The 127,549-nt window shown below is 45.2% G+C and overlaps 3 protein-coding genes across 4 annotated transcripts; 2 read left to right on the top strand and 1 right to left on the bottom strand.

The window, feature by feature from the left end:
* Window positions 1-41,863: 41,863 nt before the first annotated feature.
* Window positions 41,864-88,077, top strand: DET1 (DET1 partner of COP1 E3 ubiquitin ligase). 2 transcript variants are annotated; one of them, XM_082837695.1, is made up of 5 exons: window positions 41,864-41,961; window positions 48,074-49,166; window positions 51,910-52,097; window positions 61,329-61,520; window positions 87,987-88,077. In XM_082837695.1, exons 2-5 carry the CDS (start codon window positions 48,084-48,086, stop codon window positions 88,051-88,053), a joined length of 1,530 nt encoding a protein of 509 aa, XP_082693821.1. In that variant the 5' UTR covers window positions 41,864-41,961; window positions 48,074-48,083; the 3' UTR covers window positions 88,054-88,077. The 2 variants fall into 2 exon arrangements, with proteins under 2 accessions (XP_082693821.1, XP_082693820.1); XM_082837694.1 differs by lacking the exon at window positions 87,987-88,077 and adding an exon at window positions 64,750-65,409.
* Window positions 88,078-93,154: 5,077 nt separating this feature from the next.
* MRPS11 (mitochondrial ribosomal protein S11) lies at window positions 93,155-103,458 on the bottom strand. The gene is made up of 6 exons (XM_082837715.1): window positions 103,268-103,458; window positions 103,007-103,135; window positions 97,849-97,947; window positions 95,618-95,747; window positions 94,301-94,366; window positions 93,155-93,543 (listed from the first exon to the last, which is right to left on the bottom strand). Exons 1-6 carry the CDS (start codon window positions 103,348-103,350, stop codon window positions 93,436-93,438), a joined length of 615 nt encoding a protein of 204 aa, XP_082693841.1. The 5' UTR covers window positions 103,351-103,458; the 3' UTR covers window positions 93,155-93,435.
* A 239-nt stretch (window positions 103,459-103,697) lies between these two features.
* On the top strand, window positions 103,698-114,202 carry MRPL46 (mitochondrial ribosomal protein L46). Its single transcript, XM_082855676.1, has 4 exons — window positions 103,698-103,946; window positions 105,269-105,458; window positions 106,218-106,391; window positions 113,857-114,202. The coding sequence occupies exons 1-4, from the start codon at window positions 103,719-103,721 to the stop codon at window positions 114,105-114,107; spliced, it is 843 nt and encodes a 280-aa protein (XP_082711802.1). The 5' UTR covers window positions 103,698-103,718; the 3' UTR covers window positions 114,108-114,202.
* Window positions 114,203-127,549: the final 13,347 nt, after the last annotated feature.

Genomic DNA, 127,549 nt, shown 5'->3' with positions numbered 1-127,549 from the left:
CAGAGTACACACCCACATTTGCGGAATAGGAATAACTCCTACCTCCTCGGGTGTCGAGGGGTTTCGGTGAAATAATATACACGATGGCCACTAAAAAAAAGATTTTTAAAAGTCAGGTTTGCTCCTTCGGCGCTACTTTTTCAGTTATCCTTTTGCAATACTTTACTCATAAGTAATAAGTTCCTACTGTGGGCTCGGCATTGGGATACACAGAATAAGAACAATCGCGGGGGACTCTAGTTGTTCATGGTTTGGCGCAGTAACAGAGGTTAACAGATAACAGTGCAACGTGAATAATAAAAAACAATAACAATGAGTTTGCATTTATTAAGTGAGCATTAACAGAGTGCCAGGCAATACACCCCTTTAATCTGACGAACCCTTTGAGATGTGTACTATTATTTCTGTTTTACGATTAAGGAAATTGACATTTCAAGAAATTAAGGGAAAACAGGGAAGGTCCAAACAAAGACCAACGCAGTCAGATTCCTTCTAGCTCCATTGTGCAAGCAGCAGTGGCATCGCAAATGTACTCAGAAGGCCAGGGGTACATGTTCCAAAAATTGGGTATTTCTGACCAGGCTACAGATTTGAGGGAAGCAGGACAAAGGAGAAGGCCACTAGAGGGATAAGGCTTTCTACTCAGATTCCTGAAGGCTTGGGGGAGCTGGAAGGAATTCAAGCCAGAGCTAGTTCACCAGCAGATTTGCGTTTGGGGAAGCTCACTCTGGCTGCAATAGGAAAGGAATGGACCAGGCCTGGAGGAAGAGACATGGGTGTTGGGGTGATTGTGGACATTCAGGTGGGATAAGATCCTGGTGGCCAGAGTGGTAGAGAGGATAAAGAGCTTGGGACAGATTCCAGAGCTCCTTCGGAGGCAACATTGAGACGACAGAGAGCAGAAGGAAAGGGGATGCAGAGTAGCTGTTTTCAGACATGGAGACTCTGTCAGAGGCAACTCTCGGGGCAAGGAGGATTTTAAGAGAGTCAGTAACCAGATCCTTAACTCCCATGGAACTACACCTGGGAATGGACCTGGAGTCTTTGGAGTCCAGCTTCCATCTCCCTTTTTATAACCAGCTGTCTCCCACTTTACAAAGGAAAGTCACACACACACATTCTAAATCTTGCTCTGTGGCATTACCCGGGGAAATAAAAGTAGTCTTGGGAAGAAGAAAAGTAATGATAGGGATTGAGTAGGATAATCAAATAGTCAGCTTAGAAACCGCATTAGGGGATTGTAGATAGGGAACTTTAGGAGGCTTTGGGAGACCACAGTAAGATTAATGATCACTCAAGAAAGCAGGTTTACTTAACCACAAAACCAAGCAGGCTTGCCTAGCCACAAAACCACGTGACAGAAGCACGAGACATGCCCCAAAACAAACAATGGTGGCATGAGACCCACATCCTGCCCAGTGAGCTCAGTATGGAAAGGTGCTCATTGTACAGAGACCTGAAATAATTTTTAAAGTCCTGGCTTGACCATGTAGGGACAAAAAACTCCTCTGCCCAACCTGGACGAGGAGTTGATGATGGAAGCATGACATCTACTCAAGAATGAAGAAGAGGTGGTTCCCTGGTGGCACAGTGGTTGGTAGTCCGCCTGCCGATGCAGGGGACACGGGATCGTGCCCTGGTCTGGGAAGATCCCACATGCCGCCACGGAGCAGCTGGGCCCGTGAGCCATGGCCGCTGAGCCTGCGTGTTCGGAGCCTGTGCTCCACAATTGGAGAGGCCACAACAGTGAGAGGCCCGCGTACCGCAAAAAAAAAAAAAAAAAAGAATGAAGAAGAAAGTGGTCTTTTCCCCCTCCCCCCGTTTCCTTTGATTATAAATGTAAGTTCCCACTAAGTTCTCAGGCATGGCACCCTCTTGCCTGTCCGCTTGTAAGCCTCACAAGCATCCCATTCTAATAAATCACTTCTTATCTATCACTTTGCCTCTCGCTGAATTCTTTCTGCGCTGAGACATAAACGACCAGGCTTTTCGGAGCTCGCCTGAAATGACACCTATCAGTTTCAATAAGACTGCTCTAAATATGGGTTATTATTGAGGACTGGGCAAGAAACCCTTTCTACAAGTCTGGTGGGTTTCTGATTCTTTGCTTTCGCTATGATCTGAGGAGGATGTAATCATGTTGCCAGCTAATGGGTCATTAAAAAAAATTTTTTTGAGGCTACATAATTAACAGAAATGAAAAGAGATGACATTGTCAGAGAAAACTCCTTCCACTTCTATCTGCTTTTTATGTGAACAATGTTTTTAATCAGTGTTTACCTCCATAAAAACAAAACAGAAGGCCCAACTTTTTCCCATTCTTGCAAAAAGTGATATTCATCCCCAGATTTATAAACTTAATGAAAAATAACTGGCTCCATCTATCTCCTAAAGAGACATGTTTCCAATGGCATTTCTAATTAAAACTCACTTTTTATGTGTAAAGATTATTGCTCATATAATGAAATGCTGTATATTTATCATTTGCTCACTTGTAATAGAAATAATAGCAACAATGTCTCAATCCAGAAGGAAAAAAAATAACACGTGGAACCTCATGGGTCACAGGACATTTTTCTAGAGTTAGCAAGTTCAAATTGATATACATAATTTTGTGACATTAAAGTATGATCAGGTTCTCCAGAAAATATTGCCAAGCATGAAAATAGATTATGTTAGGATAAATCTCCATAGTGGAAGTTGAATGGAAGTGTAAGTTGAAGAAGAAAAAAGAATGTTGCATGTAATAAAAAATAAATCCAGATTTAGGAAGGAGAGACTTTATTTGAAAGGATTGGGGGGGTGGGTGTTTGGGAGGGGATATTTATTGCAATAGAGAAAATGCTCTGCTAGTTCTCAAGGGTAGGCAAAAAGGGTTTTCCTTTATAGGGAGGAGTAAAGGGGGCTAGAAAGAACAGGATATGGAGATGGCAGTGACCAGATCCCAGATCCTATTAGGTTAGTAAATTGATATTAGATATGGAGATTGTTTTACCCTGAGGCCAGCCTATTCCCTGGAGGGGTCATTAAGGAGGGATTGTAAACTGGCTCTGGCTGAGGGTGGGCCATAGTACAGGGACCTAGGGGAAGAAAAGAAGCTTAACCAAAGTTTGGTTAATGAGCATTTTATTCCAATTGATCCATGGGTCCAGCAGTTCAGCTAATCATCAATGAGGCAAAGAATGGGAATTTGGAGTGTGCGTGCCAGGACTCGTCATAGGTAAACAATGGGGGAATCCTGGAGTCTTTTCACAGTCATATGGGGCAGGATGTTTCTTTGCAGTAACTAGTTTCTGGAACACAGAAGGATGGGAGAAATTTCTTCACCATTGCTGCTTTCCAGGAGCATAGGACTCAGATAAAATTTAACATTGATGGTAAGAGTTTTTTCATGTATTTTTAAAATGGTTAATGTTAGTATCAAATTGCTCTGATAGATATGTGTCCACTACATTCATTTACAGACACAGTTTTTAAAAAGATGTCAATATTTACGATACGTCATTTGTAACTACCACAACTTACGATAGAAAATATTATCAAGCAAAAAATTTGAAGGTCCACAAGTATACAATATGGATGGCCCAATACTGGCATCTTGACTGTGAATGGCAGTACCTCCAACCCCAACCTTTAGGGACTTCACCTTCCCGTTCCTGAAATGAAACTATCTCCTCCTTCCACAAAGACTGGGGCTCCTCTATAACAGACCCTTTTGAGTTGGGGCTTGGTGGGGGAAAGCCCATGATCCAAGCCCTGCCCCCAGGGACCCCACACTATTCCCCCCCAACCCTGTCAATCCAGAAGCACTTGAGACATCGGACTTGACCTGTGTTTTGTGCTTACAAATCATTATGCCACACTCGAAGCACCATTCTGCCTTCCTTGCATGCCTGCTTTGAGGACTATTTGGGATGCTATGGGGATTCCCATGTTGCTGGAGCAGGTGCAGACCTGAAGGCGGGTGTCGATCTGGCCATTTTTTGTAGCAGCGATTCTCTAAGTGTGGTCCTAAACCAGCAGCCTAGGCATCACTTGGAAATTTGTTGGACCCACTGACTCAGAAATTCAGGGGTGGGTGTGGCCCAGCGATCTGTGTTTTAACAAGCAGATTAGCAGCTTCCTCATGCATGCTCAAGTTTAAAATCCGATGTGTTAGAGGGTATGAAGCGGACACAACCTGGGAGCCAATGTAAATAACTTATTTTATTCAAGCACATTCCCGCTCTACTAGCACTCTTGATCCAACAGTGACTTTGAACCTACCTGGACACAGCCTGTCATCAAGACAATTACAGTATTTTATACCTTCTCCCAACTCCTGAGATTTTCCAGGATTTTTAGAACCATGTCAAGTCTCATATGACTGACTTTTTGTGGAAAACTGGCAAGATTTGATCCAGGGGAATTTTATTCTCCACCGTTAACTTTTTCCATTCTACACTACAATTTCTTCACATATAAAATTAATCTGTAATTATTGCTCAATCTTGGCTGAACATTAAAATTGCCTGCGGAGCTTTAAAAAATATTGACACTTGGGTGACACCCCAAGATTCTGATGTAACAGGTCTGCACTGTGACCTGAATACGGAGATTTTTAAAATTTACCAGGTGATTCTAGCTTGCAGCCAAGATTGAGACTGGGCGCTAAGGCGCAGCTACCTACAAGATCCATCAGAGGGCGCTGCCTCCCCGCTCATCCCTGGAAACGCGCCCGCAGATGGGGCTGCTGGCTGCATAAACCCGGGCGATGCAGTTGAGGTAAGGGGACTCCAGATGCCTGACCCTTGGATCACCAACCATTTTGTGTTCTGAGACTCCTAGAAAGTTACTTTAAGAAGTAGTAAGCTATTTTGCCGAGTGACTTAGATGTAAATCATACAACCTAAGTGTTGGTTTCTGCATTTTTAAAACGGAGAAGTGTGGGGAGGGAAGAGGAGGGGGGTGGGGGCGGGGACACTTGGTCTATAATCATTCTTTAAATATATATTGAGCCTCCTGAAGTGGACAAGATACTGATCTGGGGAGGGGAAGGATAAACGTTTAAATGGGATAAAACTTATATGCGATGTGGGAGACTAATAGAGAGATGGTGGTTCTCATTTGTTGCTACTTCAGGGAAGGGGACTTGTGGGTACCCCAGATCCTGGAAAAGAAAAACTATGAAAGAGGAGGCAAAAGAGACTACTGTTGAGTATTTACATATGCCATTATATATTATTGGCACTTCTCTTGATTAATTAACATATAACCTAGCAAGGTAGACGTGATCAATTCCATTTTACAATTAAAGAATCTGAGGCTCAGAGATGTTAAGTGACTGCCTCAATGTCACACAGCTAGTAAGTGGTGCAGCCAGGATTGGAACTGGGGTGTGTCTGACTTTGAAGCCAGGACTCCCTCCCCACCCCCCAGGGAGTACTTTGCTCCCTCTATTTTGTACCTTGCTACATATCAACAGGGGCACTCTTGTCCATCTCTCAAATCAGGAGTGCACCCCACTACCCTCTCTAGATGCTTGTTTCGCTGAGGCAGGATCTCTCTCCTTTCTGTCTCCATAGCAGCCCTGGATACTGAGGACTGCCTGGGAGAGATTTGACTCCCCTCCTCCCCTGTTCCCCACCTCTGCCCCCTTCTGCCCAATCCAGGCCCCTTTCCTCCAGTGAAGGGCAGGCACCTGCTGATACCAATTTGCAGCCTTCTCAAGTGTGAATGAGATTTCTAATAGGACTGGCTGCCCACTGGTTTCAGGCAGGATTGGAGTAAAGAGAATTTAAGAGGCAGGAAATGGAGAAGGAGAGAGCCAGTTTGGAGGAGCTGAGACACTGACAGCAGCAGCCTCTGGGTGGAAGTGAAGGACTGATTGGTTCAGAGAGGTTAAGTGTCTTGCCAAAGGTCACACAGCTGGCAAGTGGCAGAGGCAGGGTGAGCTCAACAATGGTTGCATTTTTAGGGTTCCCTAAAGGAGTACAACTCCCAACCCAATTTAAATTGGTAAGATGTGTTAGTGTTCTAAAACAAACAAACAAACACTTTCCCAGTCTTTTTTTTGCCTCCCGAGGCTGCTGACCAACACTTCCTTTCTCTGGCCCAAGGGCCCCAGGAGTGCCTCCTTCTCCAGGGTGGAGGAGGAGGGTGGGAATATACTTAGAAAGGACTGGGGAGGGCATTTGAGTTTGCTGCTTGAAAAATTTGTCCCACTGAGAGTCTCACCATTGGAACTTGGTGACCATCTGAGGCTAAGGTGTCCCCCACACGGAGGCATGGACAAAGGATGGGAAATGGTTTGTATGATCACTGCTTCTGCCATAGTGGGGGACTGGTTTCCAGGCTCAGATGTGGGACTGGGCTTTCTCACCTCAGTTTTCCCTTGGCGACACCTCTGGGCCCAGCAGCACGGAGGCAGATTCTGGGGCCAAGAAGAAGTTCTATACGCACAAGTCCACTCTCTCCTCCCTGGGGTAGGCAAGGTGAGGTCCGGGCCGGCCAGGGTCAGGCGTGTCCTCCAGGTGGCTGCCAGGGCACCAACATCGCAGGCACCCTGGTCATAAGTACATGCCGCTTTGTGCCTGCACACGCTCTGGCTCTCTCCTGCCAGAGACAACTAGACGCTTGGACCCCTGCGGGGGGATTCTCTCTCCCTGCCCTTGTCAGTGATGTGGAAGCAGCTCGCCGCTCCCGGAGGACTGTGACCCTGTCCATCCCTCCCACCCTCATGCTTCCCCGCACCCCACCACACACACACACACAGACACACACACACACTCACACACACACACACGCTGTAGTCTGTCCTTGTTTCTGGAGAGTCCGCCTGAGGTGTGCTGCCCAAGGTGGTGCTCAGGGTAGTTTCCAGAGGTGCTTTCTAGGAGACAGAGAAGGCACAGAAAGAACACACGGAGGAAGAGCCACAAAGTGCGCGGCCCGCCCCCAGCCCCAGCGCACCGCCCCCCTCCCCCCCGCTGCGGCGGCCGGCACCATGCGGCAGACTGGGACTTGTTGTTGAGCGCAGGGAGACAACAACAAAATCACTAGTCTTCCAGATGGGGCTGGCTGGTCCACGGCCGCACCCGCCGCTCCGGCCAGGCGTTCAGCCAGCCCGACACTCCCGCCGGGCTGGCTTGTGTCCCCGCCCCCACCCCCAAGGTCACCTCCTCCCACCAGCCCACCACCCCTCCCCCACCCCAGAGTTCTCCGGAGCCTCCGATGGAGATGGGGGGATGGGGGGGTGGGGAGGTGGGGAGGGGATTGTTTTATTATTTTCTTTTTCTTTGGAGTGTTTCATTTTCTCTAATGAACGTATTTCCTTTAATAATAGGGGGATCTTATTTTTAAAGGGAGACAGCGGGCAGCTCATTTCTCTACCTTTTTCTGGGAATCACAAAGCGCTGTACTATCACGGAGAAGGGAAAAGTGAAGAGCTCCAGGTCACGGTGACCCCTCTCTACCAGCCTCCCCCTTCCCATCTCCGCCCTAGTCCACGGTGAAGGCCCAGGGTGACAATCCACCCAGTGCTTACTGAACCACGGCTCCGAATGAAGCGGGGATGGGGGCTGGACCTAGCAGAATAGGCAGCAGAGGAAAAGGGACACCGGTTGTGGGCCTGCGCCCCCGCCTCCACCCAGCCAGTCCCGGCACTGGGCTCCGGGCTGAATTTCCCCAGGCCTGGGCACTGATGGAGGAGAGGCCAGGCCCCCGGTGCCGGGCCGGCCTCTAATTGTGCTGCCAGGGCATATCCGCTTCATAATTAGCAAAAGCCACAGTATCCTGGCGGCTCAGAGAGCACGGCCCTAATTGTATTTCTGCAGCAGCTGAAGGGTAATTACCCTTCCCTTTTGGTGCTGCTTTTAATTCTTTCTCTCTTTTTTTTTTTTTTGTTTGCGGTACGCGGGCCTCTCACTGTTGTGGCCTCTCACTGTTGTGGCCTCTCCCGCTGCGGAGCACAGGCCCCGGATGCGCAGGCTCAGCGGCCATGGTTCACGGGCCCCGCCGCTCCACGGCATGTGGGATCCTCCGGGACCGGGGCACGAACCCGCGTCCCCTGCATCGGCAGGCGGACTCTCAACCACTGCTCCACCAGGGAAGCCCAATTCTTTCTCTTTTTAATTACAACTCTTCCTCTGTAGCCCAGCCCGCCATCCTTGGGCTTGTTCTGTGCACCCGGAGTGGGGAAGGGCTGGCCCAGAGAAACTGAAGGTTAGAGGGGGGACATGGAGAAGACTGGCAGAACCGAGCTCGGAGGCCCAGCCCCCCAGCTCTCAGCTGGATGTAAGAGAGGGGTATCCCTCCCCAGGAGGTTAAGACCCCCCCCTCATCTCTCCACTCCCCAGTGAGGTGCTAACTCTCCAACTCCAAGCTGCAGGGAGCTGAGGACTCCCACCCCCCCAGCTAACCCATCAAGGAAGAAAGAGGGACTTGTTGCCTTTAATTTTTTGTAAAATGATAATGATAATAATAATAGGGACTTCCCTGGCGGTTCGGTGGTTAAGACTCCGCAGTTCTATTGCAGGGGGTGTGGGTTCAATCCCTGGTCAGGGAACTAAGATCCTGCACACTGCGTGGTGAAGTCAAAAAATTAAAAACAAAAAAAAAACAAAAAAAACCCCGTGTCTCTTTGGCACTGTTGAGAGAGGACTAGTTCATCATCCTTGGTGTATAGTTTCAGAGGCAAGGGCCTGAGTGCTAATATCAGAGGGCAAGCCTAACCAAGGTCCAAGGTGTTCACCGGAGGGGCTAGAGCCCTAGGTATTCCCAGGAAAAACAGGCCTTTCTCAGTGAGCTCTCAGGTAAACTTCAGGTGGTAATAGATAAGCTAATAGGTATTACAAAAAGAGTTTGGAGAGACTCCTGACAGCCTTCTGTACACTGCCATGCAGGACTGTCCAATCCAGCCCATGTGAGCAACCCTGGCCCTAGAGCCACCAAGTGGCTGTCCTGCTATCAGCTCACCATGAGAGCAGGGACTGTTTTGCTGATGATTATTTTCCAGTGCCCAGCACAGTGCCTGGCTCATAACATACAAAACTGATTGGCAAAGAGGCAAAGTTCAGAAATGAGTATAATCATGAGGTGTGAACACAATAACTCCATTTTCATTGGCTTTTCCCTTGCAGGACCAATAAAGATGGACTTGAGCCTGACAGTGGCCCCAGTTTTCTAAAATTTTTTAACTCTGGGTTCTCTCTGGGTTGGGGGAGGATGCAAGAAGTGAAAGAGGCTGCTCTAGCCTCAGAGAAATGTACCTTGAAAAATAACCTGCCCTTGAGCCCACCAACTCCCTCTCCCCACTTCTAGTTTCTTTCCTCTGAATTTAGAGCCATCCCCTTAGCAACGCTTGTTTCCATGGTTTCCTCTGTGACAAAGATCCCAAACCCCTCCTCTCTTTTTCCTTCAGACAGTAAGGGTGATAGGGATCCTCAGTGTGGCCACTTCCATGTAACCATGGAAACAATTAACGGAGCCTTCATTTATCTTTTGTGAAGACAGCTAGGGAATAGAAGCTTTTGGAAGAGATGGGTGGGGGATGGTGCAGGGCTAGAGCTGCCACTGTCATAAAAAGGAAGTTGAGGGACTTGTCCTAACAGTAGCCTGTAGGATTCAGTTCAAATATTTGCTGGGCCCCTACTTTAAGCATGACTAAGCTCCAGGGAATCAAAGGTGTACATGACATAGCCCCTAATATTGAAGGGCTTATACTCTGGTCATGGTCCCACTCAAACCCTGGCACAGATTGGGTCACTAAAGGAGATGGCTCTTGATAGCATCCTCATGGTCAAGCATCTGTCCATTCCCAGCATCCCCTCCAGCCAAAAACAAGAAAAGATCGACCAAGGGGGTCTGTACTTACGTAAAGATTTCTCAGGCTGTTGTCAGACGGTTTCTGTCTTGGAAGGGAAGGAACTTTGATGCCCCCTTCCTTTTAGAGAAGTGGAGACTAATGCCAGCATCCTTAAATAGGGCTGTTTGGTGGAGGGAGAAAGAAAAAAATAGACCTGCCCAACTCCAGTGCCATGACAGACTGGGGTAATCTCCAGTTCCAGGGATCTCCACCACCTACCTGCCACAGCCTTCCTGGGAAGTTATGTCTTCTCTTACACCTAATTAGAGGGTCATTGTCTCCATCCATCCAGCTTTTCTATTTGTCACTGAAAATGCAGGCCAGCAGGGCAGCTGTGAAGAATTAAAATAGAAAAACAAAAAATAAAACTACCAGGGACACCAAAGTTGGACAGAATGAATCCAAAAGCTGAGATATCTGTTCATCATAAGTAACAAAGCTCTTCTCTCTTCTGACTTCCCATCCTCATCCTCCCAGATTTTCACCAAATCCCTAAGGGTGGGGACCAATTCTACACTTCTAAGGGAAATCAGAAAGATCCCTGGACCACTGGTGTGCTGATACCAATAATCTGCACTGACTTGGAAAGATGATCATAATATATTTTAAAATGAAAAAAAAAGAATCATAGAATAACGTGTAATCCAGCTGTGTTCAAGTAAGCTACAAATAACTAGGTAGTGAATTCATCATTGCAAGTCAAATGCAATCTGGATTAGTCAAAGCAAATAGCAGATCCTGGGTCTCAGAACTCTGAGTTCCAACCTTTGCTACTGGATGGTACTAACACAGATTCAATCATTTTGGGTACTCTGCTCACTTAGCTAGTCAGAAAAGGATAAATGGCATCCTCTGATTGGTTAACAAGGCAATACACACCAACAAATGAAAGAATGCTTCTTCTTTTCTGGCCAATAAGATCTCAGTTCTCTTTTTGAAAGGAAAGTAAAACCTTTGTCCATAAAGAAAATGAGCAGAAAGGGAATAATAATTTTAAAAAAAGAAAAAAGAAACCACTGTTGCTATGGGACATTATTGATGTGATCAATGATAGCTGCCCCAGAGAATTCATAAAGGAAGGCACTTCTCTGGGAAGAAAAGTACAAAAAGCAGACCAGCTGTCTAGTCTGGACTAAAAAGAAGTTTCTATAGTAACATGTGAAGGAGAAGCATTTTAATGCAAATGTCCCCAAAACTATATCTAGCCAGCCCATGGAGGATAATTTTGGCCTTCAACATAGTCTGAAATTATAATGATTTTTAAAAATTTTACATTAGCAATGAGTGAAGAAAAAGTGAAAAGGAAAGATGTGTGTTTGTGATGCAGGGTAACAAAGATGAAGATATGACAGTTACTGCCTGGAATAGAGATTTCCTCCATTCCTGGATTGTCAGGTGATAGCTCAGTTTAAAACAAGGTTTTGTTGTGAAAAGACAAAGTTCGTGGCTCTTAAGAAGTGTTCTAGATGAAGTAGTGCACAGAACACAGGTTGTTCTATTAACTTAGTGATTTCCCCTTAAATCATTCTGAGAATGTTACAGCTGCCTTGGGAAAATTATGGATAAAATGATTTTCTACCCAGATACTACAAATGAATGCAGGCAGACAAGCCTGACAGGTAAAAAGTGGAATCAATGTTTGTCAATCCAGGGAAATGAAAAAGATCAGAGTATTAGAAGCTTTAAGTGCTGCATTCCCTAATTATGAAGGCAGAGCTGAAGAGGAAGAAAAGAGAATTTTGAGGAATCTGAGGCTGGTGATGCTAGTGGCTTTTTCTAAGGGAGTCCCATTTCTACCTATCTGTGCTTTCTGTGTGGTCTGCGGGAAGAGGTGAAAAGAGGTGATGATCTAGAATTCACCTCTTCCAGCATGAGAGAGGTGCTGAGGGAGGGAGGAATCACTGCCAAACCCAGGAGAAAGCCGTTCTCCCTCCAGTTCATCCATGAAGAACAAATGCGTCTTTCTCATTTAAAGGGGGAAAAGCAAAGCGTGCGGGGTCAGGGTGGGGGAAGCCCTTGCGTCTAAAGGACCACATGAAAAAAATAAAAGCCCTAATTGTAAATCCCAGAGAAAGGACAGAGTAGGATATGCTCACCTCTCTGAAAGGGACAAGGGAGAGGGTGTGAAGGACTGGGGTGGTGGAAAGGTAGCTGCTTCACCAGGCACCTTGACTTCAAAGGAAAAATTTGCCTTCCAGGATTTCCTCTTAACCCCCAGGGATTTTACGGGGGCAGTTGTTGACTCACATCCACACGGGGGAAAACAGGGGCTCCCAGCAGATATTTTTAAGAATAAAGGTGCTCACGGATAATCAACGGCCAAAGCCCCTCCACTCACTGTAACCAAGGCAACAAGAGGCTGGGGTTGGTTGCCTGGTAACCACACTCTAGTGCCGGGGTCCTGTCCCCTTCTCCTCCTCCCCCACCTCTGTTAGCCCTTTTGTGATAACGTCTTCCCCTCTGCAGCTTTTTTCCTTCCTGGCTGAACAGTCATTCAGCTCCTCATACAAAGGGCACATTGGGCGCCTTTGGCTAAAAATGCAGACCTTGATGTTCAATTAGGACAGATTTCGTCTACACCGAGCTATGGCAACCCCGAAAAAATGTGCTTTTTACCTCGACCTCAATATCTTCTCCCACCATCCCACGCTTTTCCCTTCATTCACCGGCGTTAAGGTGTATGGAAATTGTGGGGAGAGAGGCTGGGCGGGGGTCGGGGTGGGGGGAAGAGGTAGAGAGAACATGACTTGAATGTGGCGACCTTTCACAGTACACCAGTGTCTGGGGTTCCCAGTAGAACCACTTTCCCGCTTGTGCGTAACTAAGCTCACCACTTACAGGCGCGCCTCTTTTCTCTTCGGGCATCCTGCCTGCATTTAGCACCAAGTTATTCCAGCTGCTCTTAGCGGAGGGGAGATGGAATGCCCTCCTGGAATCCGATACCTAAGCTCCTGGAGAAACGGGGAACATGAGTATCCCCCCCCATCCATTTCTCGGTGAACCCTGTCTCGCCTCCTTGCCTCCTCCGAGTGGGATCTGAGAGACTGCGAGCGGCGACGAGCTAGGAAGCGGAGTAGCCCGCAGGAACCCACCCTTGGGCGCAATTCGGCGGGGCGCTGTCCAGCGTCTGGTGCTGAAGCTGGAGCTTCGGACTTGCCGTGGAGTGGCTCTGGGGACCTTGAGCAGCTCGGTTCTAACCCCGAGGCAGGGAGCTGAAGTGCAGGCGCTCCGTCCGCCGGGGTCAAAGGCGAGACTCGGACGTGTCTGCACCAGGTGCGCTTTTTCAGCGGACCCGACTCCCTCCCGGGCTCAATCCCCCGCGCCTCTCCGTTTCCCTCTCCGGGTTAGTGGGATTATTTGCCGCAATCGCAGCGGGTACGAAGAGCCCTTTGCAGTGGGATGGCTACAGTTGCCTCCCGGCAGTTCTCCCCTTTTCTCTTTCAGCACTGGGCTCTCTGGGAGTCTGCAGGCAAAGTCCCAGGACTCCCGGCGCTCAGATCTTGTGGCGGGCGGTGGCGGGCAAGGCAGGGAGGAGAGGCCTGGAACACCTCACCACGCCGCTTTTCTGCACGCAACAGGTCCGCTGCATCCGGAATCTGAAGGGCGAGCAGCGCTGGATACCAGGCGGCGGCGGTGGGCTTGGGGAGGCTGGGGCCGGAGAGCGCCCACTCCAGAGGCTGTGGTGCTGCCCATCTCCGACGGCGTGCCGGACCGAGCCAGACAAACGGCAAACCGGGTTTCGGCGCGCGCCGAGAGTGGGTCCGAGAACCAGATGTCCCCACAACTCGAGCTGGTCGAGCACCCCGTCAGGAGCGCTCGGGTGCCGGGCTTAGGAGCCGCTTCCCGCTTTCCAGGCGCCCTCACCGTCTTCCCTCCTCTTCGTGAATTTGGCGGCGGGCTCGGCACCTTTAGCAGATGCCAAGCCCGACTGCCCCCTCCTCCGGCCTTCCGAAGCAGCCCCAGACTCAGCCTCGCGAACCTCACTCAGTTTCAGTCGGCTGTTCTTCCAATCCCGAGCCCTCGACCTGGGACAGAGAATCGGACGGGGGACCCTGGTCGGGACTTTACCTGGCATGGGTCTCCACGGCCAGGGAGAAAGACCGCTGCTCTCCACTTCTTTCTGTAAGAAAGCCCCTCAGCCACCACGCCGCCGCTGGCTCGTCCCTTCTCCCCCCAAGAGCTGCAGATCAGGGGCAAGGGGGAGGGGCGGAGAGGCGGTTGGGCTTTGAGGAAGATAATTTGTGAAGCATCCCTTGAATACTTGCCTCTCTCGGGTAATCAGTGCTGTCCGGAGCAGTGGCCGCTCCGCCAGGACGAGAGGCAGGTCCAGAGTCCCGGCATAGTCCTCTTGGTGATGACACAAGTCGCTGCGGCTGCGGGGGCCGGTGGAGAACAGCTGCTTTAAAGCGAGACCAACCCACAGGTGGCCTGTCAGGGCCGCGGGCGTCCATGACGTCATCCAGAAGGCAAGCAGAGAAGGTAAGTGGAGGGGGGGGGTCACCGCACTTCACATCAAAAGTCCCCTGTGGCCATAGCAACAGCTCGTGGAGGGCGACGGGCCAGGAGTTCACCGCCTTTCCTGTCTCCTCCGGAGCAGTTGGGCTCCGGGATCCCGAGCCCCTCCGGGGTTGAATGCTGGAGTAGCGTCCCGCATAAGTGCCCAAGCCAGCTTTACCCTCATGGGACAGGCACTAGAGCTAGACCCGGGTCCACCTGTCTGTCCTGGTCCTTGTCCCACTGCCCCAGCTGAGCAGGGCAGGAGAGGGGCCCTCGAACTCCAAGGATACTCCCAAAGGGCGATCCCGCAGAAAGCTTCATTTCCACAGGGACAATTCCTATAGCCCCACTTCCCCCAAATCGCCGCGCCTTGGCAGATCAAACCCAGATCGCCTGACCACACGCAGACTAGTTCTCCCCGAATTCAAGTATGCAAACGCTCACCCTTCTCACCAACTCTTCAGGCACGCGCATCCCTGCGCGAGCGCACCCAGGCAGCGCCGACACAGAACCACCTGCCCCAATCCTCGCCTGTACACGAGGGTAAACCGAGACTCCAACTTTACCCTTTTGCTTCAGAAAACAGCCAAACCAACGGAGAAAAACCCATGGATCTAGGCTTCGTGAAATGGTGGCCGAGGGTGCCAGATGGGGCACAAAAGTGTTTACTGGGCTCTTACAGAATTTAAAATATTTGAAGTACTTGTCTTCAAGATCGAAAATGTTTGCACAGAAATCTGGGATTTCTGTGTCTCTTGAACATGGGAGCTGGCATTGTGCACGCCAAAAAGCACTGACCCCATAGGAAGGGCTGGGCTCCCGTCCAACCTAGGCCCACCTCTCATTTTTGTCAGTGTCACCAAGGCCATTTATCACCAACCTTATCTTTTTTTTTTAGTAGTAGAGAGGAAAGTGAAATATTTTTGTCCCCACCTCACCTGCTTACTTCATTACTGTCATCTGTCAGGCCCTGCACTCATGTGAGTGTTCTGCCCTCCTGTGTTTGACAGGAACTGATAATGGCTTCACTCAAGCTGAAATTTTTGCTTCACTACTGGCTGGCTGGTGCCCTGCAGGTCCAGAGATTTGACTGACACACAGACATCTGTGCTACCCACAACCAGACCACACAGAGCAGCATATTTCCTGCTAATAAGGCTGTTTTCACCCCCCTTCCATTTTCACATTTCAAAACATGCAGGTATCTGGAAACACTTTAAAAATCATGTTTTTCATTGATCACCCAGATATTTGCTCACACAGAACTTTCTTTACATTTCTAAATCTAAGGACTAAAATATCTCATTAATAAAAACACAGAAAAATAGGGAGAAGAAAAAAAATTTAATCACTCACCACCTAAACATAACAATGTTTTACATTTTCTGACTGGCAGTTTAAATGTAGCTGTAAAAAAAAAAATTCTCGTGAACACAATCAACATACAAACAAACCAGCAAAACCCACCACCATCAACAACGGAACCATATATCAATAGCTGTGCCTCAGGTATTCACACTTATACAGCCACACTTACTGGGACAGTCATTAAGTGTGCATTTTGAATATATGCAACAGTTGGGAAGGGCAATTATCTTTTCTCCCCCTTAGCAGTAGAATTCCCCCTAAGGAGAAAAAGGTTTCTATTTATATGTACTTGCTCTCCTATCCAAGTGTCTGGAAATTTTCGTTGAAAGCCAATGTAACTTTGTACTAGATCAACTCCAAATCTGGCCCAATATGGATTACTTTTAGCTTATTCAGGAAAATTAGGTAGGGGAAAAGATTCTGCATCTGTCTCTTGGTGGGAACCTGGTAGACTTCTAGGTAGTACATGGTGTCCTCCAACATCTCGTCATTTGGCCTGATTTTGCCCCTTCATCCAGCATATGTTTCTTAGAGCCATTCTCTTTGTGAATCTTAGAACTCTAGGCTGTCAATGAATTGAGAGTAATAATATTAATTCTCTATTCATGACCTTTCTAAAATGCTTGAGAGTTCACCAAGCATTTCACATGGTGTATCTCTCTTGATTCTAGAAACTGCCCGTTTTATAGATTAAGAAGCAGAAGTCAAACTGCTTAATTCACCTTGAGTTATCAGTGCTCTTTCTGCTGGAAAGACCCAATTGTCTCCCTTATGTGAATCATCAAAATTATTTATTCAGTGGTTAAGAGGATTAAACAGACAATTTACAAAAGTGGAAAAACAACGAATATACCAACATTTGGAAAAAATTTCTGCTTTATTTAATATACAAATGTAAATTTTTTTCTTTGACCCCAAATTTATTCAATTTATTTGCACCTAAAATAGTAACCTTTCAGTGTTGTGTGTGTATGTGTGCACACACACATTCTCTCAAGTGGCTAGTACACATGTGTAACTATATCCTGCTACTCCCTTCTGGCTTGCAGAGTTTCTGCTGAAAGATCAGCTGTTAACCTTATGGGGATTCCCTTGTTGTTATTTGTTGTTTTTCCCTTGCTGCTTTTAATTTTTTTTCTTTGTATTTAATTTTTGATAGTTTGATTAATATGTGTCTTGGTGTGTTTCTCCTTGTTTATCCTGTATGGGACTCTCTGTGTTTCCTGGACTTGATTGACTATTTCCTTTCCCATATTAGGGAAGTTTTCAACTATAATCTCTTCAAATATTTTCTCAGTCCCTTTCTTTTTCTCTTCGTCTTCTGGGACTCCTATAATTTGAATGTTGGTCTATTTAATGTTGTTCCAGAGGTCTCTGAGACTGTCATCAATTCTTTTCATTCTTTTTTCTTTATTCTGGTCTGCGGTAGCTATTTCCACTCTTTTATCTTCCAGGTCACTTATCTATTCTTCTGCCTCAGTTATTCTGCTATTGTTTCCTTCTAGAGAATTTTTAATTTCACTTATTGTGTTGTTCATCATTGTTTGTTTGCTCTTTAGTTCTTGTAGGTCCTTGTTAAACGTTTCTTATATTTTCTCCATTCTATTTCCAAGATTTTGGATCATCTCTACTATCATTACTCTGAATTCTTTTTCAGATAGAGTGCGTATTTCCTCTTCATTTGTTTGGTCTGGTGGGTTTTTACCTTGCTCCCTCATCTGCTGTGTGTTTCTCTGTCTTCTCATTTTTCTTAGCTTACTGTGTTTGGGGTCTCCTTTTCGCAGGCTGCAGGTTTGTAGTTCCCGTTGTTTTTGGTGTCTGCCCCCAGTGGCTAAGGTTGGTTCAATGGGTTGTGTAGGTTTCCTGGTGGAGGGGACTGGTGCCTGTGCTCTGGTGGATGAGGCTGAATCTTGTCTCTCTGCTGGGCAGGACCGCGTCCAGTGGTGTGTTTTGGGGTGTCTGTTACCTTATTATGATTTTAAGCAGCCTCTCTGCTAATGTGTGGGGTTGTGTTCCTGTCTTGCTAGTTGTTTGACATAGGGTGTCCAGCACTGGAGCTTGCTGGTCATTGAGTGGAGCTGGGTCTTAGTGTTGAGATGGAGATCTCTGGGAGAGCTTTTGCCATTTGCTATTATGTGGAGCTGTAGGGTCTCTGGTAGACCAGTGTCCTGAACTCAGCTCTCCCACCTCAGAGGCACAGGCCTGACACCCGGCCAGAGCACCAAGACCTTGTCAGCCACACAGCTGGTTAGTGGTCCTTGGGCAGCAGGGCCCTCCAGACCTGTGGAGCTAGGTTCAGGCTCCAAACACCAGTAGAGTCTCCATGGTGGAGGCCACCAATACCCCGAAAATCATTCTGAGGCTGCAGCTGCAAGCTGACAACTGACAGTCCTCATTTAGACATGCTGCCAGATCCGGGCTGGGGCTTCTAGAAATGTAAATTTTGAAAATGTGGGATACCATTTTTCACATATGATGTTAACCAAAAATTAAAATGTCTACTTCCCAATGCTGGAGAGCGTATGGTGAAATGAGCACTAATAACTTGTGAAGATTTTAAGTTGGTTAAATTCATGGGAATGTAATTTTGCAACTTGTATCAAGATCCATAAACATATTCACTCCCTTTGGGCCAGGAATTTTTCTGTGGATCTATTCTAATAAAATAATCTTAATTACAGGAAAATCTAAACGCATAAAATTGTCCATTATAGCATTACATACTTTTTTAAAAATGGAGGTGACAAGGGCTTCCCTGGTGGCACAGTGGTTGAGAGTCTGCCTGCCGAGTCAGGGGACACGGGTTCATGCCCCGGTCCAGGAAGATCCCACATACCGCGGAGCGGCTAGGCCCGTGAGCCATGGCCACTGAGCCTGCGCGTCTGGAGCCTGTGCTCCCGCAACGGGAGAGGCCACAACAGTGAGAGGCCCGCGTACTGCAAAAAAAAAAAGAAAGGAACTTCCTCAAACTGATAAAAGGTGTCTTAAAACAAAAGAAAAAAACAAAAAACCTCATAGCTAACATCACACTTAATGGTGAAAGACAGAGTTTTCCTCCTTAGATCAGGAACAAGATGAAGATGTAAGGTCTCACCACTTAGATTCTATATTGTACTGGAATTTCTATTCAGGGCTATTCAGCAAGACAAAGAAATAAAAGGATTAGAAAGGAAGAAGTAAACTTCTCTATTTGCAGATAACATGGTCTTTTATATGAAAAATTATTAAGGAATCCACAAAAATCAATTAAAACTAATAAACAAACTCAGCAAGTTTGCAGGCTAGCAATATACAAAATCAGTTCTATTTCTAGCAATGAACAATCTAAAAGTGAAATTAAGGAAACAATTCCACTTGCAATAGCATCAAAAGTAATAGAATGTGAGGAATAAATTTAATGAAAGATGTGTGAGACTTGTACCTCAAAAACTAGAAATCATTGCTGCAAGAAATTTAAACATCTAAATCAGTGGGAAAATATCCCATATTCATGTATTGGAAGACTTAATATTGTTAAAATGACAATATACATAAATTGATCTACAGATGCAACACAATCCGTATCAAAATTCCAGCTGCTCTTTTTTGTTGCTGTGTTTGCAGAAATTGACATGCTGTTCCTAAAATTCACATTGGAATTCAAGGGACCCAGAATAACCAAAACACTCTTGAAAAAGAAGAACAAAGTTGGAGGACTCACACTTCACAATTTCAAAACTTACTGCAAAACTACCCTAATTAAGACTACATGGTACTGGCATAAGGATAAACATAGATCAGTGGAATAAAGTTGAGGTCCAGAAATAAATCCATACGTCTATGGTCAATTGATTTTCAACAACAGTGCCAAGATAATTCAATGGTGAAAAGAAGAGTCTCTTTAATAAATGGTAGTGGGACAACTGGATATCTATATGCAAAAGTGTGATTTTGAACTTGTAACCTCACACAGTATACAAAAATTTACTCAAAATGGATCAAAGACGAAAAGGTAAGAGCTAAAACTACAAAACATTGGTATAAGTCTGTGAACTTAAATCCATGTGGCTTAGGCAAATGTTTCTAAAATATGACACTTAAAGCTCAAGCAACCAAAGGAAAAATAGATAAATTGAACTTAATCAAAATTAAAAATGCTTGTGTTGCAAAGGACACTACCAAGAAATGGAAAGATAACCTACAGAATGGAGGAAAATATTTGCAGATCACATATGTGATAAGGGTCTAGGATCCTTAAAGAATTTTTATAACCCAATAATAAAAACACAACTCAATTAAAAAATGGGCAGAAGATTTGAATATACAGCTCTCCAAAGAGGATATATAAATGTCCAACAAGCACACAAAAAGATATGCAACATCATTAGCCATTAGGGAAATGCAAATCAAAGCCACAATGAGATATACCCCCTAGGATGGCTATAATTTTAAAAGCGTTTGAGAACGAGAGCAGGCAAGGATGTGGAGATTTTGGAGCCCTCATACATTGTTAGTGGGAGTGTAAAATGGTGCAGCTGCTTTGGAAAACAGTTTGGCAGTTCTTCAAAATGTTAACTCGATTTACCATATGACCCAACATTTCCACGTTTAGGTACATACACAAGGTAATTGAAAACATGTTCACATAAAAACTTGTAAACAAAATGTTCATAGCAGCATTATTCATAACAGCAAAAAAGTGGAAGCAACCCAAATGTCCATCAACTGCTAAATGAATAAACAAATGTGGTCTATCCAAATAGTGGAATATTATTTGAAGTCCTGATACATGCTACAGCATGGATGGATCTGGAAAACACTATGCTAAGTGAAAGAAGCCAGATGCAAAAGGCCACATACTGTATGATTATATTAATATGAACTTATTTCCAGAGGAGGTAAGTCCATAGAGACAAAAAACAGATTAGCGGCTGCCAGGGACTAAGGGGAGTGGGAAATGTGGAGTGACTGCTAATGGTGCAGTGTTTCTTTTTGCGGTGACGAAAATATTCTGGAATTGCAAAACCTTGTGAATATGCTAAAAACTGCTGAATTGTACATCTTAAAAGGGTGAATTTTATGGTGTGTGAACTATTTCTCAATTAAAAAAAATCAATAGCATTCCTGAGCAACACCTTACTCAAAAAGGTAATTTAATAAATGAAGTTATTCAGAATAACAAGAAAAATTCTTAGGTACCTAGGAATAAATCTAATAATTATGTGTTACTTATTGAGGATATTCTAAAATTTTATTTTATTTTATTTTTTAATCATTTGGCCGTGCTGCACGGCATGTGGGATCTTAATTCCCTGACCAGGGATCAAACCCTTGCCCCCTGCAGTGGAAGCGTGGAGTCCCAACCAGTGGACCGCCAGGGAAGTCCCTATTCTAAAATTTTATTGAAAGTCATAACAGAAGACCTAAATAAATGTAGAGACATGGCATATTTGTGGATTATGACAATAACATTACAATGTTAATTTTTCTTAGTTTATAAATTTATGACAGTTCTAATAAAAAGGGGATTTTTTGTGTGAACTTAACAAACTGATCTTAAAATTTATATAAAGACAAAAAGCCAAGAATACTGAATAGAATTATGAGGATTAAGGAGGGAGACTTCCCTATGAAATATCAAAGTTTATCATAAAACTATTCCATCCAGTAATTAGTACTAGATGGAATAGCCATAGAGAAGTTAAAATATGCTGACAGACTTGACTAGAGAGCCCAGAAACAGACCCATGGATAATACAGGAAACTGTTCTATGGGTGTTTGACAATTGAAACATTTATATGAAAACATTTATAAGGAAAATAAAATTAGTTTCTAACCTCATATCATATCCAAAAATAATTTACATTTAGGATTAAAAACAAAATTGTGAAAAACTTATAGAAAAAAAAGGAAAACGTACAGGAGAATGACCTTAGAACAGTGAATGATTTCTTAAACAAGATACAAAAAGTACAAATAAAAAGATAAATTCAATAACATTAAACTTTAAAACTTCAGTGGAGGCAAATGACATAAACTAAGCTAAAATCAAGCTAGAAACTGGGAAAAGATGTTTGGAAAGCATACCATCAACAAAGAATTGATATCTAGAATCCCTGAAGAACTTGTATACATCAACTCAAAAAGATAAAAATATTGAAAATTGAGTAAAGGGTATAACCCGGCAATTAACAGAAAAGGACACTCTGATGGCCAATAAACTTAGGATAGATGCCCAAATTGACTAGTCATGAAGGCAATGAAGTTAAAACAATTATAACAATCAATCACACCCATCAATTTGGAAAATTAACCAGACTAATAATAGTCTGGTTAATAATAGTCTGGTTATAATAGTCTGTCTAAGAATTCCTATTTCTCCATATCTTCACCAACACTTTAGGACAGCAATGACTTCTAGCAAGAAAGAGAGGAAGTGCGGAAGTGGGGTGGTGATAACTGTAACTGTATCATTTTATTTCTTCTTTAAAAGGATCTGAAGGAAATACGTTAACAGCTGTTAAAACTGGGAGATAGATAACGTGGCTTTTATATTTTCTATATTTTACATATCTTTGAAATATTTAATAATTTATCTTTACAAGTAGACACAATCCTTGCACAAGGTTGTTTGATGGTAGAAATTGATATTTGACCTTGGGGAGCCCTTTAACCTCTGTGTCACAGGTTCTCTTTACTCAGATAGAACTGGTGACCTTTCTTTTTCTCTCTAATAGCATTTTAGTGAGCATCAAATACACTTACACACAAGAGAGCACTTTGAAAACTATAAATTCTGCTTAATGCTGATATTAGTGTTATAAAATGAAATGGCAAAAACATAATGAGCTAAGAACAGCTTAATCTGAGATTTACAACTAGAGCACACACTAATTTTGAATTAGGTTATAGATGAAGAGATGGTACTCAATTTCCCCTTCATGTTTCCCCAGGGTGTTCTAAGTAGTGCAGATAAAGGCGTTTTCCCCAGGGAGGGGGTGAGAAGGTCCTGGGTTTAACGTGAGCATAAATCACTCCTTTGGCAGTCTGCTGGGCCATCCATCAGGGGAGCCTGTTAGTGGAAAATGCCAGAGGCGACAACCGAAAGCAGCGTGTAGAAGTGATCAGTTAGCTCGTCTAGGAGGCAAATCATTTGAGAGAGGATACCAGTGAGTTCTTAGCATTCTTGAGATAGGAAGGTCCGCAAGACTTGCCTCTGAGCCGCTCATCTTCTCCTGCCCTTGGGAAGGACATTGATGAGTTAACTAACATGCACAGGAGATGCCAGCACTGGCTGACTGACAGCTGCTGCTGCTCACGATTATTACTAAAATGATCTCAGCCTTTCAGCTAGATGGGGAGAAATCCGTTTCCTGGGGAAATCTCAATAAAATCATTGTTTTCCTATCATCAGGTAGAAATCTTATTAAGTGCTCCAAGGACCTTGGTTTTATCGGTTTGTGTTCCATAGCCCCTGGCAGCCTTGGCTAGGATTTCATTCTAAAATAACATTTCCTCTAGGTAAAAAATGTCTTGTTACTCCAGGCTTGGTGGCTCAATGACCTTTGTGAGTTTTGACTCCAGGAGACGCAGGGGTGAACTGAAGGTTTGCAATTTATTTCAAACACACACACACACCCTCCTAGTTGGCCTACAAAAAGAAGTGAGGACTCCTTCTGTGACTATCAAGACAGGAGAGATACTGAGTTCTTCTCAGTGTGTCATATCAGGGGGTACAAGGTGGTGTTATCTTATTACTGGCGATGTTAACCTTGATCACTTCATTAAAGTGGTGTCTGCCAGGTTTCTCCACTATCAAGTTATTTTTCCCTTTGTAATTGATAAATATCTTTAGAGCTATCCTTTGAGATGATGTTAATATCTGTTTCTCCTCAAACTTTTGTCCCCTGATTTTAGCCTCTATCTTGTCTGCAACAAATATTACTGCAGGCACATTATTTCTCTCTTTTTTTAAAAAATTAATTAATTTATTTATTTTTGGCTGTGTTGGGTCTTCGTTTCTGTGTGCGGGCTTTCTCTAGTTGCGGTGAGCGGGGGGCTACTCTTCATCGCGGTGCGCGGGCCTCTCACTGTCGCGGCCTCTCTTGTTGCGGAGCACAGGCTCCAGACGTGCAGGCTCACTAGTTGTGGCTCACGGGCTTTGTTGCTCCGCGGCATGTGGGATCCTCCCAGACCAGGACTCGAACCCGCGTCCCCTGCATTGGCAGGCGGACTCTCAACCACGGCACGACCAGAGAAGCCCCACATTATTTCTTAAAACAATCTTTTAAAAATTATACTTTTAATGCATGAATATATTCAGTTTACAGAGTATAACTTTAAAAGTTCCCCTTTATCGTTGCCACTCAGTACCACTTCCAACCCAGAGGGAACGTCTGTTCAATGGTGTTTGTCCAGGCCTTTTTCTATGTATATCAAGAAAAATCTCCATCCTGTTCCTGTTCCTCAGCCATCAGATGCTCTCTGAAGGCAACAAATGTTATCAGTTCCTTGACTATCCGTCCAGGGATATTTATGTATATATGAGCACTGTTTATATCCTTCCCCCATTTTTTACCCAAATGGTAGTATACCTTCCATACAGTTCTGCACCTTAATTTATATTTTTACTTAATATACACCTCAGAGATCATTCCATCTTAGTACATAAGGTGTCTCCTCATTAGAGCTAATGGTGGCAGAGCATTTCATTGTAAGTTTTCCATTATAAGGACTATTTAATTAATTCCCTAATGATGGATGTTTAGGTAGCTTTCGATCTTTTGATCTCTCAATGACATGGCAATGCATTATATATTCATATAGGTGCAAGTATTATTTGTAAGGTAAATTTCTGGAGGTGGAAATGCTAGGTAGAGGGCATGGGCATTAATAATTTCCACAGATACTAATGATAAGTTATCTCCCTATCAAGGTGCTATCAATTTGCACTCCCGTTAGCAATATATGAGGGAGTTCCCTTTTCCACACTCTTATTAACACAGAGATCAAATGATTTGATCTTTGCCAACTTCCAGGTGAAAAATTATATAATGTGGTATTTTAAAATAAATTTTATTGACATTTAACATACATGCAGAAATGTGTACAAATCAGCTCCACCAATTTTCACAAAGTGAATTCATCTGCAAAATAGCACCCAGATCAACAAGCAGAATTTCACGAGCCCTTTCAAATCCCTGGCTCCATACCCCTCAAGATAACCACTACCCTAATCTTTAACATCTTTGATTAGTTTTACCTGTTTTTGAATTTTATATAAATGTAATTATCCAGTATGTCTTCTTCTTTAACTCAATATCTTGATGTAGTCTGATTTTGCAATTAATTTTATTGTAAGTGGAATGAAATACCACATCACGTGGTTTAAGAGTCATTTCTTTTTAAAAAAATTTTATTTATTTATTTTTGGCTGTGTTGGATCTTCATTGTTGCGCGTGGGCTTTCTCTAGTTGTGACCAGGAGGGGCTACTCTTCAATGCGGTGCACGGGCTTCTCATGGCAGTGGCTTCTCTTGTTGCAGAGCATGGGCTCTAGGTGTGTGGGCTCCAGTAGTTGTGGCACGTGAGCTCAGTAGTTGTGACGCACAGGCTTAGTGGCTCCGCAGCACATGGAATCTTCCCGGGCCAGGGCTCAAACACGTGTCCCCTGCATTAGCAGGCAGATTCTTAACCACTGTGCCACCAGGGAAGTCCCTAAGTGTCATTTCTTAAATTCCCTTTTCTGTGAACTCTTGGTACATGTCTTTTGACCATTTTTCTCTTGGGCTGTTGGTCTTCATTCTTTTTTTTTTTAAATTGAGGTATACTTGATTTATGTTAGTTTTTATTCTTAACAGTTTATAGGAGAACTTTACAAATAAGCAAACTCTTCCTTTGTCTGTGATATAGGTTGCAAATATTTTTTCCCAGTTTATCATTTGCTTTTGCCTATGGTGGCTTTTGTCACATATAATTTTTTTTTTTAATTCTACAGTGGCTGAATATATTAGTCTTTTGGGGTATCTGAAGTTTGTGTCATATTTAGAAAGACCTTTCCTATGCCAAGATTATTTTTTTAATTAACCATAGTTTTTTAGTTTTTGTTTACATTTAAATCTTCAAACCAATTGGTTGTCTTTCATTTCTAAATAAATTATAATTTGATTTCTTTTCTTAACCTAAGAATTATTTAGGAGAATATTTAAATAATTTTTCTAGGCAGATTAATATTTTGGTTATCCCTTTAGAATTCTTAATCTTGAATATTATTTCATTGTGTTCAGAGATTGTGTACTGTTTATGATTTTTGATTTTTAGAATTTGTCCAGTTTTCCTTTGTAGCCTAAGGCAGAGTCAATTTTTTGAGACTGTTCCCTATATGCTATGTATTGTGTGTCTTTTTATTGAATTTTGTGTGTACCTATGTATATACATACATGTATAATACATTTATATATGATCAAATTTAATTATGTTATCAAATCTCTTATTTTTACCCAGTATCTGATAAATACAGTCAAAATCTTCCACCATGTGGATTTATTGATTTCACTTTATTTTTCTATCCATTTTTGCTCTATGTATTTCAAAGTTGCTTGTAAGTGCATAAGGAATCATGATTTTTATTTACTTTAATTTTACACACGTTAGTACACGAATGCATCCTCGTTGTTAAAATGAAAACAATACAGAAATAGAAGTGAAAGATCACTACTCAGTGTTAACATATATTAAAGATTGGGATTGACATATATACACTAATATGTATAAAATGGATAACTAATAAGAACCTGCTATATAACGTTTTTTGTTTTTTTTTTTTGCAGTACATGGGCCTCTCACTGTTGTGGCCTCTCCCGTTGCAGAGCACAGGCTCTGGACGCACAGGCTCAGCGGCCATGGCTCACGGGCCTAGCCTCTCCGTGGCATGTGGTATCTTCCCAGACTGGGGCACGAACCCGTGTCCCCTGCATCAGCAGGCGGATTCTCAACCACTGCACCACCAGGGAAGCCCAAGAACCTGTTATATAAAAATAAAATTCAAAAAAAGAATAAAACAAACAAACAAAAACAGCAACAATGAGATGCCATTTTCCCAGTAATAGGTTGGCAAATAGATTGGCAAAACTTTTAAAGATTAGTAACGTTCTCTGATGGCAAGTGTGTGGGACACATACATAGTCTCATGTATTGCTGGTGAGAGTGTAACTAGGAGAGTCCTTAGAGCATTGCCTGGCATGTATTAAAGGTACAATGAATGTGACCTCTTATTACAAGTGAAATTACTGGGTGTGATACCACCAAGTTGCCCACCTAAAAAGCTTTAATTGCTCTACATCAAACCCACTCTGCTCAGAGTCCCCATCTGGCCTCAGTGTGAAGGAAATGCAGTCTAAGTCATTGTTTCCTCTCCCACCATCAGGGTTGTACAAAGGTTCCGGGTCATTGGAGATGCTAAGGTATTGAAGTGGCCGCTCTGCACCTCTCCAGCTCACACGGGTTTGCCTGAAGCCATGCATTGCCGGCTGCCTATGTGGTTACTTCTCATCATGAGGTGCTGAGCTACATGTGGTTTAAGGAACCCTTTGGTGAGGTTGGGAGCTCAGGTGCCTGGACTCACCTGAAATTGAAACCAAACAGGACCCTGCTGGGCCTTCCCAGGGACAGACACTACCACCCGCCCCCGCCCCTTCTGAGACTCCTCACATTATCCCTTGTTCTGTGGGTTAATATTTTACCAGAGGGGAAAGGTCTTTGCCTATCGGCTGTTTCTGCTTTCTGTCCTCTTCTGATTAAATAATTACAAGTCCTGCTCAGTTACTAGAATTGAGGAGGCAGGAAGGAAAATTAAAGTGTACACAGATAAAGTGTGATATTTCATAAATTATCCTGCCATGGTATCCTTTATTGTGATTCCATCTTAAAGACTAACACTCCTTTATTCTTTCCCAGCTCCCTTTGCATATGCACCCCCAACACACACACACACACACACACACACGCACACACACACACACACTACATATAAAAAGACAGCTGGAGCAATGGGAGCCAATGCCAGCCAGGCCTTTCTTGCACCCCTCAGTGGAGCAGAGGCTCATGTTCAATAGCTGCTAACTAGGCTCTCTGGCCCTGTCGCTCTCTCGAGTTTGTCTTTCGGTAGGAGCATCAAGGTTGCCTGGCAACCACAGCCGGTCGGCCTATCACATGGTTTCCTTAAAGAAAATGGCAAAGCACTCGTTCCTGTCATAGTCTGAGCAAGGCCTAATTAGTGTGAACCGGGAATCAATCATAGAGGAGGCTGCGGGGACGGTGCAGGATGGTAAAAAGGGTGTAAAGAGCACACAGGAGGGTCTATGATGGGTACTTGGGAGCTGGAGTGAAAATAGGCATCATTTCTTAATTTTACCCCTTACTGCCTCCATGATGGAACCTGGGCAGGGCATAGAGCAAGGGGGTTCATAGCAAGGCTCATGTCTGAGCTACTGTTGAAGGAATAGGGCATGTTTAATCTGGAGATTCCTTTTGAGAATTGGAGACATGGTTGTCTTTAAATATCTGGAATCTTAGAGTGCAAATAAGGGATTAGTCTGGTTCTAGGTGGCATGAAAGGGAAACAAATGTGGGTCCATTATGGGGGAGTGGTTTTGAAAATCACGTGGTTTGTAGAGGGAGAGGTTAGTCTTGGGGAGGCAATGACTTCCCCGCAGCATAGGCATGCTTGCTGGGGAGGGATGTGCACAGATGGACAGTAATGCCCTCGATGTGTCCATGCACATCCATGACACCTCACTTTGGAGAGGTCTGCACTCGTGAGTGGCTACAAGTAGCTCAGTGTGTGGGCATTGATTCTGTCCCACCCACCCCCTGAGTCCCAAGAATCGGACACCCTCTGGTCTCCATTGGCAAGTCCCAGGTATGCTGTTGACCTCCTTCTCATCCACCACGGGAATCCCAGCCCAAGGTCTCTTGAACCCACAGGTAGGGTTGGAGCCACAGCTGATGTGGCCAGGGCTGCTGCTGGGGACATTGAGCACAGCAGTGGGGTTTGGGTGGTCTCTCGGATGGACAGTAGAAAAGATTAACCCACTCTTGCTGGAGCAGGTGGCAGTATGAGCAGGGGATGGGTCAAGGGTTATAAGCAGGACTTCTACAGTTGGAATAGGCACCAGAAAGTCATGGAGTGAATGAGAGGAGATGGAGACAGAGAAGTTGGTGCCAACTGACATCAAAGTTCCTTTCAGGACTTCCCTGGTGGTGCAGTGGTTAAGAATCCGCCTGTCAGTGCGGGTGACATGGGTTTGAGCCCTGGTCCGGGAAGATCCCACATGCTGTGGAGCAACTAAGCCCTCGAGTCACAACTACTGAGCCCATGTGCCACAACTACCAAACCCGCGCGCCTAGAGCCCGTGCCCTGCAACAAGAGAAGCCACCGCAATGAGAAGCCCGCGCACACCAACAAGAGTAGCCCCACTCGCTGCAACTAGAGAAAGCCTGCGCACAGCAATTAAGACCCAACACAGCCAAAAAAAAAGTTCCTTTCAGATGTTGGGTGTGTCAACCTAAGAACAGGTAAACGGGAGAAGCAGGCTCCTGAGGGACCAACTGTTACACCGTGACTAGCGCTACCATTGAGCGCGCATCTACTGTGTGCCAGGTGCTTTCCATTTAATGGTCTTTGAACATCACAACAACTGATAATGCAAGCAATGTTATCCCCACTTTACAGGTGAGGAAACTGAGGCACAGAGGGGCCAAGTGACTTGTCCAGAGTGACTTACGAAACAGCGGAGTCAAGATGCAAATACGGATATGCCCCCTCCAAATTTCACCTCTTTCCACCCTGCTGCTGACCACCCTGCCCCCCACTGCCCACCCCTCACCAGCAGGCAGAGATCCAAGCACTGAGGCTCCAGTTGTGCACGCACAGCCTGGGCTCCTTGGCTGTGGGGTGGGGGTGTTAAACCTAAGAGTTTAGCATCATTCAGTTGTGCATCCCTTCTTTTTGTTTGTTTGTTTGTTTGCGGTACGCGGGCCTCTCACTGTTGTGGCCTCTCCCGTTGCGGAGCACAGGCTCCGGATGCGCAGGCTCAGCGGCCATGGCTCACGGGCCCAGCCGCTCCGCGGCATGTGGGATCTTCCCAGACTGGGGCATGAACCCGCATCCCCTGCATCGGCAGGCGGACTCTCAACCACTGCGCCACCAGGGAAGCCCCATCCCTTCTTTTTAAATAGATTTTTTTCTTTTAAAATTTTAAGCAGAGGGATAATATATAGAGAGTACATGAATAAAGGGTATTTAGGCATACAGCTGGATGACACTTTACATATGTATACATCTGTATAATCATCACCCAGACAGCATACAGAATATTTCCAGCAGCTCCAATTGTGTTTTTCTTAACACATATCAGAACTCTATTGGAACAGCTAAGTATACACATTAATGGGTCATGTGCCACTAGCTAGAGCCTAATAAGATTTGCTAACATAAGTACAGTGTTTTCTCCCCAAATGCTATGGTTTCCAGAGCCCAGGAGAGGTGGGAATGAGGCAATTGTACAGCAGATAAGATCCTGAAGCCCAGCATATGAGATGATTAATGGGCCCTGAGCTGCAGCTCCCATTTAGTCTGATATGGAGAGAAGGCAGCCTTGTTTAAATTCTCCCTTTTCCAGACGCTGTAACCATGCTGCTCTGTTATCTCAGCAAGGTCAGAATTAACCTGTGTTTAAACTACCAGGAGCCTCAGAGAGGGCACATCATTGCTAAAAAAAACCCCATCTCTTAACGAAGTTAAAGAAGTATTCCTGAAGTGTTACCTGAGAACCCAGAGTGCTGCCTTACAGCCCTCGGGGCTTTGGGGGTTTCATTCTCCCTGGCAGGTGTTTGGGACCCCTGCAGCCCACTGGCCTCGAGAAGGTGAGCAAGGACGCCCGAGTGGCCCTGTCTGGAGGATGAAAGTGCCAGATGGCGGGCCAGGTGTTCCAGCTGACTTAACAACCTTATCAGATGCTCCGAGGGGCCCAGCCCCCAGCAGACAGTAGTGTTTTGTGAAGGCGGCAGTGAAAATTGTCCCCACTCCTCCCTCGCCCTCCTCCCATCTCTTCAACCTGCCCCATTTGGTCAGAAGGCCATCCAGTGGTCCTTAGCTGCTGGCTGTCATTCTGTCCCCATCGTACCAGATCCCTGCAAAAGCTGCTGGCCAGGTCCTTAGAATGACTTTGGCTGTCTCTCAAACTCACTATTTATGGACTGGCAGGGGGATGGGCTGCAAAAATCCCTCCCTGGCTGGCTATGTGAGGAGATTCCTGTTGGAGTAGAGGTGACTGATCTTACTCTGGTCACGCTGGTAGGCTTGGGCATCACCAGATGTCATACTCTAACTGCTCTGCCCTCCTGAGCTGGGACTGGGCTTCCAGCCTTTAGTTTTGTCGATGGGTTGGAGGGGAGAAGAGAGCAACTGTGGGTGGCCTCGCCCATGGACGAGGTGACCTACTTCACATCCAACTACTGTGGTTATTGGTTACAGATTGCAAGTGTCTGTTTCCAGTTCCAAATGCACACCCCAACATCTTGGAACAGAACCCAGCTTCTTTATGAATATACCTAAAGTGGTGTCCTTTTCCTGTATTCAACCACTGGGGACCGGGGAGGCTGGATGCCCCAAGGGCCACAATCCTTCCCCTCACGTCTGCTCCCATAAAAGACAAAAGGAGCCTCCAGGCCAGAGTGGCTCCCTGCACACATGTGCTTTCCTCCTGCCTTCTCTAAATCCCGTGGTGAAGGCAGTGATGGACAGAAGGAAATAGATGCATAATGATGAGGAAAACAGGAAGAGGGATCAACAGCGGATTAAGTGACGAACAAATTTCTGAAAGGCAGAAAGTCATGGGTAATACTGAGCAAAAGTAGCTGAATATTCTCAACGCCACTGAAGACACAGTTGTCACTTCCCCAGAAAACCTCCCAAACCAGAGTCTGATAAAGACAGTGGTCTGCTGCTTGGCATCTATTCCGGGAGGAGGTGGGAGAACTTGTCTGGGGACAGACCCGTGAGGCTCCTGCTGTGTTCGATGATGCTCTGAAGCAGTGGCTCTCAAACTCCACTGTACTTTAAAATCCTCTGAAAGCTCTGAAATATCCCCATGCCCAGGCTGCACCCCGGATCAGTTAAATCAGAATACTTGGGGATGGGACCCAGGGCTCAGCATTTCTAAAGCTCCCCAGTTGTGTTCATCGGGCAGCCGTGGTTGAGGACTGCTGGTCTAGAGGACACTCTTCTTTTGGGCACTGGGGAGGGGGTGATTCAGCTTGTTCCCTGCCTGCAATCCTAAAGAGAAGCCCGCTGGTCAATAAGGGGGGCTCCCTGGATACACCCCTTGGCCTGAGCTCTCATCACCTGGAAGGATGGCCCAGCCTCTTCCATCACCTGTCCCCACCCTCCCTGTCTGTCCTCCCACAGCTCCCCGAATGATCTTCTTAAGGATCATGCTAATCCTGTCACCCCCTTGCCCTTCTCTCTGCAGACCAAGTCCAGGCAGTGGAGACCCTCCAAAGACCTCCATGCTTTTCCTTCTAACCGAATTTCCTCCCCCAGCCCTATACTCTAGTCACAGTGAGGACAGGCTCATCTTGTTCTTCTTGTTGCCTTCCCATGCCCCCCAACCTCAATGCCTAGCCAGGCACTGTACAGAAAGATGCTCATGTAAAGAGCTCATCAAGCTGAATTTAAAAAATTTTTTTTATTGAAATATAGTTGATTTACAATGTTGTGTTATTTTCAGGTGTACAGCACAGTAATTCATATGTATATATACCTTTTCAGATTCTTTTTCATTATAGGTTATTAAAAGATATTGAGTATAGTTCACTGTACTATATACAGTAGGTCCTTGTTGATTATTTTATATATAGTAATGTGTATGTTTTAATCCCAAACTCCTGATTTATCCCCTCCTCCAAGCTGAATTGAACTTAGCAGAAGGCAGTGTCTCTGGGCTGTAGAATGAAGGAAACATAATTTGTCTTCTCTGAGATGCTCTGGCCACAGATGACATTGTTCTGAGGGTAAAAGGGGGGATTATAAGCAGCTTGAAAACCCAGCATTTTTCTCAACCTACGTTTTTTTTTTTTTTTGCTGTTATTTGTGTTTTACTTTAAATACCTTAAGTATAAACATCTGTACTGATTTTGCTGATTATTAAAACAAAACATGCTCAGTATAAATCAAAAACAAAGATGTGTATAAAGTAGAAAGTGAATCTCTCCCCATTATGCCTCCCAGGAATAACCATTGTCAGCAGATAAGTGTATAAACTTGCTAACTTTTTATCATCCATGTAAACTTTTCCCCCTTTAATGGGGGAAAGCATCTATATACTGCTTTCCTCACTTAACGGCAGTCACAAGTATTCTTTCTGGCCAACACTCATCCCAGACCTTTTAATCACTGCTTAATATTCCACCGTTCTTTGTTTAACCAGCCTCCTCTTGGTACATTGTTCTCACCCTTACCTATAATGTTTTCAGTTTGTGAAAATACAGTGAAAAATGTAAATCATAAAAATAATAGAAGGTATCTCTTGCCTTGTGCTTTCCCACCTACTGTCCCCTTCTGCTGCCTTCTCCCCGACAGCCGTGCACCAGACCTAGTTAGAGATCACTTCTTTCCTAACTAAGGGACAGCGGGACTAACGACTAACTGTGTGTATCTAACTGCCTGCTGTGTGTATCCTCATGGCCTGGTGCTTCCCTAACCAGCACTTTCCACACCCCATCTTCAGTTTTACTGTGTGAGTTACTCACCCAGATCCTCAGTGGGTGAAAGGGAGGACAAGAGAGGGAAAGGGAGGGACGGGATGCCTGTTCCTCCCCCACAGATTGCTCCTTGGTTCCTCCCAGCCCCTCTGGTGGCCTGTGGTCTACAAGCTGATGGAAGGTCAGTCCTGGCTTAGCCACCCCTGTTAGCCTTCTGCCCCCAAGCAGGTCCCAGCTCACGATTCGTGGGCTCCCAGACCCCAGGCATGGGGTGGTGGCTGGGGGGAGGCTCGTGCCTTGTGGGTGGCCAGGCCACCTATGTCCTCCACCTGTCCCAGCTGCCCCCATTACAGGACAGCGCTGGTGCAGGGCCAGGAAGGACTGTTTGTTCAATCGTCACAACAGAGGGGCGATTACCAGGTGCTGGAGGGGAGGACCAGCTCTTCCACCTCTGAATCCAGTCCTGGCCCCCCTTACCTGCTAGCCGCCCTAGGTTTTCTTGAATCTCTGTGTCGCACAATTACCTCTAATTTCATTGCCTTCATGGGAAGAAGAGTGCTTTCCCCTGCAGCTAAGATTTTTTATGTTCCCTGGGCTTTGCCTCCTCGGCCGCCCAGCCTCTTTCTTTCATTTCCATCAAGTAACTTGAGCAATTGTTTTCCAGTAGCTCTGCCTGCACATCTCCACCCCCAAACTCACACCTCAGCCATCCTCCCCTGTCCTGCCCCTGAGAAGGTGGAACAGGGTGGCCCTGGGGTACCTCCAGGGCCACCCGGTTTGAGGGCTCTGCTCAGTGGTCGAAGCAGCTGCTTCCACAGGAAAGGGAAGGGGCTGATGTGTTTCCCATTTCTCCTGCCTCTCCAGAGACCTTCCTCCACCCCCCTATCTCAGGTACACCTAGAAGGAGGAGAGAACTAGACTTTAGCTTTGGCTTAACTCATTCATTCATTCACTCATTCAACAAATATTCATTAGGTCTCTAATATGTGCTAGGCGCTAGACAATCAAAAACATCTTATTGGGCTTCCCTGGTGGCGCAGTGGTTGAGAGTCCACCTGCCGATGCAGGGGACACGGGTTCGTGCCCCGGTCCGAGAAGATCCCACATGCCGTGGAGTGGTCGGGCCCGTGAGCCATGGCCGCTGAGCCTGCGCGTCCGGAGCCTGTGCTCCGCAATGGGAGAGGCCACAACAGTGAGAGGCCCGCATACCGCAAAAAAAAAAAAAGTCTTATTTAAATCAGACTTTATTCTCAGCACTGTGCCCAGGTGAGGTGTAGCCCTAGCCATGATTTTAAGACAAAGTAACCGCCTTTGGGAAGTTTCAAATCTGCTTGGCCACGGAAGCGATTGTTGATTGAATACCTAACTGGATCTAGTATTACCTGTTGGAGGTAATACTCTTACCCCGGTTTTAGAGATTAGAAAAGTGAGCCTCAGGGCCTTTAGCCCTCTCTCCTATCCCGATCCCTGCCTACCTTACCCTTTCTGCTTCAGTAACGTCCAACTGCGCTTTGGTGCCTGCAGACACGATGGTATTTTGCATCTCATACCTTTGCCCCTGTGGTCCCTACTGCCTGGAGTGCCATCCCCACCTCTCCTTCAGCATCTTCTGTAGCATCTACCCTTGGAGTCCTGGGTTAGGTGTCCATCCACCTACCCTGCACAGACCTCCAACTGAGTGCTCACTATATCATATCGAAATTAGCTGTTTGTGAGTGTCTTTCCGACTAACCTGCAGGCTTCTCTGAAGCAAGAAGCATGACTTATTCACCTTGGTCCTGCCACACCCAGAACAGCACCTGGCACAGAGCCAGTGTTCCAGAAAGATTAGCTGAACAAGAACAGATTGGTGAAGTCGCTTGTCTAAAGTCACACTGAGGGCATAGGGTAAAAATGAGATTTGAACCATGGTTGCTGCTACCATAAGGCATCTTTGTGTGAATTAGGACAAGGCTCCCTCTCTGAGCAGACTGATTGCAAAAAAGGCAAGTCCTCTGGGCGGACCAGAGAGAAAAAGACACTCCTTTCCCAGCCCCTGATGCAGCCCTGTGCCGAGGTCCCTGGGCCTGAGGGTCTCAGAGCTTGGCTGAGCCAGTAAGAACTAGATTTTAGCCCCATTCTTGCTCCCCAGGGTCCCAGTCCAGACACAGCAAGGGACAGCCTGTTTAAACCCAGATCAATCTATTCTGAAGCCCATACTTTTCTTCTCTGCCATGTGAATGAGAGAGAGAGAGAGATTGATTTTTGGTAAGAAATGGGTAAAATAGTGAAAGCTCCGAACAGCAGCTGCCATGTTCCTCTTGACCCAAATCTGGAAGTTATTCTCCCCCCCAACCCCAAACTGAGCAGAACAAAATTCATCCAGTTTCCTGAGCACTAAGTCATAAGTGCAAGAGGCAGTGGGAAGATGCCTGAGAAAGATCGAAGGCTGCAGCCTCACTAAAGATTTAAAAAAAAAAAAAAAAAAGCCCAAACCTATTCGTGGGTCAGGGAGCATTCAGCCGAGAGCACAGGGGGAAGGTACGTCTTCAAACAGTTGGTAAGAACTTGGATTTGAAATCTGAAGGCTGAGGAACTGTAAGCAGAAACTGAGCACTTCTTGCAAATATCAATAAAGGACATATGAAGAAGTGAGCCTTGTAAAGCAAGAATTGGGTGGGGTTTCTGCACCCGTAAAGTGGGGTTAATACCTAACACCTAGGGTTACCCAGGGGAGTAAATGAGATCACCTAAGGGAAATGACTGGTATAGGGTCTGGCGTACAGTAAATATGTACTAAATGACAATCACATTTTTTTTTTTTTTTTTTTTGGCCACGCCACATGGCCTGTGGGATCTCAGTTCCCCGACCAGGGATCGAACCGCGCCCCCTGCAATGGAAGCACAGTCTTAACCACTGGACCACCAGGGAAGTCCCATCGACAATTTCAATTATTATTTATTTATTTATTTGGCTGCATTGGGTCTTCGTTGCTGCGCGCAGGCTTTCTCTAGTTGCGGCGAGTGGGGCTACTCTTCGCTGTGGTGCGCGGGCTTCTCATTGCAGTGGCTTCTCTTGTTGCGCGGAGCACGGGCTCTAGGTGCGCGGGTTTTGGTAGTTGTGGCTCGCGGGCTCTAGAGTGCAGGCTCGTAGTTGTGGCGCACGGACTTAATTGCTCCGCGGCATGCGGGATCTTCCCGGACCAGGGATCGAATCCATGCCCCCTGCATTGGCAGGTGGATTCTTAACCACTGAGCCATCAAGGAAGTCCCCAATTTCAATTATTTTATTAAAGACTGATGGTGATGCTGCTAATGATGATGGGGTGGTTGTGGTGATGTGATACTCAGGGTAAGAATGTCTGCCACTGAATATAGAGGTAGAAGGAGCTCACCAGCCTCTTCAAGAAGGGGAGAAAGAACAAGAGCCTCTTGTCCTGCTTTTGTGCCCATCTTCTCCTCTCATGGCTAATGCAGAAAGCGAGCAGAGTTGCTAAAAGCCTTGGCAGAAGGGCAACAGAAGGACTGGAGTGAGAGGAGAGATGCTCTCAAGCTCTTCAGGCCCCCTCCCTATCACTCCATCATCCCACTCCCTTGGGGACCCTGTGTGTATGGAGACTCCCAAGAGGGAAGAAAAAGGCGGGGGCCTGGGGATGCAGTGGGGGCTCAGGACTTAGTGTTGTTCCCAGTGTGAGAGCACAATGGGAGGGAGCAGTGGGGAATTAGAAGCTGGAACATCTGGGAGAGGCAGGCTGAAGAGCTGTGGAAATAGAAAGTGGCATCTGGTATCCTTGAAAATGGCCCCCCTGAGGCATAGACCTGCAAAATAGTAGCTGCAAAATAGAAATGATCCCTGTCCTCATGGAGCTGACTTCAAATGTAGCCCAATCCAAATATTCTACTACTTTCTGAACAAAAGTATTCAGTTACTTAGGCCAAATATCTTGGGATATTTTTGCCTCTTCTCTTTCTTTCTCTCACACCACTTATCCAATCCATTGGCAAGTCCTCTTTACTCCATCTTCATATATTGAATATATTCCAAATCTGACCACTTCTCACCACCTCCACCTCTATAACACCAGTCCAGGCTACCAACATCTCTTGCCCAGACTATTGCAGTAGCCTCCTGACTGTCTCTTAATAGTCCCCTTTCCCCGTGGAAGCCAGAGTGAACCTTCTGAAACATGAGACTGCTTATGTTACTCCTCTGCTCAAAGCCTTCCTGCGGCTCTTGATTTCACTACAAATTGAAGGCAAAGTCCTTGCAAAGACCCACAAACAGTCATGGTCTTGCCTTTGGATGCCTCTTTAACCCCATCATACTCTGATAGCAATAACAGCTGGAAAAATGAAACAACATCCACTTCCTAGAAAAGGCAGGGAGAAAAGACAACCTTAGGCCTCCTGTGCCACTAACAGATTTTCCAGGAAGCACAGTGTGATGCCCTCCCCAAGTTAGACTCTGCATTAAATCGACAAATAGCAAGAACAGTAATGGAAGGTCAGAGCATTTTCAAGACATCACTATAAATAAAGTTAAAAATTAAAGACAAGCCTCAGACAGGAAGAAAATGTCTGCAGTCCTAACAAAAGATCAATATCTGGAATATATAAATAGCTCCTACATATCAATAAGAAAAAATATTCTTGTAGAAAAATGGGCAAAAGATATGCAAAGGCAACTCATAGTAAAACTGTAAATGGCTAATAAACATCTGAAAAAATTAGTCAACCTCATTAGTAATCAGGAAAATTCAAGTTAAAACAACAAAATATAATCTTTTGCTAATGCAACTGGCAAAAACAAGAAAGATTGATGATATACAGTGTAGGCAAGGATGTGGAGAAATAAGAGTGCAAATTGGTACAACTTTTTGTAATTAGCATTCTCTATCAAAACTTTTTAAATGCCTAAATTTTGACCTAGTAATTTTACTGTTAAAGATATGTCATATGTCTATACTTGTGTCCAAAGTTATATATAGATTATTCACTGAGGCAGCTTATAAAAGTGAAAACTGCCAGAAACCTAAATGCCCATAAATAGGAGTATAGTTAAATCATGGGACATTCATACTGTGGGATAGTGTGCATGAATTAGACATCTATGTGCTGACATAGAACAAACTCCAAAACATAATGACAAATGTGTTTACTGAAGGAGCAAGTTACAAAACAATATTAAGGCAATATCCATTCATGTGGAAAGAAAAAAGTGAAGCAAAATCCTATATATAGATCTCTGCATGTTCATCCATTTACAACAATAATGCATAGAAAGTCCTGGAAGGATAGATATACACTTACTACAGTGGGAGAGGTGGGATTGAAGATGTGGAAGAGTTTCACTTTTTACTCTATTGCTATATTATTTGTAGCTTTACAAGAGTAGAGTGTTCCTGTATGATTTGTGTAATTAAAAGTTTGTGTAAATGTACTCATATATTATTTACTTGATTTAAAAATTCATGTAAAAATTAGGTCTTTCACAAACACAGTGGTTCCCACACTCCTTAACTCCCTCGTACACCCATTTCACAGATGGGAAAGCAGGCAGAGAAAAGTGACTTGCCGAAGCCACATAAGCCAGTGGCAGGATCCCAGGATGGAGCTGATATTCGCAGGAAAGTTATATCTGTCAGTCTGAGGTGGGAGCATGAGGGTATGAAACATAATCTTAATTCTCAAGGGGCTTGCTTACAGCCTCACTGATGAGACAAACCCATAACATTCCAAGACAAGGTAGTCCAGCATGGTAAGAGCCAAATTAATGAGTTAACATTTATGGGTGCTAATTATGTGTCAGGCAGTACTAAGAGCTTTACGTGCAATAACTAATTTTATTCTCCACTGATCCTATGATACAGGCACTACGATTGTTATCCCCATTTTACAGGTGGGGAAACTGGGGTACAGATAAGTAACTTGTAAGTAAGAAGTACCTGAGGCTGAACTGAACCAGTCTCACTGCAAAACTAAACCAGTTTTGGACTTCCCTGGTGGCGCAGTGGTTGGGAATCCGCCTGCCAATGTAGGGGACACGGGTTCGGGCCCTGGTCCGGAAAGATCCCACATGCGCCGAGCAACTGGGCCCGTGTGCCACAACTACTGAGCCTGCGTGCCACAATTACTGAAGCCCGCGCGCCTAGAGCCCGTGCTCCACAGCAAGACAAGCCAACGCAATGAGAAGCGCACGCACCGCAACAAAGAGTAGCCCCCGCTCGGTGCAACTAGAGAAAGCCTGTGCGCAGCAACAAAGACCCAACACGGCCAAAAATAAATAAATAAATAACTGGGCTTCCCTGGTGGCGCAGTGGTTGGTAGTCCGCCTGCCGATGCAGGGGACACGGGTTTGTGCCCCGGTCTGGGAGGATCCCACATGCCGTGGAGCGCCCGCGCCCGTGAGCCAAGGCCGCTGAGCCTGCGCGTCCGGAGCCCGTGCTCCGCAACGGGAGAAGCCACAATAGTGAGAGGCCCGCGTACCGCAAAAAAACAAAAAACAAAAAACAACTAAATTAATATATATATATATATATATAAATAACTAAACCAGTTTTACTGCAAAACTCCCTTCTTTTTTTTTTTTTTTTAAAGTAATAAGCTCTTGGGGAAAACTTACAGGCCAATAGTCAGCAGAGAAGGGAAGGCATGGCCCCCATTCACCTGTCATCCCCATGCAGTGGCATGCCAGGGACAGGGCAGTACAGGTGCACATTCCAGGAGAGGAAGTTCCTTCCATTCCTCTCTCTTCTTGTAGGTCAAGCATGAGAGTAAGCTAATTGGTAAGTGATACTTGAGTGCCAGGCAGGCTGCAGGGTAGCTTCAGCTTTTGCTGTTGTTGATGTTATGAAAAATTTCAAACCCATACAAAAGTTGAGGAAAGTATGATGAATTCAATGTCCCAGAATGCTTTTGTCCTAAACCACTCCACTTGATAGGAAAAGTTTTCCTTGAAGAAATCAGATGAGCTCGAGAAAGTCCTGCCTCCCCCATGGTGGGCAGGAGTGTCCAGGGAGGGTTGTGGGGGTGTCAGCCCCCTTACTGGGGGCATCATCTGACAAACTGAATGGGGAAGGGGAAGGCCGGCAGCCCACTCAGAGCTGGCTCCATGGGCCACCCAGCCCCGAAGCTGGGGGCAACCTGAAATTTAGAGTTTCTTCTTCTTCTCCTTCTTCTTCTTCATCTCCTCCTTCTTCTCCTCCTCTCCTTCTTCTCCTCTCCTTCTCCTTCCCTTTCTTCTTCTCCGTCTTCTTCTCCTTCTTTTTTCTCTACTTGAGATATACTCTGCATACTATATCTTCGTTTCCTAGAAGAAGAAATAGAGACTCTGAAGTCAGTACATTCAGCTTGGAAATGTCAAGACTGGACCAAGAACCCACGGTGTTTCCTTTTAACCACCCTCATCTCCAAGTCATGGATCCTCCTTGAGCCTCAGTTTCCTCATCTGTAAAAGCCACTAAACAGTCTATGATATTTTGTTATAACAACGTCAACCAAGACGGTTAAGTTAATAAAATTGCACTTAAAAAAAAAGCCAATAAACATTCCTTCCTCATAGAGATGCTGTGAGCCCTACGGGCAGAGCCATTCATTCATGGACTGAACCTTCCTTGAGCACCAGCAAGATGCTAAATCCTGGTCTAGGTGAGGGTAGGAAAGAAAAGAGGATGAAACCCATGTTCTCACGGAATTTACATTCTAGTCGGGGCAAGGGAAACAGAAAAAAGAAAGAAAACAAAACAAATGGGGTAATATCAGATAGGGATGAGTGCTAGGAAGAAATAGCACGATGGTGGTGAAATGAGAGTGGTCAGACAAGAGTTCTGAGGAAGTGACATTTACTCTGAGACCTGAATTATCTGAAGGAGGCTGAGGCAGGGAAATTTGGGGGCAGGATGTCCAGAAATAGGACAAAGCAGAGGCTTCGGGGGAGGAACCAGTTTGTAAGAGACAATGTAAGTAAAAGTCAAGTAAAGGTTATAGCATTAATTTAATGCAATAAGCTTTTACTGTAGTCCACTGTGTGCTAGTAAATGTATTAGGTACAGCGTTCAGAGATCAGTACAGCCTCGGTCTTTAAAGAGCTCACTGTCTAGGAGGAGATAACAGAAAACGGATAGTTTCTCAGCTGATGAAATGGTGCATTTAATCAAGAGGTGAAAAATTAATTTTTATTCATGTTTTTGCAAGTGTGTCCAGCGGGTGCAGAGACACTGCCATAGGAGATCACTCAGGTGCCAAGGTTACGGCGCCTGGTTCAATTTTTCCTTCGCAGCCCCTGGGCCTCTAGGGCTTCGATCCCCCTCCGGGCAGCAGGGTGCGCTATACCGTCTCTCAGGGCCGGCCGGACGGGTGCCGCGCTCTCTCCACTTTCCTTCTCGCTGCACCGCACTTCCGGTAGCTAGCGGAAGCGGGAGCCGGCAGCTGCGGGCATTTGGTCCCACAGCATGGCGGGGGCGGGGCTGGGCGAGGCGCGCGCCAAGCAGGCCGGGGAGCCCCTCGCCCCGGCCCTTTGAGCCCGGCCCGGACAGGTGAGGACTTCTCCTTCCTTGTTCCAGCCTCCAAACCCGTCAGGCCCTCCCCGAGGCCTCTTCGAGTTACCGCCATGGGGCTGCCCCCTTCCCGCTTGACGCCGAGGCCCTGCGGCCCCCGCCTTCCCTCAGAATTCTCTTCCCATTGAGGCCCCGCCCCGGGCTTTTCTTTCCGGGGGCGCACCTTGGGCGTGTGTGCCCGCCCCTGGGTATCCCCTTCCCGTTTAGGAAGCCGTCAGAAGGAATTGAGGGTTACGTGCACCTGCCTGCCCGGGGAAACAGACCTAGCAGGGAGGAAGGTCTTGCTTAGTACCGCACGAGTTAGTGGCCCAGTTCAGTCAGGCTTTCTTCTTTCGTTCCATAGATAACGTACGAACGCATGCAGTGGGGCAGCCCTAGTGCTAGGCTCTGTGAAAACTAAGGTGACTGAAGTAGCCATGGTTACGTCCTGCCTGGAGAGGATAGTTTACAGGGGAGTCGAACATTAAACACCTAACCATGCCGCTGAAAGTACAAATTCAAATTGTGGCAATGGCTATGGAAAAGATGAACAGAAAAAGTAATGGTAAAGCAGCAAAGATCTCTTTCGGCAAGGGTGTCAGAGCAGACTTCCTGAACGAGAGGACACTTGAGCTGCGGCTTGAGAAGTATGGCAAGGGCCAGAGGAAATATATGCTGGGCAGAGCGAACAGCACCTGTGGATATTTGAGTTGGTAAAGAACGTTCAGGAAAGGAGGCTTTCGATGGGTCAAATGCTGTGATGGGCATACAGGATATAATGTTTGTGTACCGGTCAGGAGTGCACCATCTAGTGCCACAGACATAAGTAAAATGCAGAGATGAAGTTGCAAGCGTGGTAAGTGCTAAGAAGGAGAGGTATGGCTGGTGTATTGGTGTTTTATCTGGTGGGAAAGGTTAAGGAGGACTTCTGTCAGGAAGTGATGATTAGGCTGATAACCTGAAATAGGAGTTAACTCGGCAAAGTGAAGAGAAGAGCTTTTTTTAGATTGAGGTGAAGAGCATGTGCCAAGGTTCAGAGGCAGGAGGTAGGCCACTTGTTGAAGAAATGATTAGAGTGAAATGGGAAAAGATGAGGCTGGAGAGGCAGCACTGAGCCTTTGAGGCATCTGGTTGGCACGGCAAGGATTTTGATCCGTATCATTAAGAGCAATGGAAAGATATTTGTTTTAATCTGTAGGGGAAAGGATGTGATCAAAAAAGCATTTTGAAAAGATTGCTCTGGTAAGTGGATTGGAAGTGGATAGGAGTGGATTTAGGGAGACCACTTAGAAGCGGTTGCAATAACGTAGACGTGAAGTTATAAAATTTTGGGTAAGGGTACTGGCAGGTCATGATAGAAGAAGGTGGAGCATTAGAGGACTGTTTAGGGGGTAAAATCTCCAGAGTTTGGTGACTGATCAGGTATGGGGGCTGAGGGAAAGAGGTATCAAGGGAGACTCTCAGCTTTCTGGTTTCTTTTAGCAGGTGAATGGCCATGCCATTTACTGGACTAGGGAAACGGGTAGAGGGCTTCTGGGAAAAATATAAGTTACTCTAATGTTTTTCATAACTCCCACTCTGACTAGAAGGGACTTTCATGATGTACTTTTTCTGTATGGTTTGAGTTTATGAGCATATATTTTATAATTGGAATAACAAGTTGAAAAAGACTAAGAATTCCACCATCTCTCTAAAAACCATAATTGTGTGATGTAAAATATGGAGAGGGAGAGAGAGCACACTGAGAGAAGGGTTAGGAAATTAAGTGTGGATTTTCTGTCCAATTTGGAGCTGAAGCCAGCAGGCCTTCACCTCTTCCCACCCCACCCCTCTACTCCCTCCACCACAGTACTGGTGGCTTTTCCCTTAAAAAGAGAAATTGGAGAATTTAAGATGGGACTGTTCAAAATATATACAAATTTTTTTTAGAATTAAGCATCTGCTTTGCTTAAAATGATCAATGGCTCTAAGTCGAACAGCTAGTTTACTTTATCTGATTCAGTTATATGTGGTTAGTCTGCTAGATGTTGTCTGATGCCTACTCCTTCTTCCATTCATGGGCCTTACCTGCCTATCGCATCCCCTTCTGGTCTCCCTCTCTGACTCCAGCCCGCATCTTAGTTTCGCAGGGTGCTAGTGTCAGAGGTGTCCTGGGCAGGGATTGAGGGAGGCAGTTTTGTACAGTACTTGGTATTTTAAAATGCTTAAACCTTACCAGTATGTTTTTTGGACTGTATCAAAATGGGCACATCAACTATGTCACTGTTAAAAGGAGTAGCCGTGTGAAACTCAGCATTGTGTTTATTGTTCAGAAGTGGAGGATATTGCTCACTGTATCATGCCAAGATCCTTTGAGAAAACTCATGAGAGAGATTTCTTTTAAAATCCAGTGATGGGTTTTGCTGTGCTTCTTCCAAGCACCTATTAAGTTTTTATCTTCTTGGCAGTGCAAGTTCTATAACTGACTGTATTTTCCTCTGCCTTGTCTGCTGAGAAAGTCAGAGCCAAATTAGAAGCTTGGCAGTTCTGCAGGTCCTGATGGCATGAATTTTTGTGTACTTCAGACTTCATTTTATTGTCCTACATTTGTTTTCCCTTCACAATGATTATTTTCTAATTAAAAAAAAATTCTGAGTAAGCACAAATATTACTTAAAGAACATATGTAATTTTAAAAGAATAACAGTACAATGAATGCTGATTGAAGGAAAAAAATATACACTTAAAAGTGCCAATGTGTCCCTAACTCCCATCCCATTTCTTACTTCCTCAGAGGTAATCACTATTTTGAATTTTATGTTTATGATTCCTTTGCTTTTTGTAATTGTATACCACATATATTTGTATTCTTAAAGTGGAAATTGTTTGAAGCTTATATAAAGGAAATCACATTGTATGTATTCTGTAGCTTGCTTTCTTCATTCAACACTGTGTCTGAGATTCATCTGTGTTGTTATATATAACTGTAGTACATTAATTCATTACTTCATAAGGTTACACTGCTTGGGGAATTGCCTGGCAGTCTAGTGGTTAGGACTCAGCGCTTTCACTGCTGGGGCCCGGGTTCGATCCCTGGGTTCTATCGCTGGTCCGGGAACTAAGATCCTGCAAGCCACGTGGCGTGGCCAAAAAACAAACAAACAAAAACATTAAAAAAAAGAAAAAAGATTCCGCTGCATGAATATGCATGGATGAATTTATCTAGTCTACTGTTGATGGACATTTGGAGTGTTGTCAGTTTTTGCTGTTGCTAACAGTCCTGCTACAGACATCCTTGTATATGTCTCCTGTTACGTATGTGCAGACACTTCTCTACATCAGGATTTCTCCACCTTAGCACTATTGACATTTTGGGCTGGATGTGAGGGACTGTCCTGTTTACTGTAGGATGTTTGGCATCATCCCTGTCTTCTGTTTGATGGACACCCCAAGCACCCCTTCCTCCCTCCCAAGTTATGACAACCAAAAATATCTTCATATATTACAAAATTGCCCCATTTGGGAACCAGTGCTCAAGATCAGGGGTTGACAGACTTTTTCTGCAAAAGACCAGGTAGTTAATATTTCAGGCTTGTGAGCTGTGTGGTCTTTGGTGTTAATAAATGAACTGTGCCTTTGTAGGGCAAAAGCAGCCATAGGCAAGATGTAAATGAGTGCGTATGACTGTGTTCCAATAAAACTTTATTTATAAAAGTAGGCAGGCAGCCTAGACTGGTCTGAGGCTAGTTGTTTGCAGTCTTTTGGTCTAGTCTAGATCAGTAGGAAATATATTTTATATCCTCACCCAGTGCATGTAACTCACATATGTATTGAAAATATGTGATACAGTTTGGTATTTTCTGTTTTATTCCATTTTTTGAAATGTCAATTAGTATATGTACTAGATTGATTTCAAGCCTCCATCAGTGAGTTGTGACTAGCAGTTTGAGAAACTTGATTTGCTCAATCATAAGGTATGCACATTTTTAACTTGACTAGGTAGTATATATACTTATATAAGGCATTTCAGATCTCTTTTAGGAGACAGAATATAAACAAATTCCCCATTGTCTGTGTGTTTTTATTTCTAAAGTATAGATTGGATAGAGTCACTCCTCTGCTTAAAACCTGTAATAACTTGCATGACGTGGCATACAAAGGATTTTCCAGTCTGTCTGCAATCTACTTTTCTAGGCTTCTCTTATCACTCTGTGTTTCCTGTGTTCTAACCACTTGGTATTGTGTTTCCCAAATGTGCCATGCTACACTCTTTTTAAGTATATTTTTTAAGCTACCTTCTTTCTGAAATGTTCCTCCTTTATTTTGCCTAGTGAGTTCTTTATCCTTTAAGACCTTTGTCAAATGTTGTTCCATTCATTCATTTAACATATTTGTTAGCATTTACTGTGCCTCAGGCACTGTCCGAGGTGCTGGAGATTCAGCAAGGAATTAGGCAAGGCCCCTGCTGTCCTGTATGGGGGAAAAAGATGCTAAAAAGGTAAACAAATGGTTTCAGAAGGTGATAAGGGCTGAAGAAAATAAAACAGTAGGTTGATATGGATGGAAAAAGTCATGACTTTAGGTAAGGTAGTCAGGCAAAAACTCAGGAGTTGCTATTTTGGCTGAGATTTGAATGATGAAACAGACAGCTGTTTCAGCACTTTAAAAATGTTGCTTTGCTTCTTTTTGGTCTCCATAGTTTCTCATGAGACATCCACAGATAAATGAATTGTTGTTCCCTTATAGGTAATGTGTCATTTACGTGGTTGCTTTCAAGATTTTTACTTTGTGTTTTAGTTTTTCACAATTTGACTATGGTATGCCTGGGCATGGATTTCTTTCTTTCTTTCTTTCTTTTTATTTTAAATAAATTATTTATTATTTATTTTTGGCTGCATTGGGTCTTCATTGCTGTGCATGGGCTTTCACTAGTTGTGGCGAGCGGGGGCTACTCATCATTGCAGTGCACGAGCTTCTCATTGTGGTGACTTCTCTTGTTGCGGAGTACGGGCTCTAGGTGCGCGGGCTTCAGTAGTTGTAGCTCGCGGGCTCTAGAGTGCAGGCTCAGTAGCTGTGGCGCACGGGCTTAGTTGCTCCGTGGCATGTGGGGTCTTCCTGGACCAGGGATTGAACCCGTGTCCCCCGCATTCGCAGGTGGGTTCTTAACCACTGTGCCACCAGGGAAGTCCCTGGGCATGGGCATGGATTTCTTTGGGTTTATCATGTTTGGGGTTCTCTGAACTTCTAATCTCAGGTTTATATATGTGAGGGTTTATTTCTCAGCTCTTAATTCTGTTCATTGGGTATATTTTTCTGCCTTATGCTAGTACCACACTTTTTTGATTACTGTGGCTTTGTAACAGTTTTTGAAATCAGGGAGTCTGAGTCTTCTAACTTTGTTCTTTTACAAAATTGTTTTGACTCTTCACAGTCCCTTGAGATTACATGTAATTTTTAGGATGAATTTTTCTATTTTTGCCAGAAATGATTTTGGGATTTTGATTGGGATTTTGCATTGAGTTTGTAGATTGCTTTGGGTAGGATGGACATCTTAACAGCCCAATAAATATATTTTTTAAATGAATGTACATTGAATGTGGTGTTTACACTGAACAAATTTGATGTAGTTCTAAGGTTTGTTCTGTTGAACATTTCCAACAGCTAAGCATGCTTTGAAGGTATTCCTAGGGAATTAGTTCCTTCCCTCAAACCTGTTTCTAGACTCAAAAATGTCCTGACCACTTTCTAACTATAACTTGGGAAGAAGGAATGCTGATCACTGTCATCTTGGGAGCTCCTAGGTCCAGGATATATGGAAGGAAATCTATTTGACTTGTATATACACAGTTGGCCCTTGAACAACGTAGATTTGAATTGTGCAGGTCCACTTACACATGGATTTTTTTCATCAGTGAATACTGCAGTACTAGACATCCCCGGTTGGTTGAATACGTGGATGTGGAGGAACCATGGATAGGAAGGAACCATGTATACTGAGCTGACTATAAGTTATACTTGGATATTCAGCTTCAGGGGATTGGTGTGCCTAACCCTTGCGTTATTCAAAGGTCAAGTGTGTTTATGTTTTGGTAAATTTTGTTTTATTTTCTTGACTTCTTTACTTCTCCCTGCAGAGATGTGATAATGGATCATCATGTTTCCACCATCAAACCTCGAAGAATCCAAAACCAAAATGTCATTCACCGCCTGGAACGCCGGCGGATCAGTTCAGGCAAGGCAGGCACCCACTGGCACCAGGTCCGAGTGTTCCACCAGAATGTCTTCCCCAACTTCACGGTCGTCAATGTTGAAAAGCCCCCTTGTTTCTTGCGTAAATTCTCACCTGATGGACGCTACTTCATTGCTTTCTCTTCAGACCAGACATCTCTCGAAATCTATGAGTACCAGGGCTGCCAGGCAGCTGAGGACCTACTGCAGGGCTATGAGGGGGAAATCCTGTCCAATGGCAATGACCAGCGGTCAGTCAACATCCGTGGCCGGCTCTTCGAACGCTTTTTCGTCCTGCTGCACATTACCAATGTGGCAGCCAATGGTGAGCACCTGAACCGGGAGTGCAGCCTCTTCACTGATGACTGCCGCTGTGTCATCGTGGGCTCAGCTGCCTATCTCCCAGACGAGCCTCACCCTCCTTTTTATGAGGTATATCGGAACAGTGAGTCCGTGACCCCCAACCCCCGGTCCCCCCTGGAGGACTACTCCCTCCATATCATTGACCTTCATACTGGCCGCTTATGTGATACACGTACCTTCAAGTGTGACAAAGTGGTCCTGTCACACAACCAAGGGTTGTACTTGTATAAGAACATCCTGGCCATCTTGTCAGTGCAGCAGCAGACCATCCATGTCTTCCAGGTGACTCCTGAAGGCACTTTCATTGATGTGAGGACCATTGGCCGCTTCTGCTATGAGGATGACCTGCTCACTGTGTCAGCTGTTTTTCCTGAGGTGCAGCGGGACAGTCAGACAGGCATGGCCAATCCTTTCAGGGATCCCTTCATCAACTCCCTGAAACACCGGCTGCTCGTGTACCTTTGGCGCCGGGCAGAGCAGGATGGTAGTGCAATGGCCAAGAGGCGCTTCTTCCAGTATTTTGACCAACTACGGCAGCTGCGCATGTGGAAAATGCAGCTTCTGGATGAAAACCATCTGTTTATCAAGTATACTAGTGAGGATGTCGTAACCCTGCGGGTCACAGATCCATCACAGGTACAAGGTGCTCTCCTGCCCTTTACCCCTCCAGTCTCCTTGGCACAATGGGAAGGTTTCTCTCTTTGCCTATAGCCAGTCTCTCAGAAATAACACATTTTATGTAATCTTGAATTTTTGCTATCTTCGGGCTCATACTTAAAACAGCTCGACTTTTCTAATCATTTCTCAAAATGATTTTTCTCATTTGGACAAATGGAAGCTATATCGTAAGCCATTGACATGTAGGTAGTCAACTCTGTGATTATTACCCTAATTCTTCTGCAGAGCATTTTCAGTACCCTTGAAATGGAAGCCCAGATGCTACAGGGTCAAGGTTTGACTCCTGCCTTGATTTTGTTTAAGATTGTGCTTATTGGTCTGCTTAGTTCTGGCAATGAGAATGAACCCACCATACGAAAAAGAAAATCTTCTAAAAATCTAGTCTTTCTTTCCTACTTAAATGATGTCAGTATACTTCCTCACCAAATCTTCTTTAGATTGTAACAGGTAAGTTCATTTGATGGAATTAAGCGTTATGACTGCACTCTGACCTTGCCCATGTGCTGGAACATAGGTTGTGGAGCAGTGAAAAGATCAAAAGGAAGCCAAAAGTTTTGATCTACCAAGTGAATCATCAAGACTGCAGGTTCTGAGGGTTTTTCAGTTTGGTAGGGGAGAGAGGCATTTCACAAATAGGAATAACGTGGTGTTAAGGGCATGGAAACCTCTAAGACTTTGGGGTTGAAATACCATGTTGAAATTCAGGGTAATTTGGGCATTTCCCTTTGAGAAGCTCCTTACTTTAGTGTTGACCAAGTGAGAGACCTACTTTTCTGTACGTTTGTCCCCCCATTCTCCTATTTCCAGAGTGTCTCCTTAGATACTAGTTTGGAAATTTAGAACAGAACAAACCAGTAAACCACGAAGTCAGCTGAGTCTGGTTTCTCTCATTGACTTGCAGCTGATTCTGCCTGTAACAGTTAGAGACTGTATAAAGAATTGTCTCCTAAGACCGTACCAGCCATCCATGGTAAAATGTTTTCTATTATTTTTCTTCTGAATCATACCTTGTATATTCTAAAAAATAAGGGGGGGTGGTGAGTAAAATGGTTAGAGATCTTTTTTTCCTGAATTCTTTTTCTTCTCTATTAATGATGAAGTCACCCATTGAGCCATCATGGGTGAGCCCATCTAGTTCATGATATGAGTCATGGGAGGTTGTCCGTGAAGCCCTTGACTTCTGTACCCTCCTGTCCTGTATTTCCCAGTCTGGCCTGGTGGGAGGGCTAGTAAATGTTTGTGTAATTCTATATTCACATAATTATGATGGATCCTGGTGAAGCCCTAATATGATCAAAGCGTTGTCCAGGCTTATAGAAAGGACATGTATTTAGGTTTGAGCTATAATTACCTTTTTATTTTGGAGGGAATATGTTGTGTGACTGCTGCATTTGAGATTATCCTTTTTTCCTTTGCTAAAACATGACCTACTTATATCCGGTAGCTACAGTAGGTTGTAGCCAGAAACATTACAAGGGCTCTATGCTTTGCTTACAGAATTTGTAACTTTAAACCCAATCTCTCTGCCCTTGTTGTCCTCCCTCCTCCTTTCCCAGTTTAATTTGATAGGTTCCAATAAGGTTAATAAGTAAAAAGTGCACCTAAACACAAAGCCTTGCTAATATTATGGGTATTATTCTCAGGTTACTCTCCAGCCTCTTTAATTTACAGCCAAATTTAATTTCCAGGTGACCGCAAAAGTCATGTAATATAAGCTTTGGGAGGGACTAATTACTATTAAAACAGGTGGGCCAGGTGTCTCCAGAAATTGGTAATGGAGATTTAAATTCAATCATAAGAGGCGGAATACTAATCCTAGTGTTCTGAAAACTTCTAGAGTCCTGTTGGAAGCTTGCAGATTGACTCACACTGCCACATTCACTGTGATAAAAACTAGAGGTACCTGGCACTTCCTTGTTAGGCTGAGCAGAGCACTGGAGGTTTAAAGAAGAGGGCCAGTCACCCAGGGGCTTAATCAGAGAAAGCAGTAACTCTGCCACCTGTGGCATTTGAATGGTTTTCAAGTTCCCCCTCTGAAATTAATTGTTACGAATCTCAAATGTTTGTTACAAATGCTCTTGGCTGAAAGAACATTTATGAAGAAAGAAATGGAAAATGCTTTTCTGATTTTTCATGTGTTCAGCAGCAGTCCCCTGCTTGGTTACAACTTGCCTAGGTGGACACAGTGTACTTAAGATGTCTTTCTGCATGTTAGAAATATTAAGAGAGAAAAAGAAATGCCCCTAAATTGAACTTTCAACTGTACGTATACAAGAGAAAATAATTTGCCAACAGGCAGCTCCTGGCTACAAATCACTTTTGCAGCAGGAAGGAAAATTAAATCTGGCATTTTAAAAAAGTGGGTTGGGGAGTAAGTAGGGAATAACACTTGGAAGGCAAAATATTAAATTTTCACACAGCTTGAAATGAAAGATTGAAAACCTTCTTATACATATATGCTGAACAACTCAGTAATTCCAGCAGATACAGTGGGAAATCAGGCAACACTGAGCCCCTTGATTGATCAAGTCCACTGAGGCTTCCTCCTTTTCCAGGACCTCTTGGCACCATGTTTCCGCCTTAGTGCCGGAGTGGAGGTGTTTGCCTGTTTTACTTGGGCAGCTTGATTTTCAACCAAAACGATATTTGCTAGGCAAGGCATTATACTCAGCTTTCCTTAGGTCTATCTGTTCTTCCACAGGCATCTTTCTTTGTGGTGTACAATATGGTGACAACAGAGGTGATCGCTGTGTTTGAGAATACATCAGATGAGCTTTTGGAGCTGTTTGAGAACTTCTGTGATCTCTTCCGTAACGCTACCCTGCATAGTGAAGTCCAGTTTCCCTGCTCAGCTTCCAGCAACAATTTTGCACGGCAGATCCAGCGCCGGTAAGCTGTTCCACTAGGCTTAACAAGCTTAATTTTTCTTCAGAAAATTTGTTGGTGTGAAGCCAACAGTCATTTACTTCAGGAAACCTCATATTCTTTCTGCCCACCTAGGCTTGGGTCAGTCTGCCTGTCATAACCCATTGTGTCAACCTAAACTTCTCTTTTCTCTTTCTTAGCACCTGAGGAATTACTTGTGTGTTGTCCATGATTCCTCCTAGACTGTATGTTAGCTGCAGAAAGATAGAGACCCTGTCTTTGTTTAGTTCATTGCTATATCTTCAGTGGTGCACTGTCAAGCACTTAAATATTTTTTGAATGAATGACTAAGGACATAATTTTATAACTTTTGGTTAAACATGTGTGTTGAACATGTGCATTTATCTCTGTTCCATCCCCAAACCCCACTAAAATGACAATAAAGGAAGAAGAGGGACTTCCCCGGTGGTTCAGTGGTAAAGAATCCACCTTGCAATGCAGGGGACGCAGGGTCCATCCCTGGTCGAGGAACTAAGATCCCACATGCCACAGGGCAGCTAAGCCCATGTGCCACAACTACTCACGCGCCTCAACTAGAGCCCACGTGCCGCAAAACTACAGAGCCCACGCGCTCTGGAACCCATGCGCCACAAGTACAGAGTCTATGTTCCCTGGAGCCTGCGCTGCACAACTAGAGAAGAGAAAACTCTCATGCCACAACTAGAGAGAAGCCTGCGCACTGCAACTAAAGATCCTGCACGCCTCAGCGAAGATCCCATATGCTGCAGCTAAGACCCGACACAGCCAAAAGTAAATAAAATAAATAAATAAATAATAAATAAATCTTAAGAAAAAAAGAAGAGGTATAAAGCTACAAGAACAAAGAGAATGGGGAGGAGATATCAAGAGAGTTTTAGAAACTGAAGAGCCAATGGATGAGTGATAACTAACTTGACATGTCTCAGAGGACAAAAACTTAAAGACTGTAGAGCTTAGGGACTTCCCTGGTGGTCCAGTGGGTAAGACTCCATCCTCCCAATGCAGGGGGCCTAGGTTCGATCCCTGGGCGGGGAACTAGATCTTGCATACATGCCACAACTAAGAGTTCATGTGACACAACTAAGAAGTCTGTGTGCCACAACTAGGAAGCCCTCATGCCACAACTAAGAGTACATTGCTGTACCTAAACAATCCCGCATGCTGCAACTAAGACCCAGAGCAGCCAAAATTTAAAAAAAAAAAAAAATGCAGAGTTTATCCATCAAGAAATAAGTTGCCTTGCACCAGAGAGCTCTGGAAAAGTTCAAGAAATTGGAGGCCCTACATACCTCTGGAGGATTGGATGACTTTTTTTTTTTTTTTTCTGGCCGTGCCACATGGATTGTGGGATCTTAGTTCCCCAACCAGGGATCAAACCCGTGTCCCCTGCAGTGGAAGCTCGGAGTCCTAACCCACTGGACCACCAGGGAGGTCCCTGGATGACATTCTTAAAAGGAGCAATCAGATGCTCTAGCTCCTTTCTTTAAGCCTACACTGCCAAATGACTGTCTCTTCCCCACCTCATCAAAAGGCTAGAGGTTTATTCTCTGGAGAAATTGCACTGTGCAGGCTCTGGTTTCATGTTCATGAGGCATGGCTGAGAGTAGGGATGAGACATGTTATGCTTAAAACAAGAATTAAGTGAAAATTGTCATACTGTTGGGGAAGACTCCTATCCCTCTTATCAGTTATGGCATCCAAGCTTATACTCCCCAGGCAGGAGATTAGAGATAAATTCCTCAGGGAAACTGACCAACCCAAAGAAGAGACACTTGGAGGCCCCTCTTAAAACACCTAGGTCACCCTAAATTGATACCCATCTGTTATGAACCAGAGCTGCTCATAATTATCTGAATACGTTATTGTGAAATGACTAGTTATTTTGGACCAAGGACTCAATTCTACTCTAGTCAGTCAGTGCCTGGTCACATTCCACATACCTAAATTGCTTCCCCAACCTTAGCCAGTTATGGAGAATATCTGCTTTAGGTTCCAATATAGATCAGACCAGAGTGAGTGGATGAATCAGAATAAGCGTTACTGCCACTGGGAAAAACAAGCAAAGCAGACACCTAATTCAGTGGCATTGTATTTATACAGAATGACAGTAATTGATTAAAAATAGGTGGATATTGATTTTCAGACAACTAAACATGCCTTTTTTTCTCTGGTTCACACACATTTTCTGCCTTACTAGCATCTCTATTCAGTATAGAAGGATTTTTGGGAGCAGAACATGGATCAGATCTTGCTTTTTTCATTTTGAAATGAATCGTTGTCTTTTAAAATTAACTTTAAAATTAAGCAGATTATTATCGACTAGTAACAAAAACTGGGTACACTCAGTTAAAACATCAAAGAAGTCACTAGAAGGTAAGCTCCATGAGGGCAGGGATTTTTGTCTGTTATATACACTGCCATATCCACAGCACCTAGGCCGGTGTCTTTCATGTGGGAGGAGCATGTTAGATATTTGTTGAATGAATAATGTCATCAGGAATTAGAGGAAGCTATGTTTTCTGAAAATTTATTTCACAATGTACCTATAATTAAGAGAAATTGTAGGAAGCTCTGGAAGAGAAAACAAAAGGTTAAAGAGAAAGGTGGCATTCTAGCTTTGTTATCTTCAAAATTTTGCTTCATACCAGCAAAGATTTTGAAAAACCATAGATACCCTCATGCATCAATTATTAAGTTAATCTTTAAACTTTTTACTGTTAAATTTAAATAGTTGCAAAGGATGCAATTTTCAATGTATTAAACATTGACATTTTTTAAAAAAGCATTACAAGATATAATTGGCATATAACATTGGCTAAGTTGAAGGTAGCCAATGTTATATGCCATTTTAAATATATCCAAGGGAATCTAATACCATAGTAATTTAGTATTCTATTTCACATAAAAAGTACAGAACAAGTATAGACTTCCCTGGTGGTCCAGTGGTTAAGACTCTGTGCTCCCACTGCAAAGGGCGGGGGTTCGATCTCTGGTCAGGGAACTAAGATCCCGCATGCCGCATGGCGCGGCCAAAAGAAGAAAAAAAACATACAGAGCAAGTTATTCCTGTACTGTTTGAAATTTTATATTTCTTTTTCTTTTCAAATTCATATGTCTGGTCTATCTCCCCCAGAGAATTGTGTCCTAATAACATTTTATTAACCATCTTATCATACTTTGCTGCATTGAAAATATAGTGTACATATAAATCAAAATTATTTTTTATTTCTTGTGAACACATGGATTTGAATGCTCAATTTTACAGTTTTCAATAAACTTTTGGTAAAAATAAATGAAAATGGATTCTATTTTAGGTTAGAATAAATGTTTAAGAAATAATGGACATCAGGGATCATGAGTCACTTAAAGCCTTTATCTTAAAAGATAGAGACCAAGGGCTTCCCTGGTGGCGCAGTGGTTGAGAGTCCGCCTGCCGATGCAGGGGACACGGGTTCGTGCCCCGGTCCGGGAGGATCCCACATGCAGCGGAGCGGCTGGGCCAGTGAGCCATGGCCGCTGAGCCTGTGCGTCCGGAGCCTGTGCTCCGCAACAGGAGAGGCCACAACAGTGAGAGGCCTGCGTACCACAAAAAAAAAAAAAAAAAAAAGATAGAGACCAAATAAAACAAACTATAAAAAATAAAGAAACAACATGGTAGTCACTGAAATAATTTAAACTATAAGAACAGGAACATGCCTAGAACAGTAATGCTAAGTGAGATGCTTTAGAAATTTAAACTTTGTTAGATATAGTTTAGGAACTCTCCAAGAAAGTAGAATACAAAGATGAGTAGGAAAATGGGAGAGAGGTGATAAAAATTTAGAGGATTTTCTCAGGAGGTCCAATATCTGGCTAATTTCAGAAGGAGCAGTAGAAAAATGAAGGGGAGGAAATAATGTAAACAGTTTTCTTTTTCCTTTTTTTTAAATCTATCTATCTATCTATCTATCTATCTATCTATCTATCTATCTATCTATCTATCTATATTTTTTGGCCATACGTGGGCCTCTCACCGCCGCGGCCTCTCCCGCTGCAGAGCACAGGCTCCGGACGCGCAGGCTCAGCGGCCATGGCTCATGGTCCCAGCCGCTCCGCAGCATGTGGGATCTTCCCAGACCGGGGCACGAACCCGTGTCCCCTGCATCGGCAGGTGGACTCTCAACCACTGCGCCACCAGGGAAGCCCGCTAATCTATATATTTTTATTTTTGGCTGTGTTGGGTCTTCTCTGCTGTGTGTGAGCGTTCTCTAGTTGCAGCGAGTGGTGGCTACTCTTCATTGTGGTGCGAGGGCTTCTCATTGCGGTGGCTTCTCTTGTTGCAGAGCACAGGCTCCAGTCGGGTGGGCTCAGTAATTGTGGCTTGCAGGCTCAGTAGCTGTGGCGCACGGGCTTAGTTGGTCCACGGCATGTGGGATCTTCCGGGACCAGGGATTGAACCCATGTCCCCTGCATTGGCAGGCAGATTCTTAACCAACTGTGCCACCAGGGAAGACCCTAAACAGTTTTCTAGTACTGAAAAATATACATTTCCATGGGCGTTCCCTGGTGGCCTAGTGGTTAGGATTCCAGGCTTTCACTGCTGTGGCCCAGGTTCAATCCTTAGTTGGAGAACTGAGGTCCTGCAAGATGTGCGAATACACACATACACACACACTCTCTCTCTCTCTCTCTCTCTCTCTCTCTCTCTCTCTCTCTCTCTCTCTTCCAGATTGGCAAGGACCATCCAGTGGTGTGCTGGAGCTGGCTCATTCTGGCTTGTGAGAGCCAACTGTTAAAGTTTCAGGAGTTTCTGCAAGCTGTTAAACACAGCCATTATTAAAAATTAATTATTTTGGGGCTTCCCTGGTGGCACAGTGGTTGAGAGTCCGCCTGCTGATGCAGGGGATACGGGTTCATGCCCCGGTCTGGGAGGATCCCACATGGCGCGGAGTGGCTAGGCCCGTGAGCCATGGCTGCTGAGCCTGTGTGTCCGGAACCTGTGCTCCGCAACGGGAGAGGCCACAGCAGTGAGAGGCCCGCGTACCGCAAAAAAAAAAAAAAAAAAAAAAAAATTATTTTCTAATTATTAATTCATAATCGTTTTACTGTCATACTCTTGAGGTTATTTGTATCTATTTTATCTGGTAAAAATATTATATAGTGATGTGCTACTGCTCATCTCTTGACAACTCTGAGATTTGGAGCGGCTAGGCCCGTGAGCCACGGCCGCTGAGCCTGCGCGTCTGGAGCCTGTGCTCCGCAACGGGAGAGGCCACAACAGTGAGAGGCCCGTGTACCGCAAAATAAATAAATAAGAACAGACCATAGGGGGATAGGGTAGAAGTTAGTAGACCATTGCAATGATCCAATAAATAAAGTTGCTACCTTTTGTTTCCTGACACTAGGATTTAAGTTCTTTTGTGCTCATTTATAGTATCCTAAGCACCTAGAAGAGTGCCTTGCCCATTCTAGGCTATCAGTAATAATTTGTTGGTTGAATAATGGTGGCTTGGATCAGGGTGATAACATAGGGGGTGGTAAGTAATTGTATTCTCAATGTATTTTGAAGATAGAGCCCAGAAGATTAGCGGAGGATGGGATATGGGCTGTGAAAGAGCAAAGTCAAAGATGATTCTAACATTTTTGGCCCAGTCAACTTGTTAAGAGTGTTACCATTAAACTCTGATGGTGAAGCTTGTGGGTGGAGCAGGTTTAGGCGAGAAGATCAGAAGTTCTGTAAGTGGAGAGGTCTAGTAGTTTCTCTGAGGAAGGAGTGTCAGATCCTCCTGACAGGTCAAGTACAGTAAGGAGTGATAATCAGCGATTAGAGTCATCAACATGGAGATCACTGGAGACATTGATGAGAGTCGTTTCAGTGAGATGGTGGGCGTGAAACCCTCTTTGGGGTGGGTTTAAGAAAGAATGGGAGGAGAAGAGACAGTAGGAAAAAGTGCTTTGAGAAGTTTTACTGTAAAGGAGAGCTGAAAAATGGTGCATTAGCTGGAGGGGCAAGTGGTGTTAAGTTTCTGCTTTTATTGATATTATTTTTTAAATGGGAGGGGAAAATGGCATGTTTGTTTGCAGATGGGACTGATCTGTACATAGGAGGAAACTGATGGGTTAGGAAAAGTTGGGGTGGGGGCAGAATTGGTTAAGTATATGAGGTCAGAGGATAGAACCTAGTGCCCAAGTGGATGGATTAGCCTTCTAGGGCAGCACATACAGTTAAATAGGTACAGATGTGCTAATGGGAGCTTTAAAAAGTTTTCTTCTCATTTCTTCTACTTGTCAGTTACAAAGAAGGCAGTGCCATTACGTGAGGATGAACATGGAGGAGGGGGATGAAATAGTCTTCTAAGAGAGTAGGAGACTCGCTGGACTGTGGGAATGCAGCATGAGTGTCCTGCAGCATTAAGGGCCCATGGATATAGGGCCCATGAGTTTATGGATATAAATTTTGTGATTTTAATGATTGTGAAATTTAAGCTGGCTAAGGAAGGAAAAGAGGTCATGATGAAGGCGTATGATGGCAAAAAGTTGGTAGAGTCAATGGAATTTAGGTCCCATTGGGTCTGAAGGATGTTGAAGCTGGGATGAGTAGAGGGAGTTAGCTGGAAAAGTAGGAGAGAAGATAGTTGGAGTCTGTGGTGCTGCATCCTGTTACAGGGGGGTGCAGTCATTGGTAAGAGTGAGATTGAGGATATGACCATTGGAACGAGTGGCTGAGGCAGAAAGGAAGTCCAGGAACTAGGAAGCTGTGGTGTTGGAAGGATCATCTCTGAGAATTTTGAAATCGTGAATTAAGAGAGGCGTAGTTGGACAGTGACAGTGAGCTAGGAGTTAATCAGGTGAGGACATCAGAGGGATGACTGCTTCATCTTTTTTTTTTTTTTTTTTGCGGTACGCGGGCCTCTCACTGTTGTGGCCTCTCCCATTGTGGAGCACAGGCTCCAGACGCACAGGCTCAGCGGCCATGGCTCATGGGCCCAGCCGCTCCGCGGCATGTGGGATCTTCCCGGACCGGGGCAAGAACCTGTGTCCCCTGCATCGGCAGGCGGACTCTCAACCACTGTGCCACCAGGGAAGCCCACTGCTTCATCTTTTAGTTGTTGGGGAGCCTGGAGAGTAGAGATGGTGGGTGCTGCCGGGAAATAGGAGCTGCTTCAGCCCGTGGATTGTCACGGAGGCTTTGATTTGTGGTTATCATGAAGCTGTGGGCCAGCCCCATCATTCGAAGCCAACTTTTGAAGCCAGTGAGTCAGGCAGTATTGGAGTACTAGATCTTCACTGACAAAGGGCTGGAAACCAAAGAGCCCAGGATCTTTGATATCAGCTCAAATGAAAGGGAAAGAAATAAGTTCTGTGTGGCCCAGGGTTTAATTTTATGATTTACACTGAGGCTGTGAAAATTACTGTCAAGAGAAATAATGGAAGAGCAGTGTTAACACTAGGCTTTCTTTTGGGGGAACTGAGAAGTGTTAATGTCCATCTAGCACTGCAGGCTAGCAGTGAAAACAAATCAAAACCCATCTAATCAATCCTTCTGGTCTCATCAAAGTTACGAACATTCAAGTTTGTTTGTTTATTTATTTATTTATCGTTTGCTGCGTTGGGTCTTTGTTGCTGCGTGTGGGCTTTCTCTAGTTGCGGCGAACAGGGGCTACTCTTCGTTGCAGTGCATGGGCTTCTCATTGCAGTGGCTTCTCTTGTTGTGGAGCATGGGCTCTAGGCACGCGGACTTCAGTAGTTGTGGCATGTGGGTTCAGTAGTTGTGGCTCGTGGGCTCTAGAGCGCAGGCTCAGTAGTTGTGGCGCATAGGCTTAGTTGCTCTGCAGCATGTGGGATCTTCCCAGACCAGGGCTCAAAACCGTGTCCCCTGAATTGGCAGGCGGATTCCTGCACCACCAAGGAAGTCCTGAACATTCAAGTTTTTTATTCCATTAGTTTCAGCGATGAGGTGTTATGTCGTATTTTCTCCCCTGGACTAAAAAAATTATTTTCCCCTTGATTGTTAAACTATATGATATGCTTCAATATAGAGAATAAAAGAAAAATCAAGCTGATAAACAGTTGACATATTTTCTAAGGAACTATAGGAAAGTGAAAAAGAAGGTTAAAAAAAATCTAAAATGTCATTACACAAACACAACTATTACCATTTTGATGTATTTCCACCAGTTTTTTTTTTTAAGGCATCAATTTGTGTGTGTGGTTTTTTTTGTTTTTTGCGGTATACGGGCCTCTCACTGTTGTGGCCTCTCCCGTTGCGGAGCACAGGCTCTGGACGCGCAGGCCCAGCGGCCATGGCTCACGGGCCTAGCCGCTCTGCGGCATGTGGGATCTTCCCAGACTGGGGCACGAACCCGTATCCCCTGCATCGGCAGTCGGACTCTCAACCACTGCGCCACCAGGGAAGCCCCTGTGTGTGTTTTTGATCATACTATATATACAGATTGTAGCCTACTTCTTTTACTTACCATTATGATAAACATTTCCTCTTTTACCATATAATCTTTGAAAATTACGGTTTTCTATTAGGTTTTTAATTTTTCTCTCAATTTTTCATTATCATAAACAGTGCTATATTGAACGTGCACAGGGATTTTTCTTCCTTAGGGCAAATTTCCAGAAGAATAGAAATACTTGGTCAAAGGGTATTAAATTTAGTATTCATTATAATTGTGAGAAATAACTGCTCTATTGTTATTATTAATGATAAGTCAGATAGGTGATTCTGTATCCATGTTACTGTTCTTCTAGATACTGGAGTTTTGGCAGAAGTATAAGTAGCAAGCTCCCAAACTTTATTTAAACAAAGAATGAGTAATTTGTCAAAAGGTTTGATGTAAGTTGGCTTATAACTGATCCCAAGAAGAGTCAGAGGCTGTGTCTGTTCAGGATTTTCTGCTCTGTGTAACTCATTTTTAATATAGTCTAAGGCTGCTATTTGGAGGAAATAAGTTTGAGTAGAAATATTTGTCATAGATTAGTCATACTGTTGTTAACTTTTGTAGAATATTTGCTAACTTTTCTATAGTAACTTAATGTTCCCAATTTCTCATTCTGTTTTTGCTTTTTGAGAATATTTGTAGCTAGGCAGATTTGTGATGTGTCAGAATTCAATATCTAGATTTTGTTTTCAGAATGAGTTGTTTTTAGACATATGTTTGTCAATTTAAAACCCAGTGCAGTTTGTGTGCCACTAACATAGCCTTCCTCACTGGTGCTTTATTTTAGGTTTAAAGACACTATTGTAAATGCCAAGTATGGAGGGCACACAGAGGCAGTACGCCGGCTGCTGGGTCAGCTCCCCATCAGCGCCCAGTCTTACAGTGGTAGCCCCTACCTTGATTTGTCTCTCTTCAGCTACGATGACAAGTGGGTGTCAGTCATGGAGCGGCCCAAGACTTGTGGAGATCACCCTATCAGGTACACCATCCCTGCTTCAGCTGCACACTGCCTGAGGAGGTGGCCTGCTTTCTCTTTCTCTATTTCTTAAACATCATTTCACTGTGACTCTGTCCACTTGTACTCATGGGTTGAATTCAGAGGGTAGGCTATTTCTATAATGTGGTGGGTACTTTGATCATTCAGGCACTAATCTCATAAATTAATTAGTTCTGCTCTTTGCTTCTCATCAAAACATCAAATTCAGATAAGTGTTGTTCCCTTTTCAGGGTATCCAGAGAAGGAAACCATACTTTTCAATTTAATAATCTAATACCATTTCTTAATAGTGTTTATAATTGAGACTTAAATTTTATCCAGCTCAAATTATTTTATCCTCTCATGTTACCTAATAGAAACGATAGCAGAGACGGTTTGGGAAACAGGCAGGTTTTGGAGAAACTCATGCTTCTTCACTTGGAAGAATTTTGGAATGCAGATCACTGTATTATTGCTAGAACCTTGAAACTAATCTCCTGTAAGCAATGCCTTCCTCACGTATGTCCAATTCACAGACCTGCTTGTCTGTGCCGGGAGCTTGGGTGGTTCTGTGTGCTATAATAGGTACTAGGGAGAGGAACTGGCACCACTGCCACTAGTGGGGTTATTTCAAGGGAGGTGTGTTCCTGGAGCCCTGAGCTGGATTTTGGAAGGTCTTTTTCACATAGAAATAGTGGTAGATAGTATTTCATAATCCAGCTTCATTGTGTATTAAATAGGCTTGTGTAACATACTCTGAACACTTAATCACCATTTGTAATATTTCCTTTGAGAAATTGCAGTCAGGTTCCAAAAGCCAGTTAAAAAAGTTTTTTTATTATGGAAATTTTTTTTTTTTTTTTTGCGGTACGCGGGCCTCTCACTAGTGTGGCCTCTCCCCTTGTGGAGCACAGGCTCCGAACGTGCAGGCTCAGTGGCCATGGCTTACGGGCCCAGCCGCTCCACGGCATGTGGGATCTTCCCGGACCGGGGCACGAACCCGTGTCCCCTGAATCGGCAGGCAGACTTTCAACCACTGCGCCACAGGGAAGCCCTATGGAAAATTTTAAACATATTAAAGTAGAAGAGTATAATGAACCTCCCTGTACCCATCACTCTGCTTCAACAGTTATCACTTCATGGTCAGTGTTGTTTCATCTCTTTCTACCACCACTTCTCCCCTCCCAACTGCCACCCTGGACCATCACATCCCAGGTGTCATAGCATTTCACTTGTAAATATTTCAGTATGAATTTCTAAAAGGTAAGGACTTAAAAACATACAACCTTAATACCATTATTCCATCTTATGAAAATTAACAAAAATATATTAAGATCATCGATATCTGGTGAGTTTTCACATTTCCCTATTGTCTTGTGCATAGTCTTTTTACAGTTTGTTCCAGTCCAGATCTAAACAAGGTGTGTATGTTGTATTTGGTTGCTATCCTCTTAAGTCTTTTTTATTCTATGGGTTCTGCTTCCCTCTTACTTTCTTTGCAGTGAAATAGTTGAAGAAACCAGGTTGTTCGTCCGGTAGTATTCACCACATTCTAGATTTTGCTCATTGCATCTCTGGCGTATTTACTGCCTTTCTCATTCCCCCATATTTCCTGTAAACTGGTAGTTACATTTAGGAGCTCAAACAGCTCACTTTAAATTATAAGCCCTTTGTGTGCTGGGGACTATGTGGGTAAGGTGAATGTGTTTTTCACACATAAAAGCAGATAATAGGCCTCATTTGATATTGTCACGAAGCACGAGATACATTTCTCTCCTTTTTTACTTCCCTGCCTTTCTGATTTGAAAAGATTAAACAAATCTGGAAATGCCATTGACCCTGACTTAAAAGATTTCTCTTGTAATTCTTTATTTTTAATTTAAAATGAGAAATGTAGGGATATAAAAGTCATTTGTAGAGGTAATGCCATTACTCTAACACTTATTGTATATTCCATTCTAGTCTTTGCCAATATGCATGTTTACGTTTACACAGTTGTAATCATGGTTGGCATAATACTTTGTAGCCTGCTTTTATTTAATAAACATTTTTCCATATTGTTACATAGTCCTCACAGTTACAGTCCTAATGGTGGCATATTATTCCATCAAGTAGGTGTACCATAATTGATTTAACTATTCCCCTATTACTGAGCATTATTCTCTCTGCATTTTTACATTAGAGCTAATGCTGTAGTAGGCATCTTTATTCATGTCACTATTTACTGCATTTAAATTAAATTCTGAGGATACAAGTTCTTAGAAATGGGATTGTTGAGTCAAGGGGTATGAATATCTTTACGTCTAGTATATATTTGCTTCCCAAAAGGGAAATTATAGAGCTCTTTATTTCAGAGCTCTTTATTTTCTAGAACTTCCCCCAGTTCAGCCCCAACGCTGCTGATCATCTCTAGTTCCCAAGTTCACAGGGCACTTATTTTGCATGTGGGAAAAAGGCATTTATTTAAGTATTGGGATGGATGGGAGCATCTTTATTCTTACTGTGTTAGATGAAAAAGTAAAAACTACTTAGTATTTTGTATATGTGTGTGAAAAAGAAGAACCTTCTAAAGGAATTTATTCTTAAAAGTGAAAAACTCAAATATAGGCCTAGATCTGCACTGTTCTATAGTAGCTACTAACCTCATGTAGCTGTTGAGCACTGACATCACTAACATGTGACTAGTCCAAGTTGAGATGTGCTCAAGTGTCAACACACATCAGATTTCAAAGGCTTAGTACAATAAAAAAATTTTTTTAGTATCTTTTATATTGATTATAGGTTAAAATGATAATATTTTAGATACCAATATTGGGTTAAATAAAATATTATTAAAATTAATTTCACCTTTTACTTTGTTTAATGTGGCTACATGAAAATTTAAAATAACGTATGTGGCTCACATTTCATTTCCAGTCCTGGCCTAGGCAATCTTGGGCAGGTAGCTACTGGAAAAGGGGAGGCTGTAGTTAAGGCTGTAACTAAGGGTCATCTTGGGAAAGAGAAATGACCCAGTGACTCAGGACAGCACAGGGAAGTTCATAATCACCCTGCCCGTAAAATGAGCTGATCAGACAAAGGTGATTTTGCAGTTCCAATAACCTGGGGCTGCTGTTAGAGGAGATGTCATCAGTGAGGTTAAATAACGAGTTGGCACATTTTCCTGCTGTTCAGGTTTCAAGACGGTGGTCAGTATCTGTCCCATCCTCTCCTTCTCTCTTGTTCTGTTTAGGTTCTATGCCCGGGACTCTGGTCTGCTCAAGTTTGAGATTCAGGCAGGCTTACTGGGCCGTCCCATCAACCACACGGTGCGACGCCTTGTTGCCTTCACCTTCCACCCTTTCGAGCCTTTTGCTATCTCTGTGCAGAGGACTAACGCTGAGTATGTTGTCAACTTCCATATGCGACACTGCTGCACGTAGGTGCCTCACCAGAGTGGGTCATCCGGTCTTCCAAGACTCTGCCTCCTTCATATCTCAGTGGACTGTAAAGCAGAAGCTCCTGGCTCTCAGCCTTGTCGGTTCCAGACTGTATACCTCAGATGGGGAGAGCCAGGTGGCTCAGCCTGATGGAATTTTTTTGTCGTACACAGTACAACTACCGATCGACTTAAAGTCCTCTTGCCTTTTCCCTGTGGGAATGCCCAGCATTAATTAAGTCCGTTTAAGTTTTTTTTATTTTGCATTTTATTGCTATGAAGATGAGAGCATTACACCTCTGCCTCCTTCATGTCACTTCTTTGGCATTATGGTATGCAGCCTGAAGCAGGTAAATCTTGTTTACTCATGAGAAGTGTGTACATCTTTCCACTTAGCCAATAGCAGGGCTGTCTTTATAAGAAAAAAAAAATAAAGCCTTGGTATTTTCTTACTTAAATATATCCTGTTTAATGACTGCCTTATGTTCTGATCTCACCAAATGTTTTTCAAATACATGAGTTCCAGGAAGGACTGTGAAAGGGACTAGAGGCCATAGATCCAGCAGCTGCTCTTGGGAGGACTAAGTGGTGTGTGCTAGCGTGGAAGACAACTATCTGTCGGGATTGTTTCCTTCCCTCGGGTGTTCTCCTGGTAATTGTTACAGCTGGAGGAACTGGGCATAATTGTACATCCTCGTGTGGAAGCACGCTCCCATCTGCACCATCTGCGTTGTGCAGGTGGAAGAGTGAGTGGTTCTCACTGCCACAGCAGAAACAAACACTGTGCAGCACTTACTGTAATTTGGGTAGTGGGAGCTGGCAAGCTCCAGGTGTCCCTAAAGAGATCAGACAGGTTGTTCCTGGACGGCTGAGCCATCACTGCTCTCCTACAAACACCTGCCAGCCACCAGTCAGCATCCTTCTGTCACTTTCTCAGCCTCCTCCACAGGGCTTGTCAGGATGTTTATGTTTCATCTTCATACTGTGCCCACCATTTATGTAGTAAGCTTGTTTAGTAGCCTTTGACTTTGAAGGTAGCTTTCAGAGCAGTCTGGGAAAGGAGCCGTGGATGCAGACGGCTGGATCCTATATCCCTCTACCGTCTAGGTACTGACTTCCCTTGGGAACATAATAAATGTGATATGAGATGCTGAGCCCCACCAAAAACAGTTCAGCTTATTTCATAATCTTCATCTTCGAACAGCTAAATTAATTCTCATTCAGTATTCAACATAAGATTTGAGCACCTACTGTGTGTCAGGTAGATGCTGTGCCAAGATGTTGAGGGTGAGGAGAGAAATAGGCAAATAGAATTATAATGCAAAATGGTAAAAGCCCCAATAGTGTATATCTGGGAACAGTGGAGGGGGCTGAAGGAGAGGCAGAGAAGGAAGGCTATACTGGGGAAGGGACACTGAAACTGGGTAAATGGGAATCTGTCATGTGAACCAGGGCAGAGGACATTTCAAGGAGAGATCCAGCATGTGCAATGGCATGGAAGCATCAGTAGGGCTGTCACGGTTGTGAAACGGTGAATAATCTAATGGCTACAGCACAAGATGTGTGGGGGGCCCAGGGCAACAGGACTGAGTCACAAAGAGGAACCTTGTGCACGGTGCTAGGGTGTTATGCAATGGAAGGCGTAGTATGAATTTCGCAAAGATAATTTTCAGCGGTCTGGAAGGTGGCTTGGAGGGAGTAGAGATAGGCCAGACAAGTCAGTAATCCAAAGGGAGAGCTTGAACACTATCACTGGCCATCTGGATGGATGAAATATACTGAAGCATTCTCCCAGATTCTATGTAGGTCATGAGGAAATCAGGGTCCCAAAGCTGTCACATGTTTGTGGAGCTGAGTGAACCTTTCTTGGTAGAAGCCCTTTACCTGTAGCCTTTTCTTTATACCAGGTTGTGTGATTGTACCTGAAGACTTGGCAGAGCAGAAAGAGCACAGAGTGTAGAGTTACTCGGGCCTCACTGTGAATCCTGTCTCTTCTGCTCATTAGCTGTGTGACCAGTGAGCCAATTTCCTAGCCTTTCTGAGGCTTAATTTACACTTCCCTCCACCTTAGTCATGCATTCCCTTGGTCATATCTTAGATCTTTTCATCACCTCTAACTGCTGAGCAATCCTCATATACTTTTCTTGTCTAATTTCCCACTCCCTGAAATTGCTGTTTTCATTTCTTCGTTTCACATCTTCATTTCTCTTTAAAGCCCCTCCTTTGATTTCTCACTGATCACCTTGCCACCTACTTCATGGCAGAAATAGAAACGATCAAGTGGGGATTCCTTATCTTTCCTTTACCATGTCAACCATGTGACTTGCCTCTATGCCCATTCTCTGCCTTTCCTCCTGAATGAAATAGCCCTGCTACTATAAAAGGCCAACCCCTCCACCTCTTCACTGAATCCTGTCTCCTTTTGACTTCTCAAGGTCTTTGCTCTTGCAATTATTTTCTCTCTCCTCCATCTTTCTCTTGTTAGGTCATTCCCATTAACATAAAGATATGTTCGAGGATCTTTCTTCTTTAAAAACTCCTGCTTTGGCCCCATTTCCCCCTTTAGTTACTGCTCATTTCTCTGGGACCTTCACAGAAAAACTTCTCAGAAGAGTTGTACATGTTTTCACTTCCCCACTTTTTTCCTCAACCCACTCCGATAGATTTCTGTCCTCATTACTCCACTGAAGCTGCCCTTGTCTGAGTCACCAGTGATTCCATGTTGCTAATACAGTGCTCACCTCTTTTCCCTCTCTTAGGAAGCCTCCTGACATTAGGCATAATTGATTTCTCTGTATATCAAGAAACACTTGGTTTCTAGGATAGTACGTATTTTTGGTTTTCTTCCTGTCTTACTAATTGTTGCTTCTTTTTTTTGTTTTTTAAATTTTTATTTATTTTTGGTTGCATTGGGTCTTTGTTGCTATGCGTGGGCTTTCTCTAGTTGCGGTGAGCAGGGGCTACTCTTTGTTGTAGTGTGGCAGGTTTCTCATTGCGGCGGTTTCTCTTGTTGCAGAGCACGGGCTCTAGGCACGCGGGCTTCAGTAGTTGTGGCTCGCGGGCTCAGTAGTTGTGGTGCACGGGCTTAGTTGCTCTGTGGCATGTGGGATCTTCCCGGACCAGGGCTCGAACCCGTGTCCCTTGCACTGGCAGGTGGATTCTTAACCACTGCGCCACCAGGGAAGTCCTTAATTGTTGCTTCTTGGTCCTGCTTGCAGGCTGTTTCTCTGCTCTATCTTTAGATGTTGCAGTGCCCAGCCCTTGGCTTTGGATCCTCACCTCTTTTTCTCTATATATTCTTTCTTAAGTTGATTTCATCCATTCCATGGTTTTAAATTCTAGGTATAAGCTGATGATTCTCGAAATGATAATTCTGGCCCTGACCCCTTCCTTGAACACCAAATTCATATATCCCATGGCTTATGTGGCCTCTTCATTTGGAGATCTAACAGGCATTTCAGAACTAGCATATTCAGAGCAATGCTCTTGATTCTCACCTCCACCTCCAACCTGTTTTTCCTCCAAGATTTCCCAAATGACTTCAGTGTCTACCCATTTACTAGAGGCAAAAACTTAGGAATTATTCTCAGTTTTTCTTTTTTCCAATCCCCACATATATGAATTCACTCTAGGGGTGTGCCCTGAGCAGTCTAAACCAATCATGGTAGTCCCATACTCCTTGCTAGTGACTAGAACTAGACTAAGACCAGTCAGCATAAGGGGTTAGTTTAGGAATATCATGTGACTTAGTTCAGGTCAATGATACCATGAGATAAAGGTTTCTGGGGCTTCTGGGGAAACATTTCTCTTTAGAATATGTTAGTGAGGAAACATGTAGCCCATATTCTCACCATGCAACACCCTGTGATCATATTCAGTAAGAATCAGCCTTAGGATGAAGCTGGCCTTCTGGATGGGAAAATGAAGAGGAAAGAACCGGAATCATAGATGACACAGTTGGCTGATTCAGACCCAACCCTGAAACCCACCCTACATCTGGATTTCCAGTTCGGTGAGGCAGTAAATTTCCTTACTATTTAGGCCACTTTGAATTAGATTTTCTGTTTCTTGCAGTTGAAAGCAAATTAATAGATGCAAAGAGAAAGGCAGGTCGCCTGTGGAAAGAGTCATGAAATTCCTGCTGTCTGGGGACCTTCCTAGATTCAGTTCCAGTGTCCGTGAGGCCCAATTATGATTCCTAGTCTTGGATTTCTGTAAGATTTCTGGCTCTCCTGTGCAGGCATCCCTGAGCTGGCCTGGCTGTTTCTTGTACCTAAAAGGATTATAGTTAAAATGGGAGGTAAAGCACTCAGCCCACTGAGTACTTGACCCATAATTAGTTCTCAACCCCTATGTGTTTACATTAACTTTGTTTCTAAAGGATTTAAAGCTGCTTTAAGTAAATCCTAGTGTCTTCTCTCCACAAATGTTCATCCAATAAATCTCGAGAATCTTTGGAGAAACAAGTTCTTTGAAACCAAAATGTTTAAGAAAAGCAGAGACTTCAGGGGATATACCTTTCAGATTAAATACCTCTGTCCTCTCAGCCCTACTCGGCAGGGAGCTGGCATGTCAACAGTCAGTTTGAAGCTGCTCTGGACCTTTGGGAGAAAACGTCCATTTAAATTTAGCAGAACCTCTTTCATTTAGAGTCCTTACAGAGAAGCACATATATCAGTGAAAAGCCTAAATTAGATAATTTTTAAAAGAACGGTAGCTTCATTATTTTCAAGTACACAGAGTAACTCCATGTCAGCCATGAAGTGTTCCTTTGTAGAAGCCCTTAGGGACTTTTCTTAATGAGTAGATTATAATTATTGGTAATCAGCATAATGGTTCTCTGCAGTGTGTGCTTCCAAAGCAATGGAGCGTATTAAGTGGTTTTGATGTTCTGGGGGTAATTTTGTTTACAACATTAATCTGCTCAGTGTATACCCTTTATAGCTATAACCCTCTGTTGTTTAAAAAAAAAAATTCTGAAGGCTGTCTCCATCGTACAGCATTTGATTATCAGAGGCAGAAACAATGTAGGAAGCAGAGAGATGCATAGTAGGACTCAGATTCTTTTTTTAAGATTTTTTTGATGTGGACCATTTTTAGTCTTTATTGAATTTGTTACAATATTGCCTCTGTTTTATATTTTGGTTTTTTGGCCACGGGGCATGTGGGAATCTTAGTTCCCAGACCAGGGATCGAACCTTCACCCCCTGCGTTGGAAGGTGAAGTCTTAACCACTAGACCGCCAGGGAAGTCCCAGACTCAGATTCTTTACAGAGCATGCTCTGATAGAATTATGAGAACAGATCGGGCTTGCAAATGAGGGCTGTGCTACTAGCTTTGTAGCCCTAGGGTTGATAATAAGAACTTGACCGAAGTCTCAGTTTATCCTCCTCTAAAATGGGGATAATTTCTCATTTGCAGGGTTGATGCGAGCACTAAATGAGCATTAACTAAACACTCCTCCTTTCCTTGGTGACCAAGCAACAAGAGCTTGCCCTGCTCCAGGTCCAGCCCTGATCACCCACAGGAGACTGGTGGCATTACCTCTGTCTCCACTTACCCAGGTCTGAGAAGATCAGAACATCCCTAACCCTCTTTGCAGCCAGACACATTGGACAGAGGGAGCTTCATTTGCCACGAGTTTGTTGTTGTTGTTGTTTTTTGTGGTACGCAGGCCTCTCACTATTGTGGCTTCTCCTGTTGCAGAGCACAGGCTCCGGATGCGCAGGCCCAGTGGCCATGGCTTATGGGCCTAGCCACTCCGCGGCATGTGGGATCCTCCCGGACCAGGGCACGAACCCATGTCCCCTACATCGGCAGGCAGATTCTCAACTACTGCGCCACCAGGGAAGCCCTGTTGTTGTTTTTGATCGTTCGCATTTAGTAAGGGCTTACCATGGACCAGAAGCTCTGCTAAGCAACTTACGTGGGAAGGTGTTTACCTCACTGCATCAGTTCTGGGATGCATTTTTCAAATTTTCAAAATAGGAGTGTATCTAATTGGCATCTTGTGAGTGTCAGCCAGGCAGCAGTTGTGACGTCACTGCTGTCACCACCTGTGCATGTGCACGTTGAGCATGCTCTTCATATTGTCATCACTTCTGTCAAGTAATACGCATTATTGATGCCACATATGTTAAATGTATGTGCTGTGTAAGATGTCTTCCAAAAGAATGCACTGTGATTTGATATTACAATGAAAGGTTATTTTGTACTCAGAAAGGTACAGAAGCAAAGCAGTGGGGTTTATTTCGGTATTAGTGAAGCAAAGGTTTGCCATTGGAGGAATGAACATGAGGCTGTATTTTTTGCAAAGCAGCAACTAAGTGCTGCTTAGAACTAAAGAAAGAAAGATCCACACTAGTAATTGAAATTTTACTGACATGCTGAGATTGGTGTGAAAGGTTTGCCTATCAAACACCAAGCAAGGTAAATGAATGAAGGGGAAACTGTTCCATCCTTTGGAATAAATGGAAGAATTTCTTAATGTAGTGAGAGGTCTAGTGTGACCATTTCATGCAGATCACAGGAGTAATCATTAAGGTGTGAACCAATTTGTCAGAAACTTCATGCTGACTTTGAGCAGAAGCTGATTTGCTTCTAGGGATACGTGATTCAATATAGGAAGAAAATGAAATTAGACATGAGGTCAAATAGGGAGTGCTGATGAAGCTAGGTATTCTTCATCATGGCTTGGATGCCTCCAATCTAAAAAAGGTCTAAAATGCTCTTTGAATAGGTATACATTTTAAGAGTATCGAGATTTGTTTTAATCAGTTATGGTAAGACACACAGACATGGAGATGACTGTCATGAGGGAAGTTTGTTATACTCAGAAGTCACTAGAAATAGGAAGCATGGCATAGGGAAGCACCCGGGTCAATCAGGAGTCAGAGAGAGTGAGGGGAAAATGTGTGCAAGAGCCTCTAGGGTGGCTTTTACAAGAAGGAACAGGCGAGTCAGAGTGAATAGGCTTGGGATTGGCTAATTTGAATAATTTTGGTGGGCTCTGGGACAAAGGGCTGTCACTAGTTGTCTCATATCAGGCCCTGGGTGATTAGGGCAGCTGGATAATGCCATAAAGGAGCTGGTTAGGTACTGACTCTGGATTGGTGTGTAATGAAAGGCACACTCCCAGAAAGGTTGTTTGCTAACCCTAGGAATTAGCTAACCCTGGGAGGGGCATTCCCTACAGGGTCAGCAAGGCCCCAAGATGTCAAAACATCAGAAAATAAAAGGCATGGTTCATACTGTACAAAATAGTAATTACAGGTAATAAAAAACATTGCCATGGTTGAATTATCTGGGTTCTTTTTGTTAGTGATACATTGTGGTAACCAGCCTCCAAGATGGCCCACAGTTATCTCATCTCCTAGATTCATGCTCGTGTGTAGTCCCCTCCCAACATTGTATTTGGATTGGTCTGTGTGAGCAGTAAACAGCAGAAGTGGTGGTGTGTCACTTTCAAGGCTCTGTTATAAAAGACATTTCAAGGCTTGGCTTTTGCATCTACCTTGCCCCTCTTGAATCACTCGCTCTGGGGGAACCAGCTGCCATATCATGAGGACACGCAGATAACCTCCTGGAGAGGCCCACTTGGCAAGGAAATGAGACTTCTTCCTCACTCAAAATGTGCGTGTGACTTTTTAGAAGCAGATCCTCCAACCCCAGTCAAGCCTACAGGTGACTGCAGCCTCATGAAGAACCCTGGTTGGCTTATTTCATTCATTTATTAAACACTTATGGAGGACCTACTAAATGCGAGGAACTAGGAATATAAGATTGTGTAAGTCATAGTCCCAACCTTTGAGTTTCTAGTCTGGTAATGTCTTCAGATACCGATCTCCTTCTCTTTGAAAGAAAGAGGTGTCTTGCCCTCTCCCCGGCTCACCCATCCCACCATCAGTAAAGCGACCAGGTAACCAGTCTTTGAGTGTGTGGAGTTAGGATGGAAAAACTGAGTGGTGGACTGCTTTTTTGTGGGAGTCCACTGTTTCTCCTTGTTTCATTAACTCTCTGATGATGAAGTTCTGTCCCCTGCAGGCAGCGTTACAGTGCCCCAGGAGAGCTGTTTGAAACTGCCGCCTGGCAGTAAGTAGTACACAGTAACTCTAATAGCAGAAGCGGGTTTCCTGGCTGGTCCCATTCGGCTTCCTGAGACTGGAGGTTGCCTGGTCTTCAACTACCCTTTCTCTTCCAAGCTTAGTTCTTAACTTTCCAAGATTAGAAGAAGAGGCTGTCTCTTATCCTTAGTAAATTGTTGAGAGAATAGAGAGGGGTCTATATTTCTACTAAAAGAAAAGAAAAAAAAAAGGATGGAAGGATGGAAATATTCTGAACAGAGGAACAAAGAAGTAAAGGGTAATTTTCAGGCTTCCCTCAACAGCTTTTGTTGGGCGTTATGAGGTTTGAAATATGTCCTTATGGAGGAATGTGTTACTCAAAATAAATTGCTTCTAGATTGTTTTTCCAAGTCAATTTTTTAAACTTTAAATGTTATTCTATTTATGTTTTTTTAAAAATAAAGTTTATCTGAAAAGTGGTTCTCAACTCAGTGTAAGTTAGGGTAAAAGTTGAAGTAGTGGGCATGCTAGAATCTTGATGGAGATTCCTTTTGAAAAAACAAGTTTGTATCATTTTTATTGAGAAAATGAAAAAATGCATATGTTTTCACATTACAAACTGCGGAGACATTGAAAAAAAAACCTTATCTGATGAGGTTAAGCAGAAGACACAGGGATTCATAACCGGAATACATCCACTCAAAATCCTAGAGGGAGAGGGGATTTTCCTGGTTATCAAGTAGGGAGATGACTTTTGGAAGACTGGAAAACATTTTGTTAGAAAGATGGCAAGTTTCATAAAAAAGACTTAATGGAGAAAGTTGGAGAAGGAACATTTCTATGAGTCTCCTGAAGAGAAGATTCAGGGAGGGGCAGGCAGCAAGTGCCAAGGTCGGAGAAAGATAAGGGACACAAAATGGGCCTATAATTGCTGAGGTGCCATTGTCTTCTAGATTTCTGTTTATAATTTTGCAGTGAGTAAGCCCCTTTTAAGAAGGGGAAAAAAAAAAACCTCCATAAAATTGAATACATACAAATGAAAACTTGGCAAAAAATATCAAAACAAAATCCAATGGCAAATGACAATCCATTTATCAAAGCATTAATTTCCTTAGCTTAAAACATTTAAAAAATATATAATAAAAAGATGAACAATCCCAAAGAAAAGATGGGCACAGAATATTATTATCAGGGTGTTCACAGAAAAAATAAATACACGTGATCAACAACTGTATGAAAAATGCTTATAATATTTATTTTTCACCCATCAGATTAGCAAAGGTTAAAAATGTTTGATGACCCAATATTGTCAAGAAGGTAGGGTGCTCTCACCCACTGTTAGTGGGAGAGAAAGTTGATTCAGATTTCTTGAAAGACAAAGAGTAGTGTCTTAATAAATGTGCATATCTTTTAGCCCAGTTAAATTCTGTGTTAGTAAGCCAAAACGTGTGCATATGTGACCAAGGTATATGCCTAAGGCTTTTCATTGCAACTTTTTTATGATGAAAAAGTGGAAACTACTAAATGTGCATCAGTAGAGATAGACTAAATAAATTATGAAATGTCCCTAAAATGGGGTCTGATACACCTGTCAAAAATAATGAAACAGATCCATACATATTGATTTGGAAAGCTCTCTGAGATATATTAATTGAACAAGTGTGTTTAGTGTGATGCTATTTTTTATAAAAAAGAAAAACGACTAAAATCTGAAATGAAATTGAAATCAATAAAGACATAAATACATACATGCTCTTAAAGCTGTAAAACATTTTTGAAGGCCCACAGAAGATGTTGTTAATGATGATTCTCTGTGGAGAGTGGGTCTGGGGGTGAGGGAAGGTGGATATTTAATTTTTACCTTATCCCCTTTATCTTTGTGATTCTTTTACTGTAAACATGTATTACTTAAAATTTTTTAATGAGTTTTTTCCTAATTTGTAACTGGTAAAAAACACGCGACATGAAATTTACCATCTTAACTATTTCTGAGTGTACAGTCGAATAGTGTTAAGTACATTCACATTGTTGTACAGCTTATCTCTACAACATTTTAAAAAATTTATTTATTTATTATTTATTTTTGGCTGCACTGGATCTTTGTTGCTGTGCATGGGATTTCTCTAGTTGTGGCGAGCGGGGGCTAATCTTTGTTGCGGTGTGCGGGCTTCTCATTGCGATGGCTTCTCTTGTGGAGCATGGGCTCTAGGCGCGCAGGCTTCAGTAGTTGTGGCACGCAGGCTCAGTAGTTGTGGCTCGCGGGCTCTAGAGCGCAGGCTCAGTAGTTGTGGGGCACGGGCTTAGTGGCTCCGCGGCATGTGGGATCTTCCCGGACCAGGGCTCAAACCCGTGTCCCCTGCATTGGCAGGCAGATTCTTAACCACTGCACCACCAGGGAAGCCCACTACACATTTTCATTTTGCAAAACTGAAACTCTACAACTTTTTCAGCTTGCAAAACTGAAACTTCTATACCCATTAAACAATAATTCCCCATTTCCCCCTCACCCCAGCTCCTGGTAACCACCATTCTACCTTCAGTCTCTATGAATTTGATTACTTTAGTTACCTCATATAAGTAGAATTATACAGTATTTGTTTTTTTGTGTCTGGCTTATTTCACTTAGCACAATGTCCTCAAGGTTCATCCATGCTGTGGCATGTGTCAGAATTTCCTTCCTTTATAAAGGCTGGATAATATTCCATTATATGTATATAGTATTATACATTTTGTTTATCCATTCATCCATCATTGCTGGACACTTGGGTTGCTCCCACCTCTTGGCTATTGTGAATCATGCTTCTATGAATGTAAGTGCGCAAATATCTCTTTGATATCTTGCTTTCAATTCTTTTGGATATATACCCAGAAGTAGGATTTAATGAGCTTTTTAAAAAGTGTTTAACCAATGAATTCACCTGTAACAGCAGAAGTGGTATTAGGTAGCCACTCTGTGGGCTTAGTTGAGCTGAGTAGTCTGAGGCCAGGATTTTCTTTACTTTACCAACCTCCTGGAGGTTTAGCAATTTCACTCCTGTCCCCTGAGCCTTTCCTCTGCACAGACAGGAGGGGCCTTAACAGGCTTGTGAACCTGCTGCTCCCAGCCTGCTCCTGCCTGCATTGATTCGGCACATTTCTATAGCTCCCTGAAGGAAGAGACGCTGCAGCAGCATTTAATTAGAGGCCAAGAACATGCTTTCCGAGGGACACAACTTATTTCTCAGCCAGCTGTTACCAGTTGCTCCCTAGCAACATGCAGGATTCACATCTGATTGCTTCTCTCCAGACAAGGTGGGTGGCCGGCCCACCTGCTGTCACAGCCTGGGGTGGGGGTGAGCGGGGGTGGTCCCTGGGTCTAGGGCTGGCTCTCCAGGGGAAGTGAGTGATCTGAACCTGTTATTCCTGCAAAGCCAGATATGGTGCTAAAGCTCCTGGCCTGCCTACTCCACCCCACTCCTTCAAGTTCATGATGAGAGCAGAAAGAATGTCACCAGCTATAATACAGACAGAGCAACATGGTCCAAAAAAGTCTGCTGGGATTGTGAAGTGCAGCTGGGAGACTTTAGGGGAAGAGAGAGATCTTGCCCCACAGTAGGCGGAGCCTACCTTTCAGGAAGGACTTGGTGGGTGTTGGAGGCCCTGGGGGCACCCTGTCCCAGGCAAGGGGAAAAGAAAAGCCTCGTTCCTGGTGGCTCCAACTGCTCTGGGTTTCCAGGGGCTTTGGAAAGGGGAGTGGGGACAGAGATGTCAGCAGCAGCCACAGCCCCGAATCTGAACTTGCCACTCCTTAAGGGGTGTGAGAGACGGCTACTCAGGAACCAGACTCTGGGCCCCAGTTCTTCCCAAATGCTTCTGCAGAGGCTGCAAACTGGACGCTTTGAGATGAGATGCTGCTCAGTGACATGCCTTTTAGGTGTATGTGGTGTTTTTACAGATTTGAAGGTGTGTAAAATATCCTGCATTTTCACATTGCCGTCAGGAGGCCCGCAGTCCCACAGTTGGTGCCGTCTTAGACTGGGCGAGTGTGCCTCCGGCTTGCATAACCCACCTCACCGATCCATTGGCCTGTTTGCTGTGTGACCCCTGCACCCTTCTGTATCCTCAGCAGTGTGAGGGAGGCTGCTTCTGCAGGGGTCCTCTTGTATTTGCTCATTAATTCTTTTCACAAACATTTCTTGAGCTTCTGAGCATCGCAGCCTGAGCTAGGCACTGGGCTGAAAGGACAGTAAGCCATGGTCTTTGCAGACCTGAGTTGACAGACCAGATGGGGAGGCAGAGAAAGAAGCTCTGAGAGCAGATGAGGATTCACTGAGAACAGGTGAGAGATGGGTGCATAGGAGCCAGGGGAGCAGACACCTGGGCACCTGACCTAGGCTGGTGGGGTCCAGGAAGGCTTCTGGCAGAGCTGTGGCCTAAGCTGAATTCTGAAGGATGAGAGGGGTTAGCCTGGTGAGAAGAGGGGAGAGGAGGGGAAATGGAAGAGAAGTGGACCCCAGCCAGAGGCATTGACCACTCCCTGCGGGAGGGAGTCCAGTGAGTGGCTGGGACTTTGGTCTCTAGAATTCTCATTCCACACCTTCTCAGTCTATGACGCTAGAGCGTTGCCTCTCTCAGCCCGTTTTCTCACATATAAAAAGGCATGATAATACTGACTTTCGAGGGTTGTTGTGAGGATGAAATTAGAGACTGCACATCTGGGCCCCCTTTGCTGTGTAGTTGGTGCCCAGTACCCATGGCAGAAAGCGCTCGTCAAGTGCCAGGCTAGGCAGCCCCTCTCCCAGGGAGCACACACCCTCTCCCCAGGTTTGGGTGGGCGCAAGTGAGTGTTTGAAGGGTTAATCTGGCATTTTCAAATCATTCTACCCGTGGTGAGAAAGGACTAGCTTTTCCGTTTCTAGAGAGGCCGTGGGGGATGGCAGCCCTCAGTCTGGCTTCCCTTCCAGCTGCTGCTTATGGAGGAAGTGAAAATAGGAAGCCACCCCCTCCCAGTTCCCCCACTGCACAGGCAAAGGCCAGCTCGTCTCAGCCTGCAGACACCTACCAGGTTTTTCTTTTGTGTGAGGCACAGGACGCCTGCTCGGGTGGGTGTGGAGGAAGGCCGGGGAAGAGCATGTCCTCTGCACACTTTCTCTAGAAAATAGAACAGAGAGACTGGGCTCGGCCACCCGGTGCTGCAGGGATCCCAGGACGGAAGGCAGTCGTGCGCTGCAGCATCACTGCGGTGAGGCATCACCAAGTCAGAGGCCATGCAATTCAGAAACGCCCAACAGTTTCAGGTTCGAGGCCTCCATTCACCCTTACATTGCCTTTCGTGGGCTGTCCCCCGCAGTTCTGCTTTTCAGACCATTGAGTGCCATTGTCATTTGTTTGCTTCCCCCAGCATTGGAACCTCTTTCTGGGTTTGTGGGATTCTATATTTTCTGAGTTCTAATAGGGAGCAAAGACCAGCTCCCCCTACAGAGGCCTCATAGCTGAGGCTCTGCCAGTTGGCCCACCCGTGGCAGACTTCCTACTCCGCTGGACAGGAGGGGTACATGGAGAGACCCTTTCCTAGGGCAGTGGCCCCCAAATACTGATATTTTAGTATAAAACTGTGTTTTCTAAATCCAGTTCACATCTGGAAACAGCATACAATTAGTGGGATTCTGCCACTGGAGTAATGAGGATTAGGCGGCATGATTCCCAGGTTATGGACTAGGAAACCAACTAGAGAACAAGAATAAGGGAGTCACTGACAGAGCCAGAATTAGCGTGCAGGCCTTTCCACTAGATTCTGAAGGTCCTCATAGATTTCAGGACGCTTTCCGAAGAGGGTTATAATGGTGCTTCTTTAGCTTTCCTTATCGAGTGCAGACAGATGGAGTTGAAGGCTCTGTTTGAGTTAAAGGAGAGGTCTGCTGTCGGGGTGCCTTCTGGAGGGTCCGAGGGAATGCAGGGCTCTAAAAAGAGCTAGTTGGGACTTCCCTGGTGGTGCAGTGGTTTAGACTCTGAGCTCCCAATGCAAGGGGCCTGGGTTCGATCCCTGGTCAGGGAACTAGATCCCACGTGCATGCCACAACTAAGACCCAGCACAACCAAATAAATAAGTAAATAAATAAAAAGAAAATAAAATAAAGAGCTAGCATTTCTCGGGCACCTGAGTCAGGCACTGTGTAAAATTCTTTATCTGTGTTGACTTACTGACTCAGCTCTGCTCTCTGAAATACTTTGTCCCCATCTTATAGATAAGGATTCAGGCACAGAGAGAATAAGTAACTTGCCAAAGGTCGCAAAGCTGGAGCCAGAATTCAAATGGACTTCAGAGTCTGCAGCTCAGCCCCCTGCACCCTCCGCATGTGGTAAGGGGCCCTGGGGAAGGAAGGGCGTGGGATAGTTGAGGGCAGATGGCATATCTGGGACTCACTGCTGGCAGTCGGCTGGCCTCGTGGGAAGGGTGGAAAATCCCCATCTGAGCCACAGAACCAATCCAGGGGATGGGAGGGGTGGTGCTGTGAGGGATAAGGGCTGTCTTGAGGACACCTGAGCATCTCTGGCCAGGGAGGGCGGGTGGCAGATGGGCAGCCGTGGAGCCCAGCCCCGACCAGCTGTTGTTTGCAGAGGAGGGCAAGTGCATGGTGACAGCTGGATTAGGTGTGCCCAGCAACCTCAGTGACCACCGGGTAGAGATGCATAGTGGGCCCTTTTGGCTGCCCCTTCCAGCACCTCCGAGCCCGGGGAGCTTAGTGCTTGCTAATCTCTGTCCCCATGGCAGCAGGAGGTGACAGGGCCATCGCTAAGGCCGTGGAATCTTCCACCTCTTGATGGCCAGGGAGCTTTTCCAAAGGTTCAGAGAACCTCTTCCCTTCTAGAAAGTGAGATGTAAAACTAAGATGATGGGCCCAATGTCTGTCTGTAACTGGTGAGTGGTATCTCTCCTGTCCTACTCAGTCCGCCTCTTGTCCACGTCCTCTGTATCTGCTTTGATTTGGGCCTGCTGGTTTCATTGGTTTTGTCTGCCCTTCTGTCTGTTTCTTGCCTCATTTCACAAAGGATTTGAAGCAGCTCTCAAAAATACATTGAAAGTAATAGGACAATGAAATATATATTTGAGTAGCTTGGGGCCAGGGGACTATATGGGTAAGCCACTGGAGGAGTGTATGGAATGCTGCGATTCCTTAGTGACCCCTTTCCAGAATATTGCTTCTGGAACCATTCTAATCTGTCTTATACTTTAAAACTTAGAATGATATTTTGGGAATATTTTCTTTTTCATTTACATAGGCAGTTGATTCATTCAATAAATATTTATTAAGTACCTTTTTTTTTTTTTTTGCGGTACGCGCGCCTCTCACTGTTGTGGCCTCTCCCATTGCGGAGCACAGGCTCTGGACGTGCAGACCCAGCGGCCATGGCTCACGGGCCCAGCCGCTCTGCGGCATGTGGGATCCCCCCAGACCGGGGCACGAACCCGCGTCCCCCGCCCCGGCAGGCGGACTCCCAACCACTGCGCCACCAGGGAAGCCCTATTAAGTACCTATTTAAAAAAAGAAGAAGGAAAACATCCCCACTGTTTTCATTTCTAAATTCTTTTGTCACATTTTGGGGACATCAGTATGGTGTCCTTTCAGAATCAGACACTGGCTAATGTTTTGAATTCTAGATAACACTCCAGAATCCACTCCTATATATCATTTTAGTTGTTCATCTTGTTGGTAATCCAGAGTCTTCTCCTTATCGTTTTGGACCATTTCTCCAGGAATGTTCTAGAAAACCTTTTTTAAAAAATCACATTTTCTAATGCTCGTCAACATTCTCATGGCATTATCTGGAACATGGCTGAGTTTGCAGCTGGGTATCGGCTTCCCTGCAGTATGGGCCAGTCAGGGCAGCCTGGGTGACTGATGTTGGAGATGAGGTCCTCACTCCAGCCACTGGCTTAGGCTCCTTCATTCGGTGAGATTTACAGGTGTTTACTGAGCACTTTCTTAGGCCCTGGGCACTGCAAATCCACAAGTCCCTGCCTTCATGGAGTTCCATTCTAGTAGACAAGACAGAACATAAACTAGGAAACTGATAAACAAGTGACATTATCTGGTTTATATTTTAAAAAGATCCCTCTGGGTGCTACGTGGAAAATGGGCTGTGCTCAGGGGAAGGGGTGGTAGGAAACAGGGAGGTCACTTAGGAGGCCAAGGCAACAAGCCAGACAAGACAGTAGACATGTGTAGCAGTAGACATGGTGAGAGGTGGTCAGACTGGGACATATTTTGGAGGTAGGGCCAGCTGGACCAGCTAATGAGTTCCCCGTAGAGGTAAGACAAAGGAATCCAGGATGCATCCAAAGTTTTTTGGCCGGAACTGGGTAAGTGGTTTCATTAGCTACCTTACGTTAGACTGGGAGAGGGAAAGGGTTTCTGGGGAAGGGATGAGAATCAAGAGTTTTATTTTGGCCATACTAAGTCAAGATGTCATGTCAGTAAAGAGATCTGTAAACTTCTAGTGATCAGTCAGCACTTCAGTGAATCTGGACCGGGTGTGCTGGAGCAGAGGGATGGTGCCAAGGAACAGGCTGCCCAGTGCCGCACTGCCTGTGATCAGGGCAGACCTGGACTCCCCTGGAACCACCCCCCACCCCCACCCCCGCCCAAGGCAGCTTGCTCTAGGCTTATACATTCATTCATGCATTTGACACATTCAACACATATTTATTGAGTGCTCTACTGGCTATTTTCCATTTGCCCCTCAAAAGCACATGCTTTTGGTGTGATCTAAATGGACAACATGTTCTTTTCTGGTGTTCCATTTAGTGTTCTGCTTTTGAAGAAACATGAAAGCCAGCTGAGTGAATGGGTCTGTTTATAAAAGATAGCTAATAAGGCCCACGGAGCTGGGCTCCTATAATCCGGGGCTTGTGGGAGGACATGTGAACTTGGAACCCTTTTTTTTTTTTTTTTTTTTTGCGGTACGCGGACCTGTCACTGTTGCGGCCTCTCCCTTTGCGGAGCACAGGCTCCGGATGCGCAGGCTCAGCGGCCGTGGCCCATGGGCCCAGCCGCTCCGCGGCATGTGGGATCTTCCCAGACCGGGGCACAAACCCGTGTCCCCTGCATCGGCAGGCGGACTCTCAACCACTTTGCCACCAGGGAAGCCCTTGGAACCCTTTTATCCTGTGTCTCTGCTCCTCGGGCCACCACCTCCATCTCCTCCCGATGCTGTCATGCCTCTGATTAGAGCCCTGCTCAGGATCCTTAGGGGCACCCCAAATTCCCTTGCAGGGCCTTCCCAGTCTGGCCTCAGCCCCTTGTCAGTCCTTTCCCTCAGCATTCCAAGCCCGACCCTGCCCCCACTCTGCCCATGATGACCCTCGCATGGCTCAGGAGGGCTGTTTACAGAGCATGCCACCCAGCCTGGCCTTCCAGCAGTGGTTCCACTGCTCCTCGCCCACCCATGATGCCCTCACCCTGTCACTGGGGCAGAGGCCCAGCTCGGCAGCTGCAGCCCCCTAAGCCTTCCTTCCTTAGTCCACTTCTGGGATGAGCGCCTTGCCCCACTGTGCTCCTAAAGTGCTCGTCTGTTGAGGAGCGGAAACCCTTATCCAAGCAGGAAGTACTGCTGGCTTGTGCCTGGGGAGCGGGACAAATCCTTTAGTCACCAGGCATAGAGAAGGCGGGAGGCTGTGTCCCCACGGCCCACCGGGCTCTGTGCCCAGTAGGAGATGGCTCACTGATCCTGGAGGCCCCGAGTGTGTCTGACTCATCTTTGCGCCTCCCATGCACCTGGCCCAGGCCCTGCTTATGCAGGATTTACGGTAAAGGGGCTTCTTCCTGCTGCCCTGGAACTTCCACTAACGGCCCAGCTGAGGAGCACAGATGCTCAGTACCCTCACAAACTAAAGCTGTGCTCTTCAGCACGTCTGGGGTGGGAATACTGCAAAGGCATTACCTGGAACTTGTCAGAAATGCAGACTCTCAGGCCTCACCCAAGACCCACCGAATCAGAACCTGTATTTTAACAAGGATCCCCAAGGATTTCACGTGCTCAGTTGAGGATGAGAAGGGCTGATAAAGAGAAGGGCTAGTCATATCCATGCGGGACTTAAAAGATGGCAAGACGAATCCAACAATCGCCACCCCATCCAGGCGAGGGAAGAGATTCGGAATTTGAAAAGGTGTCTGGTGCCAGTCAGGTTCACAGTTGCAGGAAACAGAAACCACTTTGGCTGTTTTAGGTAGAAGAGGATTTGTTACTGGAAATTCAGTGTTTACAACACTGTTGGAAGGGCCCAGAACACCCCTGTAGACCCTCTAGAGAGCTGCTGCCTCTGCCCCATCAGGAAGGCAGGGCTTCAGGAGTGATTGAGGCTGTGGGCGACCCCAGACCACTGCCTCTCTTTGACCCAGAGATGGGGACGCCGCCGCGGCCACTGCCGCCACCACCTCTCCACACTGACGAAAAACCCAACATCTCCCCAGCCAAAGCAGCGGGGAGGCCATGATCTCTGCCTCTCTTCTTCCTTCCAAATCTAGTGCAAGCACAACTAATTCGCAGGACTGCTTTGTACAGCCAGGACTGCTTGGCCCTGCTTTGAAGTCAAGTGATGGGGGAAGAGCTTGGAGAGTTTGGGGCCCCTACCAGAAGGGGAGGGTGGTGTCTCATGCCCTGGCTGGGAGCGTACTGAGTTGCAGAAAACCAGAACCTGCTCCATGCCACCTCTAAGGCAGGGTTCAAGAGAGTTCTTGGGAGCAAAACATTGATGGTATCTCACAGGTAGTGGGGAGGGCATATACATGAAGACGGAGGGTGGTGCCTGCTTCCAGCCGGGAGAAACCTGGAGCGGGGAGGCTGGCAGAGCGGGGCAAAGGGAGATGGGGCAGCAGCTGGGTAGGCCATGCTGCTGGCGTTTGGTGGGGCAGGGGTAAGTGGGGCATCCCCAAGGTCCCTGTGGCTCAGTGGGGACTGTGCGGGGAGCTGGCCTTGAGCCAGCATTGCCGGTACCCCACTCACCTAACAGGGCTCAGGGCTCCCCGCAGCAGCACCCTGGGTGGGGTGGGCCACAGGGCCAGGAGCTGAGATGGGTGGGGAGGCGTCAGCCCGAGTGCATGTGCTTCTTGCTAAAGGGGTCACGTGCGGGTTCTCCGGGGAGCAGACTTGAGACACTTGTGTGGGGTTGTTTATTAGGGAGTGGCCCAGGAGCAGCACTAAGAAAGGGAGGGGAGGAGGCAGGGTGGGCAGAGGGAAGCCGAGCTGTGCTGCAGGCCTAAACCGACCCAAAGGTGCCTGTCAGAGCTGGCCAGGCCCTATGCCCGGGCCGCCATCAGCCATCGGTGGACCTGCCATTGGAAGGATGACAGCTCTCTGTGACTGTCCCTGGGGCTGACAGCAGCTGGGCAACAGGCCCTTCCTTTGGGGGTTGTCTGGGCAGCCATCTCCATGTCCACCACAGAAGACCTGGGGCAGAGGTCTCTGCGTGGGTGGTGGTTGGGGACTGGTTCCAGAGATCCCACCACGGGCCCACACGAGAGCCAGCCTGTCAAGATGAAGGTGTGACGGCCGGTGTTGGCCAAGAGAGCCCCACAGAGAGCAGGACGACTTTGCACTTCCCCCCTCATTCCATCCTCCCTCATCCCGTTCCTGGAGGAGTGAAGACAGGGTCTACAGAGGGGCGAGGGGAGAAGCTGTGAAAGGTCCGAGATCAGAGTTTTCTAATAGATTTGACTGGACTTTTAGATCCCTGGAAGGGAGTTGAACTATCAAAATGAGACTTATTCTTAAAACTAAAAGAAGGCCATGGACTCTTCCTGAGATGGCGGTTCAGGGGTACAGAAAAGGAGCTCTGACATAGTTGATGCGAGGCAGAGATGGGAGAAAAATAAAGTTGTACCCTGATAGTCCAAATTCAGCCTGTTTGCTGAATTTGGCCGTCACTGAGGGGCTGCACAGAGCTGGCAATGTCCTTGGTGGGGCACAGGAAGGGGGTGGGCCTGCACTCTTTGCTTATTGCATCCAAGAGGCTCTGGAGCCTGTGTGGTGACCCAGTTTTCTGCCTTGTCTGAGCGACATGTGCTCTGATTATAGGGGTGTGAGGGCTCTAAATGACTGCAAAGTACTTTTCAATCAGACAGAAAATAGGTAAGAAATGCATTTCCATTAATGCCCCAATTATCTTGGTCCCAACAGGACAAAAACCTGTGCTATGCCAGCTCCTAGGGATGTGTCGTCAGGATCCCAACTGTCCTCTCCCAGAGGCAGCTTGCGCTCCGCTCGCACACCTGAGGGGCTAGAGAGGGGTCCTAACGATGGCTGAGGCTCATCCCTCACTTCAGAGGCCTGGGTGCAAGGCCCAGGAAGGGAGCCCTGTCGGTCCCTCAGAGGCAGGGCCACCGGCCCAGGGTGTCCGTGTGAAGTGGGAACTGCCGCAGCCCGACCAGTCCCTTTTGTTAGACACGCCCTGTGGCAGCTCTGGGGTTTCTCGGCCCCCTTTAACCCAGAGAGCAATTTTGTCTCATAAACCGCTCTTGAATGGGCCCTGCGCAGCAGTCCTGACTGTCTGTTCTCTGTCAGACACTCATCTCTCATCTCATCTCCAGGGGAGAACCTGTTCCTTGCCTCTACCAGCTTCTGGTGGCTCCGGTAGGTCTTTGGCTTGTGGCTGCATCACTCGTCTCTGCCGACGTGGTCACATGGCCTTCTCCTCCTCTGTGCAGTTACATCTCCTGCCGCCTCCGTTTCTTAAGGGTACATGTGATCTCATTTAGGGTCCACCCAGGTAATCCAGGATAATCTCCCCATTTTTATATCCTTAACTTGATCACATCTGCAAAGACCCCGTTTCCAAATAAAGTGACACATACAGATTCCAGGGTTAGGATCTGTTATCTCTGGGGGCTGTTATTCAGCCTGCTACAGCCTCCCTTCCTCCCTCACATTATGTTCTAAACTGCTGGTAGTTTACGGCACAGACTGTCATTTTTGCCCCCTGCCCTTTGTCCATGCGTGCATCCTCTCTGCTGGAAACTACCCCCCTCACCCCTCATCCCCCGCATTTGCCTCCTAATGCTTACTCTTATTTTGAGCTCAGGTCACCTCCTTCAGGAAGTGTTCCTTGATACCTCTTCTCATCACACACACCCCTGTTCTGTGGTAGCACCTGCGGGATTACAATGGATTTTTTCTGAATTTGTCTCCCCCACCAGCCTCGAAGCTGCTGAGGGCAACTACCAGGTTCTAGACATATTTTACCTGAGTATGGATAGATTTTCGAGGAAGGAGGGATGGAAGAAAGGCTCTTGAAGGATAGATTTTGGAATCATTTGGCTTTTAAATTTAATTTAATTTTTGGCTGCAAATTTGTAACAATCTGGCTTAATCTACAATTGAGTGGGTTTAAGGGAGTAGGAGGATGGGTGGTTGGCTCCATCAGAACCTTCTCTGATTAAAATCACAGGAAAGAAAGCTTTGGGAATAGTAATAATAATAATGGCAGCAAAATGGGCTTGCATCTGCATCCACCACCATTCTCAGCCAGAACCCCACAGACTGGAGCCCGAGGGAGCAGTGTGGGGAGAGCGCAGAGGCATCCTTCATGAGCACCAGCTGTGTACAAGCGGGTACACAGCTGTCTGGGCGAATGCTCCTAACAGTCCCATGGAGGTGGAGTAGCTGAGCGTCAGACTGATGCCAAGCCGGTGTCCCAACCTGGGCTGGGTGTCTCCAAAGCCCCGGCCCTCCCCACTGCAAGCAGGCAGGGGGAATAGAGCCCTGGGGAGAGCACACGGGGAGAAGAGTGAAGGGCATTTCCGTGGCATCCAGTCAGACCTGTACCGCAGCCCTGAGGGTCTCCCCCAGTGTGGGCTAGTGCATCCGAACCCGCGCTGTCCTCCCAGCCACAAAGGAGCTGTGGGTTCCTGGGTGCCAGAGCTACAGCCCACTCAACCGCCTCTTGGTCCTGAGGGGGAAACTGAGGTCCATCTGGGGAACAGGAGTGTGGCTGACAGCCTGCTGAGTCTGTGCTCAAGCTGGGTTGAGACAACAGGTGTCCTGCCAGCCAGGGCCTCCTGTGACACCACACTGCCCCTCAGTTGACATTTCCTTTCCGTTCAAGGGGATTACGCAAATCCAAGGTGGTTAAGCTGCCACAGGGCACTATGGAAACGGGGCGCTGTGCTCTGTCTGCCCCTTCCTTCCAGCCAAGCAACAATGACACTGAGGGCAACTTTTCTGTCCAGACTTGTTAGGCTGAATCGCAGAGCATGTGTACAATTTAATTTGAACCTGGGCGGGCAGAGGGGAGAAGCCAGATTGATTACCAGAACAAATTTCAGAGCCAAGTCAGAAGTCCTCCCCCAAATACTGGGCCAGCTGCAGCGTGGGGGGGTGTTACAGAACTGTGTGTGTCAAAATGTCTATTGAAAAAATGTGATCTGCCCACTTGAGATAATTTACATAGTGCCTGACTCTGCAGCTTCTACGCATTTCTTATAAACCAGTTTTTTATTTCTATTTTTATTTTAATTGATTCATTAATTAACCTGAATAAGCAACAGCATGGACAACTGACCCTTGAACAACACAGGCTTGATTTGCGAGGGTCCACTTCTATGTGGATTTTTTTCACTAAATCCGTTCAGTACTACGACACCCAAGGTTGAATCCGTGGATGCGGAACCATGGATATGGAGGGTCACTGTGAAGTTATACGTGGATTCGCACTGCATGCAGGGTGGGCGCCCCTAACCCCGGTGTTGTTCAAGGGTCAGCTGTACATGGCACCCTATTCTGAAGGTGGAAAAGGTAAAAAATCTTTCTGCCTGTTACCCAGTCACTGAGTTTCTCTCCCTGGAGGGAATGCTCCCATTTGGGGTATGTCTTTCCATATAGTCAGTGCATCCACATTTATGTACACATATCCTGTCCTTTTCTACAGCAGTTCATGACTACTCTGCACTGTCTTGCCTGTCCCGCCCCCCAACCCCCGTTTATCACTTAGCAATACATCTTGGCTTGTTTCAGGGCTAACATTCCATTATCTGGATGGGCTGTAATTTCCTTGGCTAGCGCCCTGTTGATGGACATTTAGGTTCCAATCTTCTTCCGTTACTCGCCGTGCCTCAGTGAGTATATATCTCTGCCTACTCCCACCCCCATGAGAGCCTATCTCCGCTGCACTGTCCGATACAGTAGCCACCAGCCACATGCCGTACTTACATTTCAGTGAATTTGAACTAGATAAAACCGAACTGCCAATTCCTCAGTCATGGTCCTGCTCGCCACATCGCAAGTGCTGGAGAGTCCCACGGGGCTGGTGGCTGCTGTGCTGACCGTGCAGCTCCAGGGCACGTCCATGAGCAGGGACAGCGCTGCTCCATGTGGGAAATTCCTAGAAGGGAACTGTGAAGGTCTGTACATCGCAAGTGGTGAATGATATTGCCAGATCTCCCTCTGAAGAGGCTCTAGCTATTTACATTTGAGAGCACTTTTATTTCAGAACAATTTATGGAATATTGGGAAAAAAAAGAAAGGTTCCCCGTGTACCAACTGCAAGGACGTTCTGTTTCCGTTGTCAATGCCACGTTGCTGGAGTTGGACGCTGCTGTTCCCGCCTGTCACTGGAGCCCCACTCTGGCTGTCTCCCCCTGAGGCCTGGCCTCCGGCTGCCTTGCTGAGGCCTCTTCCCTCCCCCCTCCTTCAGGTCCAGGGTCCTCCACACCCCGACTCACAGCTGCCATGTCTCAAGGGAGACAGCCCGTCTCCTCATCCACCCCTGTTGCCATGACACAGCCTCTACGGAAGACTAGGCATCCTGACTCTTCCACCCTCCTTCCCTTCGGTGAACGGGGACCTCCACATTGCCAAATCCATGGCCATTGCCCAGTCCTCACCTTGCTTGACCTGCCAGCTGGTCTCTCAGCCGCACCGTGCACCCAAAGTGTTCCCTTCTTCTGAAGTGCTCGGCCCTTTGGCTTCTGAGACGCCACACCTGCTGTCTCTCTGATTGCTGCATCCCTGCCTCTTTGCAGCCTTGCCCTCCTTGCAGCATTTAACACTGGGTCGTCTTATTTTCCTCATTCTCTGCTTTTTTTCTGGGAGAGCTCATCCCCACTGTGGCTTGGATTAGCATCATTTAGGGAGTGATGGTCATGCTTTTTTTTTTTTTTTGCTTCTTTTTTTTGCGGTACGCGGGCCTCTCACTGTTGCGGCCTCTCCCGTTGTGGAGCACGGGCTCCGGACGCAGAGGCTCAGCGGCCATGGCTCACGGGCCCAGCCGCTCCGCGGCATGTGGGATCTTCCCGGACCGGGGCATGAACCCGTGTCCCCTGCATTGGCAGGCGACTCCCAACCACTGCGCCACCAGGGAGGCCCATGGTCATGCATTTTAATTCCCATTTCCTTGATTACTTGTAAGAAGGGTCATCTTTCATGGCTTCCGGCCATCTGTATTCTTTATGAAAGCAGCTTAGAAGCAGAGCAGACACTGGACACAGGTTACAGTCCAGACCACAGCCATGGCAGGTCCCTGTCCTTGCCCCCTCCAGGCCCTCCCCAGCCTCATCTCTCTCCACATCCTCTCAGCATATGCAAAGTCACCACGCCGGACACCCCCAACCCAGCCCACAGCCTGCATTCTTCTCCAGGACTCTCATCACCCCGCTCCTTCTTCTGTGGTCCCCAGAGCTTGATTCCACTGAGAAGAGACAGTCTCTCATCACCACACTCCTCCCCATTCCTCCCCAACTCTGCACATCTCACCCCAGTGCCCAGGGATGCGGGTCAGCATGTGGCCAGTGCCTCATCTCCCTTCTGGGACATCGTTCTGCTACCTCCTCCCAACAGTCCTTCTCTTTTGAAGTTCGTGCTGTTACTCCCCTCTTCCTAAACCCATATACTGCTTCCTGTACTCTGGCCGCCCTGTGTTGTTTCGGGACTTTGATTCTCCCAGACTTTTCTGTCCCCTGCCCTGATGTCCACTTTGGGATTTCAGCATCAAGATTGACAGCTTTCTTTGTCCACATCTCATAGTTTCTTGACTTAAACCTCAGTGACTCTTTCTACTCTATTTTAGGTGCCTACACACCTACCTTCATCGTCTGCAAATGAGCTTGACTGCAGCCTTCTACACGCCCACCTCCCTTTCTCCATCACATCTTGTGTGGCCACAAGTTTTTTGCCTCCTTCCTTTCCTCCCAATCCTTTGGTAAGATTTTACCCCCATTCGTCTTCCTATCATGACCCACCACACCAACTAAGCCATATCCGGTAACCTGGGGCAATGCTGCTTTGCCAGTTTCCAATCCTAAAGATACTTGGTGATCCTGCTGGGATGAACTGAGGGGATCATCCTTTCACTCAAACACCAATAACATTCATGCCTCGTATGGAACTTCCTTCTGACTAATTCAGCCATGTGCCTGTCCCACTTTCTTGGTCTGTGAGCTCCAGGACAGGAATGACAGTGCCATATCTGTTCTCCCTGTGCTCAGCCTGTGTTTGTGCAATAGCCCATGTTTGTTCACTTTGGTTAAATAGACTTTTCTGCTTTGGTAGTGACCACTCCATCACTGTGGGCTAATACTCAGATTTAAAAAGCAATGTGTCTATCCAGGGTAGGAAAAAATGACTAGAAAGAAAGAATAAAGGAGTCCGGGGGAAGGCATATATGCATTAAATGCCTTTTAATTTAATATGCATTAAAAAAATGGACATATGAGAGTCAGGTTGCAGGCAGAGGCAATTGCAAAATGGTTTCTCCTAAACTGCTGAGTTATATTCTGCCAGCATCCAGGTACTCTACTGTTAAACAGGTTTATTTTGGTGGTGAAGGTACAGCTTGGTGTCGGGTGATGACCTTGGCCAAAAGAACGGAAAACATTGCATCTATGCTGAAAGGAGAGAAATTATATTTGCCTTTTTGCCTGCAGACGAGAGAAGAGAGGGGAGAGGGGAGGAGAGGCTTTCCTTATGCAGCTAGTCCTGGGCCACCAGCTTTGTGCTTTGATGTACTCATAGCAATAACGCAAGGCCCTGCTGCCAGGAAACAAGGAAGTGTGTTGTCACACAAGTTGATGCCAACACTCTGCTTGTGCAAATACTCAGGACCCAGTGCCAGGCTCTGCATCTTCTCTGCCAGGGGGAAGTGCAAGCACATGGTCACCTGTGTCTCAGGACCGAGAGGCTGGCTTCGGAGAAGGGCTTGTGGCAGCAGGGGAAAGGGCAGCCTGGCATTTAGATGAACGATAACTGCCTTAAGTGGTCAGTGAAGGTCCTCCCCTGAGGAGGGGCCGGTCTCTGAGGCCAAGACCCCACGATTAAGAGGTGATAGAACCTAAGAGAGCACAAGTTCACTGGCCTCTTAGAGCCTGGACGCAGCAGGGCACTGAGGCTCCCAGCAGCAAAGCTGTGTGCGTTCCCCCTGGGCGCCCTGTCGACGGTGCTCCCCCCATCTGGCTCCCGGCGGTGGTGCCAGGCTTCCATTTCTGGCCCTAAGACCATTGATCCTTTAGGGTCCCCTGTGTCCTGTCTACTTGTAGGCCCTCTCAGACAGTACCTTCCTTTTTGATGCTCTTTTGGGAATAAAATAACTCTTTCTAAAACCACAGCGTATGGAAGATTTCACTTATGGAATGATGGAGACCGCCTGTGCTTCCTCTTCTCCACGTGCCCCTCCAGATCCGTTCTGCTGCCTGCGAGGCTGGCCCTCCAGGGACGGCACCACCCTGCTCCCCTGCTCTGGTTCTTGTTGGGCTCAGCCACTGGGCACGTCAGGTAGCCAGAGGCTGGAGCCATCAGTGTGTTTCTGTCCTCTCCCTCTGCGGGCCACAGCTTTGGCAGAGGCCGCATCCCTGTGACTAGAGCGCCGCCAGGTTCTGGGGGCTTGTCCCTCCCCGGCTCCTGCTAGTCCTTGAGTGCTGCAGCCTCTTTATCCCCTGACCCTGCCCACGCCTCTCTAAAGGACTTTCTTTAAGCTTCTCTTTTGAACCGCCTGTTTCTTGCTCTGTTAAACTAATTGCTCCAGGCCCTCTGTCCACCCGAATAAAGGCCAAACCGTATCACATCACAGAGTGGTTTCTCACGAGCCCCATGTTTTTTACACAACGTGTTTATATATACTTTTAAAGTGTAACTCCTTCCGTCGGTGGTTTCGACACAAGAAGCCTCCAGTTGGGTTCCTTTAGTCATTGGTCACAAGTTAACCTTCATAGGTCCTGCTAAGGATGGAAGAGAAGGCAGTAGAGAGACATTTTCCTTCTAAATTCACATTCAGGTCTTGGTCCTTTCCCCTCTCTAACCTTTGTAACGCAGCGGCTTCCCTACATAAGAGGGCATTTGTGCATTTACTACACGGGGTTCAGGCAAATCGCAATGCTTGGCTGGCTGTGCAGGCGTGGAGCCCCTCGGTGGTCGGCAGGCCCTTCCTACAGACTCCACTCCGACAGACATACACCTTTTCATCTCCTGGTAATGCTCTCACCCTTGGTCCTCTGTCCAGGGAAGAGGGGGGTCTCTCCTGCTGGGTCCCCAGAGGCCCCACCTTTGGCTTCTGTGTGGCATCCAGGGACCCCAGAGTCCCGACTGAGCAGTCAGTGCTGCCTGGGAGCCTGGCTGAGCCTGCTGTGTCAGCACCACCCGGACTCGCTTTCCTGCATGTCTCAATTTGGGCTCTGCTCTCGCCCATCCCTCCACCTCCCCTAATTTCTAGAGAACCCTGTTTTATACCACTCTACCCTCCCTCCTTTTTAGGGTCATGCAGTCTCGGGTGTTGGGGTTGCTGAGGCCCACGGAGTGTGTAACGCAGCCTTGACTGTGGGGAATCTCCGATGGTTCCAGGACCACTCTCCCGTACTGTTAGGGCTAACTAACTTTAGAAACACCTGCTAACAGTGAAACCTGCTATCAGAAAACTCCAGAGGTAGGAGGCACAAAGCTCTCAATTTGGGGCCAAATTACAAGTTAGTAAGAAAAGTTGCTAATGAGCTCTGGAACCCTTAGTTAAGGGGCTAAAAAGGAAATATGTGAAACCAAAGAGGAAGGTGCCTGGTACTTAGCGGCCCACATTTACATGTTAATCCTTCCATTGAGGGTCTCACCTCAATTCACAATCTCGTTTTTTCAGGAGGAAGTGGGGGGTTACTGTTTGCAATGCTGGAAGCAAAAAACCCATAAATTACTACAGATGGTGGAGATATTTTTATTTTTTCAGAGCAGCTGCAGCATTTACTGGTTGGCGTCTGGGCCACAGCTGCTCCTGTAGCTCCCTTCCTGTCCAGGAGAGGCACTTCTGGGCATACTGGTCTCCAGTTGAAGAAACAAGCAAAGGCCATCCCATAAAGAGGCAGAGCTCTCCCTTACTGTCTGAAGGGTCTCTAACAAGCCCTCCCTGGAGAGAGCTGTGACAGTGTGCTTTCCATGACGTCCAGCTGGAGGTGGGACTTGAGGTCAGGTTCAGGTGCAGGTTTCCTGCCCCTCACAGCCTCCGAGCCTTCCTGGGGCGGCAGCCGTTGTGCGGGATGGGGGTGTTGTCTGTGATTGAGATCACTTCCAGGCCCCCCATGGTCAGTCCCTTGATGGCAGACTGGAAAGAGAAGGAATAGCAGGATGGCACAGTCCCAGAAACGATGCCCCAGTGTGTCCAGACAGGGCTCGGAACCGGTAGGGGGTGAGGGGGGCGCAGCGTAGGGATGAGAAAGCTCACTGGCTCTGATATCTACAGTCCCAACCTGATGCTCTCACAGAGCTCTCCCTACCAACCCCTTCACCAAGCCCTCAACGTCGCCCACATCTCCAATCCCACCTGCCACATCCCACCTTGCGCTTTACAGTCTAAGAACAAAGACTGTTGTAAATCTCAACGCATCTTAAGCATTATGCTTTTGTAGTTTCCTCTGCCTGGAATGATCCCCCCTCCCCCAATCCCATACGCATACCTGGTTAGTCCCTCGTCATTCTCAAAAAATCAGTAGAGATGTCACCTCTTTGGGGACACTTTCCTGATCACACCCAACAGGCTCCCAGCACCCTGGGCACAAGCTTTACCACTGCACTCACTAGTCTGTACTGAGGGACCCATTTGTGACAGTCCCCCAGGGGCCACCTTTCTGTTCCCAGTGCCTGGCACACAGCAGGCACTCTGTAAGTGTCTGATGAATTGAAACTAAGTGATCAGGGCTTGCTTTGAGAAGCTTAGATTAGAGGCAATGGAAAGAAACTTCAAGCCGTTAGGAGAATCCACTACAGGGTCCACTCTCCCTCCTCTGCTCTCACTCCCGTTTCTCTCACTAACTGAAGAAGCAAGCACACATGCTGGGCTGCGAAGAAGCGAGGTCACTTACCAAGCGCCCTGGCCCCAGGCCTTTAACCACAACTCGGACGTGGGTCACACCCTTCCCCGTAGCTTTCTGGAGAGGAGCAGCAAGTGGTTAGTGCTCTGAGAGAGAAGTGCGACATCCAAACCCCTTGCTACTGCCACCTGGAGCAACAGGGTTATGAGCTCCATGGAACAAGCACCCACACATGTAAACAGGCAGAAGACAGGGAAGGAAGCAAAGAGCAGATGGCCGAGGTGCAGGACAGACACCAGCAGTCAGCTGGGATCTCTTTCCGCCCAGGACAGCACTGCCACCTAGTGGAGACTTCTAAATATTGCTCAGATTTTTCCCAGGTGGATAAAGGCAGAATTTCAGAACATAAGGTGCCCTGGACTCCAAGGCTAAGCCTCAGTACCCTCTTAGAAAGTGTTATCTTATCATTTTAATCTTTAGTTACAGTTAAAATTTTCTTTCTTGTTTATAAAGGCAGTTTACTGCAGAAAATCTGGAAAACACACAGGTCACTCAATCCACCATGCAGAAGCCACCGTTAACACTGACATATTTATTTTAAGTGTATAAACCTGCCCACTGGTGGCCATTTAGTGTGTTTTGATGATCACTGATACATAGCAATCAGTATTTTGGGGCATCGAGCTTTGTCTGAAGGTCAAGGTTTTCCTTCCAGATATACTCCCGGTTTGGCAGTGAGCCCTGTGTTGTAGCAGACAGTGCCCAGGCTCTGGTCCCAGACCTGGCAGGGTCAGTTCAGAGAACTGGACTGGCTGCATGGCTCTGAGCAAGCCCACACACTCTGAATCCCAAATGACTCTTAAAAACATGGGTAATACCAAGGGTATTCTGAGGATTCAAGATAATGAATGTAAAGTGTCTGGCGTATAGTAGATACTGAATAAATACACCAACTGCAGTTCACTGTCACCTTGCTTCTAGAAAGGTCTGCAACAGTTCACGCTCCCTCTGATACTGCAGGAGAGTCCTCACATGCCACACCTTCTCCAGATGGACCATTACCACAACCACACCCCACCCACCGCACTGGTCTTTAAATCCAGGAGGCTTTGGTGAGCCTTCAGCACCTGGCTCCTGCCTCTTCTAGAATGAACCGAGTGTTTCACTTCTACTGAAGCTGAGAGAAAGAGAAAAGAGAAGCGTTTTCACACACCTCTTCAAACCACCCCCCATGTTAGGGTAGCCAACAAGAGTTGGCCAATACTCTTGCTTCTGAAGAGCCGCCTCAAGGACAATTTTCCTGCCAGTGATCAGCCATGCAAAAAGTGGAGCCCAGCACAGAGGGAGCCGGAAAGAACACACACTTACCGCCGCGGCAGCTATGCCCGCTGTTTGCGCTGCAATGCCTGTGCCCTTCTTGGCATTCTGAAACCCCTCCGTGCCACAGGAAGCGCGGGCAAGGGGCTGGTGAGCAGCAGAGACTACCTGGATCTGTGTGCTGGGAAAGGAGGGGAGGTGTACAGAATATAATGGCTCTTCAAGGGAGTAAGAGAGCGCTAACCCATGCCCAGACAAGCCCGAGTGTGAAAGAAAAAGACCGTTAGCTGCTTTCAGTCTGAGCTTATCCTGTAGGAGGTGCCAGGAAAGGTCAGAATCAACCCCTAAACCTCATTAAAAACTGACAAGTCATATAATCTAAAGAGAGCCGTTATGCATGGAAGGTTTGGGCTCTGCCCCCTAAATTCATGTTGAAATTCTAACCCCTAATGTGAAGGTATTGGGGGGTGGGGACATTGGGAGATGATTAGGTCATGAGGGTGAAGCCCTTATAAACTGGATTAGTGCCTTATAAAAGGGACCCCAGAGAGCTCCCTTGCCTCTTCCAGCATGTGAGGACACAACGAGAAGCCAGCCATCTGCAACTTGGAAGAGCTGTCACTAGAACCCGATCCTGCTGGCACACTGATCTCTGACTTCCAGCCTCAGAACTGTGAGAAATAAATGCCGTTTAAGCCACCCAGTTTGTGGTATTTTGTTACAGTGGCCTGAGCTGACTAACAGAAGCTCCATAATCTGAGGGTGCTAAGTGTCATCCAGAGGAAAGGTGGCATATTTTCCTCCTAGTATCTTCCCTGTAGCCAGTGTTTAATTAGATTCAGGGTCCTTTCTGGCTTCTTCTTTTTTTTTCCCTAAGAAATTAGATTTTCACATCAGGTAATTTTTAATGACTTTTCATTGGTAAAGTTTCAAATATACACAAAAGTGGATAGAATAATGTCTGAATTCCCATGGACTCACCATTCAGCTTCAACAATTACTAACTCACATCCAATTTGGTTTCACCTATAAACCCTGTTTCTACACCCCTCTATCCCCTAACTAATGGATTATTTTGAAGCAAATCTTAGACCCATCATTTCATCTGTAAATATTTCAGTATATATCTCTAAAAGATAAGGACTCTTTAACAAGTTAAATTAAAATTAAGAATAACTTCAAGAAATCCTTAGATATGCTTTCCATTTCCCTCTTGATCACTGCCCAGTTTCCTGGTCTCAAGAGCTCCCTGAGAACTCACCACAGAGGGAAGTAGAGAGTGGTTATGGGGAGACCTGCTGGAGCTGGCCCTGGGCTCAGGCCACCTGCTGTTGGCCTGGCTACGGCTGCCATTTCCCTACCACAGCTTCTTGGGTTTTCTACACTGAACAGAGTAGAAATAGACAAGAGAATGGCTTGTCCCTGAGACAACCTCAATAGAAATCTACAGAGTGGGCCACAGACCCTTAAAAAAGCGAATGAACAAAGAGAGCTTACCTATGTCCTTAGCAACCTGAGAAGAGAGGAAAATCCAGGGGCTCTCATTCTGAGCTTACCAGATGAAAGCTGAAATGCATCCTATGGCACCTCACCTGTGCTCACCCTCTAGCCCTGACTACCAACAGTCTCTTGTATTGTTCTCTAAATTGCTTCATAGGCGACTGCTGACCAAATACCAATCCCATCTCCAAGTGGGGGCTGGTGTGCAAAGATGTTACTGATGTCAGCAAGGTTTCTGTTGCCAACACACAGTTGGGAACTTACCCAGCACTGTCTGAAAGCCACACAGAACGCTAGTCTTCCAACCTTGTGCAGCCCTACAAAGGCAGAGGTCGGTGCACGGTGGCCCAAAGCGAGTACTTTAAAGCGACCCTTATTTGGTGGTTTCCATTTTGCTTAGTTAGTAAATCATATATTCTGAAATAATTTCTCTCATTTATTAATCACCCATCCCCAGTACTAACACTAACAAATACTTTCACAGAGGGACTTACTGGCCCTAAAATACACTCTTCTCCAACTCTTGAGCAGAACCAGGAAATACAATTCCCAAGGACAGCAATGAAATGTTATGAATGGGATATGCCTAACCTAGTTCACATTTTCATGAAATCTGAATAAACTATATAAAGAGAGAGGTGGTCTCCCCAAACCAGGAGGGAGCCTGGGGGAACCTCTGCATCAGCATCTGCGTGCAGAACGTGGCAGCCTGACTTGTCCGCTCCCTCTGAAGGGGAAAGAAGCCCACTCTAGCCCTACCAGGTGCTCCCTTCCCTGCTTACTTGTTGTACGATGCTTTGATGTGTGCGATTGGGATCTCCTCAAATTTCTTTCCTGCCCACCTCAGAGAACTCTCTTGTCCTGGAATTGGAGGGTAAATGCTGCAATTAGAAGAAAAATTTTAGGTAAAGTTGTCCTGATTTTTTTTTAATTAAAAAAAATTACAAGGTTTAAAAAAAGCCAACAGTACAAACTCATAATAAGAAACAGCAGCTCTCTGCCTCAACCTGCTCCTGAGGTCACTGCCCCCAACCCTTCTGGCGCTGCTGCCACATCTGTGAACACGGTGCTTCAGCAGCCATTTCCTGAGTTGCTGACTCTAGACACAGCTAGTGACTTTCTGCTGGGAGGAAAGAGAATTTAATCCATGCTCCCCATCCGCCCCTGTTCCTTCTAGTGTAATCACATCACTCTCCAGTCCTCTATAAGCTACTCTTTCTGCATTAAAAAAAGTAAAGTCGAATCTCTATTTCTTGTTTTATCAACCACAGATATCTTGACTATATTATTGTTTGTTTGTACAAACAATATGATTTTTCATATCATATTGATAAGACAAAATTATCTTAATAAAAAAAGACAAAATTATCTTAATAATACTTATAAAAATCATTATTATTAAAAAAAAATCCCTGGAATAGCGGTCAGCAAACTTTTTCTGTAAAGGGCCAGATAGTAAATATTTTAGGTTTTGCTGGCCGTAAAGTTTCTGTTGCAACTACTCAACTTTGCCACTGTGGTGCAAAAACAGCTACAGACAACAGTAAGTTAATAGGTGTGACTACTGTCCAATAAGAAACAGGAAACTGGCCAGATCTAGGTAGGGGCCAACTTGCCAACCCCTATCCTAGACCAGCGGTTGTCATGCTGGCTGAACAGCAGGATCACGTGATTCTGATGCTTACATTCCACCCCAGACTTCTGGATGGGGCCTGAGAATCCATTTCTGAAGTAGCCCAAGTGAGTCAGAATGTGAACTCAGGGTTTAGCACACTGGCCTAGACATCATATTGAGTTCAAGACCCCTCTCTATCTCAGTCCGATCTGTCCTCTGGCTGTCTCTCGGTCAGGACTTCATTTTCACGTGGAGAAACTGAGTACAAATAGGGGAACAGGGTTAACAAGGGAAGCCAGGCCTTGGGTCAAGGGGCTCTACCTTGGTCCAGAGCTCTGCTCACCACCTGCGCTTTTTTTAATTCTAGACTCGAGCAAACCTGCTGCTGCACCCTGCTTACACGTACAGATCAGATCAGTGTTTGTATCCCCTCAGCCACCTGAACTACAACGGGTTCTGATTTAGAGAATGCACTGTTAGCTGAGCATTATCCTCCTGACTGGCTTCCCTAGAGATTTAAAAAAAAACAAAACAGTAACACAGTGGTATTCAAGAGTTACAAGTGTATTCTTTCCTGCTTGGCCTGATCTTAGAGATGATTTAGCATCTCAGCAGGTTGCCAGCTTATCAGCCTACACTGAGGTGGAATGTGGACGAGGCTCTGAGATGACATTAATATTTAAAACATTATCATTTCCCCATTGATAATTTCCCCTATTGACTTGTGGGTCAAAAACTTAAGTCTTCTAAAGTCTAAAGCCTTCTAAAGTCTGAACATACCAGCATAATGCCTTTTATATAGGGCAAGATTTTTGAACTAGGAAGGATTTGGAGCTTGAACCATTTAACTGAAGGCACAGACAAGATCAAGCTTTTAAGCCTCCCAGGTCCAATGTACAAACGAACAAGTGGTTCACCCCGAGGCTGCCCAGAAACAGGAAAGACAAAGCTTTCTGCCGCTGTTCTGCTGCCTCTTCATACCCATCCTCAAACCAGGCCCGCACACACGGCATCTCTTGCAAATGGCTGACGAGGATTGAAAATAGCCTGCACAGTTGGGTAGAGAAAAATACACAGTAGTGCAGTAGTACCTACTGTCTCTCTCTCTCTCTATCACAGTTTCTTGACCTCAGTACTATTGACATTTTGGGCAAGAGAATTTTCTGAAGGGGGGCTGTCCTGCACACTGTGGGGTATTTAGCAACATCCCTGGCCTCTACCCAACTAGACATTGTTCCTCAAGTTGTGACAACCAAAAATGTCTTCAAACATCGCTAAAAGTCCCCTTGGAGGCACAGCCGCCCCAGGCTGAGAACCGCTGCTTTACTTTAATGACTTCTAACATCCAGTGGGCCCTCATTGCTGGCAATCATACAGCGCATCCACAGTTCAATTACCCTTTCACTGTCCTGGATGACTATTTTGTACCTTCTTTTGTCCCCTCAGACCTCCAACTCCTTCCTGCTTCCTCACTGCCCGCTGATGACCTTCACAGAGAAATAGAAGCAATCAGAAGTTCTTCCAGCTCCCACTACCAAACATCTGTGCCCACAATCTCTGCCTTCTCTCCTGTTATAATGCTCCACTTGTGTGTTAGCCCCTCAAGGACAGCAGTCCGGCATCTTCATTCTTTCCCCTCTCTACTGCATCATTCCCATCAGCAAAACATGTGGTCATTTCCCCAACCTAAAAACAAACAAAAACCTCTTGATCCTAAAGCCTCCTTTAGCACCTGCCCATTTCTATATTCCCGCTCAAAGAAATGACCATACCTGCTGTTTCTTCCTGTCTTCTATTCTCCTTGAACCCACGCCACTGAGACCTTAGCCCCTCATACCTCCACCGAAAATGCTCTAGTAAAGGTCACCGACCAACTCACAATGTTAAGTCCAATGAGCAATTCTGTCGTCAGTCTATGGACCTATCATATCAGTAGCATTTGATATAGCTAATCTCTCTGCCCTTCAACCACATTAAAAAAAAAAAAACCACAAAACCCTCCAGGTTTTCTTAGTACTTCTCTGGAGATTTCTTCTTTTTCTTTTGCTGATTTTTCTTCATCTCCCAAATCTCTAAATGCCAGAGGCTCCAGGATGCTGTCCTTGGACCTCTTCTTCTCTTTGTTTACCCTTTCTCTCTTGATGATCTTGTATCTTATGGTTTTAAATATCATCTAGGGACTTCCCTGGTGGTCCAGTGGTTAGGACTCGGTGCTCTCACTGCCAGGGGGCCCTGGGTTTGATCCCTGGTCGGGGAACTAAAATCCCATAAGCCTCATGGCAAAAAAAAAAAAACCCAAAATCATCTATACGATGAGTCTTCCAAATGTATACCTCTAGCCCAGATCTGTCCCCTGAACTCCATTTCTTTCTTTTTTCTTTTTTTTTTTGCGGTATGTTGGCCTCTCACTGTTGTGGCCTCTCCCATTGTGGAGCACAAGCTCCGGACACGCAGGCTCAGCAGCCATGGCTCATGGACCCAGCCGCTCCGCGGCATGTGGGATCCTGCCGGACTGGGCATGAACCTGTGTTCCCTGCATCGGCAGGCGGACTCTCAACCACTGCGCCACCAGGGAAGCCCTGAACTCCATTTCTAATAGTCAATATTGTATCTCCACTTGGATGTTAACGAAGCATCTCAAACTTAACCACCCAAATCCAAGCTCCTGCAGTCTCCCCTGTCTTAATGACAACTCTATCTTTCCAGCTCTTTAGGCCAAAAATTTTAGAGTGCTCCTTCAGTCCTCTCCTTCTCTTACGTCTTACATTAACAAACCCTGTTGGTCATCTTCTAAATGTATCAGTCTGACCATTTATACTACCTCCACAGCTGCTACTCTGGTCCAGGCCAGCATCATTTCTTACCTAAATTACTTCAGTAGTTTTCTGGCTGCTTAGGAGACTTCTCCCATCTTCCACCCTCGCTTCCCTACAGTTCAATATCAACACAGTAGCCAAAGGAACCCTTTAAGATGTAAGCAGGATCATGTCAATCGTCTGTTCAGAATTCTCCAGTGACTTCCCACTTCACTCAGAAAATAAGCTGAAGTCCTCACGATGGCCCACAAGGCCGACAGGATGTAGCCCTGCGTGCCTGTTGCACCCCTTTGCCCTCTTGCCCCCACGTCCTGTTTTTACTCATCACTCCACGTTGGCCTTCTTGCTGCTGCTCTCAAACACTGGACACACTCCTACAATCTGTCGTATTTGTTTTTTTTTGTTTTCTATATACTGTCCCCTATCCACTCGAATTTAACTTCTACGGGGGCAGGGACTTTTGTGTGTTTGGTCACCGATGAATACCCAACACCTTTAACAGTGCCTGACATTGCTGAGTGACTATAAAAGAATCTTGGCTTAAATTCCTTTGGCAGCTCCCCACTGCCTACAGTGGGGACTGTGTAAAAGCCCCAGTGTTACAGATAAGACCCTCAGCATTCGGATTCCTTCTCACCCTGCTGGCCTCATCTGCCATCACACATACACCTGAATACACTGCATTCTTTCACAATGCATGCATCATACAGACTGTTAGTTTGCCTAAAACGACTTTTCATCTTTTCCAGCTGAACTCCCATTCAACTCAGTTCTTAGCTTCACATTATTTTCTTGGCACTCTTGCCTGATTTCCTCTGGAGTCAGACACTCACTCTTTCATACTTCAAAACAACCATCTCTTACCTCCAATATACCACTGGTCAGATTATAGTGAAAACATTTGTATGTCTGTCTTCCCTGGTAGACTGTGAACTACTTGTGGGGAGGAATGATCTTCTGCATTTGTATCCCCAGCACCTAGCACGGTGCCTGGCACCAAGCAGGTTCTTAGAAAAGGTTTGTTAAATATAGTGAAGTATAAGTAGCACAAAGAGGTAGTGGCACTGTGGAAAGCAAGTTACCAAGTCGCTGGGGCTAAGCACAGAAACCACCCTGGACCATAGACCAACTCAAAAAAGTGCATAATAACATACACCCTAGTGTAGCCACCCATCCCCGCCCGCTTTTGTGTCCGAGACCCAGGGAAGGTTGTTAGCCTGACATGATCCCAGAGAGAAACAAAAGTGATATTTACTATACAACTTCGACGTTCACTCATTCATTCATCAAATGTTCATGAGCATTCATTTTGTGCCAAAGCTCATCTCATTTGATCCTCACAACCTCTTCCGGCGTTATCTCCACTTTCAGACGAAAAAGCTGTGGCTCAAAGATTAATCTGCATAAGGTCCCGCAGATGGCAAGTGACAAAGAGTTGGGAATTCACTGGTTCTCTGACTCTGGAGGGTGGTGCCAGTCTCCCGAGGGCTGGACCTAAGTGGCCCTCACCTGAAGCTGCTGCGCCTCGGAGCTGGCGCCGGAGCCTTCGCCTTCTCAACTTCCGGCTTGGCCGCTGCGTCTTGCATCCGCTGGGCGCTAGTGTGGATGGTGGGGGCCGGCACTCCGGCCACGGCGACCCTGTGGAGAAGGAAAGCTCGGTGAGGTCCAGGCCTAACCGAGTCCTAACTGGAGTCCAGGTGTCTCATGGGACACGGGCAGGAGCGAATTCCCGCGGGTGGCCGTAGGCTCGGAAGGGATAATCATTCTTACCTGGTCGTCGGTGGGCAAGCCCATAACCGCAAGAGCCAAAACCCCGCGTTTTTCACAACCTGCATGACTTGAGTTGACCCCATTCAGCTCCCGTCCGCGGCGACCGCGGAGCTTGGCGGGTCTGGAGCGGAGCCAGCACCACGAGCGCTTGTGGGGGGGTGCAGAGGAAAAGTCACCTGATTCCTTTTTATAACGTACGTTAAAGATTTTTATTACCACTTAAATGCTCCATAATAGCTATCGTTGAGAGTGGCAACTGGGAATCCTCCCCCCTTTTCCTAGTTTTCTAACATGAGATCTTCGCCCACCCCTCCATATTGGAATGGTTCGTTCTACTAGTTCCGGGGAACCGAGCTCTTCCCGTCATGCTGTGCCCGCACTGCCTTGTGGGAATATAGGATTGGCCCAGGACCTCGCTGGTAGCCGCGGTACATTGTGGGAAGACTGACAGATGGCGGGGCCCGTAAGGCTGACTGTATTAGGGGTGGCGAGGGGCTGGCGGCAGTTCGGGGGCCCCTGGACCCGTAGTCTGGGTTCTCGCAGCTTGGCCCTTGCGGCCGCACCCTCGAGCAGCGCGTCTCCATGGCGCTTGCTGGGCGCGTTGTGCCTGCAGCGGCCACCGCTGGTCTCGAAGCCGCTGACCCCATTGCAGGAAGAGATGGAGGGTCTGCTACAGCAGGTGGGATTGAGGTGCGGGTCGTCGCTTCTCGGTGCAGTTGGGGAAGCAGTAGAGGCACGCTGACTTGCGTTTGATTCCGATTCCGCCACCGATTAGTTTGTGTGACTTTGGGCAATTTACTTCACTTCTCTGAGCTTCAGTATACTTACCTGCAAAATGGTGCCTACCTTACTGGGTTGGTGTGGTACGTAGTACGCGTTCAATAAAAGGTACTTCGTTTTCATTGATCTTTTCTGTTATCGTCGGCAACTCTTTGGAGATGCTCTCCTTTTTCAGTCAATATACTGGGTATGCGATGGTGAACAAGACGGATTCAGCCCTTATCATAGGTAGTTGACAGTTTAGAGAGGAGAAAGTCTTTGTTTTGTGATGAGCGTAAGGAAAAGGCAATGGGCACATCCGTAAGATGTTTGTGATAAAGTCTTTTGTGTGAGGGGCAAACGAAGAGACATGGGCAAAAGCGGTGTAGTGGCTATGAGGGTCTTAAATCCCCATAGTGATTAAAGGATATTATGTTTTTGTCTTGGCTACTGAGAGATAAAAACTTCACTTCTGTCCTTTTTACTTGGCTTATTAATTTACTCTGCAAACATTTTATTAATCGCTTTATAGATAATCATTTAAGACCCACTTTGTACAGACACTGCTAAGTGCTAGGGATGCAATGGTGAATGAGACAGACATAGCTGTGGTTCTCAGAGCGCTTCAATTTGGTGGAGGGGGCATCAGTCAATAACCAAATAACCACATGATGATGGAATTGAAGTCTTTGGTAAGTGTTGTAAAGGAAAACACAGGGTACTGTAATAGTGTTTAACAGGGACATTAATTTGATTTTAATAGGAGGTGTCATAGAATATCTTTCTTAAGAAAGTTATATTTTTTTAAAAAAGTGATATTTAAATTGAGATCTGAAGGATGAGTAGGGATCTCCCAGGAGAGCATGAGGGAAAACATTCTAGGGAGAAGGAATGGCACCTGTAAACTTCCTGAAGCAGGAACGTTCATGGTGAGTGAGATTCTAATCAAAGACTGACCTGACTGGAGGGAGGTAAGTGGGCAGGCATTGCCTGTCCTAGTCCGCTGTTCTTTGTGGCAGTCTTGACCTCCAAACACATTCTAATGTTTTAGTAAATATAACTCAAGCCCAAAGTGCAGCTGATCTTTTTTTCCCTGTTTTCTCTGTGGTGTTTTGGTTGTATGTCTGTTGGGTGGTAAACTTCTGAGTCTGTCAAGTGCACTGTAGCTCTGTTTTATTTTGTTTTTTTGTCCTTTTAATCTTCCCAGTTTGGGGTAGATTTTTGCTCTCTTAATTTTCCCAGATCGAGATAGAGAGAAGCCTGTATTCAGACCATGAGCTTCGTGCTTTGGATGAAGCCCAGAAACTGGCAAAGAAGAAAAGCGACCTTTATGGTGAAGAAGAAGATGAGCAGAATATATTGCTGTTGCAGGATTTGGAAGACATGTGGGAGCAGAAATTCCTACAGTTCAAACCTGGAGCTCGAATAACAGGTTTGTGGTCTTTTCAGGCCAGTTAGAGGTAGAAAAGGGGGGTATTCTGGTTCCCAAACAAAGGATTCTTGCTTAACCCCTGCTTGTGTTTTAAGTAACAAATAATTTCAAATGATAGAACTTCTTTCACGTGGGAGAAAAAGAAATTGTTTTCCCGGTTCCTCACATCCACCCTAATATAAATTTTTCAAGGTCTGTGTTATTTTTGAGTGGGAGGTAAGGGTATTGGGATAGCCTTATCTGTTTCAGTTAAGCCTCAGGAATGTTATCTGGGTTTAACTCCTAGTTTGGGACTAAGAGTGGGGTAAATTAAGTGTTCCCCACTAGTTTCCTGTATTTTATTTGAAATCCCTCCCAAAGCAGGGGGTTGAGTTATTTTATTCTTATTTCACGATGAAGACTGAAGAACAGAGAAAGGAGGAGCTGGTTAAGTCAGTAACAGTGTCAAGACCGATGAAATAGTAGTGTCCGGGTATTGCTTCTTTTCCAGAGGCTCAAAGTACTTTGTATTTGGCTCTTCAAAGGAGGAGTTCAGCTTTTGGTTTCTTCTTGTTAAATTTTAGTTTCCTCAAGATTGTGAGACTCTGTCCTGAGAGAGGTCAGAGTTAGAGAGACGGGTCAGGGTTCTAATTTGATTATAAGTTCTTTGAGGGCAGAGGTTGTGGCTCTACCTTAAAGGAGGACTCTAAAACTCTAATCTTCTTGGTTCTGGCAGAACACAGTCCTCTTGTCTCCTGTGACCCCCTCTTTTCTTCACAGAAGCCGATGTAAAGAATGACCGAACCTCACTGCACCGGAAGCTAGACAGGAACCTCATTCTGTTGGTCAGAGAGAAGCTTGGAGACCAGGACGTTTGGATGCTGCCCCAGGCAGAGTGGCAGCCCGGGGAGACCCTCCGCCGAACAGCTGAACGAACCCTGGCCACACTCTCAGGTGAGTTCTCTGCCTCCCTCTAAACCCCACAAGACACACTTCAGACTCAGCCTGAGGATTTGCAGGCTGACTGTGGGCCTGGCTTTAAGGGTAGGAGTTTGGAAGGTTAATGGAAACTTTGATATTTATAAAATTTCAGCTAGGAAAAAATCTTAGATCAAATGAGAGTCTTTGTGCCACTGAGATTTTTTTTTTTTTAATATCTATTTATTTTGGCTGCGCCGGGTCTCTGTTGTGGCATGAAGGCTTCTTAGTTGTTGCGGCATGCAGACTTCTTAGTTGCAGCATGCATGTGGGACCTAGCTCCCTGGCCAGGGATCAAACCCAGGCCCCCTGTGTTGGGAGCAGGGAGTCTTACCCACTGGACCACCAGTGAAGTCCTGGCACTGAGATTTTTAAATTTTATTTTATTTCTTTTAAACTACTTCCTTTTCTTTTTTTTTAAATAACACATTGGTTTTATTGATGGCAGAAGAAAAAATTCTTTCACTTGTAAAAGGTAGTTGCTTTATCTGGCTCCATATTTTTTCCCATTCTTTGTGTGGGTTGATTTTTTTTTTCCTCTAAAATCTGTGTTTTCATTCTCCAAATAATAATATCCACAGTGGCTGCATTTTATTCTAAAGGGAAAGTAGGAGGTCTAGTCATTGGCTTGTTTCTAAACAAAGACTCTTGTCATACTCGTTCTGAGCCCGGGGAGGTTGGTAAAGCTGCTGGGTTGGCTGAGTGGATCGTCTTGGCTGGCCATCATCTCCTCTACGAGGCTCAAGAGTTTGGCTGTAGATGCTGTCTTCCTCCCATCTCCCTATTTGAATGGGCCTGATGTTGTTTAGTAGCGGCTTCTTCATAGTTTCTGTACTCAATGAATTAACAACTGCTGTCATACCTGAAGGATGGAGAGTTTCCGCTTCTGATCACTAAAATTTCTCTTCCCAACAGAGTGCAAAACATTCACCTTCTGGTTTCTACAGTTTTGCATTCTCCATAGGAGTAGGTGATTCTAGTACTTTTTTTTTGTTTAATTGGCCCAAATCTTTGGGGCCCAGTATTGTAAAATATTTTGTCATTATAGGGTGTAGCTATGAGGGGTTCTGTTGGCTTAATAGATCCTACTCGCCTTCCCTTCAGGCATTTCTGTCTCTCCACTCAACACCAGTGATACTATTCGTTCCAGTGGGATTCTGGTAATCAATACTTACATTAAAAGGTGCTTCAGTTTTTACGACACTGAAAGCTTCTGTATTTATTTTTCATGGTTTCTTGTCATAAAAATGATCAGGATTAGCTGTTTGGTTTTCTCTCTTTTTTAAAAAAATTAATTAATTTATTTTTTGGCTATGTTGGGTCTTCGTTGCTGTGTGTGGGCTTTCTCTAGTTGCAGTGAGTGGGGGCTACTCTTTGTTGTGGTGTGCGGGCTTCTCATTGCGGTGGCTTCTCTTGTTGTGGAGCACGGGCTCTAGGCGTGCGTGCTCAGTAGTTGTGGTGCGCGGGCTCAGTAGTTGTGGCACACGGGCTTAGTTGCTCTGTGGCATGTGGGATCTTCCCGGACCAGGGCTCGAACCTGTGTCCCCTGCATTGGCAGGCAGATTCTTAACCACTATGCCACAAGGGAAGTCCCTGTTTTTCTCTTTTCCTACATTTTTGATTCTTATAATTTATGGATTCTTTTTTTTGTGCCTCTGCATAGTATGAATCTTTTGCTTTGCACAGTTCCTCCCCCTCCTTTTTTTTTTTTAAAGCAGCATTGTTGTGCTAAGAACTTAGAGGAAAAGGAATTTCTTTAGTTCTGTCGCATCTAGAATATGGTCTGTCCACACTTGATTTTCTCCTCAGCTCATAGTTCAGATCCTGAAGAAGTACTCAGTTTTGCAGAACCTGTTTCTAGGTAACCCACTGCCTTCTAAAATTGACTTTGAATTTGGGGTCTCTTTGAAAATGAGATTTTTCATTTCTTGGCCATCTGGTGTCATCTTGAGGAAGATACCTTGGTTGGTTATCATCTTTTGCTCCATTTTGTTCAGTATTTGACAATCTGTGTTATCCCTGACAGACCTGTGATATAGGCTCTACCCCAGAGCCCAGTGCAGAGGCAGCCAACTGAAAAACACCCAGACTTTCTGTGAAAGAGGCTTGTTTGTTTAACATAAAGCATCGGTCTGGGGGAGCAGGCATCCAATTCAGCACACATCTGGGGGCCTGTGGAAATATCCTGTGGAGACAGAGGCTGGCAGATGCCGTCCCTGTGCTCTCCCTCACCCCCACAGAGATTTTAAAATTTATTACATTCAAAATTGATGTTCCTGCCAGTCTCTCAGCCTGCTTCTCTTTTTGTCCTTGCAGGCTTGCTTATTGGCATCACCACTTACCCATTCACCCAACTAGAAACCTCAGAGTTATCCTTGACCTCATTGCAATATCCATAAGTTCTTGAGTCCTATCTAGTTTGTTCTAAATAGTCCCCTCTTTATTCCTGCAGCTTTTCTGGGAGACTTTTCACTTCTCACTAGTCCAGATTTTCTCAGCCTTGGCATTATTGAAATTTGAGGCGGGATAATTCTTTGTGGGGGCTTCTGTGCCTTGTAGGCTGTTTAGCAACATCTCTGGCCTCTACCTGCTAGATGCCAGTAGCACTAACCCATCCGCACTCGCACTAGCGTGACAACCAAAAATGTCTCTCGACACTGCCAGACATTACGTGGGGAGTGGAATCACAGTGGTTGAGAACCACTACACTGGACTATTGAGGTAGATGCCAAGTGAGTTCCCCCTTGCTTTTGTGTTGTCCTCTTCAGTGCTGCCAGAATGAGCCTTCTAAAACACAAATCCCTTGTCACTTCTCTGCCTCAAATTCTCGAAAGATTCCCTATAAAAGCAGACTTTCAAGCAGGGCCTACAAATCCTTTTTGCTCTCGTCCCGAGCTCATCAGTCTTCCATCCTGCCACTCATTAATGTATATTCCAAGTTCTAACCTAGCAAACCTTTTGCATCCCATGAATAATGTGGTTTTTCATACGTCCCTGTTTTGGGACCTGCTGGTCCCTGACTGGAATGCTTTACGCCTCCCTAGTCTGACTGCTTAGTACATTCTACCTTCTGTGGTGGAACCTTCTGGGTAGAGAGAGCTACTCCTCCCTCTAGGCTCCCATAGCACTTGTGTGTGCCCTCTTTACTCAGTTTATGCAGCAAACATTTACTCTCTGCCTACCATTTGCTGGACGCTCTCCAGGCAATGGGGTCACAGTGATGAACAGAACACTACCCATGCTTCCTGGGAGCTTATGTCCTAGTGGAGAAGACGCTCTTCACGTATTCCATTGCCGTTTAATTGTTTATTAACACGTTGTCCTTCCCCAGCCAGAATTCTGACTCCCTTGAAAATATGGATACTGTCTATCCCTCTCAGTCATCTCAACTCTCAGCAAAGTATCTGGCACATAGTAGGTACTTGCTGAATGTTTATTAAGTAAATGATCTGGTTGTATAAGTGCACAGCCACTTTTCTGGCTCTGCCACCAGCGTAAGTACCTGCTAATGAAATGTCAGCAGCCAGTGTGCACCCCCTTGATCCTTTCCTGAGAGTGACCTGTGTGGCCTGCAGGAGAGGGAGCAAGACAGAATGGAATGGGAGGGGCTTTTGCTGTGTTCTCGGTTTCCTTAGCCATCACACAAGAGTTGGCAGCTGGGTTTCTTGCCAGGATCATTGGACTCAGATGCTTAGCTTCCCTCGGTCAGTCGTTCATGTTCACGACTGGTGCTCAGCTCCACCTGCTGTGCACCACGTGGAAAGGGGCTCCCCTTGGCACCACGCTTTCCTTCTTTGAACATTCCTGTTGCCATAAATAAGTGTGAAAGGATATATTAGTATTTTATAGGTGCATGTAAAATATGTTGATTTATTTCAAATTCATTAAAATCGTAAATAAAATAATTAAAATGGCAAAGAAAAGCTAAAGCAGTATAAAAGTATAAATATAAAACAGTCAAAGTCTATTCTTTTCCTCCCCTTTGGTGCACTTCCCAAGTAGTTCTGCAAGATGGAATTCCTAGAGGTGGAATTAATGGTCAAGGATGGACACATTTACGTTTTTGATAGGTGCCACCCAAGTGTCCTTCAGAATGTACACAGCATGTGACATTTTCAGGAGTGGGATATAGGAGTGCCTGTTTGTCTAGACCTCACCAACATGTGAAATAGTCTCTCTTTAAAATTTTTGCCTGTCCAATCAGTAAAAAAAATGATCTTTTGGATTAGCAGTTTCCTGATTGCTAATTGATCGTCTTTTCATATATTCGTATGTTTCATATGGCTATTTATATTTCTTCTTCTGTGAACCGCCTGTTCGGATTCTTTGCTCATGTTTGTAATGAACTGTTTTTTTTTCTTTTTGATTTAATTACATTTAATCCATTTCCCCAGATTATAGAAAAGTAATATGTATTCATTGAATTAAGTGGAAAATACAGAAAAGTATAAAGAAACATGCCAGTATAATTCCACCACCCACAGATCCCCACTGCTGACATTTTGTATCGTAGGTGATTTCACATCATACATGAATTCCTCATCTAATGCTGATGCTGTTGTTATTGTTTGTAATATTGAGAAAAGCAATTCATTGTATATGGTGAAAAACTATCAAACAGTGTCTGGTAAATGTAGTACTATAAGAAGTAATAAGTAATTTTCCCATCTTAGAGGTAATCACCATGAACACTTTGTGTATCCTTTTAGAAACTGCAAGCACATACATATTTTATCTGTTCCTTTTTTCCACTCAGTGGGATATACATGGTTACATACCTTCCTTTCTCTTCTTATACACAGCTTTTAAGCATATCTCTGTATCAGCAGGTGAAGACATATCTTACACTTTCAACGCCAGTGTAATATTTCACATATGTATGTACTGCAGTTTGTTTAACCAGTGTATTGCTTTTACAAGCAAAGCTGCAGTGAACATCTGTGTACACTCCTCTGTGCTCACATGGGCAAATAACTATATCCAGGAGGATGAATTCTAGAAGCAGAGTTGCTAAATCAAAGGGTTTGTATAATTAAAATTGGTATCTCTCGCCAAATATAGCACTTGTACTAATTACACTCCCACAGTATGTTTGAGAGATCCCAGTTTTCCCTTATCCTTGACAAGCAGTGTACAGCTCAAAGTTTTTTTTTTAATTAAATTAATTTACTTATTTTTTTTAATTGGGGTATAGTTGTTTTACAATGTTGTGTTAGTTTCTGCTGTACAGCGAAGTGGAGTTCCCTGTGCTACACAGAAGATTCTCATTAGTTGTCTATTTTATACATATTAGTGTATATATATGTCAGTCCCAATCTCCCAATACATCCCACTCCTCCTTTCTCCCCTCGGTGTCCATACGTCTGTTCTCTACATCTGTATCTCTATCTCTGCCTTGCAAACTGGTTCATCTGTACCATTTTTCTAGATTCCACAAATATGTGTTAATATATGATATTTGTTTTTCTCTTTCTGGCTTATTTCACTCTGTATGACAGTCTCTAGGTCCATCCACGTCTCTACAAATGACCCGATTTCGTTCCTTTTAATGGCTGAGTAATATTCCATTGTATATATGTACCACATCTTCTTTATCCATTCGCCTGTCAGTGGACATTTAGGTTGCTTCTGTGACCTGGCTATTATAAATAGTGCTGCAATGAACATCGGGGTGCATGTGTCTTTTGGAATTGTGGTTTTCTCTGGATATATGCCCAGTAGTGGGATTGCTGGGTCATATGGTAATTCTGTTTTTAGTTTTTTAAGGAACCTCCATACTGTTTTCTGTAGTGGCTGTATCAATTTACATTCCCACCAGCAGTGCAAGAGGCTTCCCTTTTCTCCACACCCTCTGCGGCATTTATTGTTTGTAGATTTTTTCATGATGGGCATTCTAACCTGTGTGAGGTGATACCTCATTGTAGTTTTGATTTGCATTTCTCTAATTATTAGTGATGTTGCAGCTCAAAGTTTTTGAACTTCGGTAATAATGATGTGTTTCACACATCAAATAGAAAATAAATTTGTATTTCTTGAATTATTAATAAGATTGAGCATCTTTTAATGAGTTTATAGTTCATTGATAACTATTTTCATGTGAACTTCTTGTTCACAAAATGAACTGCATGGTTCATTTTTCTTTTAGAGTTGTTTTTTTCCTCATTGATTTCTAAGTACTACTTATACCTTAAGATATTCCTTTGTTGAATGTGTTGAAAATATTTTTCCTAGTTTGTCATTTTGTCTGTGACTTTTGTATGCTTCATTTTTCCTTGCAGAAAGATTTTAATTTTTATGTAGATAAATGTTTTTTCTGTTTTGGATTTTTGAATTTTGTGTCTTGGTTAGGAATTCCCCTCTCAAAAATGATACAGAAAATATCCCACTTTTTTTTTTATGGTACTCTTATGGTTTCTTTTTTCTTTGTGAAAAAATTTTAAATACAGAAAAATTCAGAAAATATTAAACCTCTATGAAACCATCAATCCAGAATGAACAAACCATTTATGAAAATTTTAACTTACTGTTAAATCTTTGACCCATATGGTGTCAATTTTAATGTAAGGAGTGAGGTTGGGATCCAGCTTTATTTTTTCCTTTTAGCTAGCCCATTCTCCCAATGCCATTTAGTAATTAATCCATCATTTTCCCATCCTTTGAAATGCTGGGTTGGGGTTATTAACCCATTGTTGTAGATTGCAGATGTTGTTTGTCCATCTGTCTTTGCCTTTTACCTTTGGTTTTCACCCTGCAGCAGTCAAATTGGGTCCTTTTTATACTTTCCACATGACATTGCGTTTAAAAGCCTGACAAGAGAGAGGCATGGACATATATACACTACCAAACGTAAGGTAGATAACTAGTGGGAAGCAGCCGCATAGCACAGGGAGATCACCTTGGTGCTTCGTGACCGCCTGGAGGGGTGGGATAGGGAGGGTGGAAGGGAGGGTGACGCAAGAGGGAAGAGGTATGGGAACATATATATATATATAACTGATTCATTTTGTTGTAAAGCAGAAACTAACACACCATTGTAAAGCAATTATACTCCAATAAAGATGTTAAAAAAAAAAGCCTGATGAACTTTGCTTTACAGATACCAAGTGTCTTGGTCCTTCATCAACAGATGGTGACAGGGCTGAGTCTAGAAGCTTGGTGCTCTGACTCCCAGGTAGTGATATTTGGGCTGCATTGCTGACTTCAGTCTGAGAGCAGTAGCTTGGCACGAGGAATGGACTCAGTGAATCTGGAGCCTATGGGCCAGGAACCTTTGGATTGAGAGGAGACAAGCGTCTTCAGGAATGACCCTAGTTCTCACTCTCAGGGATTGCTTTTACCTCAGGCTGGAAGTGGCTCTCGCAGAGACCCCCAGTGATTTCGGGCGCCATAGTAAACAGGTGGGTGTATCCTCATCTTCCGATTCTGTTCCCCCCCTTCTCAGAGAACAACATGGAAGCCAAGTTCCTGGGAAATGCACCCTGTGGCCACTACAAGTTCAAGTTCCCCCAGGCAATGCGGACAGAGAGCAGCCTCGGGGCCAAAATATTCTTCTTCAAAGCACTGCTGCTAACTGGAGACTTTTTCGAGGCTGGGAAGAAGGGCCATCATGTGTGGGTCAGTAAGGAGGAGCTGGGTGACTATTTGAAACCAAAATACCTGGCCCAGGTTAGGAGGTTTCTCTTGGACCTCTGATGGACAATGCCCAGACAGGTCTGCAGTCGGGCCTCAGGACGTTGGGTTGCCTCTTCTCTGTAGGGAATATCAAGCAGCAAACTAAATTCTGAGAAATAAACAAGTTTATCATTGTGTGGGTCTCTGTTGATTTGTTCTTTGAGGACTACTGGCTTCTTTCTGTCAAGAGAGAACTGTCTTTTAGGGTGCCTTTCCCTTTTTTTCCCATGCTCATAATTGAGTAGGATTGTATTACTTTGTAGTGAACCAACTGGCTTCATGGACCCAGGAAGAAAGAATGGAAGGAAGTGAATCAACCTTCTAAAAGCCTTGAGTTCTGTGAAAGCTTCTAGGCCCCTGAAAAAAAAACCTACTGCTATGTAGTTTCCATTTTCTGTTTTGTATTTCTCTCCCTTTCTACTTGATATGAGAATGTATCAATCTAGCCTAGGAAATGATTCCTTCCTTGTTTTCTTCGCTTTGCTTTGCTTTGCTTTCCTTCCCTTCCCTTTCCCTTCCTCCCTCCTTCTCTCCCTTCCTATTTTCATTCATTCTTTTTTTTTTAAAGCATTTTATATTTAAACAGAATATAATCACTTCTTACATGTTTTGAAACAGTCATGTGAAATAAGCAGGGTCAGCCTGTTATCTCCCATTTTAGAAAAGGTGGGTGGGTGTCGTGGCCAGTTGTGATTGGCTGAGAGTCTTACTGCAGGTCACTGATGGTGCAGGAGGAGACTGCTGATCTCTTGCCTCTGGGTCGGGGCTCTTGACCCCTTACCAGGTTGCTTGGGTCACCGCTGGGCCCGGTGCCTGGCACAATGGAGGGCATTCAGTGAGCATTTGCTAAAATGAGGGGAAGGGAGGGAGGGTCTCAGTCTTCTTTCTGCCCAGAATAGTGGTTCCAGTAGCAAGACTGCAGTCCTGGATCCTATCAAACTTCCTGGTTTCCTCTCAGAAGGCCTTCTTCTGGGTTAAACAGTCTGGCCTCTAGCAAATTAATTGCACACAAGAGGGAGTCCTTGGAACCTCTGATTTATAACCAGTTGGTCAGAAGCACAAGTGACCACTTGGACTTGTGGTTGACACCTAAGCGGGGAGAGGAGGAGTCTGGTAGGATGGAGCACTTAACCTGTGGGAGCCGATGCTTTCTTCAGGTAGATAGTATCAAAATTGAGTTGAATTGTAGGACATCTAGCTGGTGTCACAGAATTGCTTGGTGTGGAGTTGATACCAGAATCTTAATGGCCATTCATAAGATGGTCTGTTTTGTTGCAGGGTTGTTTCTTTAAAGGGAAATAGCATATATAAAATTGGTAAGTAGAGAAATGGTGTCAGGATAACCTGGAATTAGGTTCCTTCCTGTGAGGTTTTCCCCAGACTTTAATATTTTGAAGAGATCAGGGAAAGGATAGAATACCTTAAGAAAAAAGCTGAAAATTGTGTAGAAGTGACTTTCTTTATTGCAAGTAGTGGCTAGTTTAGTAGCTTCAAGACTCACCACTAGCTTTTCCACTATGTTAGGCTGTCTGGGGAAACTGACTGGAAAGGAAGACCACGGCCCACCCCCGCAATCCTGCTTTGTTTTACAAAACTGATGAAGAAGGCTCTGTCCTGGATCACATTTTTGATTTTGATGGAACTAGTCTCTGCTAGGACCTGCATCTCAAAGACCCTACATCTCAGGAAGAAAAGAACCCTAGGATTTCAGGCTGTAAGCGACCAGTGCACATGCCAGTGGAGGTTTAACTGTGTTAGCATCATGTGGGGCTGGATTCTGTTTTGTCAGCACCCTGGCTACAAAATTCTGGAGGTTTTGAGTGGTCTGCCCCAATCCCCTTTCTCCAGAAGCCCTGTTATTTGGGGAGTGTGATTTTGCAGAATGCAAGTGTTTTTTGGCATTATAGTAGAAATGACCGCATATGCTGAGTGCCAACCTGAATTGTCCATTGGCTGCCAAGCATAACCAAAAAACTATTTCTAGTGTGTCCTTGGGGGAAAGATTGCCATGGAACAAAGTAAAAGGTGATGATCTCTGTATTTTAAGGGATGTTCTTAAAGAAAACAGTGAGAGGAGGAAGGAATATTGTGTGTGATGTGGGTGTTAGGAGTTGCAATTTGAGGTGTGTTTGTGTGCTCTAAGAAGAGAAATGCTGCTGCTGCTGCTGCTGCTACTGTGTGTGTGTGTGTGTGTGTGTGTGTAACCTGAAAAACAGACCATCTCACTAGAAGTCTCCAGAAGTTTAGTCCTCACCTGGTCATTTTCTTCCCCAATGATTTCCAGTCACTTGTTTTTCCCCTTTGCGGGGACTATGGAGAAAATATCACTTTTATAAACTTGTTTTCCTGATAACAGATCCTCAAGAGTCACCTCCTGCTGGGCCATCTCTGCACCTTGAACATGTCTCTACACGTAGCACTTGATAGGACAATGGTCTGGCTCCCACACCTAACTGAACTTCCAAATCCTAGGGCAGGGCCTGCCTCATAGCCATACACAGACATATTCAAGTGAATCAGGTTCTTTCCCTGTGAGCGCTGAACTTGGAAATCAGAAAACCTGGGTTTGAATTTGTTTTATGACCTTAGGCAAATTACACCTACTGTCACTATTTACAACAGTGGAATGACCCCTGAGTGCCAGGTACTGGGGCTGGAGCCTGTACCTACAATGTACATTTCTATTTAAAACAGCAGGGCAAATATTGTTATTCCTATTTTATAGATGGGAAAATAAACTCAAAGAGGTTAGTTAACTTGCTTAGGGTTACTCTCTAGTAATTTGAACCCAGATCTGTGTACAAAACTAGCCCTTAACCTTTCTTAATTTTTGTCATCTGTAAGATGAAGATGAAACTGTTTCTCAGGTAATGTGATAATTTATGTAAGAGTACTTAGCACCATGCATGGCTTATTATAAACACTCAGTAAATGTTTCCCTCCTTCCGACATATTTAGGCTGCTAAGTTCTCCGGAGTTCAGCTGTATCATCTTTAGCTTTTGCAACTCCCATTCTCACCTTTTTCAGGTTATACATGTGACAGCCAAGCATTTCTGACCCATTTGGAGAGGAACATGGGTAATTTGGACATTGATGGATTCCATCAGCCCATCTCAGAGTGAGTGGATGGCAGGTCAGTCCCATAACCACATCCATCTGGCTGGGCATGATTCCCACCCTGGGCCAGGAAATCCAGAGCTACTGTTAGGCACAGGCTTGGGGGCACTAAAACCAGAATGGACTGGCTGACCCATTCTGTTACCCCAGCAGGGGGAAAAGGAGCACAGTGGAAGGGTCAGCAACCCAATTATTAAGAGCTCACAGGTCGCTAAGCTGCAAGCACACACAGCAAGTTAAAGCCTGTTTGCCTGCAATCTTAGGGCAGCCTCGGCCCCCCGCCCTTCTCTGCTTTATTTCCTAGAAGCCTGGATTATAGCCAGTCACTTCAGGCCATCAGTCACTTCCCACCTGCCTTGGAATGTCAGTGCTTAAACCACAGGACATGAAGGAGGAAACTGTTCTTGTCCTTGCTTCCAGAAGTATCTAGAATAGGTGCCTCTGTAAAGACTCAGGGATGGGTCCAGACAGTGAGTCACTGCTGCAGCTGAGGGGCTGGCACTGGGAGGGGAGGCCATTGCTAGCCCACAGCAAGGAACACACACACACACAGACACAGATACACACACAGACACACACACACAGACACACTCTGTCTGTCTGTCTCCCTCCCTCCCTCCCTCCCTCCCTCTCTCCCTCTCTTCCTGCCCCAAGCCATCCTCAAATGCGCCAGGGGAGCCAGCAACATGTTTTGTTCAGCTAGCTGCTGAGTGGCTGAAGAAGAGATGGAGATGGGTGCGGGGAAAGAGCCCCAGGTTCTCTTTGGGCCCAGGAGGGAGAAAATGGCCCTAATACAGTTACATGAGGACCACTGAGAGTAGGGCTCTTTGAGGATGACAGGACTAGTAGTTAAAGTTGAGAACACCCCGGAACTAGGGGCCTTGGGAGGACACGTAAGGAAGCCTTGGGGTGGCAGAGCTGAGAAGAGGGGAGGGGACGCCCTCAGAATAAGAAGAAGGCTGGAGGCGGAGGGGGTAAGGCGGGGCTTCAGGACGGGTAGGATGGTCTCTTATGCATGGGCACCACGAGGTGGCAGGATTTGCCTGACAACCACTTTGTCTCCTGCAGCCTCACCAGGCCTGGCCTTAGGCCGCTGCCTTGGAGAAGCTTCTTTTCCCAGGCTCCGCAGAGCCTTCGGTGCCCAGTCCTCTGGGGTGAGACATGCACTGACCAGGACAGATGCTGGGGGTGTTCGCATACTCTGCTCTTGATTCTCGTGTTAGCCCTGTGTGGCAGCTTTTACTTTCGCCGTGTTTTGATCAGCAGACAAGCTTGGGGAGGTGAGGGGACTCTGTGAAGGTCCCATAGCCAGCGTGCAGTGGAGCCAGGATTTGAACCCAGAGCTGTGTGATTCTAAAGCCACCACTGCCCCGTGCTACCTGGACAATTACCTTTGTGTCAGAATTCCCACACCTGTTATCAAGGGGCAACCTATTGCAGGCCCATGGACCCCTGGAAAGGCCTGAATGGGGGCAATTTGGGAGAACGTGAAGAGGATTTGGAATGGAGAACAATTGAGACTAAAGAGATTGAAGATGTTGAACTTGAAGGAGATTCAGAATCACACTCAGCATTATGAGATGCTCACACAAAGATAGGCATTCGGGACACAATGGAGTTGCCTCACCCATATCAGGCTCGTTCCAGAGCAGGAGCCCTGGGAGCAGTAAGCTCATCAATAGTGGATGGAAATGCCTGCAGTATTGGCAGATTATTGGTCTCCCCTTTAAAAGTCGCAGTATAATAGTTTGAGTTCTTAAGAGTATGATGGGATTCTATGGATTCATTTGGTTCCCAGTTGTTTCTGTAGCGCACAGTACACTCCCATCGGCAGGAGCTAATTATCAAACAATGAAGCTTATACCCAAATAACCAATATACCCAAAGGAGGCTTGGCCTCAAAGGTGACAAATTAACATTTTTTTTAAGGTGAGAGATTTGCATTTTAAGAAAGTTCTAAGTCAAGCCAGTGATGAGAGTGATTAAGTGATTAAAGTTGGGTAATTCTAGCCTCAGCCAATAAGAATAAGTGATGATTGTAGTAGTGAGTGCAGATTTTATGTATGGCATACAAACCAACTGAAGGCAGGTCCCGAAACTTCATTGCACTGTGGCTGCGTCAATAAAATAAGAATTTAACTTTTTTTCTTTTCTTTTTTTTAAGAATATTATTTTTTAAGATGACTGCTTTGAAGCAGGTGACACTCATTTGGATGGAAAAGTATGTTTGCTAAAGAAGTACGTTTCTTTTAGTCACACCTCATATACAACCTTCTCTGAACATCATCCTCATAGCCATTTTGTGTCTATAGGCGAGAATGAAAAGTTTTGATTACATATCTGTCCCCAACGAAGACGCGTGGCCCCATCTTCTCCCACGTCCATAGAGAGCATCTCTGTGCACTTCCATTCTCCCATCCCCACTTCTCACTAGTCTCTCACACGCATCCTTACACATCATGTCACACGCCTGTGAACATTCACATCACACAGCTTTGAGCATGCACAGCACACATCCACCTCCTTGAACATTCATAGCACACACACACACACCCCAAGAGCTTTAAATATTTTCATCACATATACACATACCTTTGAATGTTCACATCACGCACAAACACTTGGATGCTTGCTCCCATCACACTCTTATACAAACCCCTGAAATCCATCTGATACATATGTACCCTTGAACAGTCACACTGAAACACACACTGCACATTCTGCAAGCACACGCCTTTGAAACTGATAGCAGAATACACATGCAAATTCTTGCACGTTCACATCACACACAGACGCTTGAAGATTCACCTCACGTGCTGTTCGCTGTGCAGGTCATTTGCCTGTTGCTCTCAGATTTATCCCCTGCCCTTCCCCTGCTCTGCAGTGTGTGTGTGTGTCTCTGTGTCTGTGTGTTGAGGGGGGTGCTGACCCCTGAAAATTACATTTTCCAAGCTTTCTTGCCCCTGGATTCCAGTTGGGTTTGGCCAATAAGAGTTACCAGTGAGAGGTGGGAGGATGAAGGGAGAAGCCAGGTATTTCTCCTCCTTCTTTGCTTGGGTGGCCTTCCCAGCGTCCCTCTGTGGTCCCGTCTCCCGCTAGCAGACTTATTCATGATTCCAGTTCCTGCAAGATGGCAAGGGTCCAGGCAGCACCACCTCTTTGCTCTGTCCCTCCAGCTCTAGGGGTGGTGGTGGCTTCTACTCTTGCTAATCTCTGCGTTGCTTCATCATCCTCTGTTTTTGTTTTCCATACTTTCCAACACTTCTGTAACTGGTTTTCTGTATTAAATTCCCTCTTCTGAACTACCTGGAATGGGTGACTTTTCCCTAACTGGACCCTGACTTATGCTTCTCTAACACCCACCGTTTAAAATATTCTCATCCCTGACCAACACTTTCCTCCAACTGTGCTCAGGTCTTTGTTGGATGGAATCCTGGTACAGAGTAGGTGTTCAGTATTTGTTGGAAGCATGAGTACAGTGCCTCCTTCCCTGTTCCAGAATTTTTCTGGGACAGAGCTTGCTGGACCCCGGGATTAGATGGCTCAGGGGCACATCCTCTCTAGATGGACCACAAATGATGACAGTGAGCGCAGCCTCATGAGGGTCCAGGCCATCTCAGACGGAGCCCATTTGGAGAACGGAGGGTAAATGGCCTTCAGCTGAGTCGTGGGAGCTTTCGTGGAGCCTCACGATTTTGCATCACGAGGCCAGACATGGTTTCAGAAGCAAGGGGACTCTCAGTGCCGGAGATAAATAGGGAAGAATGGGAGTGTCTGTCCCTCACGACTTGGGTGCACCTGTTGTCTGAGCAATGCCCCCAAATCTAAATTCCTAGTTGTGAAACTGACTTGGGCAAGTTGTTCCTTATCTCAGTTCTTGCTTATAGCATCATGAGGGACCATGACCCATCACTTATTCATGTTTATAAAATGTCTAAGGAACTATTTGGTCTTGAACAAGTAATATGCCCCCATGTGGGCCTCGGTTTTCTCATCTGCAGCCTTAGGAAGTTGGCTTCGCAATGCTGGTGGGCGTTGCCTTGGGTTGGTGATTGGTGGTCAGGGTGGGTCCCAAGCAGTATATAAATCGTCCACAGGGAGGCGCCACACACAAAGACATACACAGCCCCAGACACCCCAGGCCAAAAGCTGTGCGGCCCACGGAGTCAGAAAGCCCACGTTCCTCTTCCCCGGAGCCTCCCTGCATGCCAGTGCCTCTGAGTGGCCCTCTGCCTGTTACAAACTGAGTTAAAGCATTGGAGATGACTGCAAATATGGAAGGATAGGGTGAGGCAGAAGTCACCAAGTCATTAACACATTAGAATTACTATAGCTCATAGGATTAAACAGAAGTATGAAGAGGGTGTGGGCACTCAGGACAGGTAAAATTTGAAAGGGAAGACAGAGCCAGGAGAGAAAAAGTATTAACACCAACATCCAAGCGTTTTCACACATATTTGATTCAGTTTAATGTAGCTTTACTTCAAGCTGACTGATACGCTATATTCTCCCTGTAGTCCAGTGTCCTAAATTTATGTGATTTTTATAGTGTGCTCGAGGAAAGCAGCACACTATAGGTAGGTAGGTGTCCCTAATTGACAGGTGCAGGGAACCAGGAGCTGGGGAAGTGGAGTGGCATGGCCCTTGCCACACACCTAGTAAGCGGCAGAGCTGGGACTTAGATCAGGGTCCCCATGAGCCATGAAGGATACCCCTGGGTACTGGAAACAGTCAGTAGGGTGGGCACCCGCCTCAGGGTGTTTTGGGTGATTCTGTCAGCTGCGACAGGGAGACAGTGCTGACCAGGTCACACATGGCAGCAGGTGAAGTGGGTGAGCCCCTCAAATCACCTGTGCTTCTACTTCCTCTCTTTACGTTTGGGGTAACGAGGCCTAGAGATGGAGGGTCTCTTATCTCAAGCCTTATACGGAGCCAGAGGCAAAGGCAGGAGACCCAGGGAGTCCTGACTCCCACTCCCAGGCTTTTTCCCAGATGCCCTATGCAGGCTGCCTGGCTCCAGTGTGAGAGCTGGTGCCTTCTGGAAGCCTCGGGAACTCTGCTCCAGCTCACAAACACCAGGCTCTGAGGAGCCAGTACGGCCCTGGGGAGAGCCTCTCCTCGGGCCCCTGGCAGGGCTCCTTGGCCCTCATAACCCCCACCCAGTAGAGCAGGGATTACTCAGCATACCAGGATCTGTGGAGGCAGGGAGAGCTGGGCTCTTCGCACAACTTTCCCTGGGATTACAGGATAATGCATGTGAAGGAACATTCACTCATCCAAGTTATGGGTTATGTGGAAATCAAATTGTAGTAATCTCCCCTGCTATCTGGTCTTGGCACTGCTAGCCAGGACCTCCCAGAGGTCTTCTCAGACCCCTGAGCAAGGCTGGGGCCAGGGCTGGATGTGCTTGTTGCGTCTGGGGCCAGGCCAGCATTTTCCAAGGGTCCTGGAAGGGTTTCTATCCCCAGTACCAGAGAGAGGAAGGCAGGGCAGGGCAGCTGTAGCTCAAGCAGGGATGTGGAAACCCATTCATTACCAATGCTACTGCATATGGACGATCCACCTGCTCTTGTAATGAAAACTCAAACTTGCATTTTAGAAGGTCTCATTAGGCACATTTCTGGGGTTGGGATGGTGGGAGGAGAATTTTTCTCAAGATTAGATGCAAAGATCTCCCATCCTCCATAAGAAGTCTAGCCTAAGAGGTAGAGTGTGCTTTTGAAGCCCAGGCCTTTCCTGCCTTCAAGGAATGGGAAGTCAGGTTTTCTGTAGCTAGTAATTTGGGCTCTGCTTTCATGGCTGACAGAAAGCCCATAGCCCACTGAAACGTTTGAGGGAGGAAGACAAGAGGCAGGGCAGTGTCATGCAGGGGAGAAGCATGTGGACTCTGGCTCCAGATGGCCAAGTTTGAACTCAGCTCTGCCCCCTGGTAGCTGTGTGATCTTGGGCAAGTCATTTGACCTCTCTGTGCCTCATCTGCAAAATGGGGATACACATGGAACATACCTTGTGGGGTAGCTGTGAGGATCAAATGAGTGTGTATATTAAAGCACTTACAAGATTGCCTGGCACCAGGGTCCCGAGTCCAGAGACTGTCCTGTGTGTGGGGTTGTGGCTGATATTTAGTCGGTGCCAGCAGTGTGCTGGTGAACAGGTTCTTGGAGGTGGTGGGCAGTGGGGAGAGAGTGCTGTTTTGTAGCATTTGCCAATTTCCATGGTGTTAACACTCCCACCATGGCTGGTTTTGAGCCACTACTGTGGTGCCACTAAATGAGGGATAGGGAAGAGGTGCTCATAGCTGGCTCTCAGGAGTTGGTGTGATCTGGTTTCAGCACAGTTCTGGTCCAGTACTACTGGTGTGATAAGGCTGCTTAATAAATATTAAAATTTTTCGTACTGGTTGGTAAATAGCCACTGTCTCAAGAGTTCTCCTACTGCTCCATTGACCCTGGCCTCCCCTCATGATCCTCCCAGAGCTCCCACTGTTCCATTAACTAAAAGAGTTATGAGGACCCTGCTCCTGTGATTTGGCCAGTATCAGTTCTGATGTGCCAGACCAGTAGATAAATTATTTGGGTATCACAGGTCTATAGACTAGAAGTGTCAGGCCAGTAAGCTGAGTGACCATGGCTTGTGGACATGATGCCTGGCCCACCACTGTTGGCTACTTGGGAGGCCCCATCCCCAGAGTGTTCCCCAGCACAGCCATAAGACAAAGATGGAGCCCTGCATCTATCTGGAGGTTGAACAGGGGCAATAGTGTACATCTCTGTTAATGTAGAGTTTGCACATGATTTGCTTCAGTGATTTAAAAAATGTAATCAATATGACCTGCTTTGCCAGCTTGGAATGCAAATACCGTCACATTTCTTTTATTCCTTCAGTTGATTGCTTGAACAGTCTTTATTATTCGGAAGATCATGGTCTCTCTTTTGAGGCTTCCTGCCCCTTGAATCGTTGGCTAAGTATGAAGGAGAAGACCTACTTCCAAATACCAGGCAGAAAGACAACTAGAGTCTGACTAGTCCACTCCCTGGCTGTCTTGGTGGGTGGCTGCTGTGGTGCCCTCACTCAGGACTCCCAGCTTGACCCATGTGCCAAGGTGGTTGGATCTGGTTGGAGCCAGGCAGGTAGCAGAAATGAGTGTGATGAGTTGTAGGTGAAAATAGAGAGTGGTGGCGTCTGTGGTGAAGTGGCACCTGCATTCCCCCAGCCAAATGTGGCCAAATGTGGGCCCTGAATTGCCAAATTTTCTCATTTTTTTCCAAAGAAAGAGGATATATGTGGAGTTGTATTTTTGAGGCATAATTTAAATACAATAAAATATATAAATCCTAATGATTTTTACATATGTATACACTTTACATATGTAACCACCATCCATATAAAGATATGGAACATTTCCATCTCTCAGAAAGTTCTGTTGTGCTTCTTTTTAAGTCAATAGCTACCCCTCCCTCCCCAAAGGTAACCACTGACCTCTATATCCATAAGTGAGCTATGTCTGATCTTGAACTTCTTATGATTAACACCTTACAGTATGTATTCTTTTGAGTCTGGCTTCTTTTGTTCAGTACAGTACTCTTGAGATTTTCCATCTGGCATGTTATCAGTAGTTCATTCTTTTTTATTGCTGAGTACTACCAAATACCACAATTTATTTACCCATGCTCCCTTTGAGGGATATTTGGATTGTTTTTACTTCTTGGCCATTGTGAGTACAGGTGTTATGAGCCTTCATGTGTAAGTCTTTTTTCCTGGACATATGCACTCATTTATCTTGGGGATATATATAGCATATATACTATATACTATATACACACATTGGAGTAGTATTGCTGGGCCATGGTATAAGTCTTTGAAACTTTATTAGACATGGACAGTTTTCCATAGAGGTTATGTCAGTTTACATTCTCACCAGCAATGTGTGAGAGCTCTAGTGGCTCTATATCCTCACCAGCACTTTCAACCATTCTAGTGGGCGTGTAGTGGTATCTCATTGTGGTTTCAGTTTGTATATCCCAATGAATAATGATACTGAGCACCTTTACATATATCTATTGCCCATTCAGTATTTTCTTTTGTGGTGTTCCTTTTCAATTCCTTGCCCTCTTTTAAAAATTGGGGTGCCTTATTTATGTAATACATATGATATATATATATATATAATATATATATATATATACATATATATATTCTCTATTCTTTACGTAGTCTGAACACAAGTCCTTTGTCAGATATGTGTGCTGTGAATATTTTCTCCCAGTCTGTGGCTTGCCTTTTCACTTTCTTGGTGGTGCTGTTATTTTTTTCCTTAAATGTTTGGTAGAATCCATCAGTGAAGCCATCTGGGTCTGAAGTTTAATTTATATAAGGTTTTTAACTACAGATTAAATTAACAAAAATAGGATTTCCTTTTTCTTGTTTCAGTTTCAGTGGTGTTTTCAAGGGATATTTTTCATTTCCTCTAAGTTGTTTATTAACATAAAGTGCTTCATAATATCCCCTATTGTCTTTTTAATGTCTATATGATGTATAATAACATCCTCCTTCTTATTCTTAATATTAGTATTATGTCTAATCTCCTTTTGTCTTGGCTATTCTTACTAGACATTAGCCAATTTTATTAATCTTAAATAACACAATTTTCGCTTTTTGGATTTCTCTATTACTTTTATCTATTTCATTGATTTTTTGCTCTTATATTTTAATTTTCTTTCTTCTACTTTGGGTTAAAGTTGTTCCTCTTTTCTTAGCTTCTTGAGGTAGAATCTTTGGCCATTGATTTTATACCTTTATTCTTTTCTAATAGATACCCTCTATAAATTTATAATTTATAAATTTCCCTGTAAGCATTGCTTTAGCTGCATCCCACAGATTTTAGTATGCTCTTTGTTCACTTCAAAATATTTTCTCATTTCCCTGGGATTTCTTCCTTGATGCTTGGAGTTATGTTGTTTTTTTTTTTTTTTTTTTAAGGGTGCTACTTAATTCCTACATATTTAGAGACTTTTAGGTTTTGTTTTGTTGATGATTTCTATTTTAATCCATTGTGGTCAGAGAACATACTCCATATGATTTTAACCCTTTTAGATTTATCAAGACTTGCTTTATGTCTCAGCATATGGATTATTTTGGTGACTGTTCCAAGTAGATTTAACAAAAGTTATATTCTGCAGTTGTTGAATATTGTTTTCTATGAATATTAATTAAATCTAGGTAGTTGATAATGTTGTTCAGATCTTCTATATACCTCTTGGTTTTTTGACTAATTGTTCTATTAATTAAAAATATTCATCTATGATTGTAGATTTGTTTATTTCTCCCGTTATTTATTTATTTATTTATTTATTTGTGGTACGTGGGCCTCTCACTGTTGTGGCCTCTCCCGTTGCGCAGCACAGGCTCTGGACAGGCAGGCTCAGCGGCCATGGCTCACGGGCCTAGCTGCTCTGTGTCATGTGCGATCTTCTCAGACCGGGGCATGAACCCATGTCCCTTGCATTGGCAGGCGGACTCTCAACCACTGCGCCACCAGGGAAGCCCTTTAGTTATGTTTTTGCTTCATGTATTTTGAAGCTCTGTTGTTAGGTGTATATGCATTTATGATTGTTGGGTCTTCCTGATGAATTGACTCATCGTTATAACATGTTCCCTTTATTTCTAGTAATATTCCTTGTCTAGAAGTCTATTTGTCTGATATAAATATAGCTACACCAGCTTACTTCTTTTTTTTTACATCAGCTTTCTTCTGATTAACATTTATATGGTGTATCTCTTTTCACCCTTTACTTTCAAACCATATCTTTATATTTAAAGTGTCTCTTGAAAATAGCATAATTTGATCTCAGTTCTTTATCCAGACAATCTTTTATTTTTTAAAAATTGAAGTGTCTGGTGTATTTACATTTAGTATAATTATGGCTGGCTTTAAGTTTGCCCTTTTACTTTGTGTCCAATCTCAATCCCTTTCTTATATATTTGTTTCTTATTTTCAGCCTTCTTTTGAATTAATCAAGTATTTTAAATTATTCCTTTTTATTCCTCTGTTGGCTTTTAAACTGTACTTTCTTATATTATTTTAAATGTCTATTACAGAAATTATAATATGTATGCTTAACATTTTCACATTTAACAAATTGTGTAATTAGTATTAGTCCATTTAATAATGTAAGAATCTTGGAAAGTATGATTCCTTTTACTTCCTCTCCCACCATTTGTGTTATTTTTTCAGATATTTTACATACACCAATATTTACCCCTTCCCTTTACTCTTCATTCCTTCCTGAAGATCTGGATCTCCATCTGTTCCTCAGCCAGAAGAGCTTCTTATAGTGTTTCTTTT

The sequence above is a fragment of the Leucopleurus acutus genome, assembly GCF_964270905.1.
Source record: "Leucopleurus acutus genome assembly, chromosome: 1".
Taxonomy (NCBI): domain Eukaryota; kingdom Metazoa; phylum Chordata; class Mammalia; order Artiodactyla; family Delphinidae; genus Leucopleurus; species Leucopleurus acutus.
The sequence above is the reverse complement of the archived record's forward strand: the minus strand, read 5'-3'. Positions and strand labels throughout refer to the sequence as shown.

What these genes read in the sequence shown, in the direction of transcription:
- DET1 (XM_082837694.1), top strand. Translation starts at nt 48,084, where the DNA reads ATGGATCATCATGTTTCCACCATCAAACCTCGAAGAATCCAAAACCAA. An exon ending in GGGTCACAGATCCATCACAG is followed by an intron (nt 49,167 to 51,909) that starts GTACAAGGTGCT and finishes GTTCTTCCACAG; the next exon opens with GCATCTTTCTTTGTGGTGTA. An exon ending in TGTGGAGATCACCCTATCAG is followed by an intron (nt 61,521 to 64,749) that starts GTACACCATCCC and finishes TGTTCTGTTTAG; the next exon opens with GTTCTATGCCCGGGACTCTG.
- MRPS11 (XM_082837715.1), bottom strand. Translation starts at nt 103,350, where the DNA reads ATGGGGTCAACTCAAGTCATGCAGGTTGTGAAAAACGCGGGGTTTTGG. An exon ending in GCTTGCCCACCGACGACCAG is followed by an intron (nt 103,136 to 103,267) that starts GTAAGAATGATT and finishes CCTTCTCCACAG; the next exon opens with GGTCGCCGTGGCCGGAGTGC. An exon ending in GCCTGGGGCCAGGGCGCTTG is followed by an intron (nt 93,544 to 94,300) that starts GTAAGTGACCTC and finishes TTCTCTTTCCAG; the next exon opens with TCTGCCATCAAGGGACTGAC.
- MRPL46 (XM_082855676.1), top strand. Translation starts at nt 103,719, where the DNA reads ATGGCGGGGCCCGTAAGGCTGACTGTATTAGGGGTGGCGAGGGGCTGG. An exon ending in TGGAGGGTCTGCTACAGCAG is followed by an intron (nt 103,947 to 105,268) that starts GTGGGATTGAGG and finishes TAATTTTCCCAG; the next exon opens with ATCGAGATAGAGAGAAGCCT. An exon ending in AACCCTGGCCACACTCTCAG is followed by an intron (nt 106,392 to 113,856) that starts GTGAGTTCTCTG and finishes CCCCCTTCTCAG; the next exon opens with AGAACAACATGGAAGCCAAG.